Source organism: Elephas maximus, chromosome 2, assembly GCF_024166365.1.
Source record: "Elephas maximus indicus isolate mEleMax1 chromosome 2, mEleMax1 primary haplotype, whole genome shotgun sequence".
Taxonomy (NCBI): Eukaryota; Metazoa; Chordata; class Mammalia; order Proboscidea; family Elephantidae; genus Elephas; species Elephas maximus.
This window is the reverse complement of record NC_064820.1, coordinates 167,454,150-167,598,328: the sequence shown is the minus strand read 5'-3', so window position 1 is coordinate 167,598,328 and position 144,179 is coordinate 167,454,150. Positions and strand designations below refer to the sequence as shown.

General features: G+C 42.5%; 1 protein-coding gene across 2 annotated transcripts; it reads left to right on the top strand.

The window, feature by feature from the left end:
* Window positions 1–33,049: 33,049 nt before the first annotated feature.
* Window positions 33,050–130,570, top strand: GLRA1 (glycine receptor alpha 1). Of its 2 annotated transcripts, none has more exons than XM_049858654.1 (9): window positions 33,050–33,105; window positions 76,243–76,370; window positions 83,992–84,059; window positions 106,770–106,993; window positions 110,090–110,172; window positions 111,316–111,453; window positions 114,581–114,795; window positions 125,667–125,813; window positions 130,280–130,570. In XM_049858654.1, exons 1-9 carry the CDS (start codon window positions 33,050–33,052, stop codon window positions 130,568–130,570), a joined length of 1,350 nt encoding a protein of 449 aa, XP_049714611.1. The 2 variants fall into 2 exon arrangements, with proteins under 2 accessions (XP_049714611.1, XP_049714601.1); XM_049858644.1 differs by having other exon boundaries at window positions 130,256–130,570.
* Window positions 130,571–144,179: the final 13,609 nt, after the last annotated feature.

The following is a 144,179-nucleotide window of genomic DNA, read 5'->3' as shown; positions in this document are numbered from 1 at the left end:
GGTTCACAAATACTATTCAACACAATATTGTAGCTAAAACATCAGAAAATTTGTACAAAATTGGTGACTATAAAAAACACTGGCAGCAGCAAAAAATAATAACGCGCTTGTAGCACGTGCAGATGAAACCATGAGATTCAAAGCATCATTGTAACTGGGTAATGTCGACAGCTCTCACCACAGCGCATTACTAAATAAACCAAACTCCTTGCCATCGAGTCGATTCTGACTCATTGCAACCCTATAGGACAAAGCAGAACTGCCCCATAGGATTTCCAAGGAGCACTTGGTGGATTTGAACTGCCGACCTTTTGGTTAGCAGCCATAGCTCTTAACCACTACATCCCCAGGGTTTCCTGGAGCACATCAGAAAGTTCAAAAAGTAAATTAACATAGAGTTTTAGCCTTGCAGGTATGTTGGTACATGTAATCTGGACTTACAAAAAACGTTCTTGTTGTTATAACTAACTACAGGAATATTTTTACAAAAAATAATAAATTTCTGCTGAAACGCTGCACGAAAATTTTATAGACAGTCATTTTCATGTCACTCCCTCTGATGGAGCCACCTGTTGCAATCTGCACCCCCACACCCCCCTGGTGACACCACTGCTCAGCATTGCCCACAATATAAAGATAGAAACATCTCCTTGGACATTCATTCATTTATTGCCTTATATGTATTTCAGGTCCTATTTCATAGTCTGTGAGTTGAGAAAATACCTTGGGGAGGTTAGAGCCTAGTAAGGGAGTCAAAATATAATGTACATAATGATGATTAAGAAAAGCTAACTTTGGGGGGCACTGACAGCACATAATAACAACTACTACTACTGTGTTCTAACAACTGTGCACTTATTATCTCATTTAATCCTCATAACACTGTAAAAGGCACTATTATTATAATTAATTTATTAGTGATACATTACTATGGGGGCAGAGGTGGTTCAGTGGTAGCATTCTCACCTTCCACGCAGGGGACCTGGGTTCAATTCCCAGCCAATGTACCTTATGCACAGCCACCACCCATCTGTTAGTCGACGCTTGTGTGTTGCTGTGATGCTGAACAGATTTCAGAAGAGCTTCCAGACTAAGACGGACTAGGAAGAAAGACCTGGTGATCTACTTCTGAAAATCAGCCAACAAAAACCCTATGGATGACAACACCCTGATCCACAATCAATCATGAAGGTGGCACAGGACTGGGCAGCGCTTGGTTCCATTGTGCACGGGGTCACCATGAGTTGGAGGCTGACTCGGTGGCAGCTAACAACCATAACTAATGACAAACAATAATATATTAATAGTATTATTATAAAAAAAAATTTTTTTATTATAATAGTAATACTTTATATTATTCATTACAATTAATATGTCATATTAATAGAATATGAGATATAATTTTAATAGTATAAGGCACTACTATTATAGTTCCCATTTATAAAATCTCCAACAAAGTCAAGTAACTTGCCTGAAGTCCTTCCTGTAAGTGGTGAAGCCAGACAGCCTAAGAGTCATAATATAGCATATGGAGAACATGCGTTTGGGAAGATGGGCTCAGTCCTTGATTGTTCCTCCATAGGAGTAAGTTTAGCAATGGAGAAGTTAATGCCTTTGCTTTGAACAACTGGGCAGAATGGCAGACTCATGGGACATGTTACATTGGTCCAGTTGTTTGCCTTTGGAATGGAAAGGAAGCTTCAAACATCAGGAAAATTCAAACATCTGAAGTTGGTCAATAACCTTCTTAGCTCTGTCTATCCTTCGAATTTCAGCTCAATTCCCACCAGAAGAGCCAAGCCGTAGGCGTTGAAGCCTTAGAGTTAAATGAGTGTGGGCTCCAGTCCTGACCCTACTATTTACGAGCAGTTGGGGGAGTTCTTAGATCCTCTGGGCCTCGGGCACATCTGTAAAGTGGGATGAAGACTGTTCCTGCTCCACAGGTGACAATGAGGCTTCCACACAATGGGTTTACCACCTTGCAGGTGATGAATAAATATTTGTCGCCATGGTGACGATGATTTTCTTATGTCATGAAACTTTGCACCCCACCGAGAATTTTCCTTTTTCCAGACCCCTTCGGCTCACTGACCAGGGAACCTCAGCCACGAGGAACCAGGACCCGATACAGCCAATAAACATGTACTCAATGCGTTAACATGCCACCTTGCGATGTCTCTCCTCCCACGGGCTTCTATCATTATTAAACTTTCGATGTGCCTCAGCTCATATAGAAGGCAGGGACTTGACTTTCATTTCTGTATCCCCCAGAGCATGCCTCATGAGAATACAGGCTCAACAAATGCTTGCTGAAATATCTAGATAAACAGCCAAATGTGGGCTTTGTCTTTGGGACAGAGTGACCAGGACCCCAAGGCCTATTTACCGCACAGCCTCTAATTCAGCTCATTCCTACAAAAAACACTGCAAAACCTAACCACAGATCCAGGAAAGGGAATTCAAGCCCAGGTGCCCAGCAGCAGTTTCTCCCAGCTCTCTATAACACCCACCTCTGCTCTTGCCACTGTAAGGCTAGTGAGTGGATGTGTCCCTCTCGGTGATTTGTGACGCCCCTATTGGGACAAAGAGGATGCAGCAGCAGCGACAATGTCTATGCAGGGACGCATGCAGCTAGCTGGCCTGCTGGAGAGCTGCAGACTTACCAAGGAGCCCAGAGCTCCGCTCCCTGGGGCCGTGCACCGCTGTGGCTGACCACGGCAATTCATCATGTTTAAAAACTCACCCGCGGGAGGGGCTCTGAAGGGAGCAGGGGAGCCAAGCTGCCGGTTCTCAGGGAAATTCAGGACTTGTGATCATTATTTTCTTCCTTCACCAAGCCGAAGAGGATGGTAAAAAACATCCAATCTGCAGGATGCTACAAGCATGATCCAAAGAGCAGTGTTCCCTCTGGACTGAACAGTCAAAGCAACCTAAAATCAACCTTGTCTATCAGACAAATTTCCTTTTTCCTGCAAAGCATTTCCTCTCTTCCCAACACCTATCCTAATGCTTTAAACATTGTTCTCTGTAAGACTAACAGAGCCCAGGTTTGGGACCCAGGTGGTTTACACCAGCCACAACATGACCTTGGGCAAGTCACTTCTGCTCTCTTGACCTCTACTTCCGTGTCTCAAAGAAGAAAGGGATGAGCTAGATCAGGGAGCACAAATCTAAATGATTGGGGAGCACTGTTTACATGCACGTATATAATGGGTGGGCAGATGGCAATGGTGCTAAGCTGCTTATAATGTCACCCTGACTAAAACTCTGTGAGGTCGTAACAAAAAAAGCAGGAACACAAACCTCTCATGAGTCTACCTGTCTGTGACCCATACTAAACAGCTGCTTAGGGCCTTTCCAATTCTATGAAATTCTCTTCCTCCTTGTCTCAATGGTATCTGCAATCCTTCCCATCCCACCCCCTACTCCCAGCACCATCTCCTTGGCACAACTGCAAGAGTTTGTAACCAGACGTGCTCAAGGGTGACAGCGGTGGGAGTAGCCGGAGAGATTCCACTCTCCCAAAGGGTGAGTGGAGCCTTGGTGACCCAGTGATTAAGAGCACAGCTGCTAACCAAAAGGTTGGCAGTCTGAATCCACCAACCGCTCCTTGGAAACCCAACAGAGCAGTTCTACTCTGTCCTATAGGGTCACTACGAGTAGGAATCAACTCAACGGCAACAGGGTTTGGGATTTTTTTTTTTTTTTTTTTTGAAAGAGTGGGTAAGAATGAGAAAGAGGGAGAAGGTAGAGAAAGAGGGGAGGGAAGGGAAGGGCAGACGGAGAGAGAGAGAGAAAGCCCTTCATTTAAATAATTGTTCTCAAAACCCCTGTAAGTAAGATTCCAGGAGGTTAGATACCTTCCTCAAAATCAGTCTGCCAGTGAGGAACAGAGCCAAAATTCGAACTCAGGTCTGACTGAATGCAAAACCTTTGCTGTTTTCCTCTTCCATATTTTCCCCTAAAGCATGGTCAGGGAGAGCCTGGCCCTGACTGAGTAAATCAAAAAGGCAACCCAACGGGAAATTTGGCAATGTTTATGGGTGATGGTTGCACAACGTGGTTAATATAATTGATACTACTAAATTGTACACTTCAAAAATACTGAATTGGCAAATGTTGTGTTGTATATATTTTTACAACAATAAAGGGGAAAAAAAGGCAATCCACACATTTGTTCCAGAAGGAAAGATGCGTTCAGTAACTCAGGATTTCAGAGCTAGATTTTTTCTCTAGCACATCTTACTTTCTCTCTGGTAACACCAACATTTCCCTTTCCTGGCATTTGCCCATATAATTCTGTCTTAGTTCTCTAGTGCTGCTATAACAGAAATACCACAAGCATTTAAGAAAGATAGTTTTAACAAACAGCACTTTATTCCCTCACAGTTTAGGAGGCTAGAAGTCCGAATTCAGGGTACCAGCTCTCGGGGAAGGTTTTCTTTCTCTGTAGGCTCTGGGGGAAGATTCCTGTCTCCTTTCAACATATGTGAGCCTGGTGTTCCTTGGAGATCTCCATGTGTCTTTGTATCAATCTTCCCCTGGGTCTAGAAGGTTCTCAGTACAGGGACCGGGTCCAAAGGATGCACTCTGCTCTCAGCTTGTCTTTCTTGGGTAGTGAGGTCCCCTCCCCTCTCTACTCCTTTTTCTCTCCTTTTATCTCTTGTAAGATAAAAGGTGTGACTCAAGCAAGGGTGTGACTTGAATAAGGGTATGACTTGAGTCACACCCTCTTGTAAGGCTGTGACTCAAGATATACCCCACGCTGATCCTGCCTCACTAACATATAGAGGTTAGGATTTACAACACATCACAAAGTGGAGGATAATTACATCAGATCAAAAATGGAGGACAACCACACAATATGGGAATAATCACGGCCTAGCCAAACTGACACATATTTTTGGAGGACACAATTCAATTCATGACACCTTCTGTTACAGAGTGAATTGTGTCCCGTCAAAATATTAGTTGAAATCCTAACTTCTATATCTGTGGATATAATCCTATTCGGGAATAAGTTTTTCTTGTTATGTTAATGAGGCCATTCAGTATAGGGTATGTCCTAAACCTAATCACTTCTGAGTTATAAAAAGATCAGATTAGAAAGAAGCCAGCACAAACAAAGGAAGATATATGGCACATGAAGATTGCCAAGGAACACCTACCTGGGCTACAGAAGCTGAAAGAGACAAGGATCTTCCCCAACAGAACAGAGAGAGAACCTTCGCTTATACTTGGTGACCTGAGTTTGGACTTCGAGCCTCCTGAACTGTGAAAAAAATAAATGTCTGTTCCTTAAAGCCACCCACTTGTGGTAGTTCTGTAACAGCAGCACTAGGAGCTAAGACACTGTCCCTTTGCCTAGAATTTCCTCCTACCACATAAAGCAAACCCACCTACCCAGGCTCCAAGGACCAATTACAGCCTCCCTTTTTCAGGAAGCCTTGCCTGGTTCATCTTTCTCTACTCCCACTTGAAATGCCCTCTTTATAAAATCTGCAGCCCACATTAACAGTAAGATCAATATAGTAAGAGTAAGAAAAGTATTTATTGAGTTCTTACCCTGCATCCGGCTCTATACTCAGTGCTTACCGTAAGTGAATTTACTTAATCCTCACAACATCTCGGTACGGTAGGTACTATCACTCTCTTCCTCTGACAGAAAGGTGAGGTAAGTGCCCAAGGTCACAAGCTCAGAAGCAGTAGGTGTAGGATTCAAACCCAGGCAGCATGTCCCAGTAAGATCCTATCCTACGTTCTTAACCAACCCAGGGACTGCTCATATTCCCATGCTAGGTTACAAGCAGCCTCTTTATTTTTCATCTCATGTTCACACTCCTAAACCAAAACAAAAACTAAACCCAGTGCCGTTCACACTCCTAGCGACCCTCAAATGTAAAAAAGGAAGACTCTTAAAAGAAAGAAGCAAACCTATAAATTCTGAAACTTCCCAAAGCAACACAACTCTGGCCAAGCCAGGTCCCCAGGTCTGGCAGACTCCCAGGCCAGGGCTTGTAGCCTCACATCAGAAGGCCTTCCAGTGGCAGCCCAGCCAGTCCCAAAGAATCGTAGATATGGGCAATTACCAGGGACCAGGAGGAGACCAGAGAGTGGCCATGAAATTGAATCCAGGGAAGAGGAGTCGGCAGGTCCGGGAGAGCAAATGCTGAAGACACTCTCCACCCCAGGGAAGGCATGAAGCTGCGTGTTGAGCCCAGGGTTGCACCACGTAAGCATCTGATGCAGGATACAGACTGAGTGTGTGTCCTCCTCAGGGACTGTGTGACATGGAAAAGTCCCTAAATGGCACAGTTTGCGGTTGACACTAAACTAAGGGTTGGCAGTTTGAACCTATGGAGCAGTGTGACAGAGGCCTGGCAAGCTGCTTCCATAAACATTACAGCCAAGAAAACCCTATGGAGCAGTTCTATTCTTTAACACATGGGGTTGCCACGAGTCAGAATTGACTTGATGGAAACAGGTTTGGCTGGTTTTTGATTTTATATAGTATGGAAAGGCCAGTATTATTATCATCATCGCCTTCTTACAGAAAATGAAACTAAGGCCCACAGCCAGGAAGGTCTTGACAAGGTAACAGTAAAATTGGCACAAAGAACCAGGTCTCCTCACTTTAGCTGTTCTTCACCAGAAACACCTCCTGCAGCACCCAGCAGCCTGGCAGGGGACCATGTTCACTGGACAGGTGGCCTGGGGAATCCCAGCCATCTGGCCTGTGCCCCAGCACGTCCCCAGTCTCTGCAGACAAACACGCCACACGTGGGAGGGTTGGGTGTCACCATGTGCACAGAGCTTTAATGAGAGGGCTATGATTTCTCAGTATCTCAGCCAAGTTGTTTGCCTGTCCCAGGGAGTGAACCCCTTTGGCCTAACCTAACATAGGCCTTTAGCCCCTGTAAGGCCTAAATAAATCACCTTGGACTCCTCTCATCTGCTCTGTAGTAAAAAGCTTCCTTAGTCAGGGAAACACTTTTTCAGAATCCTGGCAACAGGAAAAGAATGGAATAAATCCTGTAGGATTTATGTGTTTGAAAGGGCAGCAATCATATCTGGGTCTGTCTTTGCACAAAAAGAGATTCTTGAATGCCCAGCCTCCTGGGGCCCCTTTGCAATGGGAGGTAGGAACAGTAACCACACTTCAAGGGTCTTTGATAAGATGCCCACTGGAGAATAAGGGAGCCCTGATGGTGCAGTGGTTAAGCACTCAACTGCTAGCCCTAAGGTCGACAGTTTGGACCCAACAGCTGCTCCACAGGAGAAAGATGTGGCAGTCTGCTTCTGTAAAGATTACAGCTTTGTCAATCCTATGGAGCAGTTCTATTCTGTCCTACTGGGTCACTATGAGTCAGAATTCGACTCAACGGCAATGGGTTTGGGCTTGGTTTCCTGGGGAAAGGAAGGAGCCCCTGGGTGGTACAAATGGTTAATGCGCTTGGCTGCTAACCCAAACGTTAGAAGTTAGAGTCCACCCAGAGGTGCCTTAGGAGAAAGGCCTGGTGATCTACTTCTGAAAAATCAGTCATCGAAAACTATGGAGTACAGTTCCATCCTAACATATATGGGGTCACCATGAGTAGGAACTGGCTTCACATCAGAGTTTTTTGTTTTGTTGGTTTTGGGGGAAAAGGGAGAAGGGTGGTGACTCTTCAGTAAAAACACACTAACAACTAGTGTCCTTTGTCAATGGAATGAGTTGCTTCAACAGGACAATGAGTCTAGTGGAAACCAAATCTGTTTGGGACCCTGCAGCAGATCCTATGGTGGGTAGAAAACTAAATGGAGGCCTCGAAAGCCCTTCAAAACCTAGGGTTCTGTTCCTATGATTCTGAGAGGGCAGTAGTATGAATGGCACAGGTTTTAGAATCAGGGAGAGTGCAGCTGATTCCTGGTTCTGCTATTTAGAGGCTGACCTTGGGCAAAGTATCCCTTGTCTGTTGAATGAAGCTGACCCCTCCCCTGCTTCTTTCAGCTATTGTGGGGATGAGATGAAAATGGGGGTAGGGAAGAATTGACCCTGACCTCTAAGAGGCACGTGGGTGTCAGTGGATGTTAGTTTCCTCCCTTCCTAGAGCCCTGGTGGCACAGTGGTTAATTGCTATGGCTGTTAACCAAAAGGTCAGTAGTTCGAATCCACCAGCCACTCTTTGCAAACCCTATGGGACAGTTCTTGATGCCAGTGGGTTTTTCTTCCTATAAGGGAGTGTGCAGAATTCTGAGATTCCAGGATCCAAAGACCCATAAAACGAAAGCATTGACGTGGAAACCTCCTTTCCTACCTCTCAAGAACACGAAGGTGATCTCTTGCCCACCCTTTGAGATGTACTCATGTTGACTCTTATTTCCAAAGTTGCAATTTGGCAACCTACTCTAGGCCTTCCCCCCAGCCCCCTTTTTCTTCAAGTGACTTAGGCTGAGCTGTTGCTTGAGCCAAAAAAAAAAAAAAAAAAAAAACCAAGCTGAAGTCTGCACCCTTCCCTCCAGAAGATAAATTATGTTGGTTTTTGCAGTGAGTGAATTGGGGCAGGAGAGAGATTTCACTAGAATAAAATGTTCTGAGCTGAAGAGGTGATTCAAGTAGATTTACTTTGTTTGCAGAGGTTCCCAGACCTCCCTTGGTTTAACTTCTCTAGCCTGGGACTGCTGCTCACCTGGGGACCCCTCCAGCTTAGACCAAGGGTGAGCTGCTTAAGACTTGGCACATAGGTGCCTCCAGACCAAAGACACTGACAATTGGCAGCCTGCCTTCTGCTCTCTTCCCTCCCTTGGGAACAGAGCTGTAAGTAGAGACAGGAAGAAATAAACCATCCGGTTTCTTTCAGGAAGAAGGCAGCTTTTAGCAGAATTGTGTAAGATATCATACCCAAGGAGAGAGCAAGCCATCTTCTTCCACGGGTTTTTCCAATTAATACAAGCTTTACATGGACAGGAGATAATTTTAGGTTTTTACATGGACAGGAGATAATTTTAGGTAGGTCACAGACATAACATTAAATCATATGGAGTCATTGAGCGAGAAAGTGATTTCCTTTCCAATTCTGTTTAAATTCTTCTCATTATGTAGCAGAAAGCCTCAGTTTGGTACTAGTGTGCTCTTTAACACCTTTCTAATACTTCTTAATCATCCTTTTTAATAAAAAAGCTGACCCTGGGCTCAAACCCTTTAATAAGCAACAGCACCTGGCTAGAATGTAATAACTTTTTCTATTTTTATTATATTTATTTTCATATCACCCACTTCTTAAAGCAAACCATACTGGTTTTCCTTGATTGTAGTACAATAGAAATTCCTTTTAAAATAAACATATGTATGTTTTTAAAACTGGGCTGATTTTGAGAAAAGTATCAAGTAAATAACAGGATAGGGGCTTCATGGATATGGCAAAAAATCATAAAAATAAAACACAAAAAAGTAAACTTGGGAAAACACTGGCTTAACTGGAAAGAAAAGTGTAACATGCTACTTTTTCCTCCTTTATTTCTCACATAAGATATTATCTTTTGATACCTTATTTTTCTGACTGAATGAATACTCAGGCTTTCCTACTTCCTTTTTCCTTTCTTTTCCAGAGGCTTCCTTTAGCAGCAGAGGAGCTTGTGGCTGGCAAGGAGGATACCATCTTCCTCCTTCTTTGATATTAGGTGAACACTTTGAGTTACATAAATACTCATTACACTCACTCGTTCATTTAATAAACACTTGGAGGCACTCACTCAGTATTAGTGCTGAGTCAGGAGCTGATGATACAGCAAAGAACAGGAAAGAGAGAGGAGGCCCCTGCCTTCCTCAGGCTTATAGTCTAGTTAGGTGAGACAGAGGACTATACAGGCAACTACAATATAATGTCACAAGTACTGGGATGGGAAACCTTACAACACTGGGAACACAAAAAAGGTGTGACCAACCCATCCTGTCTGGGGGTTCATGGAGAGCTTTCCAGTAGTTATGCTTAAACCTACCAGCTCTAGGATCGTCAGACATGGAGACGAATCCCAGCACCATCACTTTCCTGCTGCAAGATCTCGAGAAAATGACTTCACCTCTCAGCCTGGTTCCCAGTGGGGATGATAACTTTGTTTCCCTCCTAGCATTATGGAGAAAATGAGCCCTGGTAGCACGATGGTTAAGTGTTCAGCTGCTAATCCAAAAGTTGGTGGTTCGAACCCATCCAGTAGCTCTGTGAAAGAAAGATTTGGTGATCTACTCTTATAAAGATTACAGCCTACAAAACCCTATGGGGCAGTTCTACTCTGTCAAATGGGTCACTATGAGTCAAAAATTGACTCCATGGCACCTATCAACAACAACATTATTAAGAGGGTAAATGAGACGATGAGTGTAAAATTCTTTAGCATGGTACCCAGCACATAGGAAGTGTTCAGTAAACACCACATGTCTTCCTTCAGCATCTTTCATCTAAGGACCATTAGATAGAGAGAAAGAATGTTCTGAGGTTGTCCTGAATCATCACACAGCAGATGGAGGACACCATTGAATTGAAATCCTTCTCTGGATTCTGATCTGTTAGTATTTCCTTAAGTACAATTTGGTCTTGAGGAAAACTCCTGCGGTTGGAGCAGAGTTAGTTACAGTCATCAAGATGAGAAAGTTCAAAAGAAAAAAATGCGGGAAGTTCTTAATTACTAGTCAGGGAAAATAATGAAGCAAAATAGTGAAATAATGAATGTTAGAAGCAGAAAAAAAAAAAAGGAGAGAAAAATCACTCCTTAGTTCAAAAATAGAAGAGACCTATGAATTCCATTACGGAAGCTGGTATTTTATAAGTACATGATGTCTATCAAAAAACAAAAGTTACAACTATTGAAGGAAACAAAAATATCCCATTTTTGTAAAGTTTTCATATTTATGACAAGGATTTACAGGCATTACAATCTCATAACAGCCCTACAAGGTAGCTAATATTATTGGTTCCATTTTATAGATGGAAAACTGAGATTCAGAGAGAAGACTTGGTTTGCCTAAGGTCACCCTGTGACTAAGCTGGAGTGTCAGGGATCAACCTCAGGCCTCATGACTCCAAGCCCATGACCTGCTAGAACAGGGGTCAGTGAACTTTTTCTGCAATGGGCCAGATAATAAATATTTAAGGCTTTGTAGGCCTTAGGATCTATGCCACAACTACTTAATTAACTACTTAATTATGACACTGTGGCATAAAGCAGCCTTAGATAATATGTAAACAAATGGCCATGTCCATGTTCCAATAAAGCTTTATTTATGAACACCAAAAACTGAATTTCATATATTTTTCATGTGTCATGAAATACTATTATTCTTTTTCTTCCCCATATCATTGAAAAATATAAACACCAATCTTAGTTCATGAGTGATACAAAAACAGGCAGTAAGCCAGATTTGGCCTGTGAGTAGTAGTTTGCCTACCACTGTTCTCAAAAACCTCCTACATGAATGAGGCATAGTCCCTGCCCTCACAGACTTGCAAGAAAGGGAGGCATAACCAATTCTACTTCTAGAGAATTGGTTTCAACCAAATTACAATCACCACAGTACAACTTCTACAACACCCACCATATCTGCAGGAAGCCTGTTCTTTTATTTAATCCTTTTTTCCCCACTGACTCACTTTTTCACTTAACTTTCTCTTTAAATTTTAACACTTTTGCAAATGAAAAACTCATATTACTTGCCAAAAATAGAAGATAAACATAAATAAAAACAATATAATCCAAACGGTGTAAAGAAATTCTAGCTTCCTACCACCATCACCTGCCAAAGAATCTAAGCCTCAGTCCTGCTCTGCTTTCATTGGAAAAAAGGAACTGACAAGTGGCAAAAAGATGTTAAAGTCACAGCAGCACCTAAAACGAGACCTTCTCCTCTGTGTACTCCAAAATACTGACGAGAGAATAACGTTCTCACTGTGCAATTCCATTCTGTTTAATACCACTTCTTTGTCTATGTGAAACCATCTTCTAGGCCACCAGTCCCGTGCAGCTCATACTCTGGGAACTGCTTGTCACTGGCTTTAGATCTAAGCCTTCTTGTTTTCTTGAATGTTCCCCACATCAATGGATGCTCAAAGCTATATCTTTAAGGTCTACTACGTGAATAAGAACAACCCGTTGGTGGTGCAAAGGGTTAACATGCTCAGCTGCTAACAGAAATGTTGGTGGTTTGAGTCTACCTAGAGGCACCTCAAAAGAAAGGCCTGGTGATCTACTTATGAAAGGTCATACCCCTTGTCTTAGTCGACTAGTGTTGCCGTAACAGAAATACCACAAGTGGATGGCTTTAACAAAGAGAAATTTATTTTCTCACAGTCTAGTAGGCTACAAGTTTAAATTCAGGGTGTCGGCTCTAGGGGAAGGCTTTCTCTCTCCGTTGGCTCTGGAGAAAGGTCCTTGTCTTCAATCTTCCCCTGGTCAGGGAGCTTCTCAGGCGCAGGGACCCCATGTCCAAAGGACGCACTCTGCTCCTGGTGTTGCTTTCTTGGTGGTATGAGATCCCCAACTCTCTGCTTGCTTCTCTTTCCTTTTATCTCTTGAGAGAGAAAAGGTGGTGCAGGCTACACTCCAGGGAAATTCCCTTTACCTTGGATCAGGGAGGTGTTTGGGTAAGGGTGGTGTTATAATCCCACCCTAATTTCTTTAACAAAATTACAATTACAAAATGGAAGACAACCACAGAATACTGGGAATCATGGCCTAGCCAAGTTAATACACACATTTTTTGGGGGGACGTAAGTCAATCCATGACAGCCCTTGAAAACCCTATGAAGCATAGTTCTACTCTGACATATATGCCACCATGAGTAGGAGTCAGCTCCACGGCAACTGGTTTATGAGAACAAGATAAGAAGAATTGGACTTGGGTGTCTAGAGAAGGTCCTGGGGACAGAGAGAATAATTAGGACTGGTGGTTCTTGACCTTTGTACCACTGAGGACCCATTTCACATTTACCTCTGTGCATTCAGGGTTCAAGACATTTCAATCTACCAAGCTGCATCATATAAGTCTTGATGATTGTCTTCCTGTTTACTTAACGTACCTGAATATACCTTCTCCCAGGTCATGAAAAATTAGTATTGACCACACTAAAAACAAACCAAACCCATTGCCATCAAGTCAATTCCAACGCATAGCAACCCCTAACTGACAGAGAAGAACCACTCCATAGGGTTGCCAAGGAGCGCCTGGTGGATTCAAACTGCCGACCTTTTGGTTAGCAGCCATAGTTCTTAACCTCTACACCACCAGGGTTTCCACTGACCACACTGAGTGATTCTAATTCCAGCAAAAAGTGGAGGAGCTATGACAGGTAAATTCATTTGGGTGGCCTCATATGAGCGACTGTATAAGAAGAAGCTTTAACTCCAAATCAACAGCTCTCAACACTGGAACCCACAGCTCTGCTTTGGCCCCATATACAGTGCGAATTCAAGGCCAGTTCTCCAGGACCACAGACTAATATTACACCACACAGAACTGGGAGTGGGCACGCAACAGCCTCGATGTTAATTTTTCAACTACTCTCTCTCACCTTCACATTTGGAAATCCGTACATAAATATGGGAACAGTTCTTTCATAGACTGCAATGTAATCACAGAGAAGCAAATGCAGTTTGCGGGAGCTGCCACCCACCTGCAGTGCTCCCAGAGTGTTCGATAACTCGATAACCTCGCTCTTGCTTGGTGGAGTAACAGTGTAAGGCAATGTGGCTGCAATGCAGCTGCAGAAAATGCGTAGCAGAGCCTCACCCTGGAAGCAGCAGGGCTGGCCCCTGGCAGAACCAGCAGAGAAATAAGGCCTATCTTTGTATCTCCTAGTGACTGTCACCCCCAAATGTGCTCAGGGTTTTAAAGCTGACAAAAGGCTCACGTTGCTTCATCCGATTCTCACAACCTCCTGGGAGAGAAGACAAGACAGCTTGATTTCCAGCACATGATTTGAGAGGACCCCAAAACTCCTACTGCCTAAAAAAGGCCTCTCTTGACCTCGTCCACACACCTGAAACTCTCGGCTTCCTCCTCTGGCATGCAAGATTGTCTCATAAAAAACAAAAAAGCTATAAAAGCCCATCGTGGCTTTCCCACATTACAGCAAACACTTTCTGAGTATGCTAGCCAAAGCCTGTGAATTTCTAACTCCACTTTGCCTACCTTATGTTCAAGGTCTTTAAACCGCTCTTCAGCACTTTCCACAGTCTGGTCTTTACTTTTCTCTCCAGGCTTATTCCCCACTGCTCTCTTCTATAGCTGAGGCCCAAAGTTCAGTTCCCAAAAGAGTTCTGCCCCACCCGTTGCCTCCACATCTTTGTTCCTGTTAAGCTTACGCTGCAGAATGCCCTACTCTCTACAATCCACCTCCTCCGGGAAGCTTTCCTGGACATCCAGGCCAACAGTGGCCATTTCCTCCTCTTAAGAACACTAAAAAGGCAACAAGTCTCTTGGAGTGTGTCCATGGCCCTCATGCTGCCCCCTCATTGCACTCATCCCCCCTCTATGTCATAAGAGTCCATTTTCCCCAACAATGAATTCCCGTGGACAGTGTTTCCCCCACTGCATTCCTAGTACTTGATGCAGTAAGGCCCACAGAGTAGACACTCGAAGAATATTGCCAGAGTTACCAAATCACTAGTCGAATAAGCAAGTGAGCACAGGCTTGAGAGTGAGATATAGCTGGTTTCAAACCCTGACTCTATTGCTCCATAGCTTGTGACCTTACATGAATCCCTTAATCTCCCCAAGCCTCAGCTTCATCACCTATAACATCTGTAAGAGAGCCTGAATAACCTCTCCTCAGGGGCTGATATCATGCATGCTAAGCCCTGAGCACATGCCTGGCACATGGGAAACACTCAGTGGATGCCACCCATAGCTGTAGACCTAGGACTGAAACCATACGCCAGGCATTAAGGTAGGCACTGGGGAGGGGGCTTCTGCAGTTATCAAAATACTGTCCCTGCTTTGTGATTTAATTATTTTATTGTTTGCAGGTCTTCTCTTGCCAATTAATGGTGCTGCCTTTACTCAGCACTTTAATAATAAGTCTACATGCATTGCGCTAAACTGTGTATATTAATTATCTCCCATAATCTTCACAATAACCCTATAAGTTAGGTACTTTTATTATCTCCATTTAACATATTAGGAAACTAAGGATGAAAAGAGTTAATTAACTTGCCCAAGGTCTCATGGTTAGTAAGAGGCCAAACACTCGAACATATACCATCCAACTCCCAAGACTATCTCTTAATCCCAATACCAAGCTCTTATCTCGTCTCCAAGAACCTACCATGTATACCTTGTCCCACTCTCACATTAACCTCTGTTAGACAAAGGTAACACTTCAGGTTACTATGAACATCTGTAGGATACAGTTTATTTATAAGACTAGTGTTTGGAGCTATGACACCACTGAGGGGTAGGATTTGTTGTTGTTGTTAAATGTCGTTGAGTCCGTTCCTACTCATAACAACTCTATGCACAACAGAAGGAAACACTGCCCAATCCTGTGCCATTCTCACAATCGTTGCTATGTTTCAGCCACTGTGTCAGTCCATCTCTTTAAGAGTCTTCCTTGTTTTCACTGACCCTCTACCAAGCATAATGTCCTTCTCCAAAAACTGGTCCCTCATGATAATATTTCCAAAGTACATGAGACAAAGTCTTACCATCCTCACTTCTAAGGAGCATTCTGACTGTACTTCTTCCAAGACAGATGTGTTCATTCTTCCAGCAGTCCATGATATATTCAATATTCTTTGCTGACACCATAATTCAAAGACATAAATTCTTCTTTGGTATTCCTTATTCATTGTCCAGCTCTTACATGCATATGAGGTGATTGAAAACACCATAGCTTAGGTCAGGCACATCTTAGTCCTCATAGTGACATCTTTGCTTTTTAACACTTTGAAGAGGTCTTTTGCACAGATTTGCCCAACATTAATATGTCGTTTGATTTGTTGACTGCTGCTTCCATGGCAGTTGATTGTGGATCCAAGTAAAATGAAATCCTGGACAACTACAATATTTTTCCGTTTATCATGATGTTGCTTATTGCTCCAGTTGTGAGGACTTTTATTTTCTTTATGCTGAAATGTAATCCATCTTCATCAGTAAGTGCTCCAAGTTTTCTTCACTTTCAGCAAGCAAGGTTGTATCATCTGCATATGGTAGGTTGTTAATGAGTCTTCCTCCAATCCTAATGCCCCATTCTTCTTCATATAGTTCAGCTTCTCAGATTATTTGCTCAACATATAGAATGAATAAATATGGTAAAATGATCCAACCCTGACACACACACCTTTCCTGATTTTAAACCATGTACTCTCCCTTTGTTCTGTTCAAACAACTGCCTCTTGGTCTATGTACAGGTTCCTCATGAGCACAATTAAGTGTTCTGGAATTCCCTTTCTTCACAATGTTATCCATAATTTATTATGATCCACACAGTTGAATGCCTTTGCATAGTTAACACTGGTAAACTTCTTTCTGGTATTCTCTGTTTACAGCCAAGATCTATCTGACATTAGCAATGATATCCCTCATTTCACGTCCTCTTCTGAATCCAGCTTGAATTTTTGGCAGTTCCCTGTCAATGTACTGCTACAATCATTTTTTAATTATTTGAATTATTTTTGAGAGGTGGGATAACCAAAACCAAAACCCATTGTGATCGAGTCAATTCTGACTCATTGCAGCCCTATAGGACAGAGTATAACTGTACCATAGGGTTTTCAAGGCTGTAAATCTTTATGGAAGCAGACTGCCCATCTTTCTCCTTCAGAGCAGCTCAAGGATTTGAACTGCCAACCTTTAGATTAGCAGTCAAGCACCTAACCACTCTGCCACCAAGGCTCCTTGAGGAGTAGGATAGATACCAGAAAATGGAGTTGGGGAAAGGTAAGAAGTGGGAAAGTAAAAGGTTAGAGCTGGATAACTGGTAAACTCTCCCCTCAACAACCACCATAGTGTCTGGCATATAATGTGTTGACAAAATGAATAACTGGGAAGGGTAGACCCAAGGAAGCACCAGATTGGAGACCATGAGGGGTCAAAAGAAGCTTAATGGCCCAAGGAATTGGACAGGCAAGCAGGACAAAAATAGAATCAATGTTCCTCCTCCATAAGTGAGAAGAGCTGGTTCTAAGCTGTCTTGCTCACTATCTCACTATTCCACATTAGACAAACCACCCAGCCTCTCATTTCTCAAACAGGGTACCCAATGCCAGCCCTACCCACCTTGCCGGATAACTGAAAGATTCCGAGAAGACTACTGACAGTGCTGTGAAAAAAGTTAAAGAAGGTATACTTTGAGGATGACTTTTTAAATTTATTTCTTGTGGAAGAAAGTACATAACCCAGTTGCTCTAAAGCAGGATTTGTGCTGGAGTCTGTTTCCCGATCTATAAAACAAGGGTATGAACATCGGCCACCGAGGGTTGGCCTGAGTGCCAAATGTAACATGTAAACATTACTTCTTTGTATACGTATATTATCACCATCTGAGAATTTAACAAAATACAGTGGTTGACAATGTTATATAATAAATCCTCTCCTGTAACATGAGACTATGTGGGCAGCTCCTATCTGGAGGGGGGGGTAAGAGAGCAGAGGGGGTCAGAAGCTGGCAGAATGGACAAGAAAATAGAGTGGAAAGGAGTGTGCTGTCTCATTGAGGGGAGAGCAAAAAGGAGTATAGAGCAAGGTGTATATAAATTTTTGTATGAGAGACTGACTTGATTTGTAAACTTTCACTTAAAGCACAATAAAAAAAAGACAAAAAAACTATTTTAAATTGCACACATAAAAATAAATTAATCCTCTCCTGTAGCCCTCCTAACAGAAGACAATATAACTTACCATAAAGGGTCCAAGCCTTGGGGTCAGATGGATCTGCCCCAGAACTGCAACTGTATCCCATTCGAGCTGCATGGGGTGAGTTACTACATCTTTCTGTTTATCTTTAAAGCTGGGATACTAACGCTACTTCATTCCTTTTCCTTAAAATGGAGATGGTATTACCAAAACCAAGCCCATTGCCTTCAAGTTGATTCCGACTCATAGTGACCCTTAGGACAGAGTAGAACTACCCCATAGAGTTTCCAAGGAGAGGCTGGTGGATTCGAAGTGCTGACCTTTTGCTTATCAGCGAACTTCTTAACCACTGCACCATCAGGGATCCAGAGATGGTAGAGATGGGTATTAGGTAGGTAAAATATGCATTTATTAAGTACCTACATGTATAATAATTTATCAATGAGCTTATATAAAAGAAAAATTTACCTAAGAGTCTCCATGAGTAAATTTTCTTCCACTTTTATTAATCTCAAACCTGTTAGGACAGTGAATTACTATGGGAGCAACTTTGCTGTTGACCAAGGGGTAGACTGGGGACTTGAGTTCTTCCCTCGCTGTTTTCTAAATGACCAAAGAACAAGATGATTTTCTATTCCGCATTCCCTGGGCACATGTTTTGTTGATGCACTAATAACCCAGCCACCGAAAATTCAGGTCAGGGATTTGGGGAGAAACCGAAGAAGCTGCTGTCAGCTTTTTGGGAACCCAATGTTAGACTCTAAGCTTTTAGAACAAAAGAAGCCCCTTGCTCTCAACATCCACGAGAAAATTGCCTTTAATAAGTGCTGGCAGCCAGGATCCCAGAAGAGGATGGAGAAAGGATATTGTGTTTTTATCTGCCATTGTTGGCTTTGGAAAGTGGCTGGAGGCCTCAACGGCTCAGATCTCCAGTCTCACAGTCAGATGTCAATTATCTGCTCAGAGGCACAACCATGGTGGTCCCTGGGGGACATGCCCCCACCTCTCTGACTGAGGCCTGAGATGCTACCAGGAGGGAAGGCCCCAGAAAGTGCAGGACACAGTCACAGACTGACAATCACGGTAGGCAAGAGGGAATAATGGTATAACAACAACAATAATGTTAATCGGGTGCTCCTCTGTGCCAGGCACTGTGCTAAGTGCTCTTTGTGCATGACTTCACAACACTCTTATGAGGTAGGCATTATCATCATCGTCATTTTACAAATAAGGACACTGAGGTCCAGAGATGATAGATAACTTGGACAAGGTCACATACTAGTAAGTAGGGGAGTCAGAATGAGAACTCCAGAGCCCACATTCTGAGTCACTGGGCACTGCTGCCCGTATGCGCATCAAAAGAGTAAGGATTTATCTCTTGAATACAAGCATTGTTCCCAGGAGCCTTCAAAAGCCAATAGTTCACTGAGTGTAAGTAAAAGGGCTCCTGGGAACCCACTCCCTCCTACAAATGCTCCCTCACCCTCATCTTCCTTCCCTCCAAAAATTGAGGTATTTTTTCACTTGTTTTTTTACTCTCAATAAACAGTGCCTGAATACCTACTCTGCTATCTCTGTGCTGAGGGAATATGGAGTCTACATTCTAGGAGAAGAAACAAAAATATATTATATGACAAGGTGGAAAATTATGAAACTGTAAGAATACCTGAGAGAGTGCTGTGCAGGTTCAGAGGAGAGAGCTTTTCCAGCTGGGTGATATGTGAAGATGACATAGAGAAGATGATGTTCACGGCTGGTTTTTGAAGAATGGGAAGTGGGTGTTACTGACCATCTGCTGTCGCAGGGGACTGGATGGTCAGGTTATGGGTGGTATAATAATGAGAGCACCAGACTTAGGATGGCTCTGCAACAATGTCACTGGATCTCTCCGCACCTCATTTTCCTTACCTGTAAAAGAGAACTAGTAACACCTGTCCTAACTATCACTGAGTTGCCATGGAAATCAGGTGCAAGTGTTTTGAAGTAAGATGACAACGAGAGGGAATTGCCCTCAGGTGTACATGGCATTATTAAACCCTATTTTCCTTGATTTAAAGATCACTCTGACAAATCCACAATTTGCTGAGAACTGGAGGAATCAGAAGACATGCTTTGGTGAGAGTTCCATTGAGAACTTCTATTCAAGCCCAGGCTGAAGGAGGAGAAAGAGAACTGAAATGTCAGAGCCAAGCCATGCGGTCTAAATGGAAGCCAAGGCAACCAAATAACAACCCAGTTCTTTGGGGACATCTCATTACAGAATAATCCTATAAGGTGTGATCAAAGAAAGGATCAGCAGCTCAAACATTATCAGCCACCTAATATTTTGGAGAAGGCCCACTGAGAGATAAAGACACTTAGGACATGTGTGAGAGGTTTTCCTGTAGCTAGAGCTTCACTAGCTGATATCCAAGCATCAGCAACCCCTCCATCTGGCTCATTATTACCATCTGAGAAATGAGAATACACACATATGCAGAGTCAAGGGCCCAAAACAGGGAGCTGAGGGAAGTGCCTGGTGAGATTTTCTGAAAGGATATTCAAGACAATCTTTTGCTTCAAACCCACCTTCATGGATACACTCTTAGGTTTGGATACAAGTTGTATGTTCACATGCCAATCAACCATCAATAGGCATTTATGGAGTATTGTATGAATCAGGGCTCTTTCAGGTATAAGCGAGAGAAAAACCAACTAAAACTGGCTGAAGCACATACTAAATCAATTGGCCCCTTTAACTTAAAAAGCTGAAATAGATCCTGGTCTGAGGCTGGCTGGATACAGCAGCTCAAGCAATATCATCAGGAATCTGCCTCTCTCTAGCCCTCAATTCTGATTTCCTCAGTATTGGCTTCATTCATTTTGTTTTGTTTTGTTTCGGGGCAGGGCGGTGCAGTCAGCTCTCCTATTTACTTCTTCAAAGTGCTAAGTCTTACAGGAAAAAAAAGAAAAAAGTGAACCTCTTTCCAGCAAAAGACTCAGGATCAGCTGTGATTGGATACACTTGGGTTACATATTTATTCCTGAGCAAGTCCTTGTTCCGGGGCTGGAAAATATTGATTAACAAGTTCTGTATCCTGGCTTTCCCACCCATGGATCTTGGGCTGACCCCTCCCAAACCACGCAGACTGACAGCAAGGTAGTCCTCAAGGAAGACCCAGGTGTGGTTCCCAGAAGAAGCAAGAATGGATGCAGAGTGTGCAAAAACAGCAGATATCTATACTCAAAACTAGTCTGGTGGAAACCCAAAAGGAAATCCAATATTAGGCCACATTTGGGTTATCAAGGAAACAATCTTTAATTGAGAGAAAGTTGCCAAATGTGAAATTAACAGAACAAACACAAATCCCACTGCCATCAAGTTGATTTTGACCCATAGTAACCCCATAGGGTTTCCAAGGATGTAAATCTCTGAGGAAGCAGACTACCACATCTTTCCCCCACAGAGCAGCTGGTGGTTTTGAACAGCTGACCTTTCAGTTAACAGTGGATTGCTTTAATCACTGCACCACCAGGGCTCCTTAAAGAACAAAAGTAGCTAATAATCTCCTCTAGGGGGTGGAGCTAGTTTCCCTGCCCTTGATTGTAAGCTGGATTTAAAGACTCACTTCCAAAGACAGTGCACAGAAATGGAAAAGTAGTAATTTTATCATGGAGAAATCCGGCAGACACTACCTGAACCAAATGATCAAGTTTAACATCAATAGCACTAAGTCATGCTAACATCGTGGACCCCCTGACATCATATAATGAGAAGGGTGCTTCACTTCTAATGATATTCTTCCCCCAAAATTCATAACCTCAGCCCAATCATGAGAAAAACGTCAGACAAACCCCTGAGGAGAATTCAAAAAATACTAACCAGTACTCTTCAAAACTGGCAAGATCACGAAAAACAAGGAAAGACCAAGAATCTGTCAGACTTCAAAGGAGACTAAGGATACAGGATGACTAAACGTAGTGCTGTACCCTGGATTTGATCCTGGAACAGTAAAAGGACAATAAGGAAAAAACTGGAGGAACTCAAAGTTTACACAGTAGCTCCTCTTATCCATGGTTTTGCTTTCTATGGTTTCAGTTACCTGTAGTCAACTGAGATTTGAAAATGTTAAACGAGTACGTAGCATAATGAAATCTCACACCATCCCACTCTGTTATTCACATAAACTTTATTACAGTATACTGTTATAATTGTCCTATTTTATTATTAGCTACTGTTGTTAATCTCTTACTATGCCTAATTTATAAATCAAATTTTTTCACAGGTATGTAAGCATAGGACAAATCATAATATATATAAGGTTTGGTACTATCTGCAGTTTCAAGCATGCACGGGGGGTCTTGGAACATATCCTCCACAGATAGGGGGGACTACTGTATTTTAGTTAATAGTAAAAAAAAAAAAATATATAGTTAATAGTAGTGTACCAATATTTATTTCTTAATTTTGACAAATGTATCATGTTATATAAGATGTTAACACTAGGAAAACTGGAAACCCTCATCTATCTCTAAAATTATTACACAATAAAAAGATTATTTTTTTAAAGCAGCTACTAAGAGGTAAAGGAGCTAAGTAAAGATTCTGATAGTCTCACAGTGATGAGAAAACAAAAATCAGAGTTCAGAGGCCACCAAAGAGGAAGTGTTAGCTTTCAGTTGAGACCATAATGGACTATGCTCAAGAAGTAAGGTAAATCAGAAGTATATACCTCTCACAAAGACTAAAACACAGCTCCAAATCATCTCAATCCATAACTGGATCAAAGGCATCTGTTCATACTCTTATCTGCTTGCTAGGATAAAATTTAACCCTCTCCAGAAGAAGATAACATGGTCCAGAACCACTGTAATTTTTCATACACAATATAAGGTATTTACTCCAAGAATAACAGGCACGCTAGCAAACACGTACAAATGACCAAAACCCAAGATAAAAATCAGGCAACAGGAACATACATACCAATAGATGGTCTAGCTTTTAGAGTTATTCTACAGGAACTTTAAAATAATTATGATTACTATGTCCCAGAAAATAGACTAAAAGATGGAAAATTTCACAGGAAAACTTGAATCTATTTTAAAATAAAAGAAAAAAAGAAGAAAGTGGAAGTTCCAAAACTGAACATTAAAACAATTGAAATTAATTCAGTAGATAGGTATAAAAGCAGATTAAACTCAGCAGAAGACAGGATGAATGAAAAGAGTAGAGATCTAGACTGATGCGAGAGAGAGAGAGAGAAAAGAATAGAAAATAGAGAAAAGAGCATAAGAGACTTATGAGACATGTGAAAAAGGTCTAACATATGTGTAATTGGCATTCTAGATGTAAAGGAAAAAGTGAAGAAGAAGAAATAATTAAAGAAATACTGGCTGTTTATTTAATACATTAAGCCACAAATTCAAAAAAGCTCTATGAGCCCCAAGAAGGATATTCATAAAGAAGACCATATCATATAAAATTGACTGAAAACCAAAGACAGAAAAATCTTTAAAACACCAGGGGAAAAAATGCATTACCTTTAAAGTATCAAAAATAAGACTTATAGTGGGATGGGAGGGGGAAGAGAGCACCGAGTTTTGGTTTACATTGATGGAAAAATCAGATTGATTAATTGTAGGGTTGCACAGCAGATTAATGTAATTGATGTCAATAAGATGTATACCTTTAAAAAGTTGAATTGGCACAAGTTGTGTGATAAATGTATTTACAATAACAACAAAAAATAAACAGATGCTGAGGCTACTTATGTACAACCAAACACGTCATGGAATTTGGTTCCTTGGTCTGTGGGTTCAGGGTCATGGTTTCCTGGAACATTCCAGTTAATTGACCTAATATTGTGTTTAGTGCTTCTGTTCTACCTCCTATTTCATTTCATCGTGCCTGGGGTCTTAAAAAGCTTGCAAGCTGCCATCCAAGGCACAACAATTTGTCTGTATTTGCTTAGAGCAGCAAAGGAAGAAGGAGACTAAGGAATAGGAAGGGGAAATGGAATGTGTGGCTAATTGCCTCCATGAACAACTGCCTCTTTTGCCATGATACCAGAACTGGATGGTATGTGGCTATCATTACTGAATATTTTGATCAAATTCTATAGAAGAATCCAGGTCAAAAGAGGGAAAATGCGAGACAGGATTTCAAATTCTGATGGACTTCAGATTTTCTAGAACCATGAAGGCTGGATGAATGAACCCCTGAAAATATTGCCCTGAAATAATCTTTAAACCTTAAACCAAAAATATTCCCTCAAGTCTTCTTAAAACCAAATGACAGTTTACCTTAACTAGTAAAGAATGTCTGCCTTGAGCATCGTTCTTTTTAGAATTATTTATATGGGATCAAATGGACAACAGCAATGTAAAAGATTAGATAGGAAACTTAGCAGGCAGTGAATTATGTTAATGGGGGAAGATATATTTGGAAAAGGAGGATGAGAATGGTTGTACAACTTGAAGAACATAATCAGTGTTGCTGAATTGTACACGTAGAAACTATAGAACTGGTGCATGTTCTGCCGTGTATATTCTCACTAACAACAAAAAATAAAATAAATTACCGTATTAAAAAAACAGTTTTTTTCTCTAAGCACTGTGCCTTAGGAGTAAAATCAGTGAAGTGTACATATATATGTAAATATATATAGAAAGAGAGATTTATCTCAAGGAAATGGCTCATGCAGTTGTAGCAGCTGGCAAGTCCCAAGTCCGTGGATCAGGTATCAGGCTGGAGGCTTCTCCTAACTCACATGGTTGTAAAGGCTGATGAATCCAAAATCATCAGGTCAGGTGGAAGGCTACTGGCTCATGGGGTTGTGGGAGCTCATGAATCCCAAGATCTGCACGTCAGGCAGTAGGCTCACATCCCAAGAACTGGAGGTCAAAGGATGGCAAGTTGGATGCAGGGTCCAGGGCATGCCAGCTTTTCCAGAACATCTGTATATACTGGATGCAGGCCACACCCCCAAGGTAACTCTCTTTTCTACTGACTGGCTGCTCACATCAGATCACAAAATGGTGGGTGACTACATCAGATTACAAAATGGAGGATGATTACATCATTACATAACTGCCAAATTGTATCATTACACAACTGCCAACTACATCATTACATAACTGCTAAACGACTGAGAACCATGACCCAGCCAAGTTAAGACATAACCATCACACACTGGTTAAAAAAAAAAATTGAATAATTGGGACAGGAGATAGTTTAAATGAAGTATCCAGACAATTACATAAATCCCAGCCACAGTGTACAGTTGTAGTCTTCTGTGAATGGCATTACGTGGAACTGTGCAGTGCCCAGCCTCTGCAGTGATGCCCAGTGGCCCTGAATATACAAGAGGTTTGCAGATAAAGTACTTCTTTGAAAGTAAAGAAATAAGTAAGACTTAGAGCCTTTCAAAGATATGGTGGAAGCCAGAAAACAATAAAATGGCAATAATAAACAGTACACTTCTAAATAATTCTAAGAATTAAAGAATAAAGCACAGTAGACATTAGAAAATATTTTGGACTGCATAATATTGAAACTATCTAACTTTTCACAACTTGTTGGATGCCATTAAAGCAAAGCTCAGGGGAAAATGAAAAGTCTTAAATGTATATATTAGAATATAAGAAAGGTTGAAATTTAATTATATAAGCATCCATTTCAAGATACCAGAAAAAAAGACAAGAAAATTAAACTCCTCGCCAAAAAAACATGCATAAGTTGAGAAAAAAATCAATGAAATGGAAAACAAATTTATAATACAGAAAAATTTTTAAAGTTAGTTATTTGAAGTGACCAATAAAATGGCTAATCCCTCTAGAAAGAATAATCAAGGAAAAAAGAGAGAAAACACACATTAGCAGTATCACAAATTATAAAAAAAAAAAGAACTCATTACAAATTCTATAGACACTAACAAAATAAGATGATATAAAAATTTCATGCAAATAAATGTAAAAATTTAAATGAAATGGACACATGCCTAGAACGATGCAACTTACTAAAACTGACAAAAGAAATATAAAATCTGGATAGTACTACGTCTATTAAATAAAACCTTTTATAGCATATCTGTAAATAAAACCTTCCACTAAGAAACCTCCAGGTCCAGATGGCTTGACCTATAAGCGTTTGCAAACATTTAAAGAAGAAATAATACCAGTCTTACATAGATATTTCTAAAGAACAGAGAAAGAGCAAAAATATTCACAACTTGTTTAAGTCACTACAATCTTTATACCAAAACCTGAAAAAGACATTTTTAAAAAGGAGTTACAGGTCAAACCCTCTTATGAACAAATATGATATAGTATAGTCAAAAACAATCAAAGTAGAAGTAATAAAAGTCAGAAGAGTAGATACCTTGGTAGCTTATGACTGGGAGAGGTTATGAGGTAGGCTTCTAGGGTGCTGGTAAAGTTCTATATCTTGATATGGATAGTGCCTACTATGTAAATAATTTATCAAAATTTATGCATTTTATATATCTTAGATATATATACACACCCAAACCAAATCTGTTACCACCAAGCTGACTCCAACTCACAGTGACCATATAGGAAAGAGCAGAACTGCCCCACATGGTTTCCAAGGAGTGACTGGTGAATTCAAACTGCCAACCTTTTGGTTATAGGCCAAATGATACATACATACATATGTATATATATGTGTGTGTGTATATATGTATGTATATATATATGTGTGTGTGTATATATGTATGTATATATATATATATGTATGTATATATGTGTGTGTATATATGTGTGTATATGTATGTATATATATGTGTGTGTGTATATATGTATGTATATATATGTGTGTGTATATGTATGTATATATGTGTGTGTATATGTATGTATATATGTGTGTATATGTATGTATATATGTGTGTGTGTATATGTATGTATATATGTGTGTATATGTATCTATATGTGTGTGTATGTATGTATATATGTGTGTGTATATTTATGTGTATATATGTGTGTGTATATGTATGTATATATATGTATATATATGTGTGTGTGTGTATATGTAGGTATATATGTGTGTGTATGTATGTATATGTGTGTGTATGTATGTATATATATGTGTGTGTGTATGTATGTATATATGTGTGTGTGTATGTATGTATATATGTTTGTGTGTGTATATATGTATGTATATATGTGTGTGTGTATATGTATGTATATATATGTGTGTGTGTATATATATGTGTGTGTGTATGTATGTATATGTGTGTGTGTGTATATGTATGTATATATGTGTGTGTGTGTCTATATGTATGTATATATGTATGTGTGTGTGTATAAACAGATAGATGTACAGATACAGTTATAGACATATCCATGCAGGAGAGCTGAGTTCAGTTCCCAGCCAATGCTCCTCAACCACAGCTACCACCCATCTGTCAGTGGAGGCTTACGCATTGCTATGATGCTGAGCAGGTTTCTGCAAAACTTCTAGACTAAAGTGGATTAGGAAGAAAGACCTGGTGATCTACTTCCAAAAACCAGCCAGTGAAAACCCTGTGGATGACAATAGTCCCACCCTATTGTATACGGTGTCACCATGAGTCAGGGGCCAACTCAAGGACAGCTAACAGCAACAAAACTTTCAAACATTTTTAATGCAGTACAAGAATCATTTTTCCCCACTTCCATCACCTCAAGCAGCATGGATTATGCTGCTCTTATGCTATCATCTTCCATAGTTCTTAGCACACAGAGTGCACTCAATAAAAATTTCTTGAACTGAATGAACAAATCTTTTGTTAGACATGTAAAACCTCAGCAGCGTCAACACACAGCAGGTGTTCCATATATATATCTTTAATAAATGAATATGACACTGAATGAATGAACAAATGCAGAAAAAAATAAATCCTATGCCAAGCCTTCTTAATCCCAAAAGTTCTTGTGGAGGCAGTAGGAGATGAGAGACCCAATAAGAACTGGTTGAATAAACATGATATAAGAGTTAGGGGCAGACTGAGAAGAAAGTAGAAAAAAGAGACAAAGAAGGTTTGAGGGGAAGATGGAAATGAAGCACAAGGAGATAATGAAAAGTCTCACATGGATACCAAGCTGCTAGAACCCACAGTACGAGTACAAACTTGGCAGCAAAGAAAATTGGAGAGTCCTTGGGCAGAAAGTCAGAGTCTGATCAGTCTTGATATAAGGCATTTCTTCCTTACTGTGCTACCTGCTCTTCTTCTAAGTCTCAGAGCGAAGAAGCAGGGAGCCCTAACCTGAGAAACACCATCCCTGGATTCTAGACTCAGCTTTGTGGAGGTACCCTAAGCCAGTCATTCCACTTCCCTGGGCCCTTGGTACCTAATTACTAAAATGGGAAGGAAGGTCTCTCAGCGTTTTATGCATCTACGCTTTAGGACTAAAAATTCTCCTGGTGCCACTCAAATTTGCCAGGCAGTTCTGTGGTCCCTTCTTTAAAGTACAAAGAACAGGCAACTGCTTTGCAATAAAAACAGTAGCAAGTGCATTCTCCGAGTTGGGTTAGGAAGGTCTGGCAGTAAGCCTCTAACTCCTTGGAGGAAAAGCTCTTCCACAGTCCCATTTTCAGACCCATATTCATCATAATACTTCAGCACAATTAGGCAGGCTGTTCACTTGCTCCAAATATCCATTTCTCTTTACAAAGTATCGTTGAAGCCTGTCAAAGCAGTGTTGAAACATCCAGCTTTCTCCTCTGTGAATGTCATCGTGGACAGAGGCTTGGCAGTGTGTTAATTGCATTAGCAGGCTCAGGACAACATAATCTCACCTGATTAATACTATTCCTTCCTCTCTTGCCCTCCACCTGAATCTCTTTGTTCTTCTCTCATTTATTCGCTCATTCATCCTTGCAAGAAATATTTACTGAGAAACTCCTATGTGCCAGGCACTGTGCCAAGTATATATATCAGTAATAAGGCAGGTAAAGTCCCTTGCCTGGTAGATTTCCTTGACCTTCTTTTGGCATGCTCTTCACCTTATTGGGAGTAAAAAAAAAAAAAATAGCAGAAAGAACCTTTAGAGATAGAGTATCTGGGTTCTTGAACCTCCTCTGCTACCAATCTAAGGGTTAGGTCACTTAACCTCCTTGAACATAACTTCCCTCTTCTGAAAATTAAAGTCTTGAACAAGACCAGCCTCTAAGAATTTCTCATGTGGATTTTTTTTCAGAAGCCCAAAATTAGCCTTCCTTCTTTCATTATGCTCCACAATACACACACACACAAATTTTATTCTAAACACACTTGCCAGACTATTCTTAAGACATTAAATCAGATCTCCAATGACTTCCTATCTCACTCAAAATAAAACCCAAAGTCCTTACTATGCCTTGAAGGTAAGATGTGATCTAGCACCCAAATTCCTCTCTAGGCTCCTCTCCTATCACTCTCCCCCTGCCCCCACTCATTCAGTTCCAGCCACAGTGGCCTCCTTGCTGTTTCTTGTACACTCCAAGTATACTCCCCTCTCAGGAATTTTGCATTTGCTGTTCCCAGTGCCTGAAACGTTCTTCCTCCACTCCCCAAAGTTCACATGGTTCACTCCCTCATTTCCTTCAGTAACTGCTCATATGTCACTATTTCAGAAGGCATTCCTTGACCAGAACACCCTATATAAAATAGCACCCATGTCACTCACCACCCCTTACCCTTTTTCCTTTTTAATCCTTACAATTGTCTGACACATTACACATTTACTTGTTTAGCATCTGTTTCCCTTAACTAGAAGATTCATTCTATTAGAATAGGTATCGTTGCCTGTTGAGTTCTCTGCTGTATCCCCAGAGCCTACAACACTTGACACATAGTAAATGCTCAATAAATGTTTGTTGAATGAATTTAAAAAGTGAATCTCTTGTAGTGATAAAATCTATCTCACTGTGTGTCAAAATTTATTCAGAAGCTTCCTTCTTTCATTTTGCTCCCCAACATAGTAGGTTTCAAATCTGGCTACTGTGACTTATAAGGGACCAATCAAGTATTGGAATTACACTGGAATTAGGCTACACAGAATACTTACCAGTAGAAATGGACCATTAGCTGAAGCCAAGCCTTTCTATTCCATGAAAATTTTTGTTTCATAACATGGTAAGTTACAATAAGACTAGACTCGAATGGCATTTCTTCTATGCAGCTTCCTGTGGTGAGAAGAGTGAGCATTACTGCCTCATTTGACTTAGCCCAGCATCAACCAGCCATTGTGAGGCAGAGCTAAAATAAGAACACAAATCCCTGACCTCCAAGTCTGTGGTTGTTTATTTCCAATACTGACCCACGCAGTAACAGGAAGACATGGGTATACTGTTTATAGGAATAACGAATATTTGAGGTTTTGGGTAAAAACTGTAGATTAACAGCCATTAGGAACTTTTCCCACTGAACCTCTGAGGCGATTGCATGTTTCAGGAGCTCAAAGTCGCATCCTCAGTCCTTAGTACATGTTCAATCTGTGTGCTGATTAAATGAAAGTATCAGCCTCATGGTAGACAGATGCCCACAAGAAAACAGGTACCTCAAGTAATGATTACTCTCATCTCCTGCAGAGTCCACAGTCTTTGAGCCATTCACACTCACAGACAGCAACACTCCCACCACTACCACCACCCCCCACCACACACACATACAACATCCCTTGAAGGAAAAGGCAAAGAAACTTCTATACACACTGCATCCATGCCTTCCTGTACGGTGCTTCCCAGCCAGGTGAGAAGCAAGGACAAAGTTTCCAGCTCACAGCTTCTTTGAGGACCTCTAGGGATACCACATGACATGCACAGATGCATACATACATACCTATGTAGAGAGACACACATTTATAAACACACACACCCACCTCAAATCCACTTCAGAATTAGAGAGAATACAAATCAATGTATATACACAAAAATATACATGCTAGTCTTGCCCAAGCATACTCACAAATGTACACACATACATGTACACAAACACATGCACAAAGCTTAAAACAGTGTTTACCTCTAGGTGTGACTGTGAGGATTAGATGAGATTATGTAAAGTGCAGAGTAGTGCAGTAGTGTCTAGCACATATAAAGCATTTTAATAAAGATTAACTATTCTATATACAGTATGTACATATATATTATAAACTTTCTTTTCAGTCACCACTTATGGGAATTCTAAGCAGCCCACTACTGGTCTGACATCTGGGAGCCAAGAAACGAGGAGTAGTGTAGGGTATTTTGTTGCAGTGTGGGAAATCCCTGCTGGTAGGAGGCTGGCAGTCAAAGCTTTCCACAGTTCCTTGCTTGGGAGAGGGCCTGCGCCTGGAGAGAGCAGCGCTGTTAATTCTAGGGGAAACCAGGCTCCATACACTCAAAAGAAGGGGTTCCTAAAGCAATCAGATAAGGAGAAGGAATTGTTCCCTCTCAGTAACCTGAGAGGAAGAGGTCCCAGGATTCCAGCAAGTTCAAATCAACCAGAAAATCCTGCAGAGACTATTAATCTATGAAGGTCCCGTAGCTGGGAGGAAATCTGATTAACTCCACTTCCCCAGATGGGCTCTAGAGTGGACTTTATAGCTGGCTTCTGAGTGGAAAAACAGGGAAGCAAGAGGAAGGAAAAATGGGGAGTGAGAAGGGTAAGTACGGGACATCTGCATATATAGCTTGACTCTGCCATTAATTTGGAACAAGCCACCAGCTCTCCGAGGCTCAGTTTCTCCAACTTATAAAATGTAAATAATACTGTCTCCCGACCAGATGAAAGAAGAGCTGTCTTCTTGATCTCCTTAAAGAGTTCCAGCAGTGAGCCCAGGGCTGTTCCCTCTTGACCCCAGAGCCCGGACAAGGAATTTCTCCCAGACCTTCCTGCTGCAGTGGCCCTGGAGAGGGTCTTCTTCCTCTATCATTGACTGAATTCTTTTTGAAAACCTCTCCTTCTTTCCAAGGTCAAATATTATAACTGAATATAAATATTCAGAACTCAAAACAAACTCAGAGATTTGATTCAACTCTTCCCTTTTAAGACAAAAAACTGAGCCAAAAAAGCACTCTGAACTGGGGCCCAAGATGTGTTACTCACACACAACTACATTCTTTAAAAATCAAGGCAATATTTTGAAAGAGCTGGAGAGATTAACTCCATAACCTCCCCACCTCACCGCCCACACTGGAAGGATGGGGCTGTGGGTCTCATTCGGCACTCTAAGCGTTAAACTCAACACAGAGTCTAACAAGAGATTGGCCCAATACCGGGAGAAGATCTGGTTTTCGCAGCCGCGGGCCAATGAGCACTGCGAGTGGGAGGGTTTGAAGATACTAAGGAGTTTTTCCCCCTTTTTTTCTCTCCACCCCCTCCCATCGGCCATTCCCCCCTCCCCAGCCCTCACGCCGCCAGTGTGTTAAATTAATGCAGTAAGAAAGTCTGAAGATCTGAAGGAGTCCTGGCTGAAGAAGATGGGCGAGCTCAGAAAATCGACATGCATTTGAAGCCTTGGGCTCCTGAGACCCGCGGGGTCGCTATGGACCCAGGTAGCCCCTGAAACTTGCTCTGAGCTTTCACGCCCGCAGCCCCGAGCGATGGGACACCTTTCCTGCAGCGATCATAACTTATTCGGCGGGGACCAGAGAACAGGGATCGAAAGGCGACAGCAGACGGGCACGGAGGAAAGGGAACGAGATTCCGGGACTCGGTCACGATGCGCCAGCCTGGCACATTCCCCGAGATTTAACTGAAGGCAGCGCCGTCAACCGCTTTCCTTTCGCCCCTACCCCCCTCAGGCCAGTCCAGGGGCATAAAGCCCTGCTCTCTCTACCCGAGATGCTTGCCCAATCTAATGGTCTGAGGCCAGCGCTCTGATCTCCACAGAAGATTTTTTTTTCTTGCATGGAGCTGGCCGTTTAAACAGAAAAACAAGGGTAAAAAAGAAATATACCCACCCCCAAACGTGCCTCCCCAGCGCCGCAGGGAGCCAACAGACACGCTGGAGTTTAACAAACAGCAATACTCTTTGCGCTCCTGAAAAGCAGGGCCGGACGCTCTCCGTGGTGCTGAAACGCTTCGCGGCCGCCGCTGTCCGTGGTACCAAGAAGCCCCCTCGCTCCAAATTCTCCTGGGGCTCTTCCTCAGGCGCCCATTCCTCACCTCCCCTTAACATCTGGATTATTTTCTCAATTGCGCTCACTGATTTTTTAAGTGCCAATCTGAAGCATTTTTTGCCCCCATAACTCGCGGACTACAAAGCACAAGGACCTGAAAAATGTACAGCTTCAATACTCTTCGACTGTACCTTTGGGAGACCATTGTATTCTTCAGGTATGCAATTTTCCACTGACCACATTGCTCTGATAGAAATTGGGGCGGGGGGGGAAGGAGCACGGAGGCTGACTCTGTCCGTGGTCCCCTCATTTGGGGGGCAGAGGTGCTGTATACCGCTGCAATCGGGTCCTTCCATCCCCCGTTCCCTCCATCTCCCCCCCTCCCCGCCCCTCCCGCCCGCAGGGTGTCTGGCCTGTGCGTGGAGGTCTGAGACAGTCGCTGCTCTGGCAGCTGTTCGTTTCTTGCTGTTTGTTTGTTCTTTTGCCTGCTGCACCACCCACCATTGGCCCCCAGCCCCACTGTATATTGGTTCACACTCGGCTGAGGACTTTAAGGGGAAGCTTTAGGAGTTACTCAGTTTAATTAGGACTGCATTCTCTCTAACCGCAGTGCCGAAAACCACAGCTCTCCCGTCTGGGAGCCAAGTGACAACTAGCGGTGACGGAGAAGGTTGCACTCAAACTCACTGGACAGAGAACATTTCATTTTCTCTTTTTTTTCCTTTTTCCTTTTTTAAATTGTTGTTGCTTTCTTTTTCTGTGGGGCTGGGGAGGGGGAGAGCTCTGATGCTTAGTGCTCAGAAAAGGATAGTGTTATGATACCAGTTTGTAAAGCCCTGAATTTGGGTGCAGAGTAAATTTATTTAGGAGCAGATGCTGGGAACCATTTCCCTTTTAAAACTTTGATTCCTTCCTCTCCCCTACCCACCTTTCCAAACTCTACTTTGTTAACTCAACAGCTGCAGATCCTGGATGATGGGCAATTCTTGTTTGCTTTGTTTCTTAATTTATGCTTATCTCTGGCTGGGTAGCTGAGTTCCCCCATCCATTGTCTCACAGGTTAACATTTTCTGCCTACAGGCTTGGCATTCTCATGGTAGTACAAATGAAAAGTAAAAAATCACCACTTCAAGAAACATTGAAATAGATAGCCCTTTTGTAAGTGAGTGAATCATGCTATCTTCAGAGATAGTTACCATAAATCCCATTCACATGAATTGAAAAAAAATTATTCCTCTTCCATGACCTACAGGGATCATTAATCTTCCTCATTTTAGATGTCTGCCTCTCATGTTTTACCATGGCATTGGATTAACAGTCATTTAAAAAATCAACTTCAGGTTTGCTTATTTGTTTTTAAGTAAGTGATCTTATTTTATCCCCCCTCATCACAAACCAGCAAATAGTTATTGTATTATTACACTGTAGACAATTTTGAGTGTGAATTGTTGCTTTGACTAATCCATTGGTTGATTAAATGAATGATATCCCACCCCCAATTGTAAGGTTCTACATGTGAGCCTCTCCTCATACCTTTCTTTTGAGATGAAGAAAAGACACCCCCCCTCATACCCAATGCTAAAGCTTCTAATCTCCAGTTCAAATATTCTTTGATAGGCCACAGTCCTATCAGCTCAGAATGCAAATAGCCAGGAGTGAGAATGAAGAAGTGCAACAATCCAGGGTCTGGTGAAATGTAGTGAAATGTAACTGCATTATGAGGAAAAGGGCAGGAAGTGTACTCTTAATAATATCTGATCCTTTCTTCCCTGACCTATGCAGTAGAATAGAAAAATGCTGTGGAGGTGGGGTACTTCTTAACATTTGTATGCAAATCGATTTTCTGTTTGGTTTACCAGGGACAGAACTGAACTGGAGAGATTAAAGAGCAAATTAATAGGACCAAGCACATCACTCCCCCCTCCACCTTTTTTCTTCATGAACAGTTTGCAAGGCTTGATTTTCCTCTCCCAGACACTGTCTTTCAGAAAAGGAAGGCACAGTTTAAAAGATCTGCATTGTAATCATTTTGGTAAGGTTCTGAATCTGCTGTGTTAATTTTTCAAGTAAAGTGATGGTGGCCTATCAGGAAGCATCACTCGACATCTCTTTCCTCTATGCGTGTCAAGACATACATGAGCTACAATGGATGTGGGATATAATTCTATGTGTTTATAAGGAAACAAGAGTCTTGACCATAGAGAGCTGGAAAGGAGGTGGTACGACTGCACTGTCAAAATATAGGAATGCTACTTCATTTGGGGAGTAAATATTTCAGAAATGCTTATTTCTGAAACATGAAATAATAAAAATAGGAATCAAATTAGGGAAATCTCTGCAGCAATTTTTCAAACAGGTGAAATAGAAAGTTCACAAGGAAGTAGAATAGATTGTTTTTTTCAGTTGGTATTTTCTTTTCTCACACTTCTCATTTTTTTTAATTTTAGGTGAAAATACAAAAGCATAAAAATCTGGGGTCTCATCAGAATATATGCTGGGTAAATGGAGACTGGCATATCCATAGCTGGTTCCATGTGAATAACCCCCTTGTCCCCCTCAGGGGACAGGCACCGTGTTGGAATGAGCCAATCCAATCATCTCAGGCACCCAGGTACTGCTTAGATTAAATGATGCCAGCTGCTCACCTTGCTCAGGAAATCTGGGGGCTAGGAAAGGAAAGGCTCTCAATAACAGAAGGGCTGCTGCATCATCACGTATCCAGCAAAATGGCAATAATGACAGCAAAACAAACAAAACAACCACCCAAGTGAGTGTGGCAGAAATCTCATAAGGTACTGACACAGAGAATGAATTGAGACCTGAGAAAGAGCTAAGGGGAAGAGAGACAAATGGGGTCCTAGGAGGCCAACAGCATTGCAGTGCTGTTCAACTGTGTCCCCATAAGTAAAATGAGGTGATCTGGCTGAGGTTCCTGCTCTGAAATTTTAGAAGACTGTGGTTCTAAAATCTATGAGTAACATTCTAGAATTCAATAACCTAAGTTGTGCTTTTTATTCTCAATTGTGGATGGGGCTTTATATCCAGACTGGTCAGAAATACTAGGCAAAGATACATTTTGTACGATAGAAGCACATTCCTTTCAAACCTCCTTTCAAGCCAAAGGGAAGGTGGCTTTGATTTCCAGTCCTTACAGAGGTTTATGACAGGGAAATGCCCAGTGTAATCCCGAAATTCCCTTGCTAAGTAACTCAAATGGACGCATGGCATATAACAATGTTTCTCAACCTTGGCACTATTGACATTTTGTGCTGGATAATTCATTTTTGTAAGGGACTGCCCTCTGCATTGTAGGATGTTTAGCAGCATCCCTGGCCTCTACCCACCCCCCAAGTTGTGAATTATCAAAAAAAATCCCCAGACATTGCCAAATATTGCTGGGAGGCAAAATTGCATATGATTGAGAATCAGTGGTATAGAATAACCAAGGTTTTAATCAACTTCTCTGAAGAACTAATTATAATTAGGAGGAAGGTCTAGCTTCCTTGAGTAAATACCCCTCATGAAACACACGAAACCCTCCAGTGAAGCAAACAGGGACCTAGCAAGTGCTTGAGAGGGGAACAAAAACAGGAGAGACAAACCAGGTGCAATCCATGGGTAGGTTGCCCAAAAGATGCTTGGCTTTTCTTTTCGCATCACTTTCGGTCTCCCTCCCAGGAGATGTTACCTTACAGGGGGTTTTGAAACGAATATAGCACTTACTTGTTAAGAAAGGTCACCAAAACCTTGAAAGGAAGATGTTGCTATCTACGCTAGGGTGAAATGGAATATGGCAAATAAATTGTTTCACATTTCGGCCTCACATTTCGGCCCCGAAAACCTACCCAGTTGAAAGTGAGCTTTCCCTTGAGGTGGGCCCTCTAGCTTCCCCATCTCCAAGCTTGCCAAGAGGGGCAGATGACCCCCTTGATCTTCTCCTCCTGGTGGCATAGCTGTATTCTGCCTTCAGTCTTACCCACTGCATTTTGGGGACTGCAGAAAGTGACTAGAAGCTTCAAAATGGGCCAACGATTTTTTCCTAAGAAGCCCCCTCAGGCAAGTCTGCATTAGGCCCAATGAAAAACGTCAATCAGTCCACCCACTCTCTGGGTTTAGGAACTATGAGTGAAAGAAAAGGAAACGTCATGGTTTTGTCCCCAAGGCATAGCTTGGACTGGGACCCTGGGCTAGTAAATAAGGTTATGAATCGGCACATTACTTCTGCATATTTGCAAAACTGGCAATGATATACAAAGGGATATTCAGGGAATTTTTGAAATCACTTTAAGAAAGATGTTACAACCATGTGGTGCAGTGGAAAGAGCAGCTGGACTATGATTTGAGAGCCCCAGCCCTGCTCCCAACCTGCAGCATGTCCTTGACAAATCTCTTCCCCTCATTGGGACTCAGTTTTCTCACCAGTGAACTCAAATGACTAAATTAGACAACTCTAAGTTCCTTCCGGCCTCTGATAAGCTCTTCATCCAAGACAAGAGCCGCAGCCACCAAGACTTAGGACAAATTTGCTTCAGTGGTGATCCTGCCTTCATTTCTTCGCCAGGCACTTATTTATTAAATTTTTTTTTTTTTTTAATGTGTCCAGACCAAAACTAGGCACTCTGCAGGGAAGCCAGAGGTGGCAGATGCCACAGCCCCTGCCCTTGCAAAAAGAGGAGACGCTGTTTCTTTTAAAGGTACAAAAAAACCTTTCTCCTTCTTCTGAGGTCCTGCAGAGCTCCTCTCCAGGCAGCCTGTATGTGCGTCCTGTGACAGCATCACATTTATGTGGGCATCATTTACTTTATTTCCTTCATCAGCTGGCAGAAGCCAGAATGATTTTCGAGATGGATGGCATTGTCTCTCTGCTTGGCCGTCTTGACACTATGCTGCTGGTTTTGAAGCATGCTTTAGGCAAAGCCGCCCTGGCCCAAAGGGCAGGAGACTTGGGATCCAGAACTTAGCTAGTAGCCTTACCTTGAATGGGTTCCGGGATCTTTCTGGCCCTCAGTTTCTCCAGCTGTAATTGAAATGATTCAACAAATCACTCTCTCAAATCTTTTTTTAGCTGTGCCAGGTCAGGATCATCTTCTCCCAATCTCTTCCCTGACAGCGCAGTTTGGGTTACAGCTATCACAGCATATTTTAATTATTACAAGAAACAGCAACACTGAATATATTCAGATTCAAAGGTCTTAAAAGAACTGAGGACTCTGTTAAGCAACTCCACTCACTGGAGAGTTAATCTCAGCCTGGGCACAATCTATTGAAATATCCCATAAATATATAAGGTCCCCCAGGATATGCTTAGTAAGGTGAGAAAACATAGTTTCTGACCACTGCCCTTACAAATCTGAAGAGTGGCATACAAGACAGACCAAATATTTTTATACCTTTTATCAATGACTCTGTTTGGTTTTTTCTCCCGCATACGCCTGTGGTTTAAAAACAAAATGTTTACCAAACCCCATTAATCATTAATTTATTTGCTCCACCATTATTAATCAAAGGCAGGCATAACTGCCAGAAATACCGAGCACCATAGGATAACCAATGTCACCACACTGAGTTGACCGAAGAAAAAACAAAAGCAAAGACACATGATGCTTTTTAGTTAGCCCACAGAACCTAGTCAGAGGTAAATACCCAATTTGTTAGAGTCTTTGAAATGTTTAAAATGGATTCTGAGTTGTCATTACTATTTCAGGAACCCCCTATGTATCCAGGGACTCCATATTGGCAAACATTTGATTTGATTTATTCTATATTGCTCCAAGAAAAGAATCGGAGTATACTGATAATTTTTTAAAGAAAAACACAAATTCTGCTTGAGTATGATACAGAACTTTTGGCAGCTCTGTCAAATGATTCAGTGGGCTGCCTCAGAGGTGCTAAGGCTCCCTGCCAGTGGATGTATGCAAGCAGAGACTGGAAATCCACCTCTCAGGAGGAACGTAGGAGAAATTCAAGCTTCTTCTATGGATTGAGGTTTGTAATCTCTTGCAGAAAAGCAGAGGAATTGCAGGTCAGAGACAAGTCTTCCCATTACTTATGTTTCCTTCTTTCCTGATTCCCAAATTACCTTCTATCTTTTAAGTTCTCTCAGTCACACCACAAACACACACTCACTGGTACCCTTTCTCTCCTTAAAATGGACCGGATAACCAATAAACTGGGCAGTGGGCACACACACACATACACAATGCAACAAAGAAGTATTCAAAGGAAATCACCTGAGTTACGTTAAAAAAAAAAAAAAAAAAAAAAACTAGAGTCTGGTTTTAAGAAACAAGGACCTCAGACTAAGAATGTCAGAGAGAGAAGGACCTACCAGAAAATGCACTGGACCACAGACAAGGCCACAGGCACGGATGGGGTTCACAGGACCGTTGGCCTGCCCCGCCCGAAGGCCACTCAGCTTGAACTCCAGCTATCTCCCCTGAGCCAACTCCCAGTTAAGCCTAACACACAACTGAAAACACCATAGGGCCAGCCAGCAACTTCATTCAGAAAGCGCTTTAGAACAGAACAACACCCAGAGAGCCAGGGAGAGGGGCTTATTCACACAGCGCCTATGCTTTGTAATGCAAGCCCTTCTGAGGGGTGCTGAGGCCCCAAAGCTTTTGAAACTCCGATAAAGGATCCCTTTGTAGTTTTCTGAAGTTGATATTGTCCGAGTCTCCTGAGGCTAATTCAGTGCAATTAGATTACCACTCGCCGCCTTTGAATTCGGCTGTTTTCCAGTGTCCTGAGCTAAATGAGTTTACCATTTTAACAGGGAGTTGCCGACAGTCATTAATCCCAGCCGTGAAATGGGCAGCAGTTCCTGAGCAGGGCTCTCTCCTGCCTCATATGCTGGGCAACGCGCCAGCACCTAGAGAACAGGTCTCTGCTCCCTTCCCCACCAGGCCCTTCCTCCGCTCCCTACCCAGCTACCCCAGACAATCACACTTTCTTTCAGAGACTCTTAAGTATCAACAGAATCACTGAGTCTTAACACAGGAAGGTATCTTCCAAAAAAAAAAAACCAGTCGATTCCAAGTCATGGTGACTCATTGTGTGTCAGAGTAAAACTGTGCTCCATAGGGTTTTCAAGGTTGTGACTTTTTGTAAGCAGATCACCAGGCGTTTCTTCTGAGGTACCTCTAGGTAGGTTCGAACCACCAACCTTTAGGTTAGTAGTCAAGCGCTTAACCATTTGCGCCACCAAAAAAAAAAAGTTGTCATAGAGAGAGTAGATTGTGGCTCATGGTGACCCCGTGTGCCACCCAAGAACCCCATAGGCCCCTTACCAAATCAAAACCAAACCTGTTGCTGTAGAGGCAATTCCAACTCATAACGACCTTAAAAACCAAACCAAAAACCTGTTGGACAGAGTAGATCTGCCCCACAGAATTTCTAAGGACCATCTGGTGAATTCAAACTGCTAACCTTTTGGTTAGCGGCTGTAGTTCTTAACCACTATGCCACCAGGGTTTCCATAGAGACCTTACCCATAAAAAAAAAAAAAAACCATTGCCATCGAGTCAATTCTGGCTCATAGCGACCCATGGAGACCTTAGCAGCCCTATAATTCAATACTTCTCAAACCAAGTGGTGAAGGGCTTGTCAAAAATACAGATTCCAAAACTGTACCAGACTACTGAAACCGAATATCCCAGGATGGGGCCCCAGAAACCTGTATTTTTAACAAGATTCTCTAAGTTGTGTTCAAACTTAAATGTGCATATCAATCACCTGAGGATCTCATTAAAATGCAAATTTTGACTCAGTGGGTCTGGGGTGGGGCCTGAGAGTCTGCATTTCTAACAGCCCCCAGGTGATGTTCTAAGTGATTCTGATTGGAGGCCCCCTCTCCCCAACATAGATCAACCCATTCATCATGCAGATGAGGGGAGTGAGGCCCAGAGAGCATAAATGACTTCCTCAAAGCTATACAGTGAGTGGCAGAGCTCCCAAAGCAGTGCATAGTCCTGCACAGACCCCAAACTTACTCTCCTGCATGTCATCTCTAAAACCCATATACCTTGAACTCCACCATGGCACCTTCCTTCATCAATCCTCTCCTATACTGTCCACCCTCATAAACGCACTCACACTTCTAAAAGGTTTTTAAAGGATCTGTCCCTATCCCTGAACTGTGGCCTGGTACCCGAAGTCCTAGTGCCACAAAAGCTCTCATTTACCAGCTTGGAACGCAAGCCCTTAAGAGGGGTAACGAGGCCCCAGAGGCCCCTCTGTGACTCTGGATAAAAGGAAAGAGCATCTGAGCAATGGGCTTTGAATCCTGGCACCAAGGCAATGAGAGTGTGTCTGGATTGATGGAGGTGGTGAATCAAGTCGGTGAGAAGGAGGAAATCTGTGGTGTCTTTCTCCAAGGATGCTTTCACTTACCAGTCTCCCTGTACATATTGTACTCTTAACCTTGTCTAACAAGAGGCTTTCTTAAGACTCCCAGATGTTCTGGGACGGCTGCCCCATTCCACCATCTGTGTAACCTCAGGATCATGTCCTTCCTTCTCCACCCCTTCAACCTACCAGCCTTTCTGCAAAGCATTTTAGTATCTTATATATCAATTAGAGCGACTGCTCTGATCTTCAGCCCTTCTAGAGCTGTGTGTTTATTCCTATGTTCTCAGTTCTGCAACACTCCTCAGCTCTGGAGGAATGCGGCACGGCTGCTGCAACCCTGGCTGCCAGGAGCAATTGCAGTAGCCTCTTACAGAAGCACTTTATAGTTTATAGAGTGTTTCACATCCACAATTCCATTTGAGCCTCCCAAACACCTTAAAAAATAGATGCAGGACAGTGGTTACTATCCCCATTTAAGAGCTGAGGAAGCTGAAGCTTGGAGAGGAAAATTGACTTGCCTGAGGCCACACTGTTCATCTCAGGGTAAAGTCATGATTCAAACACAGATCTCCTTGCTCTTGGCTTACCATGCTTATATATCTACATATATATATTCCTTCTAAAGCTGCAGCCCCTGTGGGCTGGTGTGGATATTAGGCTAATAGCCCTCGCCCCCTGCCAGTGGGCCACAGAGGAAGTCTAGAAGAGAAAGGCTGGGAGTTTCCTGCTGCTTTGACAGTCAGATTCTTCCCATTCTTAGCTGGATGTTTCTTTTTTCTGTTCTTGATCATTTTTAACCAGCTGCCATCAAACCAAATTCAACTCATGGCGACCCCATGTGAACAGAGTAGAACAGTGCTCCACTAAGTTTTCAATGACTAATTTTTTGGAAACAGATCATCAGACCTTTCTTTTGAGGCATTTTTCAGTGAACCAAGTCACCTCTGGGTGAACTTAAACCTCTAGCTTTTCAGTTAGTTGCCAAACACATCAACTGTTTGTACCACCCAGGGGCTCCGATCATTTTTATTGTGTAATATGTGCCTATATTCTCTTTTTAAGAAAATATAATAGATTTAGCCCTAAAACCCTCTTTGACAACCACCTCCAATCCCAGGTCCCTCCCAGCTCTTACTGCTCTAAGAGATACCTTTCTTGATCATTTTACATACACACACATATATATGAGTCAGAGTCAACAGCACACAACAACATGGATTTATATATATTCATATATGTATATAAAATCACACACGCATACACATATGTGTATGTAATTATTGAAATACATATACCACTGTTTCATGGAATCATATTGCCCATGTATTTCTGCGGTTTGTTTCATTCACGTATCCACACAGCCTGGAAAGCTTTACCTGTTGAGGCATACAGCTCCACCTCCTTCTTTTAACCACTGCAGGACGTTTTATGGTCTGGGTGCACCATTGTTTTCCATACTTTAGCTACTGACAGGCATTTATATTTCTTCCTAATTTTTACACTGCAATCAGTGCTGCAATAATTGCAGTGTGTCTACGTCTTTGTGAACATATGCCATTTCTCCAGGCAGGTAACAAGGAGTGGAACTACTGGGACACAGAGCAGATGCATTTTTTATATTAATAGATATTGCAAGCAGATATTCCTTTCTTCCTCAACCTTCCCTCCTGCCCACCTCACGGTGCTCCATCTCAGCCTGGACTGTCACAACTCAGTAATAATAATGGTAGCTTTTATTGAGTGCTTACCGAATGCAGATACTATGCTAAAAACATCACACGCATCATGTCGTTAATCCTCACAAAAATCAAACTGAACCCTAAAGAGGTTATGGGATTTGCCCAGGAAAGACCGCTAGTAATGATTGCAGAGCTAGGATTCCAATACAGGTCTGACTCCAGAAAATGCTTTTAACTATTACACTGACATTCTTACTCCAAGAATGAACCAGGGAGGAAGTGGAAGCAGACTGTACTAGACGGAGATGGAGGCAGAGAAGAGATAGGTTTACCTCTCCAGGTAAGCAAGGGCTAATCTCTTGCAGGTGGTTCTAGATAAGAATAAAGTCAGCACACATTTATAAATAGGTATGAGTTTTTAATCTCCATCCTTCACATAGGAGGGAACCTGCACTAAGTTCCACCCCCAACATGAAGGCAGATGATTTGAGCTCTAAGGGTAAAAGCCTTGTCCCACCTTCCTTGTGTCCAAACTGACTCATTTGAAAGAGCTGTCTAGGATCAAGGGAGAAAATTCCTGACTGAGTTGGGAGGTCACAAAGAAGGGCAACATAATCTTTAACTGGGAACAGAATTAAAAATATTACCAATCCCTTGTACTCAAATCAAAGATCTTTCAAGCCTCACACCCTAACCGTCAAGTACGCAGGACTGAGTAGTTGCAGATCTCTTTCTTTATGAGAGGCAGGCAGCACCACTTCCAATGTTGGGGTCTCACCACAGGCCCCGGGTTTGTCACTCCCAAAACAGATCCAAAGGGCTTCTTAGAACATTTTTAGGCCAGAAAACCACACCCAATTCAGACTTGGTGGGAGGAGCAGAAAGGAAAGGCAGGAAGGATGGCTCACCCCTCCTTTATAATCATGAGAGTCCCTCCAGGTGTGGCCTGTGGGAAGGGCAAACAATGCTGCCTTAGACACCTGTCCCCAGTAGCTCTGAGAGTTGACACTATAAGCATCTCTGAATGCATCTCTAGCAAGCCTGTTGCTAGTAGTAGAAAAAAATACAGAGGAAATAGAGTTTTCTAATATCAACTTTTGAGATAGGTTTGCTGGGCTCGTTGTTGGCATTACTTCACATTGTTGTTGTTGTTCTTAGCTGCTGTTGAGTTGGCACCTAACTCATGGCGACCCTATGCATGATGGAATGAAACGGTCATCCGCATGACTGGTTGCAGGTCAGGCTGTTGTGATCCGAAGGGTTTTCACTGGCTAATTTTCAGAAGTAGCATGTCAGGCCTTTCTTCTTAGCCCATTCTAGTCTGGAAGCTCTGCTGAAACCTGTTCAGCAACATAGCAACATGCAAGCCCCCACTGACAGATGGGCGGTGGCTGTGCTTGAGGTCCATTCACTGGTAATCCAACCCAGATCTCCCGCATGGAAGGCGAAAATTCTACCACTGAACTACCACTACTGCCCCCTTTTTTTATATTATAAACACTCTACATGCTTGCTATAAAATATTTAAACAACATAGAGATACGATGTTTAAAACTGAAATACTCAGAAACCTTTCCCCCTAGGGTTAATCACGTATTCTGCCAAATGATTTTAATAAAACAATAATAACAAAAACAAAATGTTCGCTATGTGTCTAGCCCTTTCCTAATGTCTTAAGTATTAACCTATTTAATCCTCAGAACAATACTGTAAAGTGCATAGTATTATTCATCTTACTTTGCAGATTAGGAAACAGAGAGGTTAAATAATTTCCCTCAGGTCACACAGTTTAGAAACGGCAATGCCAAATTGGAATCCAGGCAGTCTGGCTTCAGAGACCATTTATTCACTATGATACAAAAATAAACTGTTTCTGTTTTATGAAATGGGATTATACTGAACACTGTGTTCTGCAACTTGCTTTTTTCATTCAGCAATATATACCGATCTATTGCATTCATCTTATAGCTGTATTGCCTTTCTCTGAGAGCATCAGGCTTTGGTATAACAAAAAAGTCTCAGTTTGCCACAACACAGCCCCCACCTCCATGTCCAGCTTCTTTACTTTGCACAAACTGAATTCAAGCCCAAACTGAATTTCTCACTGGTCTCTGTAACATGCCCACTATTCTCACTCTGTACTTTCGCTCACACTGTTCCCTGTTGTTATTAGGTGCTATAGAGTTGCCATGGACTCATAGCAACCCCATTTTGCAATGCAGAACTACCCCCATAGGGTTTTCTTGGCTGTAATCTTTACAGAAGCAGATTAACTGGTCTTTCTTCCACAGAGTGGCCAGGTGAGTTTGAACCACCAACCTTCTGAGTAGCAGCCAAGCACTTAACCAGTCGCACCACCAGGGCTTCCCACTGTTCGGAACCCCTCCAAAAACCTGGAAAATCTGCTCCCCTCATTTCTGCCCTGAAAGGCATACCAGCCAGCTCTTAGTTCAAGCCAATCTGATTTTGAACCCTGCATCTGCCACGTCCTTACTGCATGATCCTGGCTATTTGCTCAACTTCTTAGAGCCCCGAGTTTATCATCTTACAAAATGGAGACAACAACTTCATTGACAGATAAAATGGAGTCACATTTCAAGGTCTTTTCCTGGCAGAGAGAAGCCCTTAATAAGCGGTAATTCCTTCTCCACTTTTCTGAACTCCTATCCATGCCTTAAGACCCATCTGTAGTGTCACTTCTCCAGAAGTATCCCCTGGATTGCCACCATCCCTACTCACAGGACTCTTCTCCTTAAATCCGCCTTGCCAAGGCATCACCCTTGGTACTCGGTTGGCTCCATGTGGCCTTACACACAATTGGAGGCCTTTCTAATTTTCCTGCTGAATTGTAAGCCTCTCAAAGTGTAGGCATCTTATGAATTTCTTGGTGCATGTGACAGGTCAACCAGAAGACAGGAACACAGGTCCTGGTGTTTCCCAGAACTCACAACTGATTCCTCTTCCTCTTATAGACAGTGTCATCCCAGCGATTCCTGTATATTAGACACTCACTCAGTGCTTGTTGGATTGAATTGCTTTGTCCCCAAATGTCTGCTCCTATCCTCCTCTTATTGGCTCTATAAAAGCCCAGGACCTGAAGGCTTCCAACCAGCCAACCCCAAAGTGCTGCTGTGTCTCGCCATGACCTCTTTTTGCTCCGAGAAGTTACTCACAGTGAGTGTGCACTAGATATAGCAGCTCGGCCCTGGCTCTGTGGCTGTTGCGGTGAGTGGTGCAGCCTTCTCCTTGCTGTTTGGCAGGGCATATCCAAACACTGGGCCTCTTCAAACCTCTGGGCCATTGCAGATAAGACTGTATCCCCACCATGACGCAGGCCTGCAGAGACGCCCCTTCACAGAACAAGGCAAACTTTCCCAAATGGTTTTAATTGCACAGAAATCACGAACTCCACTGAAGGTGGTTTTCTAGATATGGTCTAAAACATCTAGTAGAAAAGAAAAACTTTTCTTAGGAGCCAAGACGGTGATCATGTCATACGCAAAGAAAGGGCTTGAAGGAATTGATTAAATATGCCTTGGAATACATAGAAAGCTACATGTTGTGGATTGAATTGTGTCCCCTCAAAATATGTGCAGGAATCCTAACCCCTATACCTGTGGATGTGATCCCACTTGGAAATAGGGTTTTCTTTGTTATGTTAATAGGACATATCAGTGTAGGGTGTGTCCTAAACCTAATCACATCTGAATGACATAAACAGCAGCACAGACACAGGAAGAAACAGATACTGTCTGAAGATGAAGGAGGCAGAAGAGTCTACAAGCCCAGCAACTCCAAGGATTGCTGGCTACTAGAAGCTGAAACAGACAAAGAAAGGACCTCCTCCTAGATCACATGCTGAATCCAGACTTCTAGCCTCCTGAATATAAGTTTCTGTTCTTTGAAGCCCTCGCTTGGGATGTCTGTTATAATTAGCATTTCAGAACTAAGGTACTTCATCTCCTGAAAAAGGTGGTGACATGGCTCAGAAAAAGATGTAACCCTCCATGACGCTTCAAAATTGGACAGCCAAGAGCAAGATTTTCCCTCCTGTAAACCCTGGTGTGACTTGGTAACTAAGCCTCAGTTTTTCCATCCCTAAATGAAATCGGACTCTGTCCTTCCAGCTGTTGCTGCATAATTCTTAAGTTGTCCCCTGGAAGACTCAGCATTTAAAAGTTCTAACTTGAATGGAGAAATGCTAGCGATCATTAGCTGTTAGAGAAATGCAAATCAAAACTACATTGAGATACCATCTCACCTCAACAATACTGGCACTAAATCCAAAATAACAAATGTTGGAGAGGTTGTGGGGAGTTTGGAACTCATATGCACTGCTTGTGGGAATGTAAAATGGTACAACCACTTTGGAAAACTACATGGTGCTTCCTTTAAAATCTAGAAATAGAAATACCATAAAATCCAGCAATCCTACTCCTAGGAATATATCCTAGAGAAATAAGAGCTGTCACATGAATAGACACATGCACACCAATGTTCATTGCAGCACTATTCACAATAGCAAAAAGATGGAAACAACCTAAATGTCCACCATCAAGAGATGAACAGAGGAACAGATTATGGTACATACATACAATGGAATACTATGCAACCATAAAGAACAATGTTGAATCTGTGAAACATCTCACAACAAGGATGAATCTGGAGGGCATTATGCTCAGTGAAATAAATCAGTCACAAGAGGACAAATATTGTATGAGACCACTACTATAAGAACTCAAGAAAGAGTTTACACACAGAAAAAAAAGATTCTTTCATGGTTATGAGGGTGGGGAAAGAGGGAGGAGAAGAAATAACTGACTAGATAGTAGATAAGTGTCAACTTCAGTAAACGGAAGGACAGCACACAATACAGCAGAAGTCAGCATAACCGGACCAAAGGAAAAGCATAGATGTTTCTTAGACACATCCAAACACTTTGAGGGACCGAGTAGCTGGAGCTGGAGGCTGGATACCGTAGTCTCAGGGGACATCTAGGTCAACTGGCATAACATAGTTCATAAAGAAAATGTTCTACACCTCACTTTGGTGAGTAGTGTCTGCAGTCTTAAAAGCTTGCAAGCAGCCATCTAAGATACATCTATCGGTCCCATTCCATCTGGAGCAAAGAAGAATGAAGAAAACCAAAAAAACAAGGAAAATATTAGCCTAAAGGACAAAAGGGCCACCTGAACCAGAGACTCCACCAGCCAACCAGAAGAACTAGATGGTGCCCAGCTACTGCCAATGACCACTCTGAAAAGAATCACAACAGATAGTCCCAGACAGAGTGGGAGAAAAATGTAGACCTGAATTGAAATTCACAAAAAAAAGACCAGACTTACTGGTTTGACAGAGACTGGAGGAACCCCTAAAACTATGGTCCCTGGATACTCAGCTGACTCAGGACTGAAACCATTCCTGAAGCTCACTTTTCAGACAAATATTGGACAGGCCTATAAAACAAAAAATAACACACATCAACAATAACAGTCAAATATATGAGACCAAATGGGCCCCTCCTGTCCAAAAGCAAGATGAGAAGGCAGGAAGGGACAACAACTGGACAAATGGGCACAGGGAACCTGGGGTAGAAAGGTGAGCATTGCTGTTACATTGTGGGGATTGCAACCAATGTCACAAAACAGTATGTGTATAAATTTTTAAATGAGAAATTAACTTGAGCTGTAAACTTTCACCTAAAGCACAATTAAAAAAAAAAAAACCTGTATATATACAACCAAATAAAGTTATTTTGTAGAAAAAAAGAAGTTCTAGCTAGGGAATCAGTCAGATATGTTCTAGAATTCTGATTCTATCACTTGCTAGCTGTATGACTTCGGAGTGAGATTTTTTTTTTTAATTGATTTTCCAAGTCTCAGTGTTCGTCGACTCTAAATGGCAATGATAAGCATCCCTCCCTAACAGACTATCATAAGGATTAAATGGCAGGATAACACTGCACGTGGCATATAGCAGTTGTGGAAAGTAGGATAAGCAGTACTACTATGATGATCATGGAATACGTGCAAAGTGTTGTAGCAGTACAAAGGAGTCTGATTAACTCACCTGGACATGAGGAGACAGTACAAAGTCAGAGACAATTGCATAGGAGTTCAGACACTTAAAATGGGCCATAAAGACTGACTAATTCACCAGGTGGCAAAGAGTGCCGAGAGGGAGTGGTGCAGGCAGAGGGAAAAGGCTTGCAGAGCAGGCTAGCTGGATGATGACAATGAGCTCAAGGGTACCGCGTAGGCCAGCTATCCGTCCTGGTAACTGGCTCAGCCCAGCCCTGCTCTGCCCTGTTCTCTCCTAATGGAAGCCCAGCTGAGAGTGGATAATTTGTTCATTAGCCAATGAATATCTATTGAATTCCTATTATAAGCCACCACCACCATCTGCCAATTTGTTGTACTGTGGTGGCTTGCGTGATGTTATGATACTGGAAGCTATGCCACTGGTATTTAAATTCCCAGCAGGGTAACCCATGGTGAACAGGTCTCAGTGGAGCTTTCAGACTAGGACAGGTTAGGAACAAAGGCTTGGCAATCTACTGCTGAAAATTAGCCAGTGAGAACTCTATGGATCACAACAGGATGTTGTCCTATACAGAGCTGAAAGATGAGCTCCCTAGGTTGGAAGGCACTCAAAATACACAGTGGCCACAAAAAATGGACTCAAGCAAACCAGTGATCATGGGGATGACACAGGACCAGGCAATGTTTCCTTCTGTTGTGCGTGGGGTCACTATGAGTTGGAGCCACCGATTTGATGGCAACTGACAACGACAACACTATAAGCAAAAAATTGTCCCAAGTTCTGAGGATAGATACAATGATGAACAATAGATTAGATGCAGCCCCTGCTGTCATGCAACTTAACTTCCAGAGGGGAATACAAACAAATAAGCAAATTGGGAAACTACGGAATGTCAGAGAATAGTAAGTTCTACAAATGCAATAAAGCAGGATGATGGGACAGAGAAGCAGAGCACCTGTATTTGCTTACCTGTCCATTATCTCACTTGAGCCTTAAATCATAGGGAGATGGGCAAGTTGGAGAGGACTTTTCCTTTTTACAGATCAAGAAACTGAAGCCCCAAGAGAAACAATGATTCATCCAAAGTCACACAGCCAGTAAGTGCCAAAGGCAGATGACCTCATTCCAGGCAGAAAAGTAAGAAATGTGCAAGATGAATGATTAAACAGGGAAAAAAAGCAAGTAGCAAAGCAGTATGTATAGTAGGATCTCATTTTTACTTTTTTAAAAGGTTTAGTGTTCTCACATGGGAAAAGAAGTCTAGAGAAATGGACTCAAAACTGTTTATAGTTGTTATTATCTCTTGAGAATGAGACTATGGGGGACTTTTATTTCCTGCATTAAATATTTCTGTAATGCTTGGATGTTTTATAGCATATATATTACTCTTGAAAGCTGAAAAATAGATTCTTTTAACAAGGATGTCAGAGGGCATGGGCACACAACCAAATGGGAGCCTACTTTAATCAAAGGCAACCTACACTAGGTTGGGAAAAAAGGCATGTGGAGTGATCTGAACCAGTGCCAAGCTGACTGTGTTTTCTCCAAGTCCAAACGAGCCTAGAGGCTGAGACTGTTTGGTGTGTTTGGAGGAATTTTCTGAGCAAATGGAAGTTGCTTTTCCCGCTGAAGTCGCTGAGCTAGAAATAAAATTGTCACTGGAAAATGGAAAGGCAGTGTGATATTATAGACTTGGGTTTTTAGAACAAAGTGATGGATAGGACATGTTCTTATCAGGGTGACTGGAGCCTTACCCAATTCAACGTGTAATTTCATATAATTCTCTGGGTCATAAAAATAAAAAAGTTAGAGATGGAAAGAATTATCTTACCCAATCCCTCAGTTACCAGGGAGGATGCGAGGCCAGAGGGAAAAGTCAACAGCGAATTAATGCCCAGCCCAGACAAGAACTGAGGACTCCAAGTCTCTTATCATCATGGCAACTTTCCCTAAAATCCAATGAGTGTTCCACTGCTAGTGTGTGAGATACATTTCAATGACATGGGATAATTTTTTTTTTTTTCGTAGTTACAAATTTTATTTTACTAGGTACCAGAATTTACCAATTCCATTAAAAGTATTAATAAAGTTTAAGATAAAGATCAAATTAAAAAAGTAAATTAAGTAATAGTACATAAATTGGGGAAAACTCATAATATGATATGCAAATAACTTTAGTATGGAGAATAGTGCACTTTACCATTGGATCTTAGATACCGTCTACAGAGAAAATGGAATATACCAGAAGGACTCATGAAACTGGGTCAGTTCTGAGCATCCCCTAACTTTGCCTTTAAGTCCAAATAGCTTCTCAGTGTGAGCTATGGACATGGGCTGCTATTTGAATTCAAATATTTGAAGAGAAGATGGCACACTTGGGTAAAAGTAGACATACTGAGTAAGTAGAGCACAGCTGGGACCAGGTCACCCACTGTCTAATTTACAAACTATCTATTTGAGCTATATTCATAGTTTTCTATTCCCTCCTTATGTCAGAACCACATCTATGACCCTTTGCTTATGCACAGGAATTTTTCTATATAACACATAATTAATAGTAACATTAGTAGATAACTTTTTAAATAATTTATATAAAAGCTACTGCTGCTAACCAAAAGGTCAGCAGTTCGAGTCCACCAGGCACTCCTTGGAAACCATATGGGGCAGTTCCACCCTGTTCTATAGAGTTGCTGTGAGTCAAAATCAATTCGACCACAACGGGTTTGGTTTTTTGGTTTATAGGGTGGCTGTGAGTCGGAATCAACTCAATGGCAATGGGTTTAGTTTTGGGTTTTTGTTTTGTTTTGTTTTTTAATGCTATATTGGAGCCCTAGTGGCATAGCAGTTAAGACCTACAGCTGCTAAAGGTCAGCAGTTCAAGTACACCAGCAGTTCCTTGGAGACCCTGTGGGGCAATTCTGCTCTGTCCTATAGGGTTGCTATGAGTTGGAATCAACTCAATGGCAACAGGTTTGGTTTTTTCCTTTTCATATGCTATATATGAGTCAGAGTCAACTTGACAGCATCAGGTTTGGTTTCATTTTTTATATGCTATAAGGGGAGCCCCAGCGGCACAGTTCTTAAAGCGCTCGACTGCTAACCAAAAGGTCAGTGGTTCAAATCCACTAGCTGCTCCTTGGAAACCCTATGGAGCAGTTCTAGTCTGTCCTATAGGGTCACCGAACCGACTTGACAACAGGTTATACGCTATAGGGAGCCCTAGTGGCACTGTGGTTAAGAGCTATGGCTGCTAACCAAAAGGTTGGCAGTTCAAATCAACCGGCTGCCCCCAGGAGACCCTGTGGAGCTATTCTATTCTGTCCTATAGGGTCGCTGTGAGTTGGAATCAACAGCAGTGGGCTTTATATGCTATAAGAAGCCCTAGTGGCATACTAGTTAAGAGCCTGGCTGCTAACCAAGAGGTTGGCAGTTCGAATTCACCAGCCACACCCTGGAAACCATATGGGGCAGTTCTACTCTGTCCTATAAGGTCACTAGGAGTCAGAATAGACTCAATGGCAGCAGGTTTTTGGTTTGTATACTATAGGGTTGCTATGAATTGGAATCAACTCGAGAGCAATGGTTTACATGACAGAAGAGACATTGGTGGTTTCATGGTAGAATTTTTGCCCTCCATGCAGAAGACCCGGGTTTGATTTTCAGCCAATGTACGTCATGTACAGCCACCACACATCTGTCGTGGAGGTTTGCATGTTGCTATGATGCTAAGCAGGTTTCAAGTGAGTTTCCAGACTAAGACGGACTAGGAAGAAAGGTGTGGTGACCTACTTCTGAAAGTCACCCAATGAAAACTCTATGTATCACAACAACTGATCTGCAACCGATAAATGGATGGCACAGGACCAGGCAACATTTCATTTTATAGTGCATGGGGTCACCATAAGTTCTAAAAGCTCTGTATGCATTAACTAATTACATCTCTCTAACAATCCTATGAAGTAGGTACTATTATTACCCCCATTTTGCAGATGAGAAAACTAAGGCAGTGAGGTGGGGTGAGTGGGAATAGATAGTCTCTGAGGAATAAAATTGAGGATCTCGTTCCAAATCACAGCCTTTCCCAATGGGGAATATTGGGTGGGGGAGCAGAACTTGACAACATACTTCCCTCAGTCCTACAACACAAGATCCTGATTTCCTTTCCATCCATCACCATGAGATTTATGAGGAGACAAAAGAGAATAAGAGAGAATACCAGGCAAGAAATAAGAGGTTAGTGGGAGGAGACAAGATCAGGACGAGGGGGCAAATAAACAGAGTTATAGAAGAAGGAAGAGCACTCAGTCAAGGACTCACTGCCTCGTGCCTTCCCCTCTCCAGACCACAGAATTCTCATCTGTAACATGGATAGGTGGACTGCACTAGATGACTTTTAAGATCCTCTCAGCTCCAGTGGCCTAGTATTCAGAAACAAATGCAGGAAAACGAAGAAGACTGAAGGAACCAGAAGGGGAAAGAGAAGTAGGAGAGAAGTGAATGCTAAGGCGGGATGAGGAAAGGAGGAGGAAACAAGGGGAGAAAGGGGAAGGCATTTGCCAAAGCAGCTGAAGGGCACCCGTTTATCTTGTTGGAAGAGAAGGAAAACCTCCCACATCAAGAATTCCAGCAATAGAAGTTTTTTCCTCAGGCAATCAACTCCATGTCTCCCACTGGTGGGACCCATGGCTGATGTCTACAGTAGAACGGGGGCCTGAGGGAGCCCTGAGAAAAAGGAGGATGCTGCTTTGTTCTTGATGCCCAGATAGAGGGCAACCGAGAGGCCCCTCAGAGACGTGGTCCCCCCTCCTGTGTCTGGCAGTGGATGACAAGGATTAACACATTCTCAGGCTCTGGGAGATGTCCTGAGGAAATGACTGGAGTTGTGCCCAAGGGAGCTACAACTGTATCATCACTACATTGTGTCTGCAGTGTAATCCTGGGAACCACTAAACAGAGAAAATCTCACTAGAACAAGACCTCCCAAGGCCATCTTCTCCAACCTCCTGCCTCTGAGCATACCTTCCCTAACTGTTCAGGGGCTATCACCTAAACCAAAGGATTTATCACATAATGACACCAAGTTCTATTATCTAATCTTTTCACAGTTGTCTGAGCCACCCGAGGCCTTGGGGCCTTTGAAGACAAGGATGGAGCCTTCAGTTGATTGGACATCCCCTATGCCATATGGCACAAGGCTGGGCACACAGTGGGCTCTTCAGACATATCTGATAATTGGTCAATAGGGTAAAATGATTCTAATCTCTCTCCCAATAACATTTATTCTAATGCTTAAGATCTCAGTCTAAAAATCCTTCCTTTTACTCCAATTGCCCCTGTTTCAATCTAAGTTCAACCTGTCATTTGCCTGAGAGAACATAGCCTGGCAGTTACCTACCTCTGCAAATGTGAGGTAGAATGCTCAGCCGGGGGGTGACATCTCCAAATTTGGAACTGACCCCGATGAAGGGTAGATAGTGTCGCCATATAAATGAGAGCCACAGATGCAAAGAAAAAGACCACAGATAATGGTTAGCTCCTTTAACCAATATATAATGAGCAACTTCTATATACCAAGTTCTAGGCTAAGCAATTTACCTATATTTTTTCATTCTTTCCAACAATTCTAAAATAAGGTAGTATTTCCAGTTTACTGATAAAGAGATAGAGGCTCAGAAAGGTTAAACAACTTCCAAGGTCACACAGGCAGTAAGTAAAGTCACAATTCCAGGCCACTCCTCAGCTGATTCATCATTACAGCATACTACCAAGTAAAAGTTCAACCTCTACTCGAACACTTCTGGTACCAGGAGACTCACAACCTACTTAGGCTGTCTCTTTTAATTTTGGGTGGCTCTATTGCTCAAATATTCTTTCCTTACATGGATTGGGTAGCTGACTGTCCCTTTGAATGTCCCAGCCACCATCCTGATCCATTATAATAAGTCAGTGTACCACAGACGAAATTGTCCCAAGCTCTGGAAACAGAAAGATCTTGTTCCATTCCTACTCTGCCACCAATAGCCATTTAACTTGCAAGCAAATCACTTCTATCCCAACCTCAGTCACCTTATCTGTACAACAGGAACACAAATGTCTGCCTCATAGAGTTTTGAAGAAGAAAAAATAAATAATAGGGCTTAGACTAGAAAATAGTAAGTAGTCAAGAATGGATAGTACCATTATTTTATTGAGTTGGATCCCGCTTCCTCATGACAACCCAACAGATTTGTAAAGAATCATTCCTTCTGTCTAAGAATTCACTGAGCCAAACACCCACAGAGTCTTTAATTATTCCTTACAGGTCAATTTCAAGTTTGTTTACCACCCCAGTTGTTCTTTTCTGGACCGACTCCAGCTCGTTAATATTCCTTTTAAAATGCAGGAAGTACAGCCGAATATAATAAATTAGCCAAGAGTTGAAGTACAGCCCACATCTAGTATTTGTTGCCATACGTGTCTTTTTTAGTCTTTAGATTCTTCTGAAATTATTCAGAATTATCAGGTTTAACTTAGGCTGCCATAAAATTTTAGTGAAGAATATATAAACTATTTGAATAGAAGCTTTAATTTTTATTTTTATTTGTAAAAATAACTAACACACTAAATAGCTTCTATGTATGTGGCATTGTGGTCAGCACTTGAGACATATTTTCTCATTCAATCCCCAAAACCCTAGGAAGTAGCTCTATTATTAAGGAGCCCTGGTGGTGCAATAGTTAGACATTTGGCTGCTAACTGAAAGGTTGATGGTTCAAACGTACCTAGTGGCTCCGCTGTGGAAAGACCTGGCAATCTGCTTCCATAAAGATTACAGTCAAGAAACCACTACAGGGCAGTTCTACTGTCACATGGGGTCAGTCTGAGTTGAAAATCGACTCAATGGCAGCTAACGATAAAGCTCTGTTAGTAGCCTTACTTTACCAACAAGGAAACAGATTTAAAGAGGTTAAGTGACTTGCCCAAAATTGCACAGCTAATTAAGTGGCAGGATCAGATTTGAATCCACCATCCTATCCCACCTCCCATTTCCAACATTTCTTTATACAATGGTTATTAGATGCAAATAATTTCAGGGATAAAAACTTGAATACGACACAGGCAGAAGACAAAGACAAATTAACAGAAAAGGAAATCCACTGCACCAAGCAACGCTGGGCTTCTGAACTACACTGTCACAAGGATAGCTTCCTCTTCTCCCCTCTAGCACATTCTAGTACCTATGGTTTCTTGAACAATAAAACAATGGCAAAAAGGGGAAAATATGGAAGCAACCATCTCTTATTTTAACTTTTACTTACCGTACTCACCACTGCCTTCAGCCCTTGCCCCTGGCAGACTCTGCCTTATGAAGAATTAACTTCCAATGAGGAGCTAAATTGATCTTGGGAATTGGGGAGAGAGGGAGCTTCTTCAAGCTGGTATAGCTTCCTGTGGGGGGAATAGTCATACCCTTTGACTCAGCACTTTTGGGTCTAAGGCTTGAACAGAGGTTTGTGACCAAGGAGGGTTTTCACAGCTTAATTTTTAAAAGCTAAAAAAAATGAGAGCGGTATCAATGTCCACCAATACGGGTGATGGCTGTACACTGGCATATTATGCAGTCATTTAGAATTGTGTTTCTAAACATTTAACAAGAACAGAAAATGCTCATTTGGAATCTTCAGTTTAAAAAAGCAGGAAACAAAACTAATCATAATGTATAAACCAAACCAAGCCCATTGCCATCGAGTCGATTCCAACTCATAGCGGCCCTACAGGACGGAGTAGAATTGCCCCATAGGGTTTCCAAGGAGTGCCTGGTGGATTCGAACTGCTGACCTTTTGGTTATCAGCTATAGCTCTTAACCACTATACCACCAGGGCTTCTATTATAATCTATTGGAAAAGAAAAAAAAGACAGGAAGAAAATTGACCAATATGTTAACAGTAGATAGCTAGGTAATGGGATTTTTAGGTGGCTTTTATATTTTCCTTTGAACTTCTTTGTATTTTTCTAATGTGCATGGATTGCTTTAATCATCAGAGGAAAATGTTTTGTTTTGTTTTGTTTTTTTGTCAAAAGGTTTAAGGAATTAGGTCTGAGGGCAGCCAGCCAGCTTGTGAAGAACATTTTTTGCCACTGGACAGTTTCCATCTGTGCAGCAGCAATTACTACTCCGTTACCATCGGATCATCTTAATCCTATCGATTGAAATGCCAAAGTAATGTTATTAATTTACTACTTAACGGATAAGTTACTAGAGCACAGCACAAGAATTACCTGAGACTGCTGTGGTACTTTTCTAGGTGTGAGAGTGGGTGGTCTTTGTAGACTCAAGCATAAAGCACAAAGAAGCTACTAGAAGTTAATGGGTCCATCCTCCATCAAAAATCAAAACCCAAACCCGTTGCCATCCAGTGGATTCTGACTCATAGCAACCCGATAGGGCAGCCTCCGTCATAGAACTTGAAGGAAACAAATCTTTTGAATCGATAAAAAGTGGATTGAACATCTGCAATGTGCCAGGCACTGAGCTAAGTGCTGTAAAAGAATTATTTATTCTTCACGATGCTATGAGCAACAAACACTATTATTCCCATTTTACAGATGCAGAAATAAAGACAAGTTAAGTATCTTGTAAATGGCAGAGCCTGGATTTGAACCCAGGCACTCGGATACCAGAGTCCATGTTCTCAACCTGATGGCATGCCCTATTTCAGTCCAAATTAAGTAATTATTTGCATTCCATCTTATGCTTTCTTCAACATGATTTCAAATAGTGATTTATGAATTAGGACAGGAGCATCTACCCTTTATAGAATAAACTGGAACAGTAATAAAGTAAAGGGCTTGACCAAGATCACAGGAGAAAGAATAAAACAGGTAGAAGTCAACTGGGGATTTCTGACTCCACACACATAGCTTGTCCCATTCCCTGGGTTGCTTCTTTTTGCCCATAAGACGTGTAACAAAAAGCAGGAGACAATAGAATTCAAGGCCCCCACCTGGTCCCTCTGTGACCTACAAAGAGGTACCCCTGCTGGAGGGTTCTGAAGGTGCAGGGCGGAAAGGAAAGAAACCCCAGGAGGAAAAGAAAGGCTCAGCAATCACCCTTGAGATTCTTTCTCCATTAAAACCATTTGCTATCATGTAGATTCTGACTCACGGCAACCAACATGTGTCAGAATAAAACTGTGCTCCATAGAGTTTTCAATGGGTGATTTTTTGAAAACAGATTGCCAGAACTTTCTTCCAAGGTGCCCCTAGGTGGACTCAAACCTCCAGCCTTTCATTTAACAGTTTGTACCACTCAGGGGTGTCTTCTCCATTAGCCCTCCTTTTTCCTGTAACCAAGAAGGGGCACTGGCCACAGCCCCTTGTCCTCACCTCATCATCCATCACTTCTTCTACCTCATTAAGTCCCGCTGGCTGTCGCTGACACTTCTGAATTCTCCTGAGCAAATATTCTCTATCGAAATTTACACTAAACCACAGAGGAGCAGGAACTTAAAACAATACATATTTGAATCAAATGAGCTGTTTTAGCACATATGAATGGCTGCTTCAAATAGAGGTCAAAATTCCACCTCTATTAAATTCATGTATCAGTTCTTTCACCAAGTCATCTTAAGTTATTTGACCTCTCCAAGTCTCAGCTTCCTCATCTAAAAACTAGAGAAGAAATGGCACATACTTCATAGAGTTGTCAGGAGGATTGGAAAGCATGAATGGAAAAGTTCTTAGCTCTGTGTATGGTGTCAAGAAAGTGCTTAATCATGGGTAGCCATTACTATCGTTGCTATTTAATCTCTGAGTCTATAACCCTGCAAGGTCAGTAGCGACTGTCCTCATCTCTAAAACAGAGAGGACAGTCGCTACTGACCTTGCAGGGTTATAATACACAGCTGTTAATTTATAACAGATGCTCAATAAATGCCTTTTCTTTTTAATGCATAAGATGACCACACCTCATCATTCTATGACTCTTCTATCCAAATCAACAAGGGATATTTAGAGAACATTATTAGAGCCCCAGAACTTCCATAAAACTGTGTATTTACATACAAATACCCACTTCAGCTAAACCCTCTCAACTCACAGCTAAGTTCTCCCTTTCTGAAGACCAGTCAGTCATTCAGCTTATTAAAGGCAGCTTCAGGTCCTAATCCAAATTTCTCTTTCTACCAATTAAGATCATTTCTTCCTCAGTGCCAAGGGGAGATTGTTTATTTTCTGATCACCCTTCTTTGAATCAGAGTCTCTTGACTGCTTGAAGACCACCCACATCCAAGCCCTACTCCAAGGAAAACCACTATGTTCTCTGGGATAAATAGCTCCATTTTGCTAATGCATTTCCTATGGGTCCACTGTAACTTGGCTTATTTTCCACTATACGTTTGAACTAATATAGACATGGGAGGAAACATTACAGTTTTTCTAGCAGGACCAGAAATTCAAACACTTATTTGTCTCTCCCTTAGAAAAAGAGCCCTGGTGATGCAAAAGTTAAGCGCTTGGCTGCAACTAAAAGGTTGATGGCTTGAACTCACTCCGTGGCTCCATGGGAGAAAGACCTGGCGATCAGCTCCAGTAAAGATTATAACCTAGAAAATGCTATGGGGTCACGTGGGGTCGCTTATAAGCCAAAACTGACTCAAAGGCACCTAACGACAACACAGAACTAGTTTGGAAACTCCCAGAAAGCAAAGGCTAAAGCATATTTAATCACTGATATAGTTAAGAGAGAGGTCTGTGAGGACAGGACAAATTATTTCAACTCTATGAACCCATTTCCTCAACAGTAAGATGGGGACAATGATACCCAACTCATAGGGTTGTTTTCCGGATTAAATGTAACAATGCAAATGAAGCACTTAGTAACGTCTGGTAGGCAGGCCTGGCGGTCCAGTGGTCAAGAGCCCCGCTGCTATCCAAAAGGTCAGCAGTTTAAATCCATCAGCTGCTCCTTGGAAACCCTATGGAGCAGGTCTACTTTGTCCTATAGGCTTGCTATGAGTCAGAATTGACTCGATGGCAATGGGTTTGGTTTAATTTATAATGTCTGGTACTTTATAACCCACTGCTGTCGATAACCACTTCATAAGTGCAGGCTATTATTACTTTATTATTTATATCCTGCCCCTACACCTAGTACAATCCCTGACACATAGTAGGCACCCCATAAATGATTTTAAATAAATAAAATAATAAATTAATGCTATCTCAAATAAGGTAATCATTACCTCAAAGCACCTACTGAACAGGAGAGACTAGCCAATCTGAGAAAGGAAAAAGTTTATTTCCACAGAACTTGTGAAAACAGTTACCTTTTGCCTTTCAAACAATACTTGAAGTTGTTAAAGGCAAGTAATTTTTTTTTAAAGATGCGTGAACTGAGAGAAAGGTAAAGTAAAAGTCAAGTTAACTACAAAGAAATTCTGATAAAGGCAACTTAATAAATAGCCAAGAAGCACTCGCCTTTCCCCATCCTTTCTTTTGGAATGGCCACATAGTCAAGCAGAAGATATGCCAGACCAGATCTGGAGATTCTGGGTCCCATTATGGCTCTACCAGCCAAGACACTCAGCAGGTGTCTTAACCTTTCAAATGCGCTTCAGTGTCATCACCTGTACATGGAGATGTTGTCTTAGGGGTGGTATGAGGACCAAATGCCCTGATGGATTGGAAAGTGCCATAGAAACTGAAAGGATTACATCCGAGAGTGACTACCACATCGTTCTCAAACCACACACCCCAATACCCTGAGCGCCTTGAATTCTCACTTGTTCCGAAGAATCCTGCAAAAGTTTATATCATGAATCAGGGCAGGCCCCTTAGAGGGACTCTGCAGATCATTAGCACTTGGAAGAGTTAGTAGAGTGTGGTAGTTAATTGTGTGGGTTTTAGAGACCAGCTGGCCAGTTCTGCCATTTACAAGCTACATGACCTTGGCCAAATTTCTGAAAATTCAAGCGTCAGCTTTCTCATCTGTAAAATGGTTCATAATGGATATCGCCTTCATAGGATTGTTGAGAAGATTCAATATGGTGGCTGTTATGGATTGAACTGTATCCCCCAAAAACATGTGTTGTAAATCCTAACCTCTATGCCTGTGGTTATAATTCCATTTGGGAATGGGTTATCTTTGTTATGTTAACGAGGCAGGATAGGGGTGTAGCATGTGATATGAGTTTGAGGTATAAAGGAAATTAATCAAACAAGCAAGAGACGCAGAGATGGGGTAAGATAGATGCCAAGACACATAGAGATCACCAAGGAACCAGGAAGCAGAAATTGAAGAGACAAAGACCTTCCTCCAGAGCCAACAGAGAGAGAAAGCCTTTCTCTAGAGCCAGCTGTCTGAATTTGGCAGTACAATAGTTAAGATCTCAGGCTGGTAACCGAAACATCAACAATTTGAATCCACCAGCCACTCTCCAGAAATCCTATGGGGCGGTTCTACCCTGTCGTATAGAGTTGCTATGAGTCAGAATCAACTTGAAGGCAACAGGTTTGGTTTGAAAAGCCTGGTGGTGTAGTGGTTAAGACCCACAGCTGCTAACCAAAAGGTCAGCAGTTCAAATCCACCAGGTGCTCCTTGGAAACCCTATGGGGCATCTCTACTCTGTCCTTTAGGGTCACTATGAGTAGGAATCGACTCAACAGCAATGGATTTGTTTTTTTTTTTTTTAGTCTCCTAAACTGTGAGAAAATAAATTTGTTAAAACCACCCACTTGTGGTATTTCTGTTAGAGCTGCACTAGATGACTAAGGCAGTACCATATAGTGTACCTAGCACATAGTAAGTACTCAGTTGTTGTCGTTGGGCGTCATCGAGTTGATTCTGACACATAGTGAGCTATATGACAAAGTAGAACTGTCCCCATAGTGTTTCCTCAGGTGTAGTTTTTAGAGAAGCAGATCACCAGGTCTTTCTCCTGAGGAGCAGCTCAACCTTTCAGTTAGCAGTCGAGTGCTTAGCTGTTGCAGCACCAGGGCTCCTTAAGTACTCAGTGAATGGTAGCTATTATTATCATAAAAAAAAAAAAAACCCATTGCCATTCAGTTGATTCTGACTCATAACGACCGTACAGGACAGAGGAGAATAGCTCCATAGGGTTTCCCAGGAGCAGCTGGTGGATTCAAACTGCGGGCTTTTTGGTTAGCTGCCATAGCTCTGTCCAAGTTCAGGGGTGCAAATGGTTAACACACTCAGCTGCTAACCAAAAGGTTGGAGGTCCATGGCCACCCACAGGTACCTCAGAAGAAAGGCCTGGTGATATATTTCCAAAAAGTCAGCCATTGAAAACCCTACAGAGCACAGTTCTACTCTGAAACACAAGAGGTCGCCATGAGTCAGAATCAACTCCACTGCAACTGGTTAGACTCAACAGCAAGAGATACTTGTAAAAAGTATAATATTAGTGTCTTCATTTGTTTTTATCCTACTATTACGATTTCTACTCAATATTTATACTCCCAGACTTTTGCAACCTCCAATGACCAAACACCCCTGATCAATGCAATCTTTTTTTTCCAATACTTTGTGTCCAGAAGCCCTGAGCTTCATTCTCTGCAAAGATGCAATTCTCCGGTGAGACTTACCTGATGAAAAAGAAAGCTGCATTGACCCACGTGAGGAATGTGCTTTGTAGTTCAATCGTGTATACGAGACTAATGGGCACACTAGCCCAAAAGCAAACATGAGAAGCCAGGAAGGGACAGGAAAGCTGGACAAATGGGAACAGGAACCCGGGATGGAGCAGGGGAGACACATTGCAGAGTTGACAACCAATGCCACAAAACAATTTGTGTGTTAACTGTTTAATGAGAAACTAATTTGCTCTGTAAACTTTGACCTAAAATACAATAAAAAAAATTTTTTTTAAGTTTCATTGAAGGTAATGAGAGCCATCTGCTCTCCTGCCTAACTTGTAGGATGCTTGCTGATCAGGCAGGGCCTGCTAAGAGCTGTTACTCAGCTAGAGTAAAGCCCAAAGGCCTGTTCTTCAGCACTCACACTCTGGGACTGGGGGTCCCACCCCCTGGATTCCTCACACTGTAATTCATCCAGGAGGCTACTTGGTGCCCGTAGGCTCAAGCCAAAGGTTTTTTCACCCTGGAAGCCAACTGCATAATGACACGGAAAGACAGGGGCACAGGAAGATTTCTCCAAGTGAGGCATACTGAGGCAGTCAGGGGAATGTGAGACGGTTGTTGTCAGATCATAATTAGTGACCTACAGGGAGAGAGGTACAGGGTTTACGCACAGACATAGATTTTACTTAGGCCATTGGTCTGAGTCATCCATGGGAGGGTTGTGGATGTTCCTGAAGGAAAAGGGAATAGCTTCTTACCTACATTCCTGCCTTGGATTTCCCCAGAGGACATCTGGTGTTTTTCTCAGGGGCTCAGAGTATCAGGGCCAGAATTCAGGGCTTGACTCTAGCCAAGTCATATCACTGATGTCAGGTGGCTGCACAGCTAAATCCAGCTTCCTCTGGAAGGCCAGTATATATCAACCATTTAGCAAGTATTTATTGAGCCCTGATCATGTACTGGAGCCCTGGTGGCACAGTGGTTAAGAGCTATGGCTGCTAATCAAAACGTCAGCAGTTTGAATTGACCACCTGCTCCTTAGAAACCCTATGGGGCAGTTCTACTCTGTTCTGTAGGGTCACTATGAGTCAAAATTGACTTGACGGCAAAGGGTTTGGTTTGGTTTTTTTTTTTTGGATCATGTACAAGCCACACTGTACTTCATGAAACCCATGTCTATTAAGAACCCAGACAGAAACTTGTGAAGCTCATGTTTTCAGAATCTTGTCTACGTGCACCTTGTTTGTCCCAATTCTGAGGAAACAGAAGGTTCTAGAACTAAATTTGTTGAACCAAAAAAGATCAAGAGTCACCATGATTCCAGCCCTGAAATATGCATACTAGGTAAGAGAAAGGAATTGAGAAAAAGAAAGCATCAGTATAATTTAAGCAATCATGGTGTGGTATATCACCGGTTTGACGAATCAAGTCACCCTCTTTAAGCCACAATTTCCATGTCTGGGAAATGGGGATGAACATTCCTACTTCTCAAGTTGTTGGGAGGATAAAAGGAGATAAAATACATAATGTGCACTTCACAGTACACATTGGATGCAGTAGGTTGTTGTTGTTAGTTGCTGTCAAGTTGATTCTGACTCATGGTGATCCTATGTGTGCAGAATAGAACTGCTCCATAAGGTTTTCAAGGCTGTAACATTTTGGAAGCAGATCACCAAGCCTGTCTGTCTTCCAAGGAGCCTCTGGATGGGTTCAAACCGCCAACCTTTACAGCTAGTAGCCGAGCACTTAACCATTTGTGCCACCTGGGGACTCCATCTAGGTGCTCAATATTTGTTGTTTCTTGCCATCAAACAAGGGGGTGGGAACTTTTGGGAAATAAAATGGGCTGCTGTAAGAAGCAGAGGCTCCCTCCTCAGATGAATACACTTGATTATCCTACAAGAAATTCTACTCTGGATAAAGTGGTCTTGAGGATCTATGATGCTATAGCAGGGTTAGGACCAGGGTGAGGCAACAGAGGCACCTAAGACATAAAATTTAAGGAAGCACTTACTCTCAGGGCCTTGTAAGTACAGTGTTGGCACTTGTACAATCCTAAGAATGAATGCCTCCTTAAATTTGCTAGGTTCCAGGAGAAGAGTGGGATGAAGACCTCAAGTTCTAGTAAAAAGACCACACTTAATGGTCTGACTGAGACCAGATGGACCCCGGAGGTCATTGTCCCCGGACCCTCTGTTGTCCCAAGACTGGAAGCATTCCCGAAGCCAAATCTTCAAACAGGGATTGGACGGGGCTATAAGACAGAAAATTATACTGGTGAGGAGTGAGCTTCTTGGCTCAAGTAGACACATGAGACTATGTGGGCAGCTCCTGTCTGTATGGGAGATGAGAGGACAGAGAAGGACAGTGTTGGTTGAATGGGCACGGGGCATACAGGGTGGAGAGTTGGAGTGTGCTGTCTCATTAGGGGGAGAGCAGTTAGGAGTGCATAGCAAGGTGGGTATAAGTTTTTGTATGAGAGACTGATTTAATTTGTAAACTTTCACTTAAAGCACAATAAATTTTTTTTTTAATTTTGCTAGATTCCTCATTCCCCTCACCCTAATTCTGGCCCTGCTTTGTAGGGATCCATAAAATAAAGCAGAAGAATTTGTGAATAGAAAGCTATCCAGAGGAACAGTTTGGAATCAACAGGGAGCTATGAGGGATTCCTAGAGAATCAGACTTCCCTTGGGGCAAGGATAGAACCAGATGGACACTCAAGGTTCCTTCCAGCTCCAAGAATCCAGGGTTTTGTCTTGCTGGCAGAAGAGAATAATATTTGAACACGTGTGCTTCTTACCCAGATTTGGGCTCCTCTATCCAGGCAGATATAACTGTGGGAGGTGAAACAGAAACAGGGAAGGGCATTCTGCTCCATAAGACCCTGGGGGGAATTGGGTTCACGGCACGCCAACTGTGACATTCTGCTCCCAGGGGAGCTTAGCAGATCATGAAGTGAAAGTAATAAATGTCAGGCACTCCCTGGCCAGCCTAAGCCCCTCATAGCAATCAAATAAAAGCAGAATTACATAGCTGGCTGGGGAAGCCAGATGTTGACCTGAGGATGCAACCCAGGCAAAACAGAGGTGACTGGTAGGACCCATGCTACACAACAACCCCAGAACCTTCTGGTCAGAGCCAGGGAGTGCCAGTCTCCTCAGGCCCATATCTTTCTAGGGGCCCTAGACACTGAGCCCTCCCTGCCACCTCTCTATCCATTCCCAAGGACAGCCTACAGGCAACGAAGCAAAAGAAAGGTTTCTCTCCCAAACACACAACCCGGACAATGGCAAATGGTGGGTCTCTCTAAAAGTACATAGAAGCTAAAGTTAATAAAACTCAGAACATTGATCTGATTCATGTTTCCACCTCCCCCACGACCACCAATACTGCCTTCCCACTCTGAATCATAGCAGTCCAATTATACCACCTACCCTAGACAGTGACCTCATATTATAACTGTTTATGTACCTAATCTATTCTACCTGCTGAACCATCAACAGAGGGCAAAGGCCATTCACCAACAAATAATTACTGATTGCCTCCTACATACCAGACATTGACCAAGCCACATACACCCACTGCCCACGTGGAATGCTGTTTCTGGTAGGCAGTGGCATATTTATGTGTCTCCCCACAATGCCTTATGCTTATAGTGAACACTTCCTAAGTCATAAGGATCATAGGATTTTAGCGTAAGAGGGCCATAGAAATGAGACAAAACACATCTCCACAATCTAATACACTGATAGAAACTGGTAATCCATCTTGCTACTCCTCCTTACTGGCTTAGACAAGGCCCCGAACCCTTCTCTGGGCAGCCACCACCAGTTGAACGGAGTCATTATTCAAGATAAAACTGTTTGCTATACCTGATCCAGTCTAAAACTGCCATTTCACAGATGCAGCAACTGAGGACCATCTAGGGAAAGAAATTGGCCCACAATCACACAGGAAGTGTGTGATCACGAATAGCACCTGGGTTTCTCAGTTCCCATCTTAATGTTCTTTCCTCTGTTCTTCAGTGGCCTTTATAATTGTGTATTAAGTAAATGCCCACGGGAATCCAGGGCAGACCTTCAAACAACCTCTGATTAATCTACCAGGCACTTTCTGTACAGAACAAATGCTACCTCTTGGGGGGTAAATGTCTCCCTACCAAGGCAAAGGGGATATTCTGGCCCAAATCAGGGGACAAGCTGCCTGGAAACGAAATCAGACATCCACCATTTAGACAACCCATTTCCCAAGCTTGGTCAGGCCACAATTCAATTTAACGAGAAAACAGCTGAGAAATCAGGATGGATTTTTTTTTTTTTTACTATTAGTGGATTAAAGAGGGATTTAAGTCTGAAAGTTAAACAGGGATTTAAGTCTGAAAGTTAAGTTAATCTTCCCTTAACTTTCAGACCCACCCCAAGGGCACAAACAAGAGACTCCGACCCCTGCTACTCCTTACCCCATGGACTCACTGTCTGGTCCTCGTCTCTTATAAGCACACAGGTGTGTTCTCGTGTGTTCTCTCTCACTCATTGTCCTTTCCTACTTCTCTCCTTCCCTCCTTCTCTCCCTCCCTCATACATGTGCTAAACTTCTTTCAGTCTTCCGAGTTCTCTTGCACTTCAAGGTCTTTACACATGCTGTTCCTTCTACCCAAAACACTCTTCCTCCCCCATTTCTCCAGGCCAACTCCATACATACCCAGCCTTCAACCTTCAAGTGTTACTGTCAAAGCCATTTTCTCCACAAAGCCTCTTGGAAACCCCCACCCTTTCCTCCAGTTACATTTAGGCATCTGTCTTCTGTACTCAGTGGATTCCCCAATTTCAATGCTGACCACACCTCAAACTCCTCTACTTTTACACTTTCCTCTTCCTCAACCTGTCCACTACACACACATAACTCCCTTGCCTTCTCAATCTGTACCTCCAACGTCCTCCTCCAACCATGGGTCCTTCCCCTGGATGTCCTCAATCTCCTAGTCCCTCTTCTCCTCTCCTACCCCTCCCTTGTCCTTTCTCCCCTCTCTCACCCCGACCTCCTGGACTTCTGTGCCCGTGGTGAACGTGGCAGATGGAATCTGTCTGGTGGATCTCCTCTGCTAGCCCAGAGTGGCTCTCAGGATATGGTCTATATGGGGTGTAATTCAAATTGTTTCTACCTAGCCTCATTGCCAATCTCTGCTCATCTGCAATTCAGATTGACCGCTCCATATTGATTCCCTCTTTCCAATTGACGCTGCAACTGGAGAATGAGAATCTGAGCATTGATCTGATCTTTCCTCTAACAAATCCCTAAAAAGCAGTTTGGCTTATTGGAGAGAAATTTTAAGACTGAAGAGGGGAGAATCAAGACACAAATACACGCACATCAACCCAAAGGAGTCCAGATGAATTTAGATCCTCAGGACCAAATGTATTAAAAAAAAGAGAGAAAATAAACCATTGCTGTCGAGTCAATTAAGACAGAAGAAAAGAAGGGATATAATAGACACATCACAGAATGATGGTTTTGGTCTGGAAAGACACAGGTTATTCTGATCCCCTCATTTTATAGCTTAGGAAACTGAAAGTCAAAAAATCAGAAATGACTCACCACAGATCACACAGTTCCCATTTCACTACATCACCCTGGCTCCAAGCTCTTTGTTAAATTGTTACTCCTGGGCCTTTCCATCATCTCTGTCATTAGGAGTCACAACAGAGGTCCTTTTCTTTCTATGTTTAATTAATTTTTGGTGAAAATGTAAAAAACAAAACACGCACCACTTCAACAATTTCTATATGTACAGTGCAGTGACATGGGTTACATCCTTCAAGTTGTACCACCTTTGTTGACAGCCTTTTCCAAACTATTTCACCATCATTAACACAAATTCAATGGCCCCTAAGATTCTCATTTATCCTTTTGAGTTGCTGTTGTCAGTTTGATCACATATAGATAGCTCTTTTGAAGAGTACAGGTAGTCCCCCACTTACAACGGGGTTCTGTTCCAATGACTCTGTTATAAGTCAACTCTGACGTAAATCAAATACTACTTTTTTTTTAAGTTTCAATTATTACTGTCTTTTATTATCAGTATCTTTATATACCCAATCTTTATTTGTCTTTGGGGGTTGGAAAGATTACATATAATCATCAGCAAGTGAAATCTGAGAATGATAACACCAGGAAATTACACACTGCAACACTGTGTGTAGGAAAAAAAAGTGTGTAGTACATATTACTAATGATATGAACCAAAAACCAAACCTGTTGCCATGGAGTAGATTCCAACTCACAGAAACCCTATAGGACAGAGTAGAGCAGGCCCCATAGGGTTTCCAGGGAATGGCTGGAGGATTCAAACTGCTGACCTTTCTGTTAGCAGCCAACTCCTTAACTACTGTGCCACCAGGGCTCCTACTAATGTTAAGATGCACACACACACAAAAAAGAAGACGCTCATAAGTGTGGTTGTTGTAACTCACATACGTGGTATATCAGAGACGACCTGTACTGCTTAATGCAAACATTCTTTTCTAATTAGGCTAAACTGTTATTTGGTTCAAAGATGACTTCAGGGGATAGTTTTGGTTAAAGGTTTAAAGATTTCCTCAGAGCAATAATTTGGGAGAGGTGAAGTTGGCATCCAGCCTCAATGACTCCAGAAAGTCTGGATTCCTTGAGCATTTGAAACTCTACAACAGAGGTCCTTTAAATACCCAAATTCCCAAGCGTGGTATATCCCCTGACTAAAAGGTGAGCATTTAAAGCCCTGTCCATTCAACGCATCTATTCCCCGCCGTAAGACTTCTCCATGAGGGGCAGAAAACTTGGTCCCAGAAGACCTCACTGTCTTTCTGAAAATTACTATTAATCAAATCTGTCTAAACTGAATCTAATTCACTGATCACATGTCAGTAATCCCTGAGACAATGTGCTTCATTTCCAAATGCTCTTCCAGGGGCACCAAATCCTAACGTTTGAGTGTTCCGTTTCTCAGATTCCTTTCCACCTTCTCCATCCAGTAGCTGGCTCCCTGTCTTTCAACATTTGTTTACGTCCTGTTTATGTTCACAGAGGTAGCCATTCTCAAGTCAGGACTGCTTCCTGCGTGTTTACTCTGTGCAGATGTACAAAAGCCTAGATTTACTATAAGGGGCCCTTGAAATAATTAGGTGCAAAATGTACTGTCTAAATGTAGACAGAATTGTACAATAATTATCAAGGGAGGAGGGAAGGCCATGGCTATTTTACTATTAAAAAATGGAGCTTTTGTATTTGGTCAAAACTGAGGAACTATTGGACTAGGACAGTGGGGAATGGGAGATGATTTTAGGTGGTTCACACACAATAACACTCAAGCAAGAGTGAGTAAATTGTGTTCTTTTCAATTCTCTTTCAAGTTTTCTCGTTATCTCAAGAGGAAAGTCTCAGTTAGATATTAATATGTCTCTAAAGGTTAATTCACTCAGCTGCTAACTCAAAAGTTGGAGTTCCAGTCACTCAGAGGCGCCTTGGAAGAAAGACCCAGCGATCTACTTTCAAAAAATCAGCCATTGGAAACCCTGTGTAGCACAGTCCTCCTCGGACACACATGGGGTCGCCATGAGTCAGAGCTTACTCGATGGTAACTGGTAGAAACACGTGCTGATCTTCCCTTATAACTTAGCTCAGGCCTCTGGCTTAGAGCTTGAGCAAGCAGCAGCATTTCGCTAGAATTTTAAACTCTTCACTTTTTGGTTTATTTTCATTTTATTCGTTATTATGGTTACTTTCTCTTACGGCAAGTAATACTGGTTTTCCATTTGTCAATAATGATACGAAGTTTCCCTTTTTAAAAAAATTTAAAAGAAGTGAGGCAATGTAAGGAGAAATACCAAGTGAATGATAGCAGAGCTGGTATGCAAGTGGGGCAAAAACTGAAAGTGATACCCAGGAAACCACTCTTAGATGGTACCTGGGAAAGGCTAGACAAGAGAACCATTCCAAAATTTCAAAGAATTCTGCTGTGAATCACGTGACAAAACAGAAGATCATTTGGTAATTCACCATGATTCCCTCTCCATTTCTTAGTGTGAAGGGATTCCTGGTGGCACAGTAGTAAGTGCTCAGCTGCCAACCAAAAAATCGGTGGTTTGAACCCAACAGCTGCGCAGTGGGAGAAAGATGTGGCAGTCTGCTTCCATAAAGATTTACAGCCTTGGAAACCCTATGGGGCAGTTCTACTCTGTCCTATAGGGTCACTACAAGTCAGAATCAACTCCACGGCAATGGGTTCAGATTTGGGTTTGGCCTTAGTATGATAAATTCAGAGGTAGGTATATCAGGATTTCTGGAGGTCAGACACATGTTTTTATTTTCGTGGATGTAACAGGATATAACAAGATACAAAAACGAATAGTAATATTAGCAACCATCATGATTTATACCCATTGCAATTTACAAAAGACTTTCCCATACACTGTTGCATTTGACTGAGACTACTCCTGAAAATTTGAGTTCTAAACCCTCTCTCATTCAAGCGCCATGTGGCCTGCAGCCAATTACATAACTTCACAGAGTCTTCATTCCCTCCAGTCCAGCTCACTGTGCCAGGGTCTTCGTGAGCCAACGGCCAGGTGACCAGACTGCAAATACCTTGCTGCAGACGTGTGAACTAGAATCCAGAGGACTCTCCCAAAGAGGAGAGTTCAGGTATTCAATGGCACGTTGTGCTAATAGCAAATGGTATGGGATAATTTGGGCTGAATTCATTCTCCCGCTGTACACTCTAATAGGATTCAGGCTTATGAAAGAGGCCTAAGGGCCAAGGGATAGCTGGTGCCCTAGCAACTGCTGGGAGGGAGTACTATGTTTCCAAATCTTATTATCTGAGAGGAGGGACCGGAGGGGAGAGCAGGAGCTTATGAAAGCTTCATACAGCCACTGTTAGAGAGGTTCTAGAAGTGAATTATAGTAGCAGAAAAGTCATAAATCACCAGTTGGTGCCTGTGATCCCCTGCGCTCACACCAGAGCCACAGAGCAGCCATGAGCCTGGTTCTGAATGGAGAAAAGGCTGGGACTATAGTGCTAACTGTGGGCGTGGAAGGCAGCTAGCAGGGCTTCCCAGGCATGTGAGACCCATGGCCCAGCTGGAAGCAGCAACAAGGTTAGAAGCAGCTTTTAAGTGGCTTTGAATTTCTTGAAACTCATGCATGCACACACCCACACATGGCAAGAGAACAATGTATTGAATGCCTACCATGTTCCAAGAACTATCCTAAGTATTTTTTACATGCGCTATCTGTTACTCCTCGTGAAAAACTCATCTGATTGATGAGAAAATTAAAGCCGAGAGAAGTTAAGTAACTTTCCCAAGGTCACATAGCCAGTGAATGACTACCACAGAATTGATTCCAAATCATCTGTTCTTTTCACTCTTCTGTACTTTTCTACATTATATCCCATAGTACCTGCTACAAGCACATAAATGCAATATACACATCACATACAAAAATCCATAAAGGCATTTTATGTATTCGCATCCTATACCCCATCTACACACACACTCCACATATACACAAAATACCCATCCCAAATGCCACACTTGTCAATATACTTCCACATGAGCACAGGCATCCGCATTTCTACATGCACAGATCTATGTAACACAACCCACTCTACACACAAACATCCCATTCACACCCTAATCCCAGCACACACCCATACACACCCATCCCTCCTACACATAACACACACACACACACATCATACCTAGAAAACTAACCCCCTCACACAAACTCACAAATTTCCACAGTGAAAGACATAAAACCAGTCGAATGCATTTGTCCTTCATCCTGTCAATAGAAACTAGCTTTTCAGGATATGAACAACAGCTCTTTAGAATGAGACTGTCTAAATAATCCTAGATATCTTCTGAATCTTCAAAAGAACACCAAATTGCTTTCAGTATTTTTCATTGCTGGGTATTTTATAATCATCTAATTATTTTAAAATTGTTAATCAATATACAAAATATGCATGAACTCTTCTTACTAACCAGGATATTTGATTAATCAAAGTAGCATATTATTCATTCATTCATTCACTGTAATTATCCAGCACCAAATATGTTTCAGATACCTGCAGACACAGTGGGGATTAAAAAATAAATAAATAAAACCACCGTAATTTCTGCTGTTAAAATACAAACACAAGTAATTATATTTCAAGGTAGCATGGGCCATGACTGCAGGTGGCAGGACCCAGCGAGCAAGGGAACGCAAGAGGAGAGACAGACAAAGAGACGAGCTGGCTCTGAGGCTCCCAGTCCCAGAGGATGGAGAAATGCCAGGGCTGCCTGTAGGGACGAGTTTGGGAAGGAAGCTCTTGGATTCCGTTTGAGAGCTGAACTTAAGGTACAAGCGGGACACCTAGGTGGACATACCCTGCAGGTGTTTGCAAATGAGGAAAAGGGTTTTAAAGGAAGGGGCCAGAGTGGAGAGAGAGATTTGAGAGTCATCCATGAGAGGTTATCACTTAAAAAGTTACAGGTGAAGATAAAGAAAATGTGGTACATGCATTGTTGTTGTTAGGTGCTGTGGAACAGATTCTCATAAAGACTCCATGTGACTGAGTAGAACTGTCCCACAGGGTTTTCTAGGGTGGGATCTTTACATTAGCATGGCCAGGTCTTTTTCCCTCGGAGCCGCTGGGTGGGTTCAAACCACCAACTCTTTGATTAGCATCCCAGCGCTTAAACATTGAGCCACCAGGGATTCTTGGTACATGCATACAATGGAATATTACTCAGCCATAAAGAGAAACACAGTGGTGGATGCTACTTTCCCAGGAACTGACAAGATGGCAGGAGAAGAGTAAAAGAAGAAGCCAACCTTGTGGAAGTTCACCTACCATGAGGTGGACCTCGACCAGCTGTTGGACATGTCCTAGGAGCGGCTGATGCAGCTGGACAGCACACGGCAGCGGAGGCAGGTAAATCACAGCCAGCACGGGAGGGCCTGCGCAAGGCCAAGAAGAAAGTTCTGTCCACGAAGAAGCCTGAGGCACGAAGATGCACCTGTGCAGTGTGGTCGCCCTGCCAGACATGGTGGGCGCCTGCAACACCAAGACCATCGTGCTGGTGTAGATTAAGTCCTAGATGATCAGCTACTACTTGGGTGAGTTCTCCACGACCAGGCTGGCATCAGGGCCACCCACTCCTCCCACTTCATCCTCCCTGCTGACCAATAAAGGCTCAGACTTCTGTGGTTCTGAGGGCAAAAAGAAAAATAATGATAATAATATACATATGAGAAATGAAGTCCTGATACATGCTACAACGTGAATGAACCTTGAAAACATCCTGAGTGAAATGAATCAGACACAAAAAGACAAATACTGTAAGATCCCACTTATATGAAATATCTAGAATAGGCAGGTGAATATAAACCTGTTTATTAGTGGTTACCAGCGGTGAGTGAGAGGGATGGGGAACGGGGCACTTGTTGCTTAGGGGAACACTCAGCTTTAGTTAAGAGTGATGCAGTGGCATCATTAGGGGTGTAGGGGGTAAAGACTGCGCCCCCTGATAGTGTCAGAGGGGGTGAAACCAAAATGACCCCAGGGCCCATGGAGGTGGCTGCAGTGACAGCAGATAGGTCAGCGTCACTGGGGCGGGGGGGAGAGGGAGGGTCACTAAGGCAGTGGTGTCACTACAAGGTTGGTGTCACCATTGTCGCCCAGTGCAGTAACTCATCACCCAGTTACCCATAAGTCAAAGTAGGGGAGGCCAGGCCATGGCTCCTGCCACAGGGCTGAGAGAAACATCTCTGCCTTTTCCAACGTGAGAGTGGAGGAGCCGTGGAGAACCACAGGGGTGGGGTTGGGGTGGGGTCAGGAAGGGCAGGCCATTCGATGCAGCAGTCTGCCCTGCGGTGGGTGGCAGACAAAGTTAGGTCGCTCTGCCCACGGTGGGCCACCCACCTACCTGGGGTGGGGAAGTAGGAGGGGGGATACCATGAGCCAACCCTAGTGACGCCATTGGGGTGATGACAAAAATTTGAAAACAAGTAACAGTGATTGTTATACAACATGATGAACACAATAAATGTCACTGAATTGTACATGTGAAAAATGTTGAAATAACAACTATTTACCACAATCTTAAAAAAAAAAAAAAAGTTGCAGTAGTCTCTGGCTGACACAAACAGTTAATCAATCGGCTACTAACTGAAAAGTTGATGGTTTGAACCTTCCCAGAAGCACCTCAGAAGACAGACCTGGCAATCTGTGTCCCAAAGGTCACAGCCATGAAAACCCTATGGAACACAGTTCTACTCTGTAACGCATGTGGTCACCATGAGTCAGAACTGACTCCATGAAAACTGGTTTAAGTATGTCATTAAAAAAAATTTTTTAAGAAAATTAATGACTAGCTTTGGAAAGAAGTTTAGCAACAGCCACAGCATGAAATTAATCCTTCAGAGAAAAGTTTAAGAAAAAAAAAGTCATAGCTGATAAGATCGAAGAAGGAGAAGGAGATGAAGAACAAGAGGGGTTTGGTACCAATCCTTGGAGAACACCGTGTCCTATTGGACTCGGTACCAGAAACTTCCATCATACACAAGCACACCCCCATCTTTTCATACATGCAATTACAATTCCTCCAACACACCAGCCCACGAGCACACATGACTGGGAATACTTTCAGGACTAGAAAAGCTCACTTGCCAAAAAGAAAAAAATTTTTTTTTTTTTTTTAGCCAAAGCAATCCAAATTATTGGTTCCTGGAAGCACTTTGACCCTTGAGCTTCCAACATGAACTCTTACTGAATCTGTATAACTTTGAGGGTTTGGGAGTGAGGGTATGTCACACCGTCACTCTTCTTAAAAAAAAAACTCTTCTTAGACATGAATAAATCATACTTGGTGTGAATGAAGACCTGAAACCACTTGGCTGGGGTTGGGGGTGTGAGTGGCAGAAATAGTGACGCATTCCCAGCAATTTCATTTCGGATCAACCAACTGTTGATACACGGAAGCAGGCCACCACTCTGGGATTTACTCTAGGGCCTAGTTCTCTCCGTTCCTTTGGCTGAACCTCCATTTTCCCAACTGAGCATTTTCTGAGGTGTGTGTTTCATAAGATAGTAGTCCTAGGGTATTATAGGCATATTAGCTTGTTAAAAGGTTGTGAAAATCCTGCAGTAAAGATGCTTGATTAAATTTGTGCTCCCACATGTGTTTGACTTTGGCAACTTTTTCTTTTACAATTAGGGACTTCTATTCTGCAGAAACCTCGGGGAAAGGCTGGACTTGTTTGGTTTCTAAGATCCTTTCGGCTATGACGCTATGACGTTCCATGGACATATGAGAGTGTAGGCACCCAAAACACACAGCTGGGCCTACTGAAAAATTAATCCTTCCGTCTCCTCTTCCAGGGAAAACCGAGGAGCCAAATGTGATTGCTCAAAGCCCCAGGGACGCCACCTTGAAATAGTCAGCAGCTTTTCACCGTCAGTCAGACACTCGGCTGTGCGCCAGTACCCCATGTTGGCTGATGTTTGGGCTGGGTAAACAGTTTAGTCTGGGCTTGCCTCATTAAGGACCTGTATTCCGCATTTCTCAGGCTAAGAACACTCCGGTGCTTCTACAAGGGCTGAACAAGCCTGGATCTGGTCGCAGCATGGGGAAGGGCCGTAATTAACCCTTTGCTTTTCTCTCTGTCTTTTTAGCCTTGCTGCTTCTAAGGAGGTTGATGCTGCCCGCTCCGCACCCAAGCCTATGTCGCCCTCAGATTTCCTGGATAAGTTAATGGGGAGAACCTCTGGATATGATGCCAGGATCAGGCCCAATTTTAAAGGTATAGAAAGCTTTCTTTCCAGACTTCCAGGGATATTTGCTCCTAGATTATAGAAGCAAGCAGCAATGGTACAGTGTGATAGTGAATACATGGTATAAATCCTATGACTCATTTCCTCTACCCAAGGCAGACCGTGTTAATCAAATCCTCCTTCTCTCCCACTGAGCCCAGACAAAGCCTCTGAGAATCCAATTCAACAGGACCCCAGGTTGCCAGGAGTCAGCATGTGAATTAAGACCTATTTGCTATCTGAGTGGGGACAGTGGTGGTTCAGTAGTAGAATTCTCCCCTTCCTTGAGGGAGACCGGGGTTCAATTCCCAGTCAATGCACCTCATGTGTAGCCACCACCCATCTGTCAGTGGAGGCTTGCCCATTGCTGTGCTGCTATGATACTGAACAGGTTTTAGCAGAGCTTCCAGACTAAGTAGACTAGGAAAAAAGGCCTGGCAATCTACTTTAAAAATATTAGCCAATAACAGGCAGACCCCAGATTACGAACATACAATTTAAGTACAACCCATAGTTATGAACCAACCCCTGTAAACCTATTATATTAAAAATTTGAGGTACGTACAATGGTTTGTAATAAACGAGCACTACTTTGTGACATTATTATTATTACTGTATTATTATGTTAAAGATGTTTTAGTGTGTATAGAACTGTTTCTTTAATGCTTTTTATACATAGAAAGGTACCCAAAACCAAACCCGCTGCCATCAAGTCATTTCTGACTCATAGCGACCCTATAGGACAAAGTAGAACTGACCCCTAGGGTTTCAAAGGTGGTAAAGCTTTACAGAAGCAGACTGCCACATCTTTCTCCCGTGAAGAGGCTGATGGGTTCAAGCCACCAACCTTTTGGCTAGCAGCAAAGCACTTTAACCACTGCACCACTAGGGCTCGCTTATAGAAAGGTATGATATATACTATGTCAAATGTTTATCTTAATATATGTTTGCCTTAATACATACTGTACCTAACTGTACCAACTCACATACGAATTCAATTTAAAGACAAATTTAGGAACAGAACTCTTTTGTAATCCAGGGACTGCCTATAAAACCCTGTTGACCACAACGGTCTGGTCCCCAGCTGATCATGTCGACACAGGACTGAGCAGCGTTTTGTTCTGTTGGTCATGGGGTTGCCATGCGTCAGTGGCCCACTTGATAGCAGCTAACCACAATAGCTATCCCTGGAATAATGGAGGGAAGTATAAACTTGGAATGTGGGGAAATGGGTTCAACTTTTGACTCAAGCACAAACTTACTTTCTGACCTGGGATAAGCGTCTCCCTTTCTCTGGGTCTCAGTTTCCTCATGTCTGCAGTGATGGAGTCGGCTATGCTGTGGTTTTTAAACTATGCTTCATGGAGCTCTAAGGCATAGTGAACAAGCCCACACCCACTTCTTCCCAGGCAGCTCCACTTTTATTGGTTTTCGATAAGGGACTTCCAACTAAAACTTATGTGCTGAAAGGTCCCCATGGACTAACAAATAATTTTGAACCTTTCTAGCCTAAATAAAGGTTATAATTTCAAATACCTACAGGGTTGGGTAGGTAATTTAAATAAGTAAGACAACAGGGAGTGGTAGAGACTATGAATAAATGGAGGTCCAAACCCAAACCAAACCCGTTGCCGTTGAGTCGATTCCAACTCATAGCAACCCTATAGGACAGAGTAGAACTGCCCCATAGAGCTTCCAAGGAGCGCCTGGTGGATTCGAACTGCCGGCCTTTCGATTAGCAGCAGTAGCACTTAACCACTACATCATCACCAAAACCAAAAAACCCATTGCCATCAAGTCCATTCCAACTCATACCAGCCCTGTAGGATGGAGTAGAAATGCCCTATAAAGTTTCCAAGGAGTGCCTGGTGGATTTGAGCTGCTGACCTTTTGGTTAACAGCCATAGCTCTTAACCACTACACCACCAGAGTTTCCATTATACCACCAGGGTTTCCTAAATGGAGATACAGGCCCTCTGAAGAGGACAGCCTCCCCTTAGCCCTAGCCTGAAATTACGGGCAGGATGTTGCTAGATCATCCAATAGTCTAAAAAGAATCAAGATTATACATGAAACTTAGTGGTTCTTAAAACATATGAAGTCAAACAAGACATGCCTGTGAGCCAGATATGCCCTGTGGGTAGCCTATTTATAACCTCTAGTCTCAGTGATCCAAAAAGATTCTTTTAGTTCTCACGATCATGTGAGATCTTAATGTCTATAATAATAAGGGAACCAAAAACCTGCTGCTGTCAGGATGATTCCAACTCATGGCACCCCATGCGTTACACAGTAGAACTTGGCTGGAATCTTTACAGAAGCGGTTCATCAGGCCTTTCTTCTGTGGCACTGCTGGGTAGGTTCAAATCACCAACCTTTTGATTAGCTGACGAATGCAAACCACTTGCACCACCCAGGAACCTAAGAAATGGCCAAACCAGTTGCCGTCGAGTTGATTCCAACTCACGGCAACACTACAGGACAGAGTAGAACTGCCCCATAGGGTTTTTCCAAGGAGCGGCTAGTGGATTCGAACTGCTGACCTCTTGGTTAGCAGCCAAGCTCTTAAGCCAAACTCTTAACCACTGCAAAAGAAGTTTCCTTTATTCATTGATGCTTTAGGATGTTGTGACCACGTCGAATTTCTGAACAGAATTCTGCAGCTGCAGTCTTAAGGACTTTCTCGGGGGGCTGTGCGCTCTGATCTTCCTTCTAGCATTTCTGCAAAATCTTAGTGCAAGAACCCACAGTCAGCCACCTAATCATTCTTGATTCCAGATGCCTTTCTTCACTGTTCCTTTTTGCCCAAGTCCAAGACCAAATAAGGGATGTGATAGTTGGTAAAGCGTACCAATATTTGCTCACTTTGCCCCCTATTCTTCAAGTCTCCTCAGAGTGCTCGGTCCACACGCGTCTCTTCAAATGGAAAAGGATCTGAGAGGTGCACTGAGGCTGTGTTTGGGCTCACCGCTCACCCCTGTTGACCTCAAGGCTCCTCCACTCCCCCAGCACCTGGCTCCTCAGCCTGTATCTCCCAGCATTGTTAGCATAATCTTGGTTCCCCCAGGACTGGCAAGTAAGAACCAAGGTTGCTGTCACAGCACACTAGGCCCAAGCCTCTTCCCCAGGCTCACAATCTCAAATATCCAGACGAGCCAGGCAGCAACTGGACACGAATGAAGCAGAATAGGCGTACGAAAAGAAAGCAGGAAAGCATGAGGCTCATCTAAGTACAGCATTTCTCAGTTCCTCCCCAAGACTGCCAGGTAGGAATGCAAGCCCTAGGCCTTCCAAGATAAGACTGAAATCTGGGGTTTTATGTGAATCTTCCAAATCAGCCACTAAATCAAGCCTTTTTAAAACATCATCGACCACACACATCAAACATGTCCAAGAGCTGATTAAGGCCCATGGCCACCAGATTGCACCCTCTGCCCCTGGCAGTTTTCAGGACCAGCCCACTGCGCCCCCTGGTGGTTTCTCTTGAAATGCCAGTCTGAGGAGAAATACCGCAGCCCGTAGGACGCGTTGGATGACTGTGTGTGCACCCAGGGTTCACGTGTTAGTTATCCTTTGTGCATACCTCTGCGCTAGGCACATAGAAGGCCCTCAATAAACCTTTCATAAATGAATGAATGAATAAACAAGAGAATACGGCTTAGAGTGGTTAAGTGATGTCCCCAAGTTACGCGGCTAAGCAGTTAAGAGCTCGGCTGCTAACCAAAATGTCGGCAGTTCGAATTCACCAGCCACTCCTTGGAAACCCTATGGGGCCATTCTACTCTGTCCTGTAGGGTCGTTATGGATCGGAATAGACTCTATAGCAATGGGTTTGGTTTTTTTTTTTTTTTTTTATCATTCATAGAATATTAGCTTTTTAGTTACTTACTTAGCAGTAGAAATTTTAAATACATAAAACTTCACCCAGACTATGAAATCATGGAATCAGGGCTTTTGCCCTTCTCATGCTCAGAACCTGACTCAGGACACTTGGGCCCGAAATCCACAGGATTAAATCATCTCTTAGGGCTCTCCCAACCCCACATTGACTTTAACCCCTTCATCCTGCTCCCACCTCAGGGCTAGGTGAAGCTTCTTAGAGCCCTGCCCCAGACAGTGGGAAGCAAGATTTCCCTCCTTCCCCAGTGGTGAGGGCTGAAAGGTTGGCATGCAGAGACCTCCTATCCCTACTCCCCTGAACCCATTGTCCGTCTTACACGTCCACCCAGCAGGAATGAGATTCCCAAAAGCCCCATACAAACCACAGAGCTTCTGAAAAAGCCCTACAGATGAGGCCTCATTGTGACCCCGACACAATAGGAAGAGGCCTGCACTGTTTGGAAACTCCACAGAGTGATTAATCACTCAACAGCTCCTTAACGGATCAGAAATTTTCCCTGCTCCTGACTCTCCCAAAGACACAGCGGCCAGGGACAGCAGGGACCATCTGCAGAACATAATGGCAATAGAAATCGTAACAGGGAAGTAAAGAGCACAATAACTGGATTCTAGTCCTCTCTCTGCTCCCCCGATATGTGTGACCCTGAATAAATCACACCATGTATCTGGGCCTCTGTTTCTGTATCTGTGAAATGATTCAGTGGTTGAGGCCCTTCTGCTCTGATAGTCTGTCTTTTCTCTGAGACTGTGTGTATGATAATGGCTCCCAGGATCAGGGGCATGGCCCAGTGCAAACACATACACGAAAGCAAAATTAAACGTTAATAGTTAATGAAATATACACATTATCCTGCTGCCAAAGGCAGCCAGATTGTAATTTTCTCGAGGATAATTTAATTTCAGATTTATTTCAATGAACCGCACCTCCCCATGGGGTCCTTTTGGCTGGCTCCCTCTTGCACACATAAATTAGGATCTAATTTATATGGGAGTCACAGCACCAGACACTCACAGGCCCTGGGTGGGAACTCTGTGTACGTCATTTCAAGGCACAGGCAGTAACTCTTTGGGGCATTTTAATGGTTTGAGTCTAAATGAAAAGAAAAACCTGGGTCTGAGTCTAAATGAGGAGAAGAAAAAAAAAAAAAAGAATGGGCCTTTGTTTAGGTGGAAGTGACAAAGAGGCAGATTTCAGCTCAGCATAAAGAAAAAATTTTTAACAGACAGAGCTATCCAACTATGGAAAGGGCTGCTCAGGACTTAACGAGTTTGTCGCTGCTGGAAGTGTTCAAGTGCTCAGCCATCAAGGGGTAGCTGCTCTATAGCAGGTGTTCCCAGATCTAGCTGTGCATGAGACTCACCTAGGTACCTTGTTAAACAACAGATTCTGGGCCCATCCTCAGAGATTTGGGTTCACTAGGTCTGGGCTTGGGCCAAGGAATGCCCAGTTTAACAAGTTCCCCCAGTGATTCTACCACAGATCAGAGTTTGGGATCCAATTGATTAGGTGACCTTCAAAAAATCTTCCAGCCCTGAAATCCGCTAACCCTGAAATTCAAATGGATGGCATCCATAGGGGAATCCAAAATACCTGAGCTGAGAGTGACTGCTGAGATCAAGAGCTACTCTCCCTCCAGATGAGTGGGGGAAATTGAGACCCAGAAAGGAGAAGGGGAGTGTCCGAGTGAAACAGCCAGTGAGTGCTGGAGCTTTGTCTAAAACCCAGCAAGTCTTGACACTCCTTGAAAGGAAAGCCTGGCTTCTCAGTCTAGTACTGGGCCCCCTCCTCTACACCAAGACTTCTGAAAAGCAGGAAATCTTGGCTGAGGTTGGGTAAAATGCTTAGGCTACTCTTTCAAGAGGGAAAAGAAGGAGTGGGTACCCAAGCACGCAAGGATATCTGCTTTCTTCTTTCCGCAATCATAAAACCTGTGTTCAAGTTCTGGCTCTACCATTTATGAGTTCAGCAAGCCAGGGCAAGTCACTAAAACCCTCTGTACTCCATCTGTGAAGCAGAGATAACAGTCTGCCCCATCTACCCCAGCACCTCATGGGATCCACAAGAAGGCAGACCTGAGAACACTTGCAAACTGTAAATCCCAATTGTCATGTGAAGGATTATGACCTATTATCCAAGTCCTATGGTTCAGCGGTAGAATTCTCACCGTCCAAACGGTAGACCCAGGTTTAATTCCTGGTCCATGCATTTCATGCTTAGCCACCACCTACCTTTCAGTGGAGGCTTGGGTACTGTTATGATGCTGAACAAGTTTCAGTGAAACTTCCAGATTAAGACAGACTAGAAAGTCCTGGTGATCTACTTTTGAAAATCAGCCACAGAAAATTCTGCAAATCACAATTCTTCAATTTGCAACCTATCATGGAAATAACACAGGACCAGGCATTCATTCCATTTCTTCCCATCATGCCTGTTGTTACCGTGAGTCAGGGGCTAACTCAATGGCAGCTAACAACAACCACCCACCCTTCAAGGTCAGCTCAAGTTCATCACCTTTATGAACCAAAGCCAAACCTCTTGCCGTTGAGTCAATTCCGACTCATAGCAACCCTAAAGGACAGAGTAGAACTGCCCCATAGAGTTTCCAAGGAATGCCTGGTGTATTTGAACTGCCGACCTTTTGTTTAGCAGCCGTAGCCAGTTTGCCTTGCTCTCCAGAACCTCTCTTTTACCTGGACTTCTACTGCTTTTATCACACTTACCCATGGTCTTGCTGATTATTTTATGCCGGCCCTCTTGTCAGCTCATGTGAGGCCCAGTGCTATTGTCTGTGTGACCGCGAGCATGCCCTTTCTTTTCTCTGATTCTCAACCCTACAAGTTTAGCCACTGAGACCACTAGCTATAGAATTAGAGAAATTTGAACTCAAACCCTGGCTCAACCATTTACTATCTGTGTGGCCTTGGACGAATAACTTAACCTCTCTGAGTCTGTTTCTCACCTGTAAAATGGAGGTAATAACCATACCTTTACATGAGATAATGTTAGTAACACCCTGAGCACAGTGCCAAATCTCATAATGTTCAGTAAATGGTAGCTGCTATAACTAATTAATAGCATAAAATGAGGAGATTGGACTACAGCTAGGTAGAGATCTGTCTGTCATGAGATTCCAAAGCTGGGAATATGCCTCCACTTCTTTTCTATCCTTTGCAGAAGGATTCAGAAAACTTGGCTGGGAAATGTTTAACAAAGACATGTGGACTTCGCTTGAGGTTCCCCCTAGATTCCTCAGCTGGTAATTCCCATCAACGCCCTTTCAGGCAATCATTCCCGGTTCATAAGTTCAAGGCAAAGAACTTGCTGTTCCTTGCAATTCCCAAGATGGCCTCCAAATGTTGTAGCCATAAATACATTTCAGCCACAAATTAGAGGGCAGCCTGTGGGGTTTGGGGAAGGGATTTCAACCATATGGCAGGATGATGAATCAGCCTGTGTAAATTAAAGTACATCTCGGTTCAGCCTCTGGTGTTCTGTACCTAGTGCTCACTTGGGGACCAAGGAGTCCTGCATGAAGATGTTAAATAGCACCTGGGAATCCCAGGTGCTTTGGGGTGGGGTGGAGGGCAAGCAAGGGTCTCCTCCACCAAGAGGGATCTATCCCTGAATTCGGTGTCCCCAGGAATGGGTCCTATCTGGTGGGCTTCTCCGTGGCCAGTGAGCTGAACAGGAATCTCTCTCTTGATTGGCAGGTCCCCCGGTGAACGTGAGCTGCAACATTTTCATCAACAGCTTTGGTTCCATTGCTGAGACAACCATGGTGAGTGAATCATAGCACAAGCTGCTTGTTTCCTGCTGGGGATTTCTCTCTCCCTGAAACATTTATCCTCCGCATTGGTCTTTCTCAAGGTGATGGGAAATCTGGTGTTTTTTCAGGTCCCCAGTTGTATACCATGAGACTCGGATGTTTTTATTGTCCTATTTAATCAATGTTTTACATGAAGACATAATATCTGAAAAATGGCCAAGGAGGACAGAGAGCTAGGGGGGCTAGGACATGTGAAACACCCAGGATTACAAAAACAAACTGATATCAACAGGCTAAATTTTTAGATTAAAAAAAAAAATGTGAAGACCTGTTCATGGTTTAAAATTCAGCTACAGAAATGGCAGAAGACTGATGGTTGAAGAAGTTGAAATGAATATATTGGGATTGATTGTACTCTTCTCTCTATTTTTATACGTATGTATTTAAACTTTTCCATAATAAACAGTTTTAAATAAACCAATTATACTAGGAAAAAAATATTAGAAGGAAAAATGCCAAAATGTTCATTTTGTTTATCTCTGGATCATAGACTTGTAATTATTTTTTGTATTTCTATATTTTTCAAATTTCTGTGAAGAGTGAATATTACATTAGTATAAATAGAGGGCAGGGGTGGTTCAGTGGTAGAATTCTCACCTGCCATGCAGGAGACCCAGGTTCTTTCTCCGGCCAATGCACCTTAGCACAGCCACCGGTTGCCTGTCAGTGGATGTTTACATGTTGCTATGATACTGAACAGGTTTCAGTGGAGCTTCCAGATTAAGACAGGCTAGGAAGAAAGACCTGGTGATCTACTTCCAAAATCAGCCAAAGAAAACCCTATGAATCATAATTGTTTGATTCTCTTATACATTGGGTCACCATGAGTTGGGTCTGACTCAATGACAGCTAGCAACAATTATAAATAAATGTAATGGTACTTTAAAATTTTTCTCAACCCTTAAAAATGATAAATTAATTGTACTCATGTGAAGAGAGTGATCTAACTTGTGCAAAAATAATCAGGGAAATGTAACTCAAAGTGATCTCTTTATGAGCAGAGTGAGAAAAAGAAGCCAGTCAGTCACAAAGTCCTATAGATTTTACTATCTTAAAGTCCTTTAAAACATCTAGTATTTCTGGACATTTACCTGCCCCCAGTCTAGTTTAGGCTCCCACTGTGGCTTGCTCAGATTATTGCAGAGGGTGCTTGCTGACTTCCATCTTGCCCCCTCCAATCCATTCTTTCTCATACAGTAGGTTCTGCAGGAGAAAAGACCTGGTGGTCTGCTCCCACAAAGATTACAGGCTAGAAAACCCTATGGGGAAGTTCTACTCTGTCACATGGAGTCACTATGAGTTGAAATCAATTCAGTGGCACCCAACGACAACAACAGGTCTTTCTAAGATACAAATCCAAGTGTGCCACTCCTATGCTTTAAAGCTTCCCATGTCTTCTCCTCGCCTTAGGCATTAAGCCCCAATTCCTTTGCAAAGCTTAGAAGGCTGCTTGTGATTCTACCTTGCTTCATCTCTCCCCTCTTCTACCTCATGTTATAGTTATGAGGATTTTCTTACCATTCTCCATATGGGTGGTGCTCTCCGTCTCTGATTTACAGGCTTCTCTTGATGCTGCTAGAGCTCTGGCCAGAACACCTGCCCCAGCCTCCTTTCCCTTTCCAACTCCCGTTCTCTAAGACTTTGTTTAGAATTACCTACATAGGAAGCCTTCATACACTATCACATGCACACGTGTGTGAGTTCATGCGTGTGCTTGACCCACCGTTGGGATGGGTCCCTTCTATACACTCTCATGACACATTTTACAATTCTTACAACCAAACCAAACCCAACCCACTGCCATCGGGTCGATTCCAACTCATAGCGACCCTATAGGACAGAGTAGAACTGCCCTTACCATTTACACTGACTGTAAGTCTGTTTATTTGCCCATTCTCTCACTATAATGGGAGTTCTTCGAGAGCAGGGATGTTATCTCATTTTCTGTGGTTATCTCAGGAAAATCACCCAGCAGCTGGCACGATTCAATAACACTTACTCAACAATTTTTTTAAATAAATAAACCATATTCTAAATATTATTTGTTAATTCATACCAGCATTTGGTCCTAAATATTTATGGGGATTAGATTCAACCTTTCAATCGAGACTGGCAAAACCACTGCTCTCTATGTCATGGAGCAGATGGGTCAAAATCTGTCCTTTTGCAAAGAGGCCTGTCCGATATGATCAAGATGACCCTGCCCAGATCCAAAGGACAGCTGACCAAACTCCCTAAAACTAACAAGCCTGTTATCTCCAAATGGAGATGATCCAACCTGCTGGCTAGGAACAAACCTGGCTGCTTCTCATGGTCCGTCCAGCTCTAAGAGCCAGTTTTCGACACTTTGAATGGATGTCCTCTAAGAGTTTCCAGTGAGCCCCTCTGCTTTTCTTCTTCTCCCTCCCAAACAAGAAGCACATTGGCATTTGCATTATTCATCATCTTCATCCACTGAGCGTTGACAGTTCATCTCCTCTTCCTTAGTCATAAATCTTTCTCAGATCAAGTCAGGGACCACCTGGTTAAAGGAAGGAGCTGGTTATTGAGAACAGGGGCACACATCTGCATTCCCCCAACTTGTTTCCCTATAATGACCACACACAGATATATTTCCTTGATCTCAAAAGAACAACAGCATGCCCTTATATTGCATGGTGGTTAACAGCCCAGGTTCTGGAGTCACACAGACCCAGGCTCACTCACTATCTGTGAGGACTTGATTTGCTTCACCTCTTTAAGCCTCAGTTTCCTCATCTGTAAAATCCCAGTGGTGATTAACATATTGACCTCATCAGTTTAGTCTATATGGAGTATGCAGGAAAGTGCTGATTCTCTCCATGATCTTGAGCAATCCCTGGACTTTTTAAAGTTTTATTCAGCCCCTCTCCTGCCACTGTGTCTCCTGCCTACCTTTCTAGACTTCATTCAAGCTACAGATTGCTTTCTACAGAGACAGTACAGGAGACTAATTAGGATATGGTCTTCAGCGCCCAGGCAAAATTCGAGGCTTAGTCCTGTGACCTTGGACAACTGTCTGTGTATCTCATCTGTAAAATGGGAATACCAACAGGAACTACCTCGTAGCCTGAGCATGGAAAGTGCTCAGCACAGCGCCTGACAAATTACACACACAATGAATGTCAGTTACTATTAAATGTCACTTACAATTTTCAATATATTTTTACACTCACTTTCTCATTTGATTCCTTTGCCAAGCACTTGGTCCTTACAACTGGTCCATAAAGTAGATGTGGTAGACAATGTGTTCCCCATTTTACAGCCGAGGAAACTGAGATTTGGAGACGTTGCATCACAGAGCTAGTTAATGACTGAGCAGGGATTAGAGCCCAATTCTCGTAATCCACAAACAAGGGGCTTCTCTGCACCACAATGCCATAACATCGAAGAGAGCAGACTCAAGAAATCAGGGAGTTAGGAGCCATAGAACATGTTTAAAAACAATCTAAATGTTATCAAAAGAGGAAATCCAGTCCATATCATGTCAAGATCAGCACATATCAGAGGAAAAGAGTAAATATTGGTAATGGAGATAACCAACAAGGAGAGCCCAGAGAAGCTGGTCCCCTGGAGTGGAGATAAATAATCTTCAGAAAGGAAATGAAGAACCAGCAACAACGTGCTCCTTGGGAGTGGTCCACAGGTGTCTTAGTTTGCTAGTGCTGTTGTAACAGAAATACCACAAATGGGTGTCTTTAAAGAACAGAAATTTATTTTCTCATGGTTCTAGAGGCTAAATGTCCAGATTGGGGTCTTGGCTATGTTGATTCCTTCCTTGTAGGTAGTCCTGGCCACTGGTTCCTTGGCTTGTAGACAATCCTCAAATGGCATCTGCCTTCCCCCGATGTGTGCATATTTCTGTGTCTAATCTGCTGTTTTTATAAGTCAGAAGTGATTAGATTTAGAGCCCACTCTACTCAGGTATAATTAACATAATAAATAAAATCCTACTTCCAAACAGGATTACATCCTCAAGTGTAGTGTTAAGATTTCAACACATATCTGGGGGGGACACAGTTTAATCCATAACACCAACCCCCCCACAAAAAAAAAAAACCTGTTGCCATCAAGTCAATTCCAATTTATAGCAACTCTATAGGATAGAGTAGAACTGCCCCATAGTGTTTCTAAGGAGTGACTGGTAGATTCGAACTGCCAACATTTGGTTAGCAGCCAAGTTCTTAACCACTGCGCCACAAGGGCTCCCCATAATACCAGGTGATGCAGTTTTCTCCTTATTTATGAAAGTCAACTCAAAGTGGGGCTGGAGTTTTCATTTTCTGGCTTGCACATTCCATAGTACTGTGATTTCTTCCAATGATCTCTTAATTATCTATATGTTTTATTTACTTTGCAGATGATTTTAAAAAATTAAAACACTAACACTAGAAGAAACTTTAAGATATTTCTAATCCAGTCCTTTCTGTTACAAAGAGGGAGTGTGGTGCCTACAAAGGCAAAGTCTCTTGAGCAAGCTCACATGCCATAGAATGGATGGTGTGAGGACAGGAACCCAGATCCAATACTCCTTGCAGTGGCCAAGGGTTCTCCTCCCTTCAGCTTATTTCTCCCGTAGGGCCTCCCAACCAAACAGTTCCGACCACTTTCCTACCCAAGTCTCTCCTTGACACCCAGAATGTACCGGGTGAGCAAGGTTGAATTCGTGTTAATAACAAGAGCAACAACCACACATTAAATGTTCCTATGTGCCAGGCAGTGTTCCAAGCACTTCTGTATATATCAACTCATTTAGATCTCATAATAGCCCCCATGAGGAAATATTATCCCCATTTTACAGATGAGGAAGCTGAGGATCAGAAAGATTAGGTTACTTGCCTAAGGATAGAAAGCTAGCAAGTGGCAGAGGTGGGATTTGAACTCAGATCTCTCTCACCTCAAAGCCCAGGCTCTCCTCCTGAGTGAAATATAAATAATTCCTGAATGTTTGTGATTACCCAGCCCTTGCTTGGGTTTGTTTGTTTGTTTTGCATCACAGGGAATCAGAGCTGAAAAGGAACTTCATTAAACAAACGTGGAAACTGGAGGTCAGAGAGAGGATGGCACTTGCCCATGGCCTCAAGGCTAATTAGTGGCAGAGCCAGCCCACGTCTCCAGACTTCCAGCCCAGGGCTCTGCCCCTCCAACTACACAAAGAACTGGTGGTGCACCCTAGGTCCATGGTAATATGGACACAGTCCTGGAACCAGAGCTTTCTGGTCTGTGTTTGTTCTCCAAGAGCAGTGGGAGTGCACAGCAGCTCTATAAACAGCTGAAGTCCCTAGGCATGACTGTCTGCCTCCCAGGGCCCAGCTTTATTCACCGGAGCTAACCAGACCTGAGAGCAGAGAGAGGCAGCCAACAAAGCAACAGGGGTCTCTATCCATTCCTAACGAGAGAAGGGCTGAGAGTGCCTGTCCTTCATCTGACCTTTCCAGCAAGAGAAGTCAGAAAAGTAATGAACAAGGGAGAAGAGGGAAAAGGGCCCAGGTCCAGAGCAGCCCCTCCGGCAATCTACAAGAGGAAGATCTGGAGTTGGACCTTACAGGGAGCCACCCAGCTTGCCTGCACACATGTGCTTAGGAGCGTGCATAGTGTGAACACTGCAGCATTCTGTGTGTCTGTGTAGTATGTACATACATGTGTGTATTGTGGGGTTGTGTGTGTTTGTGCAAGTACAAATGTGCACACAAGCATGTATACATCTAGTCAAACTAGCATATGTGTATTCTAGTTTGAGAAGATGTAGACATGTAACTTCAAAAAGAAATGTGTATGCCCATGTATAGGTATGGAGATACCAAAAAACCCAAATCAAACCCACTGCCATTGGGTCCACTCCGACTCATAGTGACCCTGCAGAGATAAGTATGTGTATTTCTGTGTTTATATATGTACGTGTGGATATGTCTAAGCATGAGTGTGTATGTATCTCTATGAATGTAAGAATATGGGAAAGTTCTTCAGTGTGCACGCACATGAAGAGTATTGTTTTTGTTCAAGGATGTGTACGTGGATATTTGTGAATGAATAAGGACATACTTAAGTATATATCAGCATTTGAGTCAGCATATTTATATATGTGTTTCTCTCATGTAAATGTTTATATGCATACATGTGAATAAGACTACTTAAATGTGAAGCAGTATGTATATGTCTGTACATATGAGTATGTGCATGTGTGGGGGCAAGTATATAGCTGAAATTTATGAATACATGGAAGGAGGAGCGAAAGTGTGTGCGTGTGTGCTGGCATCCTGTGGGCACGAATCACAGTATTTCCATTAATAAAACATGTGCTTGAGCCTCTCTTGCCAAGGGTGGGACTAGCCTAGCCCGGAGACCCGCACACTGTGGCCAGGACCCCTGGTGACTGGTGATACCCAATCCTACTACAGTCCACAACTGTGGTCTTGTTTGTAGACATTAAGGGGCAATGGCCGCAGCCCTGAACCAGAAGTCAAGAGGCCAGGTTTGAGTTCTAACTCTGCCACTGGTTAGCCCCTCTGAGATTCCTTTTCTCCTAGGCATCTGGCTTCTGAGAATGGTGGGTAGGATCACACAGAGTAATTGGTGTGAAAGCCCTTTGTGAGTGCTATAGAAATGTAAAGAATTATTAACTTTATGTCATTATCTTCAGAGGCCTCCTTCCTGACCCTCATTTTTTTCTGTCTCACCTCATTATATATTTGCTTTACCATTCCTACCACAGTTTTAAATTATTTAATATGTTTGTTTATGTATTGCTTTTATCTGCACTAGAATGTAAAATCCAATGAGGCCAAGGATTATACACATTTTAATCATGGTTGTATCCAAAGAACCTGGCACATGCCAGTTGCCACTGAGTCAATTCCCGCTCATGGCGACCCCATATATATCAGAGTAGAGCTATGCTCCATAGGGCTTTCAGGAGGCTGCTTTTTCACAAGTAGATGCCCAGGCTTTTCTTCTGAGGTACCTCTGGGTGGACTTGAACCTAAACCTTTCATATAGTGGTTAAGCGCATTAACCATTTGCTCCACTCAGGGTCTCCTGGTACATAGTAGACACTAGATAAATATTTGTTAAATGACTTAATATTATTCGGACATGAACCAGAGCAGATGTATTAGAAATGGGAAGGAGAGAAAGAAAGATATTAGTAATAAATTATACAGAACTCGAATGTGGGGGTAATTGAAAATTGAAGAAACGTACTTGGGATGATTCCCAGGTTCTTTGCTTGGGTGACTGGGTGTGAGGTGATACCACTCACCAGCATAGGAGACATGGGGGAGGAGAAGGTTTTGAAGAGGGAGATCAGTCCTGTTTTGGACACATAGATAAAGAGCTGACACTGGGACACCAAGTCCAGATGTCCATTTGGTAATAGCTTACATGATGCTGGAGGTCACAGAGGGCTTAAGGTTAGCAATCTTCATTTAGCAGTCATCAGAACATGAAGCGATAAGTCCAGGGCTTTGTATAAGCAAACTCAAGAAAGGAAAAACCATGAAGAGCCAGCAGAGGAAAAGAGACTATGGGAGGAGACTGAGAAGGATCTGTCAGAGGAGGATGAGGGAATCCAGGAAAGAACAGCGTCATGGCACGACCCAAAAGAAGAGGAGGCTTCAAAACACCGGTGTTGGTCAACGGTGCCAATGAGAAGTCAAGTACAAAAACAGCATAGCATCCAATGGGTTTTGCAACGTGGACTGGGATGAGGGTGGGAGAAGCATATGAAAACATGCAATTTCAGGGGCATGGAGAAAGCAAAAGACAAATGGAAGCAAAAACAGTGTGAAGATAAATCTTTAAAAAAGCTCTGCTGTGAAGAGAAGATGAGGTGGTAAGGGTAGTGTTTGTCATTTATTGAACACTTTTCTGAGTGCTTGGATCACGGCCAGCAAATTATGGGGATTTCATATAAGACAACAATTCCATCTTATGGATGAGGAAGCTGAGGCTCAGAGAGTCTTGATTCACCGAACCTTTTTCAGCCAAAAAATGGCAGGCCAGGCTGCCTGAGTCCCAGAGCCCCTGCTCTTGGCCTCAGCCATCTGTTGAATATGGGAGCAAACAGGGTTGAGGGGAGGTGGCAGAGCCAAGGGTTTGAGGACTGAAATGACCACAGTACCCTGTAAGGACATCCTAGCCTTCTGCACTGTGGTTTGGCTAGCAAGGGGCTCGGTACAATTTGTGCACTTCTGTCAAAACTTGTATCACAAGAAGCCCTTGACCATCTATCCCTTTGGGTGCTTGCAAATGAGACCTCAGATATAAGAATCAGCTACCACATAAGGAGATTAAAAGCCTTTTGTGACCAACCGTTAACACATCGGTCAGGAAGCAGTCGCTTTACAATGCCTACCTACTTGTGGAATGAATTGATTGAATTAAGCCTGGTTTTTTTTTTTTTTGAAACATAAAACTTAAATCCATCCACTTTTTTCTGTCTCAACTGCTGTCAACTCCAGTTACGACCAACATCATCTTTCTCCTACTTGACTGAAGCAGCCTCCTAACTGGCCTCCCTGTCTTCACTCCTCACAGCCTCTGCCACTTCCCAGAGCAGTCAAGGGGTCATATTAAACCCTAAATCAGATCCAAGCATTGCCTCTCTTCAGACCCTCCAACAACTCCCTAATGTTCTTGCCTTCTTCTGCCCCCACTGTACAGAAAGAGCTTTGCATGAATGGCACCTTCTCATCGTTCCACTTTCAGCTCAGGTATCTCTTCAGAGAGTCCTTCCCTGACTCCCTATCTGAAAATATCCCCCATCCAGATAGCCTATCACCACCATGTTCTCTTGTCCTCAGAGCAATATGTAAAAGTCAAAAGTTCGTGTATTTGTTGTCTTGTTTTCTTTTTTATTGATAATGAGGACCTTGTCTCTCTCAATCACCTGTGTGTTTTTAGTGCTCAACACACTGCTTATGTCATAGAAGATCAATCAATACTTGTGGAAAGAATGAACCTTGCAGGTGCCTTAATCAACCTCCCATCTGTTGTTGGAATCCCTGCCACAAACATCATGGCAAGTAGTCTCTGCTTGTATACCTCCAGTGATGGGAAGCACACTACCTCACAAAGTAGCACATTTCATCTTTGGATGGCTCTGAAACCTCCATTTGCATGTGATTTTAATTCTGACCCTAGTACCACACCTGACAATCTGCTCCTGTAAAGATTATAGCCTAGGAAACCCTATGAGGCAGTTCTGCTCTATCATATAGGGTTGTTATGAGTCAGAATCGACTCAACACTGCACAACACAACTCATGCCACAAGAGCAACCTACTCACCAGACAGCCCTTTAAATAACTGACATCAGCTCTCTTGCTCCCTCCCCAAACCTGGTTTCCTCAGTCATTCTCTTTAGTTTCCAGTCCTCATCATCCATTCTCTTTAGTTTCCAGTCCTCATCATCCAGTGTGCTCGTCTCTGAGTGCATTCCAGTCCATGGATTTCCATTTTGAGATGGAAGGCCAAGAAATGAACCCAGTCCCCCAGGAGTGCTCAGAGCACAGTGGGGGTCAGCACCATCTTTATTCTGGGTTAGAGGGCTTCAAAGCACTGTTTTTAACAGCAATCCCACCTCCACAGTTCATTTGTAACTAAATCTTAGGTAGCACTTTAATAACAGATTTAAAAAAAAAAAATCCTAGCGCTGTTCTGGTTGAAGTGACACAGAGGCTAGGAACTGCGCTCTCTTGACTTCTTCCTCAATCCTTGCCTCCCCAAGGCGGCCCTTGAAGAAATTTCCTCAGGACTGTAAAATCATTTCCGCACATTCCACCCCGGAGACCTTTGAATTTCGGTAGACATGTCACAGTGTTAACTTGCAGTATGCTTATGCGCAACAAAACTCTCGAACATTTTTTAAGTACATGAGTAATACATGAAAACAAGCAAAGACAAAGAAAAATACAGAGCAAGAGAGAGAAAAATGAAAATGCTCTCCACCCCACCCCAGCTTTGCCCTCTCCTCCAAGTCCCATCATCCTGTCCTGAGTTAGTCACTGCAAATAAACAATTTAGTGTACATCCTCCTAGTCTGCTTTCCTTGAGTGTACACATGTTTGTGTCCATAGACCCGTTTTTATATAAATAGGATTATGCAATACAGTATGCTTTTTTCACTGCCATCCTGGCTTGGAGTCTCTACCTCATCCTTTTTAACATTCTACATACCACCAAATTTGGAAACATGGGTGAATACATACATAATAAGTGGCTTGCTGTTGTTGTTAGGTGCCATCGAGTCAGTGCCAAATCATAGCCACCCTATGCACAACACGACAAAACACTGACTGATTCTGTGCCATCCTCACAATTGTTGCAGCCACTGTGTCAATCCATGTCATTGAGGGTCTTCCTCTTTTTCACTGACCCTCTACTTTACCAAGCATGATGTCCTTCTTCAGGGACTGATCCCTCCTGACAACATATCCAAAGTATGTGAAACATAGCCTCGCCATCCTTGCTTCTAAGGAGCTTTCTGGTTATACTTCTTCCAAGACAGATTTGTTCATTCTCTTAAGTGGTTTATTAGTATTATATTCAGTATATGACCAAATGACATATCTATGTTTTCAAACTTTATTCCTCTCATGGAAAATTCCATGGTATGGATGCACTATCATTTCACAGTACTTGGTGCTGCCCCAGGTGTAGTGACCCTATCCTTCACCTGATGCTAGATTCTCCTGATGGGCCTGTAGATGTATCCAGATTTTCACTATTACAAACTGTCACAATGAGCATTCTTGTACATAAATCTTCGTGCATTTCCTTAGGATATATTCCAGAAATAGAATTGTTTTATCAAAGGACATGCACTTTTTTTTAATATGTTGACAGATAATTGCCCGACTCCCTCCCAAAGATGCGTCAATAATTTACACTCTCCATAATAGTGCTTGTTTCTCTTCATCTGTGCCAACCCAAGAGACTATCCAGCTTTGATATTTTCACGAAATTTTTTTTAAATGATACCTCATTGTCATTTTTAATTTGCACTTCTTTCTAAGTCTTAGCGAATTTGAGCATCTTTGCATATATTTATTGGTCATTTTTAAAAATAGTATAGGCCTCTTTTTACACATGTATCTCGTTAATCCATTTGGAGTTTAGTTTTCTGTATTTGTGGTGGCTTAACTCTCTTTCTGATTAGACAGCAATTATTCTAACACCATTTATTAAATAGCCACTCTTTCTCCACTGATTTGAAATGCTATCTTTCTCGTAAACTAAATTCCCACGTGTCCGTAGATCTGCTTCTAGTCTCAGTTTACTATTCCACTGCTCTGTTTGTCCATTTTTGCACCAATATCACACTGTTTTAATTATTATGACTTAATATTATATTTCTTTGTCTGGTAGAGAAAATCCTTTTTGTTCTTTTTGAAGGTTTTTATTTACCTTTCCTGCCCATTTTCTCTTCCATAAGAACTTTGGAATCAGTTTGTTAAGACTTATAAAAATTCCCTTGGATTTTGGCTGGAATTGCCTTAGGTTTATAGATTAATATGAGAACTGACGTTTTTACAATATTTTATAAACATGGTCTGTCTCTCCTTTTATGTATTTCTTTATGCCTTTCAGTAAAGTTTTAGAGTTCTTTTTTTTTTTTTTTTTAATATATAGGACTCACACGTTTCCTGTTATGTATATTCCTAGATATTTTATGGGATTTGTTGCTATTGCGAGTAAGCCCCCCACTCCACTATGCTTCCAGTAATCTAAATCTTTCCTACATAGCCTCTGCTAGGTCACTTCTTATACTCTCGTGTTTGGAGCATCCAAGAAAAACCCTATTAAATGTTTTCCAGGTAGGCATGGCTCAACTGTACTCAAGGCTTTCGTAAACTGAAGACCACAAGAGGGCCTAGGAAACAGGCCTCAGAAATGCCATTAGAGTCTGTTGACAAACGAAAACTTGGGCTATGAGCAGTCTTGGTATCATCTTCTGGATAACTCTTTCTCAATATACTGCCCAGGGTGGCATCAAAATACTGAATGACAGCCCAGGGTCTATCTCTCAGCCAGATCAGATTCAGGACAGCTGACTCATGACGATCAAACCTGTGAAAGATTGACATAGGTTAATCAATTTGCAGAGTTATTTTTAATTTACAATGGGGTGTTCCATTCTAGTAATAGCAATGTTCTCCATGAAAGCAACCCCTCGCCACTGTCCAAATACCTGGGGAGCCAACCAAGGTTTGCTTCTGACATATCTGGAACTGGAGGAAAGGGAGGTAGATAGTCTTGTGGAAATTTCTTCTGGCCAGAGAGAGGTCTAAGGAACCATCCTTGCTCACCACACAGAAACCCTATTTCCAACCACTAAAAAGTTGGTGTTCACACAGATAATGGTGATCCTATCTATCCCTGAGTTGATGCTAGATTTACAATTGCCAGATTCCTGCTCCTCAAACTGCCCTTTTGATACTCTGGACTAAATGCCCCCATGAGTATGAAAATAATTCTCAAAACATGAATGATGCATTAAATTAGGGTTCTACCTACTAAATTACAACCACATGCCTGTCCTAAATCATTGCAATTACATGTAGGTCATCGTGATTGGCGCTGGGCTATCGTCAGACTCCTCTATTGCTTCTTCAACTCTGTTTTTGGTTTAACACTCAGAGACCAACCTTATTTCCAAATTTGTTGGACGCATGTCTCATTTTATATACCTTGAACTGCCAGCACTGCCCTCCCTCCTTTTTCCAGGAAAACATCCACCCTTCAACGTGTACTCTTTGGCAACCAGTCACGAATCCACCTCACTATTTAATATGTAACTGAAAATTCCCCACCTAATACTAACTATAAAGATATTAGCAGGCCATTCTGCTACGTGGTCTCAGTGGGGTCCCAGTATAATATTGTCTTCCATATTTCTTTCATCTACCCATCTATGAACTTGGTTAAAAAAAGGAAATAGAGAGGCAGCATGCAATTGTCAAAAATGAGTGAAATTCAGGAGCCAGACAGTCCTGGATTCATAATCCTGCTCTAGCACCTACTAGCTCTGTGACCTTGAGTAAGACACTAAACCTCTCTTTAACTTCTCTGAATTCCACCCTCCCCGCAACAAAATGAATATTATAATACCCAGTATGCTAGTTTAAAAAAAAGTTCAGAGACACCATACATATAAAGTTCTAGCAAATGTTAAAAGCTTAATAAAAGTAGATGCTATTAGCATTTTTATGTAATTATTAAACTCACACTGGGCTTTAGTGATCCCCTAAAGACAAAGATGCTCAGCTCCGTCAGTCCAAACTATCTATAGTTCTTTATAACAAATGCAGCTCTGATTGTGTGATATACAAATGAGACTGTATCAGGCAGGGTGGTGGCTTAGGAAAGGTTGAAGGCACAAAACAGGCATCTACAGCCAAGGAGGCAGTGGGCCAGGGATATGGGGAGTCTGCTAGCACCAGACTTAAGTGTAGAGCAGACTATGGGTCAAATCCAAGGGTCAGATCAGGAATGAGGTAGAAACAGTAGTGGACTACTGGACCTGGAGCAGAAGCTTTTTATCCTCTGCCCTTTTTAATACTTCTTGCTAGTCGTGGGCATCTACAAACCCATTGTATATAACAGCAGCCGGGTACATTATCCAATGGCATTGAACTGTCATCAAACTGTTACTCAATGCAGTTCTGGGAGAGCTTGGGTAGTGTAGTCTAGTTGTTAAATGCATGGGCTCTGGAATTAACATCCTGGGTTCAAATCCCAGGTTTGCCATTTATTAGCTGTGTGATGTCACAAAAGACATCTGTGTATCTTGATTTCCCTATCTGTAAAATGGGAATAATAATAGAACCTATGTCACAGGGTTACTGTGCAGATAAAATAACACATGTAATGCTCTTGGCATCATTCCTTGCATGTGGTAAAGTCTCAATATATCACTATTATTTGCATTGCTATGAATTCTGAATCTATCAGTAACTAATGGTGGGAATTTGAGTTTTAAGGGCTTTAAGTTTGTGCACCTTTCCAATGGGATAGTAATTTTCTCTTCCATGCCAAACCTTACAGAACAAAATCTAATGTGCGAGTGCTTTGAAAACTGAAAAGCAGCAAATAGATATTTTAATAGAAGGAGCCAATAACATGTACTACTTAAAAGCATAGGACACTGGAATCAGACCTGGGTTTGAGTCTCAGCTCTGTCACTAACTTTAGACAAAACCTCTAATATCCACAGGGTCAAATCAGGAACAAGTAAGAGCACTAGTGGACTGCTGGACTTGTAAAATGGTGCCACTATGAGAATTAGGTGAGAGGGTTCACATAAAGCACTTAGCATAGTACCCAACACTCAGTCAGGGTTTAGTAAACCCTACATGTGCCAACTGAGCCAGGTACCCGATCTTGCAGGACTGTGAGGAGGCTGAGCCTGACTCTTTTCACATTCACAGGCAATACCTATGGCTCTTTGGATCCATGGTGCTTCTCAGAGCTCCAGGAAAGTGCTTGAGAAAAAAGGCAGCAGGTGGGAGAGGAAGCAGCAACTTACAACCCAAGTGTCTTAGTCATCTAGTGCTGCTGTAACAGAAATACCACACGTAGATGGCTTTAACAAAGAGAAATTTATTTCCTCACAGTAATGTAGGCTAAAATTCCAAATTCAGGGCATCAGCTCCAGGGGAAGGCTTTCTCCGTCAGCCCTGGAGGAAGGTCCTTGTCATCAATCTTTCCACGGAATAAGAGCTTCTCCTCACAGGAACCCTGAGTCCAAAGGACATGCTCTGCTTCCAGCACTGCCTTCTTGGTGGTATGAGGGCCCCCCACCCCATCTCTCTGCTCACTTCTCTCGTAAAAGAGATACAAAAATCTCAAAAGAGATTGGCTTAAGACACTATCTAATCTTGTAGATCTTGTCAATATAACTGTCACTAATCCATCTCATTACATCATAGTGATAGGATTTACAACACATAAGTTAATCACATCAGATGACAAAATGGTAGACTATCATACAATACTGGGAATCATGACCTAGCCAAGTTGGTAGATATTTTGGGGGGATACAATTCAATCCATGACACCAAGCCTGGGTGTCCCTCACTCTGAGTGGACCCCAGGCCTCAGCCCTCCGCAGACTGATCTCATGCATCTTAATCCCACCAACGTCCAAGCTGAGCCTCTCTGGGCCATCTGTAAAATGAGGGCATTCCAAGGTTCCTTCTAATTGTGATATTTGATGATGAAAATGATGATGATGATAAAGAACTATGATTCTTTCATTAACACTCACTCTCCATTCCTACCATCTCAGTTCAGATCCCCCTCACCTCTCAACTGGACTGTCACAATAGCCTCAAGACAGGTCTCCCTGTACCTGGTTTCTCTCACTTCCAATACCTTATGGTTACTCCTGCCATATTGATCTTCCTGAAGCCAAACTGTGATCATATTGTTCTCTGCTTAAGTCTTCAATGGTGTCTAGTTGGTTACAGAATAAAATCCAAACACCTTGGCTTGGATAGGCACAGTCTCAAATCATTTTACAGCCTTATCACAGCACAGTGATTGAGAGCATAGCTTTATAATTAGACAGACCAGTTTCAAATTCCAGCCCTACTGTTTACTAACTGAATTGGGGCAAATTACTTAGCCTCTCTGAGCCTTCTTCAACCGACATCTTGAGCTGAAAATACCTATGTCATAGGGTTGTCTTAAGGATGAAATTAGCTGAAAAGTGTAGTATGCTCAGCACAATGCCTGCTACATAGCAGGTCATCAATAAAAGGGAGCTTTCATTACTTATACTGCTAATGGTTGAGCTAAACTATTTGAATGTCCTGCCTACACACCTTTGCTGTGCTATTTCTTCTTCAAAAGATTCCTTTTACCCCCAACTCCACACACCCTAGTCCTAAATACCCCAAAGCTAACCCCTAGGCCTCATGTCCTACCCTCCTGCTCCAAACCTGTACTCCTCACCTCTGCCCCTCCTCTCCCACATCACTGGCCTCCTTTCCATCCAGGATTCTCCCTCATTCATATCTTGGAACAATACCAGATCTAGAGATGTTAACTTCGGGGGGATGGGTCAAACTGAAAAGAGCCTTTTCAAATGCCACCTTCTCTCCAAAAGCTTTGCCGGATTCACCCAACCTGAATGGAAGTAATCTCTCTGACTTCTAAGAGCAATTTGTTAGAACGTCTTATGGCCACTATCTCTTTCCGTTTTGAATGGCAGATGTTTATGTCCATACTTTGCCTTGCCTGTGAGATAATTGCTGCCCTGTTAGGTTTGAAACCAAAATCTTGTGTCTCTACCATCACTGTACTGCCCCTCTGCCTAATAAATGTTCATAGAACTGAATTGAGTTTAAAGAAAAGACCCCCGGATGCAGGCCCCAAATTCTCATAAGAGCAGACTTAATGGTCTGACTGAGACTAGAAGGACCCCAGTGGTCATGGCCTCCAGACCTTCTGTTGGCCCAGGACAGGAACCATTCCCAAAACCAACTCTTCAGACATGGATTGGACTGGACAATGGGTTGGAGAAGGATGCTGGTGAGGAGTGAGTTTCTTGGATCAGGTGGACACTTGAGACTATGTTGGCATCTCTTGCCTGGAGGGGAGGTGAGAGGGTGGAGGGGGTTAGAAACTGGCAAAATGGACATGAAAAGAGAGAGTGGAGGGAGAATGAGGGCTGTCTCACTAGGGGGAGAGTAATTGGGAGTGTGTAGCAGGGTGTATATGGGTTTTTGTGTGAGAAACTGACTTGATTTGTAAACTTTCACTTAAAGCACAATAAAAATTATAAAAAAAGAAAAGACTCCCCTGTGAGAGCTGGAATTCTGAGACTTGGAAAGGTATAAGGACCTGGTTCTTCTGTCCACCTCTTGGCAATACCTCAATGGGTATACTTCTTCACTCACACACACACACACACACACAGAGGCTCTTTTCTACAAAAGCACTTCATGCTTCCTATTTCACCACAATACTGAGTTTAGAGGAGTTCATTAGGAGAGGTTAGAATCTGAAATTAGACACAGTGGGGTGATGGTCGGAGGGCAGATCCAACTGCAGGTGGCACACAGGAGGACCTCAACAAATGTTGAATGTTGAGTGAATTAGTTAATGTTCTACCTTTGTCTTACAAGCAGGGAGTTGCCTAGTCACCAGAAATCAGACCATCAGGGAATCTCAGAGGCAGCGTGGGTGAGTTGCTGCTTAAAGACTGTTGAGCTAGTGGTCTGGTGCCAGTGGTCTAGAGATCTGAAAATCCCTCCTGCCTCAGGCCTGGATGGGCTACCCTTGAGAGTCTGAGAACTAAGAAAGTCACCACTGGAGGTGGAGCTCAAGGCTCCTGAGTGGAGAAGTTCAAATGTTGGCCCTGCAGCCCTGAGCCTGAACACGGACCCCCAGCATGTCAAACACGACCTATGTTGAGCATAGCGCTAAGTAAGCAAAACAGCATTTAGCTTTCAGCCTATTAAACCAATTACATTGATCTCTTCTGAGCTGCATTTCCCATAGCTTTTTGAAAATCAATAGCAGCAACTTGTTTGGGTAGTGGCTGCAGAGGGGAGGATCTAGGGCTGCCCAGAAGGGAAGGAGTCAGCTGCCCAAGGACAGGGAGATGCCTTCTCCAAGTCTCTTGCTACAGCTTGTTATTAGCCATTTCACCAGAATCCTACAGCTTTTATTTTTTCTTCTTTTAGATGATGTACATTTATACATTTTACAACCAATATGAACTTATTCTATAAGAAAAAAATAAAATATTTTTTTAAAGATCAGTAATAAAATGCTAATATACTCATAATGCCCCTTCACTGCTTAAAATTTTTCACAGACTCCACTTTACCCTGGGGATGAAGTCTACAATCCTCAGTGTGGTTCGCAAGGCCCTGTACTGTCTCCTCACGGTCCTCCCCTTAATCATTGACTTATAATTCTTCCTGAAGCACCCCACTCATGCTTTGCTCTAGCCCTTCACATGTGCCATTCCAACTGCCGCAAATGCTTGTTCTCTGACTCAGCCATACTTGGCCTTACCTTAATTATCACTTCTTCTTGGAGCCTCCCCGACCACCATCTCCAAGTCTAGATGGAGCACCTATCTTTTATATTTCCCTAGCACCCTGCTGCTATCAGAGCCCTTTTCTCAGTGGGGTGTAATTATTACACTCAAATGTCTTTCTTGTTCTCATCAGATTCCCCAGTGCCTAGGACAGCGCCTGGCACTTATAAGCTGCTCAGTAAAATGTTGTTGAAAAAATAAAACTAATGACAGCTAGCTGCTAGATTTGGAAAGATTCTTAGAAACCATCTAACCTAGTTTATTTTTTCATAGCGAGGCCCAGAGAAGCAAATCTGAGTTCTAATCCCAGGTCATTTTACCAAATTGCTGTGTGACCTTAGACAATGCCTTTCCTTTCTGGGTCTCAGTCTCTCCAGCTATAAAACAAGGAAGCTCTTTCTTCTCAAATGTTTTCAGACTTTACCTCCAACTCATCCTGGGTATTAGGTAGCTTATAGGTGCGCTGATTGGAGTATGGGGTGGGGAGAAATACAAGATCTGGTTTGTCCCCTCAAATTGCTGCCAATTAAGTTGAGGAGGTAAGACTCACACACAGTGAGAAGTGCTAAATTAAATGTTTCTAGCGATTCAGTTTTTCTAAAATCAGTTGCCATCAAGTTGATTCTGACTAATGGCAATCCCATGTGTGTCAGAGTGGAATAATACTCCAAATGGTTTTCAGTGGCTGGTTTTTCAAGAGTGGATTGCCAGGCCTTTCTTCCAAGGTACCTCTGGGTAGACTCAAACTTCCAGCCTTTCAGCCTAGCACATTAACTGTTTGCAACACCCAGCGACTCCTCAGTTTCTAGGAGAACAGAAAAGGAAGAGATCAGGCAAGCCTGGGGGCATCAAGTCTCCTCCAGGAGATAAGGCTTAAGCTAAGCAGGCAGAATTTACAGAGGCCAAGAGATGACACCAAGAGTCAGAATCGACTCGATGGCAACGGGTTTTTTGTTTTTTTAAGAGGATGACAGAGAGTCTCTCCAGCACAGAATTGGCAGCCAGCACCCTTGTGATGTCACGAACGAGTGCTGACTAGAGCAGTAGGCTGACGTGGAGTCAGATCCCAGCTCTGCGGCTTATGGGCTATGCGCCTTGGACAAGTTCCTCAGTTCCCTCGCCCTCCACCATGGGCATCAGAATGTCTAGCTTGCAGAGTCTGAGAGAGGATTAAATGCATGTGACAGTATCCAGAACAGTGCCTGGTACCTAACAGACCATTTTAAGAAATGCCACTTTCTTTTCTTCCTTCCAGCCACATAAGTGGGCTTGGCGTGTCACTGGCGAAAACATCAAAAGGGCAGTTGTGGTTTGGGGTGTGAAGGTTTTTTCTGCCCAGCCATTCATTGTCTGTTCATTCTGAGTGACTTGCCCAGTGCCTCCCCATCTCTCTCCATCCCTCCCTCCATCTCTCTCTCTCTCTCACACACACACACTTCATATAAAATGCAAGGGAGGAAGATAGGCTGTTTCTAACCCCCGATCAGAAGATGGGGCCAGACTGGAAGCCGTCCATTACTGTCAACAAGAAATACAAAGGCAGGCCTGGCCTGAAGTTCTCTCTCCACCAGGGGACTTATAAGACACGAGATTATGAGAGCAAATGTCATTTTCTATGGGACTGGAGGGAGAGGTTTCAATTATAGAACGATCCTATAAAATACCTGGGAACATGTTATGAAGAAGCTATTGATGTTTTTGTAACAAACAGAATGGGGTACATGCTGTGGGAGGAGGTGGACTGGGTCAGCATGGTGGTGGGAAGGAAGCTTGTCTGTTTTAGCTCACCCCTACTGATGGCAGATCAAGGCTGATTAGGATTTAGAAGCAGCGCCCCAGAAAGAAACCTGGCAAGGCTTAATTTATCAGGTGCTCTCGGGGAAACAACAGTGGCACATCCTCATGTATGGAGATTATCCCTTGAAGGAAAACATTTAAAGCTAGATTGAGCAGAGGTTATTAATCTTTTGGGGAACTATAGACCCTTTTGGGACTCTAACACAGATGGCTATGTCCCTCTTCCCAGGAAAACACAAATACATCCCACATTCTACTTGCAGTGTCATGACATTCACGGACCTCAGCTTTGAAATGCCTCTCTAACAAAATGAAAAATTTTCTGAATGGAAATATTTCTTAACAGTGTTACCCAGTTTTCTGCCATTGGGACCTACCCATACCAATAACTTGCTTTTCAGATTGTGGATGGGAACTGAAGGGACCCTTTCACTTCCTCCAGAATCAGCAGAGGCTGTTGAACAAACCCTCAGCTAGGCATCAGGACTGTTGGGTTCCAGGGTTAGCTCTGCTCCTGTCATTTCAGTGATATTGGACTAGTTTCATTTCTCTCTAGACTTCAGTTTCTCCACCTTTTAAAAAAAAAAAGGGTTTGGCTATGACATCAAATCCCAACCTACACTCTATAGAAGACAAGCATCATGCACAAAATAAGAGTTCCATGGTTAAAATAAATCAGGGAAATGTTGCATATTCTATTTCCCTTTTGGAGACCACAAAACTTAATAGTGTGGCCTGGAGCAACAGAGGAAGAAGGAGAGTCAGAAATAGGAGGAAGAAATGGAATGCGTGGCTAATTGCCTCCATGAACAACTGCCTCCTCTGCCATGAGACCAGAACAACTGGCTGGTACCTGGCTACCATTACTGAATGTTTTAATCAAAGATTCTACATAAGAATAAGAATTATGATCAAAAGGGAGGAAATGTAGAACAGAATTTCAAATTTTCATGGACTCCAGGCTTTCTGGAAGCATGGGGGCTGGAAAAGCCCCTGAAACTATTGCCCTGAGATAATCTTTAAACCTTAAACCAAGAATATCCCCTGAAGTCTTCTTAAAACCAAACGAAAGTTTAGCTTAACTAGTAAAGATTGTCCGCCTTGAGCATTATGCTCTTTTAAGAACAACTATATGGGATCAAATTGACAACAGAAACTCGAAAGATCAAATAGGAACCTTAGAGGGTAGTGAGTTTATGTTTATGGGAAGGAACAATTCAGAAATGGAGGATGAGAGTGATTGTACAACTTGAAGAATATAATTAATGTCACCGAATTATGCATGTAGAAACTATTGAATTGGTATATGTGTTACTGTGTATATTCTCAACAACAACAAAATAAATCTTTAAAAAAAAACTTTATTTGCATATGAAGGTCTCTAAGATACCCTGCAATAAAGAAACCTGTTGCATTTGGTTTAATCTAACATTTCCTTATTCATTGGATCTGTGAAATTTTTTTTTAAGTGCAATAACTACACTGCAGTTCCCTCAGAGAAGCATTGAACTAAATGCTGAGTTTAGAACCCAGTAAGATGTAGCTTTACTACCTGTCTTAATCCTCCCCAAAACAAGTCAACACATGTGAAGGTTATAAAGGCTGATATTAAAACTAGCCACTGCCCATCTGTCAGTTTATCTTACTGTGGTCGCTTGCGTGTTACCGTGATGCTGGAGGAGCCCTGGTGGCACTGTGGTTAAGTCTGACTGCTAACCAAAAAGTCAGCAGTTTGAATCCACCAGCCACTCCTTGGAAACCCTATAGGGCAGTTCTACTCTGTCCTGTAGGGTCACTATGAGTTGGGATCAACTCGATGGCTAACAGGTTTGGTTTGGTTTGGGTACGATGCTAGAAGCAATGCCACCAGAATTTCAAATACCAACAGGGTCAGCAGAGCTTCCAGAGTAAAACAGACTAGGAAGAACGACCTGACAATCTGAAAATTAGCCAATGAAAACCCTACGGATCACAACAGAATATTGCCTGATATAGTGCTGGAAGATGAGCCCCCTAGGTTGGAAGGCACTCAAAATACACAGTGGCCACAACAATGGACTCAAACAAGCCAAGTATCATGAAGATGGTGCAAAACCAGGCAATATTTTGTCATGTTGTACATGGGGTCGCCAGGAGTCAGAGCCAACTCAATGACAACTAAAATAGCATTAAAACAATGCACCCCAGGGCCATCAGGAACACTGTGGAATTTTCTCACCCATACTTCCTTCCTGGCAAGGGAATTAATTATTCTTTTTAGGCAGAACAGTTTGAATCCTCAAACACCAGCTTTAATTCTTTCCGTTTGTTCCTTCAAGCTGCCCTTAGTGTGCCTAAGAATTACTGCAAGGTGGGATTGATGGTAAAAGGATGCCTTCAGCTTTATCTATAACGTTCTATTTTATATTAAAAAAAAAAAACTGAGTCAAACATGACAAAATGTTAACAGGATGGTAAAAAACAGGTGTTTCTTACATCAGTCTTTGAACTTTAGTTTTAAATTTTTTCAAAAGTTAAATATTTTAAAAGTTAAAATAAATGTGATTTAAGTAACGATCTGAATTCAGAGTTGAATACACTTTATGGGACATTTAGGGAATTTCTGAGGGTAATTATGACTCCCACAGTTTTTGCCTCATGCACAGATTTTACAATCTCACCCCACATAAGATGAGCCACCTCTATAAACATCCCCCAGAAAGGACTTTTTGGAGCACTGGTTGAGAGCACCCAGCCTCCCGAGTTGACGTCTGGGCTAACCCTGCCTCCACCTCCTTGTCTTCTGGCTGTAGGACTATAGAGTCAACATCTTCCTGCGGCAGCAGTGGAACGACCCCCGACTGGCATACAATGAATATCCTGACGATTCTCTGGATCTGGACCCATCCATGTTGGATTCCATCTGGAAACCTGACCTGTTCTTCGCCAATGAGAAGGGGGCCCACTTCCACGAGATCACCACAGACAACAAACTGCTGAGGATCTCCCGGAACGGGAATGTGCTCTATAGCATCAGGTGAGTTCCATATAGGTTCACCAACTCCATCCTCAGAATGGCCTTGCCCCATTGCCTTCCGGGAACAGACATTAAGAAGGGGGGCCAAACAGAGGTCTTTGGCCCTGGCAATCTAGAGCTCAGTGAGTAAGAATTAAATTCTATGTGAAGTCTTGCAAGGGAGTGGTTCATTAGAGCCAGAGAAACCAGGGAAGGCTTTCTGGAGAAGGTGGGGTTTAAGTTAGATCCCTAAGGCTACCCAGCATTTCAGTAAAACAAGATGGGAAATGGACGCTCAAAGATAATGATCAACAGCAGAAGCAAAGGTAAAAAAAAAAACCTGGAAAATCACTGCAACCTCAGGAAGTGAATGGGCCTGCCAGGTGGATGGTGCTGGTCATAGACAGCAAGCCAGGGCCACTCTGTCCCTTCTGTATACCCTTTCTATCCTCCATACTTTGCACTCTGACCCCCTTCCCCAGTTGGGGGGCATCCTGTACATAGTGATTAGGGGCAAAGCTTTCAGAAGCTCCAGCCGCCACCTCTCCCCACCTAATCCTCAGTCTCTTCCCCCAGGACATGGAGAAAGTGACCAATGTCCATGAAGTGAAGAAGTGGCCTTACTAAAAAACCACCAAACTCTTTTCAGTTGAGTCAATTCCACCTCATAGTGACTCTCTAGGACAGAGTAGAACTGTCCCATAGGGTTTCCAATGCTGTAATCTTTATGGAAGCAAACTGCCACATCTATCTGGGTTGGTGGGTTTGAACCACCCAGCTTTCAGTTAACAGCCAACTACTTAACCAGTGCACCACCAGGGCTCCTTGGGTGGCCTTACACATATAACGATAAGAGCCACCATTCCTTAAAAATTTACTTACTAGCCTGGATACTTTACATATATTATTTTTAATCGACGGCAGTGGGTTTGGTTTGGTTTTGGTAACTACACCATGGAAACCCTGGTTAAGTGCTATGGCTGCTAACCAAAAACATCAGCATTTCGAATTCATCAGGTGCTCCTTGGAAACCCTATGGGGCAGTTCTGTTCTGTCCAAAAAGGTCACTATGAGTCGGAATCGACTCGACGGCAACAGGTTTGGTTTTGGTTAACTAACCCATGAAATAGGTTTTATTATACACCTTTTACAGATTATACAAGTTGGGATCTGAAAGTCTAAGTAACTTGCCAAAGTTCCCACAGTAAGATAGTAGTAGAGCCTAGATTCTAATCTGTGTTAGTGTGGATCTGATGCCCCCTCAGAGCCTAGAAGATCAATGCCTCGCATTCAGTAGGTGCTCAAATATTTGATGAATAAATGAATATTTTTGTATTTCAAAGGGCTAAAATGGCCCTGGTCCTAAATATGATCCCCCCCTGCCCCTCCATCACTTCCTCTGAGGAGTAAACCTTTTTATTTCTCATCAGGAGATGAGCCTGACACGCCCTGGGCAGGAGGGGAGGGGCTCACCAGTCCTAACCCTCAGGTGTAACTGAGCCCAGAGCCTCCCCTGAGAGCAGGTTGGGTGGAAGAGGGGGCCTTAGGCACCTCAAAGGGAAAAGAAGGCACCATGGGGAGGCAGGCTTGGAGGAAGCAGAGGGTGATGTACCTTCTTCACCTTGGAGCCCATCCCCACCCATACTGAAGGGTGCTGGGCTTGGGAAATGGCCACCAAGGCCCTGGCTGGCTGGGGGGCATCATCTTGCTTGGATTTTGCTGCTGCCAGGCTAGGTTCACATCCCTGGGAAGCTCAGCCCCAGTGCAGTATGACAGAAGGATGAATCAGTGGAAAGTGATGTTCCCAAGGTCATTCAACTTCCGGAAATTAACCCAGTGTGACAGCTGCCCCATTTTGGAGCTTTTATCTTCAGAAATTCAACTGCATGCACTTTCCCTTCACTCTCCCCTTCCTTCTCACACTCCCTTCTCCCCCCCCCCCACCCCGTCTTCTGCTATGCTTAAAGGGCCCACCTCCAGGGTGTGGGTGCGAGCTTGGGGGGATGGAGTTCACACAGGGCTGTGTGCCTCTGGAACACCACCAATTAGGGTCTTAGAGCATAGGGGTGAGCTTTTCAGGATAGCAGTGCTGAAGGGCCAGTTAGTAATCACATGAGCCAACCACTATAGGACTAAAACTCCAAACTAAAACCTCAAACCAGGAGATATGGTTTTAAGCCTGCTGAGCCATCAACGTACTGTGTGACCTTAGGCAAGTCCCTTCCTAGCCCTCTCTGCACCCCAGTTTCCTCACCTGTCAAATGAGAAAGTTGCTTGATGACCTAAGTTCTCTTTGGGCTCCGAGATCCTGTGACACTAGACTCTTTCGTCTTCATTCCTTGCAGCAGGCACTCAGATTTTGGCAAAGCCTTTCAAGCTGAAGCTTTGTAGCCCAGCCTGAGCTGCAGGCCTTGGATCCTATGAAGGGGACTCCTTCTGGCTTTGAGGCTGCAGCCACTGCAGAGGGTTGAACAACCCAAATTAAACAGCTAGCCCAGATTCCTGGAGTACCCACCACTTCCCAGTTGACCCCAGCATGAGCCCACAGATGTGAGTCAGCTGTGTTTGGACACCTAGAAGGCAGGGGGCCTCTTTGAAATAACTTGTGATGATCCCAGGGTGTGAAAGGAGGCAGCCAGGAAGAACGGGCAGTACCTGCTGCTTGCTGGTGCACCTAGTGATGCCTGTGGCCTAGTGCTGCTGGTGCACCTGGTGATGCCTGAGGCCTGGTGCTGCTGGTGCACCTGGGGATGCCTGAGGCCTGGTGCTGCTCAATGTAAAATTTGGGCCCTGCCCCTACCTGAGGGCTCTGCAGAAATGTGGAGATGGGGAGGTGGGAGGACAGGACAGCTAAAGACAAGTCTCTCGAAGCCAGACTCCAGCAAAATCCAGAAGTTCCACTGACTCCGTATGGCCTTACATAACCTGCTTCACCTCTCTCCACTTCCATTTCCATATCTGGAACATGGAAATAGACATGTATTTATTCAAACTAAATAGTAGTCCCCTGACCTCCTTTACCTCTCCTGGACGAATGATTTCCTGGCAGTAACGAGAATATAGATGCAGCCTTCCTGCTTTTGAATCCAGAATCATTCAATTCTCTTTTCTTCCTAGAATCACCCTGACACTGGCCTGCCCCATGGACTTGAAGAATTTCCCCATGGATGTACAGACATGTATCATGCAACTGGAAAGCTGTGAGTCCCCTGCATGAGGCCTCTTAAAAAAAGAACCCAGCTCCCACTTACCCATGAGACAGGAAGAAATTCCCACTCAGTTGCTCCTAACCAGACCCCCTTGGGATTGCTGTAATTGCCTAAAACAGTAGATGAGGGGCTTTGCTTTTAGAAAATGCTTTAGAAATATAACTTCCTCTGACACTGTCAGACTGAGGCCCAAGCTGAGCAGCCTACAGCATTCTCTAAAGAGGTACTGTTCCATGTCCCTGTGAACATCATCTCCAGGAATGGAGGAGAAATAGCTTGAGTAAGTCATGGTTCTTAAGCTCACAGGGATGCTCATCCCAGCAGGGGAGATAGACAGCTGCACAAAAAATAATGCAGGGCAGCAAATGGCTACGTGTGCTGTCAGAAGTACAAAGTTCTATGGTCTCTTGGCCAAAGGAGTGCTTTCTTCTGATTGGAGAGGAGAGATGGTAATTGAGGGGGCTTTACAGAGATCAGCTGGGGGACTTGGATTTTAACAGATGGGGTAGCTGAGTTCTTTGATTGCAAATCCAGAAGACAATCTGACTAACTTAAAACTGGAATGAAATAGAAGGACAGAGGAAGTACTAGTGGACTTGAAGGAAAAGCTGGGATAAGAGCCAGGGCTGGAGATTTAGGCCACAGGAACTAAGGGCTGTTTCCTCAGAGCACAGCCTCTGAGGGAATCAGCACCAACCAATTCTGAACCTTCAGTCACTTCACCCGACAGCCAAAGTCTTGAGGCAGAGAATCTGATTGGAGTCATCCTCCCACACCTTGGCCCCCACTGTCAATCCCACCAAGATAGCAAGCCATGGAGTGGCTCCCAGGGAAAAATATGCTGTGAGCAAAAGAGGGGGTTGTCATGAATGGTGTGCAGGCAAAACTGCAGATGTCAGCTGGGCAAGCTAAGGCTGGATGCTGGAAGAGGTAGGAGGAGAGGTGGAAGGACTATAGGATGAATATAAACAGTTAAACCAGCTTTCACCTCCTCTGTGGGGGCAAAAAACAACATGGTCTCATGATTGCCATCAAGTATGTGATGTCCCTCATAGCCCCAACCCTGACCAGCTCTGCATGCTTCACGTAAGTACTTCTGGGTAGTGATTGCTCCTCCTTCTGATCCCATCCCAGTTGGATACACCATGAATGACCTCATCTTTGAGTGGCAAGAGCAGGGAGCTGTACAGGTGGCAGATGGCCTAACCCTGCCCCAGTTTATCCTGAAGGAGGAGAAGGACTTGAGATACTGCACCAAGCATTACAACACAGGTAGGTACAAGAGAAGACCCCTCTTGAATCCATCCCCCAACCAGGGCTGGAGGTCATTTTAAACATTCATCAATCATTGATTCAACAGACTTTATGAAGTACCCATGATGAGCACAGCTCTGTATTTACTACCTAGTGGTTAAGAGAATAGGCCTTGAAATCAAAAAGCGTCTCTGATATTTTGTTCTTGTGAATCCTGGGGCAAGTAAATTAAGCTTAGGCTATACCTAATTACAAGGGAAGCTGGGAAATATAGTCTTTATTCCATGTAGCAGTATGCCCAGCAAAACTAGGGTCCTTATTCCTAAGGCAAAAAAAAACAAACAAACAAATTCGTTGCCATCAAGTCAATTCTGACTCATGGCAACCTCGTGCGTTACAAAATAGAACTGCTCCCTAGGGTTTTCTTGGCTATAATCATTATGGAAGCAGATCACCAGGCCTTTCTTCTGTGGTACCACGGGTGGGTTCAAACTGCCAAGCTTTAGTAGCTGAGTACTGTCTTCAGTGCTGCTATAACAAATACCACAAGTGGATGGCTTTAACAAAGAGAAATGGAGAAATTTATTTCCTCGGAGTACAGTAGTCTAAAAGTCCGAATTCAGGGCGTCGGCTCCAGGGGAAGGCTTTCTCTCTCTGTCAGCTCTGGGAGATGGTCCTTGTCCTCAATCTTCCCCTAGTCAAGGAGCTTCTCGGGGGCAGGGACCCCGGGTCCAAAGGACACGTTCATGCTCTGCTCCCGGTGCTGCTTTCTTGGTGGCATGAGGTCCCCAGCTCTCTGCTTGCTTCCCTTTCTTTTTATGTCTTAAGAGATAAAAGGTGGTGAGGGCCACACCCCAGGGAAACTCCCTTCACATTGGATCAGGAATGTGACTTGGGTAAGGGTGTTACAATCCCACCCTAATACTCTTTAACATAAAATTACAATCACAAAATGGAGGACAGCCAATACTGGGAATCATGGCCTAACCAAGTTAATACACACATTTTTGTGGGGACATAATTCAATTCATGACAAGCACAAACTCTTTGCACCACCCAGGGACAATTCCTAAGGCAGAAGGGAAGAAGTGATATTTAGAGGCCAACTAGCAGTCTGCCACAGAGAAGCTGCTATTTCTGGTAAAGCAAAACCCCAGAGCAGAGAATACCCACATCAGACCTCAGCAAGAGGGAGCTGAGGGAAGACGTTGAAGATTAGTAAATAGCGAAGTTGGAAGGGTCCACTAGACTGTGATCTCCAAGAGGACGGGGAAACCACAACTGTTTAGCTTAGCATTCTATCTCCCATGCCTAGCACAGTATCTATTTGGTGATTTAATACATGAATGAACTGAGCCCAGACCAAGACTGGCTTTGCATGCCTTATCTCACCTGGGAATGAGCTGAGGGAAGCATTGTGGAAGATCAGTCAGCTGGTGTGCCAGCTGGAAGGCTAGGTGAAAACCTGCTGTCTGAACCCAGCTGAGTAGAGTGGAGGCAGAAAATAGGCTGCTGACAGGAGCCAAGGAGAGGAATGAAGAGAAATCACTGTGGGCTCTGGTGGAGAGAGGAGGCCAGTGAAAGGTCAGACAGTCTAGGTTCTGTCCTGTCTGGAACAGCTCCCCTTTCTGGATGACCTCGGAGAAATCTCAGAGCCACTATCCCTGGGACCAGCTGAGATTCAGAGAGAGGATGGTACTCCCAGTAGCATTCATGAGAGCAACAGCCCCCAAGAATCAAAAAATCACAATTGACCTTACAAGCCACAGCTCTTTACCGTCTAAAAAAAAAACCAAACCCGTTGTTGTCGAGTGGATTCCAACTCATAGCAACTCTATAGGACAGAGTAGGATTGCCCTGTAGGGTTTCCAAGGCTGTAAATCTTTACGGAAGCAGGCTGCCACATGTTTCTCCCTTAGAGCAGCTGTTGGGTTCATACTGCCAACATTTGGTTAGCAGCTGAGCACTTAACCACTGCACCACTAAGGCTCTTTTTCTTCACTGTTAACACAATGCTTTTTCATTCATTGGTACATTTGTTCTTTACCATTTGTATTTACTGAGAATCAGGTTCTGTGCTAGGCCCCGTGAGGTACAGGGAGAAAAGACAGACAAGACCCTGCCAACTTGAAGCTTACAGCCCAGGAAGCTCCAGGAATCTAGTAACTGTGCTTTGGTGGACAGGAACTGAAACCCCACCATGGGCCTGGCCCCATCCCAGTGCCAAGGATACACAGATGGGGAGGAGTCAAGCTACCCACAATCTAGTACAGAGGAGAGAGACAGAGATAGACTGACTTGTCTCCACTCACTGCATTAAGCCTTAATGGTTCTGGTGGCCCTATGAACAAAGAGCTGAAGAAGCACAAAGGAGGGAAAGAGGCAGCCTTCTGCCTGGGGCAGATGTCACCCTAAACCACCATGGAGGAGAAGGAGGGTTCTTCTGATTGTGGCAAGGAATAAGGGCATCCCAGGCAGAGGGATTAGCGGGGTCAAAAGTTTGGAACCGTGAAAGAGCAGGTCATGCTCAAGGCAAAGAACACAATTTGGTGCGATGCAGTGTAGGAGATCATTCATTAGTAGGGTGAAAAAAGTAGGGAAAGTAGAACGGGTAGTCTAGAGCTGCATTGTGAAGGGCAGACTAAGGAGTTTTAACTTTTCCATGTGGGTAATGGGGAGATGGCACTGGGCTGGGCAATGGGAGAATTTCTTGTAAGAGAGAAGGAAGGAAAGAGATTTTTGCAAAGGAAGTAACTGGATCAGGCCATGCTTCAGAAGGTGCTGGGAGAAGTGGAGAGAAACTTCCACGTCGCCCCACTCCTGGCAGCAAAATAGTGATGATGTTGGTGATGGTGATGATGATGGCAGCTAACATTCCTGAGCATTAATTATGTATGAGGCACCGTGCTAAGTGCTTTCTAGGCATCACCTCATTTTATCCTCACAGTTACCCTATGAGGGAGGTATTAGTATTATCCCCAGTTTTTTCTATGGTAGATGAGGAAACTGAAACACAGAGCAATGCAAACACTTGCTCAAGGACACAGCTAGTGTGAGGCTGAGCCTCTAGCCAAGATTTCCTGGCTCCACAGCCCTTGCTCCTATCCACCAGGGTACTTTGCCTTCTCACTGCAATTTCTTACAGGTAAATTCACCTGCATTGAGGCCCGGTTCCACCTGGAGCGACAAATGGGCTACTACCTGATCCAGATGTACATTCCCAGCCTGCTCATCGTTATCCTCTCATGGATCTCCTTCTGGATCAACATGGACGCTGCTCCAGCCCGTGTGGGGCTGGGCATCACAACCGTGCTCACCATGACCACCCAGAGCTCAGGCTCCCGAGCATCCCTGCCCAAGGTAAGCCCCACTGCCCAGGAGCACAGGTACCTGGACAGATAAGGGGGAGGGTACCCATCTTCCCACTCTGCCTGGAATAAGTGGAGCACAAGGAATTATTCAGTATTTCTTTATCTACTACAGTTTGTGGGACCCAGCATTCTGATCCATCAAACCTCCACCAGACTCAACATTACAATTGATACAGACTGCCAGATACACGATCTGCTTCGTTTACTATTAACACTCAACTCCACATTCTCTTCCATTCACTCTTAACACTAGGTGCAGTATTCTACTCCCTTCACCATTAATGGTAGATATTTTGTGTTGGGGGTCCCCAACACCACATCTACATTTGGAGATTTCCTGGAAAGACTCACGAGGACTCAGAATGTAGTTGACTTAGAGCTTTGAGTTATTACAGCATCACAGTAAGGATGCAGAGCAAATCATAAGGGAAAAGGACACAGACAGAGTCTGGAGGGATCCATGTGCAGCCTCCCTTGTTCTCTCCCTGCCATGAGAAATCACAGAGAGCACTCTTTCCTCCAGCAATGAAAATGCAGCAACATGTGTTGTTATTTCTGCCCAGGGAAGCCTGTTTGAGACTCAGCACCCAAGGTTGTAACTGAAGACTAGTCATGAAGGCCTCCCTTTGCCTAGCATAGCACATAACAAAATTTCAGGTTCCCAAAAGGAAAGCAGATGTTCCACATAAGCCATATTGTTTGCACAGTCTAGGCACAGGGAGCCACTCTTATCAGTTAGGGAACGGTGGGTGCCCCAAAGGGCAGCCAAGAGGCAACCTTGAAAGCAAAGCTTTCAAAGGAGAGTAGCCTCATGCCTGCTCTGGTAACCCTTTTCTGCACATACCTCAAACGGATTCTCTCACTTGTAATATTAAACAGAACATTCTGCTACATTCAGTGTTCACTCTTGAACCACATTCTGCTGCATTCACTATTAACAGTAGACACAGTGTTTTGTTTGATTCACCATTAACTGCAGAGACACGTTCTGCTCCTTCACCCTTACACTAGACGCAATGTTCTGTTCCATTCGCTCCTAACACCAGACACAGCATTGCATTTCATTCATTACTGAAACCAGACGTTAATTTTCCCCGGTAACCCTTACAAAAAATACAACGTTCTGTTCCTTTCACTGTTAACACTAGACTTCTCATTCTACTTAATTCATTTTTCACACTAGACATAATGTTCTGCCTCATTTACTAGTAATGCCAGACACCACATATTCCTCCATTCACCCATTTTTGAGGCCCAACATTCTGTTCCCCTCACTACTAATGCTTGATGCCTCCTTCTGCATCACTCCCTTTTAATGCTAGACACTGCATTCTACTACATTCACTAGTATCTTATGAACCACCTTCTGTTCCATTCACTCAGCACAAGAAACAACATTCTGTTCCGTCTACAATGAATGCCAGGAACCAAAGTCTGCGTCTTTCAGTCTCACGCTAGATACAACATTCCGCACCTTTCCCAATCAACGCTGCGCTTAACATTCTGTTCCAGTCACTTGTTATTTTTATGTATTAAATTTAACACAGTATACAATGAACACCCTAAGACCCTTCACCTAGATTTACCATTTTGCAACGATTGGTTGATAGATAGATATAGATAAATGTAATTTTTCCTGAATCATTTGAAGGTAAGACACACCGTGACAATTTGCCTCTAAATAAGGAATAGGATCACCATGACATTATCACCTCTAAAAATTAATATTATTTCAAATAATATCATCTAATATAGATCTCTTATATAAATTTTCCCAGTTGTCCAAAAAATGTTTTTATATTTATGGTGAAGGATCCACTCAAGACTCATATGCCTATGCTTGCTCTATTTCGTCTCTTAATCTAGGGCAGTCTCCCATTGCTTTTTGTTTTCATGACATCATTCCACTAAATTTTAATGTGAGGCACAACATTCTGCTTCATTTGCCATCCACGCTAAATACCACACTATCCTCTCTTCGCCCTTATGAAAAAATTAAACAATCTGCTGTTCGCACTATTAACAGTAGACCTCACATTCTGCTACATCCACTGTCAACACTGGAAACCAAATTTTCTGTTCGCTGTTAACGCCTGACAACACCTTCAGCTCTGTTCCATTCTGACTGCAGATGCAATATTCTCCTTCCGTTTCCTTATGCTACACTCAACGTTCTACTCCACTGACTATTAATACTCAGCTCCACATTCTCTTTCATTCACTTAAGTGTACAATTCAGTGATTTTTAGTATATTTGCAAAGCTGTACAATCTTCACCACTCTCTAATTCCAGAAAATTTTCATTACCGCATAGAGAAATCCTGTATCATCAGCAGGGACCCTCCATTCCCTCCTCCCCTCAGTCCCAGGCAACCGCTAATCTACTTTCTGTGTCTAGGGATTTTTGAACATCTCATATAAATGGAATAATATGATATTTACCTTTTGAGTCTGGATTCTTTAACTTAGCATGATGTTCTCAAGGCTTATCCATATAGTACATATCAGTATATAGTTCCTTTTTTTTTTTTTATGATCGAATAATATTCCATCCTGTGGATATACCACATATTATTTATCCATTCATTAGTTGATGGACGTTTTGGCTATTTCCAGTTTTGGGCTATTATGAATAATGATGTTGTGAACTTTCATGTACAAGTGTTTTTGTGGACGTATGTTTTCAATTCTCTGAGTATATACCTCGGAGTAGAATTGCTGGGTCATACGGTAACTATATGCTTCTGTTTTCTAAGTAACGGCAGCATTTTACAGTCCCATCAGCTTTCAAATTAGGGTTCCAATTTTTCCACATCCTCGCCAACACTTGTTATTGTGTGTCTTTTTTATGAGTCATCCTACTGGGTGTGAAGTGGATTTCCTTGTGATTGTGATTTGCATTTTCCTAATGACTAATGATGTTCAGCATTTTTATGTGCTTATTGGCCATCTCTGTGTATCCTTAGAACAGATGTCTTTTCAAATCCTTTGCCCATTTTTTAATTGGGTCGTTTCTGTTTTTGTTGTTGAGTTGTAATACCAAAAACCAAAAACCAAACCCAGTGCCGTCAAGTCAATTCCGACTCATGGCGACCCTATAGGACACAGTAGAACTGCCCCATAGAATTTCCAAGGAGCGCCTGGTGGATTTGAACTGCCAACCCTTTGGTTAGCAGCTGTAGCACTTAACCACTACGTCACCAGGGTTTCCTGAGTTGTAACAGCTCTTCATACATTCTGGATATTAGACCCTTATGAGTTATATGATTCGTAAATATTTCCTCCCATGGTTGTATTTTCACTTTCATGATAATCTCCTTTATGCACAAAAGTCTTCATTTTGTTGAAGTCCAATTAATCTGTTTTTTTCTTTAGTTGCTTGCAATTTTGGTATCATATTTTAAAAAATCATTGCCTAATCCAAGGTTGTAAAGATTTATACGTATGTTTTCCTTTTAAGAGTTTTATATTTTTAGTTCTTATATTTAGGCCTTTGATCCATTTTAATTTATTTTCATATGTGATGTGAGGTGGGGATCCAACTTCATTCTTTTGCTTGTAGATATACAGTTGTCCCAGCCCCACTTGTTTCTGAAAAGACTATTCTTTCCCCATTGAATGCTCTTGACACCGTTGTCAAAAATCAATTGACCGTAGATACATGGGTATATTTCTGGACTCTCAATTCTATTCTGTTGATCTGTGTATCTTATGATAGCACCACAATTTGATTATTGCTGTTTTGTAGTAAGTTTTGAAATCGGGAAATGTGTATTCTTCAACTTTGTTCTTTCTTAAGATTGTTTTGGCTATTCTGAGTCCTTTGCATTTCCCTACTCTTGTCAGTTTCTACAAAAAAAAAATTTGTACTAATTGCATTGAATCTATCCATGAATTTGGGGAGTATTGCCACCCTAACAATATTAAGTATTCCAGTCCATGAACACAAGATGTTTTTCCATTTATTTAAGTCTTCTTTAATTTCTTTCAACAAGGTTTTCTAGTTTTCAGTGTATAAGTCCTACATTTATTTTGTTAAATGTATTTGTATTTTATTTTTTGATACTATTGTAAATGGAATTGTGTCTTAATGTCATTTTTTGGATTGTTCATTAGTAGTATAACAAAATAAAATTGACTTTTGTATATTGATAATGTATCCTGATACCTTGCTAAACTCATTTATTAGCCCTCGTAGTTCTTTTGTGATTCCTTAGGATTTTCTATATGTGAGATCATGTCATTTGAAAATAGAGATAGTTTTATTCCTTCCTTCCCAATCTAGATGCCTTTTCTTTCTTTTCCTTGTCTAAGTGCCCTGGCTAGATCTTTCAGCACAATGTTGAATAGAAGTGGTAAGAGCAGATATCAGACATTTTAGGAGGAAAGCTTTCAGTTTTTCACCATTAAGTGTTATATTAGCTGTGGGTTTTTTGTCTCCTTTATCAGGCTGAGAAAGCTCCCTTCTATCCCTACTTTGATGAGTATTTTTTTTTATATTGAAACATGTTGGATTTTGCCAAATGTTGTTTCTGCATCTATTTAGAAGATTGTATGGTTTTTATTTTTTATTCTATTAGTAGGTGATTGACTTTTGTATGTTTGATGTTGCATTCCTGGGTAAATCTCACTTGGCCATGATACAAAACCCTTTTTATACGTTGCTTGATTATTGGTTTTCTAGTATTTTTCTTTTCACGATTTTTATGTCTATATTCATAAGAGATAATTGGTATGTAGTTTCTTTTCTTGTGATATCTTTGTCTTGTTTTGTTATCGGGGTAATACTGGCCTCTTAGAATGAGCTGGAAAACATTTTCTCCACTTCTATTTTTTTAAAAAGTATGAGAAGGATTGTGTTAAATCTTCTTTAAATGTTTAATAGAATTCACCAGTGAATTCTGGTCCTGGACTTTCCTTTATGGGAAGGCTTTTTTCTTTTTTTCATTACTAACTCAATCGCTTTACCTGTTATAGGTCTGTTCTTTTTTGAGTGTCTTTCTAGGAATGTGTGCATTTCATCTAGGCTGTGGCATAAATTGTTCATTGTATTCCCCTATAATCTTTTAAAATTTCTATAAGTAATGTTCCTTCTTTCATTTTTTATTTTAGTAATTTGTGTCTGCTTTCTTTTTTCTCTTCAGTCTAGCTAAAGGTTTGTCAATTTTGTTGATCTTTTCAAAGAACATTTGGTGTCACTGGTTTTCTCTATTTTTTGGTCTATATGTCTATTGCTATACCAGTATGAGGCTGTTTTGATTACTATAGCTTTATAGTATGTTTTTAAGTCAGTAAGTATGGGTCCTCCTACTTTATTCTTCTTCAAGTTTCCTTTAGCTATTTGTGAACACTTGCTCTTCCAGATAAATTGGAGGGTTGACTTTTGCATTTCTGCAGAGAAGGCTGTTGAAATTTTGATGGGGATTGCGTTGAATTATAGATTGCTTTGGGTAGTATTAACATCTTAACTATACTAATCCTTCCAATTCATTAACACAGAATGTCCTTCATTTATTCACGTCTTCTTTAGTTTCTTTCAATAATGTTTTATATTTCTGTGTACAAGTCTTTTACTTTCCTTGTTAAATTTATCAGTACGTACTTTATTCTTTTAGATGCTATTGTAAATAGTAATGTTTCCTTAATTTCCTTTTCAGCTTGCTCATTCTTTGCTGGAGTACGGATATCCGGCTGATTTTTGTATGTTGACTTTGTACCCTGCCACTTTGCTGAATTGCTTTACTAGTTCTAGTAGCTTTCTTGTGGAACCTAAAACTGAGGTTTCCTATATATAGGGTCCTGTCATCTGCAAAAAGGGATAGCTTTACTTCCTCCTTTGCATTTTGGATACCTTTTTTTTTTCCCCCTTGCCTAATTGCTCTGGCTAGAACATACAGAACAGTGTTTAATAGCAAGCAGTGCGAAGAGTGGGCATCCTTGTCTTGTTCCTGATCTTAATGGGAAAGCTCTCAGTCTTTCTCCACTGAGTATCACAGCTGTGGGTTTTTTGTAAATGCCCTTTATTATGTTGAGGAATTTCCCTCTGTTCCTGTCTTACTGAGTGTTTTTATTATGAAAGGGTGTTGAATTTTGTCAAATGCCTTTTCTGCATCAATCGAGATGATCATGTGGTTCTTTTCCTTTATTCTATTAATACGATATGTTACATTAATTGATTTTCTGTTGTTGAACTGCCCTTATACTCTTGGAATAAATCCCATTTGATTATACTGTCTAATTCTTTTAGTAAGCTTTTGGATTCAGTTTCCTAGAATTTTGTTGAGGATTTTTACATGTATATTCATTAAGGATATTGGTCTGCAATTTTCTTTTTTTGTGAGCTTAGGTACTTCTTAAGTCTCCCCTGGGCATGCCCACAGCCCTAAGCAGGCAAGTGGCCTTCTGAATTACCAGAAATGTGTCAGAAGTTTCCCAAGCCCCCTTTGGATATCTCATTCCCAACCTTTTCCTTTTTTTTTTTTTTCTTTTCTTAATATCCTGATTTTTTTTTTTTTTACTTAACATCATAACATAGAAAAAGTTCATGTTATATTAAATATTACATTAAAATTTTAACCACTGAAAAAGATTCCATTTGATGCAGCCTAATTTTAATTAGTCTATTAGTGTAGGTCTGGCTTAACATCCACAATTCTTCCCTTTGGCTTACTTCGTTACTATGGGTACATAAAAACACAGTTGCCAGTTTTTCGTTTTAAGCTTTTCCTTTGACCTGTTGGTTGCCCCAGCTCGTATTCGTTGCTTCAGGCAGCCTTGATGTTCAACAGTTGCTGCTGTTACCACAAACACCCCCAGGGAAAAGGTGGTTCATACAGAGCTAGCTCCAAATCAGGTCAGATAAAGACAGTCTTGTGAGTTGGGTCTTCCTGGGGACCACCAGACAGGTCAAATAATGGCAGTTGTCTGGGAATGGGACTTTCAAGGAGTTCCAACTCTTTTCTTTCCTATCCAGTGGCTGTCAGGCTGCAGATTTTCACCTTGATTGCAAGCTATTGATTTTCAAGGCTACCATGGAGCTGGGGAGGGGAAGTTGGGGCAAGTTAAAATGGCACAACGCTCCATGAGAAAACATACGTCCTCACAAAAACTTGTACATGAAAGTTTATAGCAGCATTATTCATATTAGCCAAAAGGTGGGACCATCCTAAATGCCCATTAACTGACAAATAGACAAAGAAAATGTAGTATATCCATACAATGGAGTATTATTCAGCCATAAAAAGGATACATGCTACAACATTGGTGACCCTTGAAATCATCATGTGGAGTGAAAGAAGCCAGTTACAAAAGACCACATATTATATGATTTCATTCATATGAAATGCCCAGAACAGAGAAACTAATAGAGACAGAAAGTATATTAGTGGTTGCTTAGTGCTTGGGGTGTGAGAGAGGGTATGGGGGACAGAAGAATGATAGCTAAAGAGTATGGGGTTTGTTTATGAGATGAGGAAAATGTCCTAAAATTTCTGTGATGATGACTGCACATACCTGTGAATATACTACAGTCATTGAATTGCACACTTTAAATAGGGGAATTATGTGGCATATGCATTATATCTCAATAAAGCTGTTAAAAAATACCACAAAGCTTGCAGTTCTATGAGATTTAGCCAGTTTTCTTGAATAAACACTCACTAGATAGCTATGAAATGGAACACATAAACATCAACATCCTATGCATTAGTGAGCTGAAATGGACTGGTTATTTACCGTTTTGAATCAGACAGTCATATGGTCTACCATGCCAAGAATGAAAACTTGAAGAATAGCACTGCATTCATCATCAAAAAGAACATTTCAAGATCTATCCTGAGTACAGTGCTGTCAGTAATATGATAACAGCCATACAAGGAAGATCAGTTAATACAACTATTATTCAAATTTACGCACCAACCACTAAGGTCAACGATGAAGTAACTGAAGATTTTTACCAACTTCTGGAGTCTGAAATTGATCAAACATGCAATCAAGATGCATTGATAATTACTGGTGATTGGAACACAAAAGCTAGAAACAAAGAAGAAGGATCAGTAGCTGGAAAATATGGCCTTGGTGATGGAAATGATGCCAGAGATCGCATGATAAAATTTTGCAAGATCAACAACTTCTTCGTTGCAAATACATTTTCTCACCAACGTAAAAAGTGACATTACACATGGACCTCATCAGATGGCATACATAGGAATTAAGTAGACGACATCTGTGGAAAGAGGTGATAGAAAAACTGAATATCATCAGTCAGAACAAGGCTGTGGGCTGACTCTGGAACAGACCATCAATTGCTCATATGCAAGTTCAAGTTGAAAAGGGAGAAAATTAGAACAAGTCCACAAGAACCAAAGTATGACATTGAGTGTATCCCACCTGAATTTACAGACCATCTCAAGAATAGATTTGACACGTTGAACACTAAGACCAGATGATTTGTGGAATGACATCAAGGATATCATACATGAAGAGAGCAAGAGGTCATTAAAAAGACAGGGGAGAAAGAAAAGACCAAAATGGATGACAGAAGACGCTCTGAAACTTACTCTTGAACATCGAGTAGCTAAAGCTAAGGGAAGAAATGATGAAGTGAAAGAACTGAACAGCAGATTTCAGAGGCCAGCTCAAGAAGAGAAAGTAGTATAATGACATGTGCAAAGAACTGGAGATAGAAAACCAAAAGGAAAGAAAATGCTCAGCATTTCTCAAGCTGAAAGAACTTAAAAAATTCAAGCCTTGACTTGCAATATTGAAGGATTCTATGGGGAAAACATTAAACAATGCAAGAAGCATCAAAAGAAGATGGAAAGAATACACAGAGTCACTATACCAAAAAGAATTCGTTGACTTTCAACCATTTTGGAAGGTAGCATATGATCAGCAACTGATGGTACTGAAGGATGAAGCCCAAGCTGCACTGAAGACACTGGCAAAAAACAGAACTCCAGAAATTGATGGAATATCAATTGAGATGTTTCAACAAACAGATGCAGTGGTGGAAGTGCTCCCTCATCTATGCCGAGAAATTTGGAAAACAGGTAACTGGTCAACCATCTGGAAGACATCCGTATTTATGCCTATTCACAAGAAAGGTGATTCAACCTAATGCAGAAATTATCAAATGATATCATTAATATCACATACAAGTAAAATTTTGCTGAAGATCATTCAAAAGTGGCTGCAGCAGTATATCATCAGGGAACTGCCAGAAATTCAAGCCAGGTTCAGAAGAGGATGTGGAACCAGGGATATCATTGCTGATGTCAGATGGATCCTGGCTGAAAGCAGAGAATACTGGAAAGATATTTACCTGTGTTTTATTGACTATGCAAAGGCATTTGACTGTGTGGATCATAACTAATTGTGGATAACATTTCTCAGGATGGGAATTCCAGGACACTTAATTGTGCTCATGAGGAAACTGTACATAGATCAAGAGGCAGTCATTAAAACAGAACAAGGGGATACTGCCTGGTTTAAAGACAGGAAAGGTGTGCATCTGGGTTGTATCTTTTCACCATACCTATTCAATCTGTACCTTGAGCAAATAATCTGAGAAGCTGGGCTCTATGAAGAAGAACGGGCATGAGAATTGGAGGAAGACTCGTTAACAACATACATTATGCTGATGACACAACTTTGCTTGCTGCAAGTGAAGAGGACTTGAAGCACTTACTGATGAAGATCAAAAACTATAACCTTCAGCATGGATTACATCTCAACATAAAGAAAACAAAAAACTTCACAACTGGACCAATGAGCAGCATCATGATAAACAGAGAAAAAATGGAAGTAGTCAAGGATTTCATTTTATTTGGATCCACAATCAACATCCATGGAAGCAGCAGCCAAGAAGTCAAAAGACACATTGCACTGGGCAAATCTGCTGCAAAGATGTTGCCTTGAAGACTAAGGTGCACCTGACCCAAGCCATGGTGTTTTCAATCGCCTCGTATGTGTGTGAAAGCTGGATGATCAATAAGGAAGATCAAAGAATTGACGCCTTTGAATTGTGGTGTTGGTGAAGGGTATCGAACATACCATGGACTGCTAAAAGAATGAACATATCTGTCTTGCAATACGTACAACCAGAATGCTCCTTAGAAAGAAGGATGGAGAGACTGTGTCTTACATACTTTGGACAAATTGTCAGGGGGGAACAGTCCCTGGAGAAGGACATCATGCTTGGCAAAGTACAGGGTCAGCGGGAAATAGGAAGACCCTCAATGAGGTGGATTGACACAGCGGCTGCAACAGTGGGCTCAAGCATAACAATGATTGTGAGGATGGCACAGGACTGGGCAGTGTTCTGCTCTGTTGTGCGTAGGGTCGCTATGAGTCGGAATCGACTCGATGGCACCTAACAACAACAACAACAGATTGCTATAAGCTTTGGTTAATCAACAGATGTCTGAAAAAGTTGATTCTGACAACTTTTGCCAGTTTTCTTATTACTTTTATGGAAAGGGAGGATTTTGAAAGCTTTTATGCTACCACTTTTGTTTACATCCTCCCTTCACTTCTAAGACTAGGTACTACATTCTGCTCCTATCATCCTTAGAATAAAAACTACATTCTATTCCATTAACCTATAATGCAAGATACACAAGACACATCAAGACCCCCTCTCTTTAGTACACATGTAGGTATCACATTCTGTTTTCCTAAATTCTGCCCAGTCTTGATGACTTGATGCATTTTCTTCTGCTTTCCTCCACAGGAGGAGGGTGGCAGCGGTGGGTGATGGGAAGAGTTGATAAAGAGCAAAAACATCCCACCATACTCAATATTCCACTCTTCTTTTCCGCCCTCACCTCCCTCTGTTGCCTCCCTCACTCCCCACCCCAGGTGTCCTATGTGAAAGCCATTGACATTTGGATGGCCGTGTGCCTGCTCTTCGTGTTCTCAGCCCTGCTTGAGTATGCTGCTGTCAACTTTGTGTCTCGGCAGCACAAAGAGCTGCTCCGATTCAGGAGGAAGCGGAGACATCACAAGGTAGGCCTTTGGGTCACTGCGTAAGGAGGGACAGCTGGTGGTAAATGGAAATTCCAAGCAGTCTCGTCTTAAAATACTCATTTCTCTGGATCGTCCTTCTCAGTGGGTATGGAAGGCAAGAAATAAGGATTAAAGTCGCAGCTTCCCCTTTCATAAACAATGCCATGGTCTGGTCCATAGGTAGTCACTCTTCCAACCCTAACAACTTACAGATACTACCAGGTTACAGCCAAAGACAGAACTGATGGAGAAAATGTTGGTGGGGCCATGATGTTAACTCACTGATAAACCCAGAATATGGTAGGCTGAGAGATGTCTATTGTTTTTTGTTTTTGTTTTTTTCTACAAGGCTGCCTTATTTCAATGGGCTTGGTTCTGAAAAAGCATTCCACCACAGAGTATGATCTTAAAGTAGAATGACCAAGCTCCACATCTGCTTGCTTCCTACCTCCAGGAAAGGCAGCCCCAAGATCTTCTCCCAGAATGGGTTCTCTCACCTTGTGAGGGATTGAATAAAATAGTATAAACAAATGTTCAAAGGGATGAAAAAACTAATGAACAAGGGGCAGGCTTTCCAGCCAGAGAGTCTGCCCTCAAGTCTTTCCCGTGACAGATCAGAGCAGCCAAGGACCCATACTGTATGACCTGTCAGGTTATACCACACTCCTGCCATATACCAAAGCCCTATAAGCTTTAGATGGAACTCTTCAAAATAACTGCTTACCCAGCTACAATATACTGTGACAAAGGACTCTGCTTTTTTAGTTCTCTTTGGTATGTGACTTCAAGTTAGTTTTTTCTGGGCCCAATTTCTCCATCTGTAAAATGGGCTCAATGGGCATAATGGGGGACTGTGGTGATAGTAAATTGAGGAGGTGCCAAAGCAGCTTGTAGTTTCATTCCTACCGCACAAGTGCCAGGTTTTAAAATTATTACGTATGCACAGATTTTTCATCGGTATGTTTCCTAAACATCAGCAATGTAATGTGATTAACTTCTGGCATTTTACCATAGGCAGGAGAGAGACTTTCCCAGACAGAAAATGTCCATGGGGGTTAAGATAAGCTATCACCACCCTTCTCAATCTGCACTGGAAGAGGAAACTATCTTGTGTGTAGCTAACTAGACAAGACTTCTTAAAAGACCCCTAGTTTTAGTGCTTCCATAATAAAAAAAAATACTGCCCATTAAATACCTTGACTCTTTAAAAAAAAAAAAAACTATCAAAGAAACTGCCCAAATTCAACTGTCTCTGAGATTTTTCTTTTTCCCTTTTCTCCATGGGTTAGCTGCTTTTAACATTTGTTTTTTGCTGGGAGAAGGTTAACACAGAGAGACACTTCTTTGGGAAGACTATGTCCAAAACATCTGGTTAGCCTCAAAACCAAAGAAAACTCAAACCCATTGCCATTGAGTGGATTCCAACTCTAGCAACCTTATAGGACAGAGTAGAACTACTCCATAGGGTTTCCAAGGAGCGGCTGGTAGATTTGAACTGCCATGGTTTGGTTAGCAGCAGAGATTTTGCCACTCCATCCCAGGATGCTCCATGTGCAGTTGGTTAGTCGTTTCCTGCCACCTGCTGGTTAGACTAGGAATAACAAGCCTTTTTCTGGTCATTCCTAAGGAATTTCGTTTCTCTCCGCTACATAGTGAAACTGATAATCTTCTAGCCAGATAGGGCCTCCAGTCCACACCTCCATCCCTTCTCACTCTTGTGTTTCACAGATGAGGAAGGCAGAGAACAATTCACCCAAAGCCACACGGAAAGTAAATTTAGTGCTTCCTCTTGCATAGCTAGGGCCCAGTGAAAAAACATGTCCAGGCCTCCCTAACCCCAGCAAGGGCAGATTTGTATTGATATGCAACAGAACCAGATCCAGCCCTTTTCCAAACACTGGGTCCAGTAATTTGGCCAGCTTCCCCCAACTCCTCTCCTTGACCCTGGCACAAGCCCTCTACTGTCCCCCTCCTCATAAACATTTATTGAGCTCCTATTTGCCAAGCCCCATAGCAAGTCCTCTTCCTCCCACTTTTACGGTGAGGGTTGCTGGACCACATTCATTCATTTGCCAAAGATTTTTTGAGCATTTCTCTACGTCTCAAACCCTCTCAGTGCTAGGGATACGACCCTGTTTTTTAAAAGAAAGTGGAAAAAAGGAGTTGGGACAGGTGATGACAGACAAGTAAACATTTATTTATTCAACAAATATTTACTTAGTTTTATGTTCAGTGTTGAGGGTACAGTGAACATGACAGACTTTGCCTCTACTTTTACGAAGCTTACAGTCTAATGAGAGAGACACATATTAGTCAGGGAATTATAATACAATGTGATAAAACCAGTTGCCATCGAGTCAATTCTCATGGTGACCCCGTGTGTGTCAGAATAGAACTCTGCTCTGTGGGGTTTTCAATGTCCCATGTTTCAGAAGTAGATCACCAGGCCTTTCTTCTTAGGAACCTCTGGGTGGACTCGAACATTCCAACCTTTCATTTAGCAGCCAAGGGTATTAACTGTTTACACTACCCAGGGACTCCAATACAATGTAATATGAGCGTATTATTTAAAGAGAGCGGGGAGGAGGTACAGTGAGCTTATGGAGCATAAAGCAAGGCAACCTAGCCTATCTTTGGAGGCTTAGGGAAGGCTTCCTAAGTAAGAACAGGTAAAAGAGAAGGAAGCTGAGGGCATGGAGAGTTGGGAGAGTATTCCAGGCAGAGTAAACAACTTACAGAGGCTCAGAGTTAAAGAGAAGGAATATGGCACTTTGAAAGATATAAAAATATTTCAGGGTGACTGGGGCATAGAATATGGAGCCCTGTGGTGCAGTAGTTAAGCACTTGCCTGCTAAGTGAAAGGTTGGCAGTTCAAATCCACCAGCCGCTCCACAGGAGAAAAGTTTATAGCTTGGAAACCCTATAGGGCAGTTCTACTCTGTCCTATATGGTCACTATGACTTAAGATCAACTCAATGGCAATGGGTTTGATTTGGTTTGGGGCATAGAATGCCAGGTAGAGAGTGATGCACAATGAGGCTGAAGAGGTAGACAGGGTCCAGGTAATCTAAGGCCTTGTTTACCATGTTAAGGATTTTCGTTATCCTGAAGTCAACAGCAGCCTATTAAAATGTTCTAAGCAGAAGATGACCAATAAGATCTGTGTGTTATAACAACCCAGATGGGCTGTGGGGCCAGGCTGGAGGCAGTAGGAAGACTAGATTCGAGGTCACCGCAACAAGCCCAGTTGGCAGAGGGTGGCCAAAGCTAGGTGAGCAAGATGGAGAAGTGGGGGCAGCTGTGGATCCTATACTGAGTTTCTTGTTCTCTGAGGGTCCTGACCTGCATGGGAAGAAGAAGAAGAAGGGTCTCGATCCTAAAAGTTCTCACGTTCTAGGAGGGCGATGTAAGTTGATGAAACTTCCCCAGGGCCACATACAATGAGTCACCAGGTCAGCTAAGACCAAAACACTGGGCTCTCAGTGGCCCTCTCAGAGCTCACATGGAAAGATAACAAAACTATATATGATAGGAGCAGACAATGGGAGCTCCATGAGTCAGATCAGGGCAAGATTGCCATGAGCTGGGAAAGGGATGAACTAGAAGGATAAGGTAGAAAGCATTTTGGTAGTAGGCATAAGCAGGAGGGTAGGAATGCACAAGAGATGACTGAGAAAATACAACAAAGCTGGGAGGGGTGCAAAGCATATGGTGGGGGGAGGGGGAAAAGCCTGGAAAGGTAAGTTAGCACCAAACGATGAAAGATCTTGAATAACAACTTGTCTAAAAATCCAGATCTGTTGAGGTCACAGCTGCCAGGGAAATGGTAACATGGCAGCTGGAAGAAGCTGTGGACTCCCATCTTGGGAGATGGAGATGAGGTCAGAGCTTTTGCTCCCTGCTGGATCATTCACACTCACCCCACCCACAGGAGGAGTTAATTGGGGAGGAGGGTGGGGGGAGAGGGCATGGACACAACAGAGGCAAAGCAGGGGAATCTCTTCAAATTGTCCCCTTGATTTCTAACAAAAATCTAGTACGGACAGCACTCAGAACGTCTGCTCATCTCTAACGTCTTCTAATGCTCAAAAGAATCATTTGAGGTAGTGGGGTGAGTCTTATCCCCTACTTACAGGAAAAAAAGATCAATCTGAGACCCAGAGAAGGAAGCAATTTGCCTAAGGTCATATAGTCAGCAAGTGACAGAGCTGAGACTTGAGTTCAGCTCTTCAGACTCCAAACCACATTCCTATCCCCTGGTTTGCATCTGTTTCAGCATGCAAGTGGCGCCCTTCTATAAGGCAGAACTCCCCAGCCAGCCAAAAGCCTTCAGGAACCTTGAATGTTAGTCTGAGAGGCAGGGAAAACCAGATAGGCATGGCCTGGCCCCCAGGGGAGTGCCTTGCAGGGAGGGTGCCCAACTCCTATCTTATTTTAAGTAGAGCCCCATGTTGAATCTATTCCAGGAGGATGAGGCTGGAGAGGGTCGCTTCAACTTCTCTGCCTATGGGATGGGCCCAGCCTGTCTGCAAGCCAAGGATGGAATCTCGGTCAAGGGTGCCAACAACAACACCACCACTAACCCCCCTCCTGCGCCATCTAAGACCCCAGAGGAGATGCGAAAACTCTTCATCCAGAGGGCCAAGAAAATCGACAAAATATCCCGCATTGGCTTCCCCATGGCCTTCCTCATCTTTAACATGTTCTACTGGATCATCTACAAGATCGTCCGTAGGGAGGATGTCCATAACCAGTGAAGGGTCTGGGGTGTGGGGGGTGGGGTGGGGAGAGGGCAGGGTGGGAACAGCACAGGAATCTGAGAGCCTAAGCAAGAGAAGGGGGAGAGAGGGAGAGGGCACACACACACAACTCTCTCTCTGCCGTACGTGCAATAGCAAAATGCAGCGATGCATGAATTTTAGGATGAGGCAATGTCTATTTAACCTCGGGTGGCGGGGAGGAACTTTTCTAATATAGGAACTGAAGGGCGGGGAGGAAGGGGTAGGGTAAGGGTGGAGGGTGGGGAGTGGAGGGATAACAGCTTTCAAAAATTTGAGTCCATGGGCTGTGCAGTTGCCCTGTTTGGAAGGAGGGTACAGTCTGCTTCAGAGCAGAAGGAAAGCAATGTAATATATGATATATATTCATGCTTAATATTAATGCAAAACCACGAGAACAAAAGATCTGTTTCTTAACCTATCAGCCTAGTAACTGCTTAAATTCTTAAAGTCACAGAAGTGATGGACAATTTTTCCCAGAGTGGAAATAGTCACAAATATGCTTGCTCTGGTGTGTGTTCCACATCACACCCTTCCAAATGCCATAACTAGCTTCAAACTGGCCCAGGTGGACACATGCCAAAAAGCCATCCTGCCTCTGCTTCAAGAGGAATGTGGGGCTTAGGCGTGGGCAGCGGAAATGGCGCAAGTTGGAGAGACAAGTAGGGAGCGACGAAAGAGATGGGACATTTCAGAGGCCCAAGATTGAGAACCCAGGTAACTCCACGTCAATTCTAATGTCTCAAAGTTACAGATCACACTTGCCCCTCTCTTAAGTCCTCTTGCTTCTGTGCTTCAACACCCAGCCCACTTAGCCTTCACCACCACCCAGAAATGGCCGCCCTGGTTTTCTCATAACGTTGCCAATATGCAATCTTTTATACGGTTAAAAAAAATAATAATAATCTCAAGAAATAATATGCAGATAGACTGAGTGTAAACTGATACACTTTTTTAAATGTCTATTTTTTTGGAGAGTCTCTTTAGAATTACAAGTGGGGGTGTATGTTCGGGAAGGTGGAGTCAGTAGAATGAAGTGTATTTATTATATTCTGATTCTACAGAGTGAAGTTTTAAGAGGTGAAAGGGTAGTTCTGAGGCTGCTACAGCTTAGGTGTATATGGGTGGGGAGAGTTCAGAAAGCCTATTCATTATTTTTTGACATTTCATGTATCATAAATAATGTGGGAAGTTTGGGGAGATGACCCCATTATATTTTTATAAGTCCCTTTTTTTCTTTTTTGGTGCTTTGTTTAGCTTTAACATTTATGAAGATTAGACAAATATCCTCTTTCCTTCTAACTCTGAAGTGCCAGGACTGTCCCAGGATAGTAAGGGTACTTCAGAAAAAAAGGAGAGGGACTAGGAGATGAATGGGGGTGGGGAGAGAAGTCCTGTTGAAGGACATAAATATTCACAGATGGGTGGTCTACACGGTAAGTCATGGTGGTGGGGTCAAAGAGGGGAGCTGTCGCCTCTCCCCCCTCTCTGCCCACAACACTGTACCTGAAATAGGCATGTTGAAAGATGGCACTGTTGTCTGCTGCATTTTCCCTGTCTTGGGCCCATGGCCATGATGTTGGAATTTATTTCCTTTTATGCACTTTAGTATCTTGGCCTTGTACAAAACAGGAGGTAAGATGGTGAGACACAGCTGACAATCAGTTTGTACTGAGGCTAGGGGTTTCATTTGTGGCTTTAGGGCATCCCCAAATTGGGGCAGGATGGAGGGGGAGTGGTGTCAAGAGTTGAGACATTGGGAGTCTAGCTCCTCACTTAAAGTACCTTCCCCCTAGGGAAATTTCTCCCATTATGCATGGCACAATAGCTAATGCCTGTACAGGGCCCCAACAGCAGGCCAAGACAAGGATCTAGAGTGATTTAGGTAAAGCAGATACACTATGCAGCCAAAAAGGACTTGGCTTTGAGGCTAGAATGATAAAGATGTTTACATCCAGGTCCCAAAGTCGATGAGTCATCGCCTTCCCTTCTCTTGGCCTGCGTAGATCAGAAAGCTAAAACGCATTCCAGCCTTGGATGATATGGGACAGAACCTAGAATCCTTTTTCCTAAGAAACCTTGAGGGATGGGAGCCAAGTGGATAGGAGTCTTTCATCTCAGACCATCTTTTTCCCCATCATAAACGTGTGGCCAAATGAAGGAACGTTAAAAAGAGGGACTTGAACAACTACTAAAAGATCAAGAGTGGAACATCAGTCTTTGAATTATTAGCACCTTTCATTAGCACTGTATTCACTTTAAGGGAGAAAAAACCTCAATCCTAAAATGGTGCATGAATCTCTGGAGCTTCTGTTAGTCCCTTTCATTAGCACTTTATCCACTTTATTTAAGGGGAAATTGTTTAATTTAAAAACTAAGTTTAGAAAAATTAAAGAAACCCTTCCCTCTATATATTACTAAATTCGGAATGTCTGATGTCTAGGTGAGTCAGCTAACAGAGGTACTAGGCCTCCATCAGGGGCTAAAGACAATATGAATCATACTAAGGCATTTTGCCTCTACCCAAACAGTGAAATCTACAGATTCCAAACTGGCCTTCTAGTCAGAGATGTCTAGAATCCCTCAGAGACAGAGAAATTACTGGGCCATTTCCCCATCCTTACTGGGTCCTTGTGCTTCTCCCATCATGCCACCATGTTCACCTTCTGGGCCCCATGGGGAGCTGCCAGGTTTGAATGACAGCATTCAACAGACAATGGGATCTTCTATTTGAAATACAGAGAAGGAATGCCACTGGAATCTTCTCTCAGATTATTTCAAACTTAGTGTCTCTCAAGGAAAAGAAATATGAGGAGAAGCAGTATAGCAATGAAAAAAAGGACCTGAATTTTTGTCCCACCACCAATACATTGGGTGACCTTGAGTAAAGATTAAGTTTTAGTTTCTCCAGATACACAGCGGGGAGAGTGGAATAGGCGATCTCTGAACTCCTTCCTAGCTCTCATGGCTCAATCAATCTGTGATCTAAAGGAAGTTCACACACCTAAAGGTTTAATGTCACTTTGACTTCTGAATCCTCCTCTGGGTGGGTGTACTCACATATGTGCATGCATACCTGGACCCACACAATTCTTGTTGCCTTTCTTCTTTAGAAAATGTACAGACACGTTTTTCCTCTTGCACCACTTTGTCAAAGCTGAACAGTGGTGAGGAAAGGACATCAATCATTATAAATTAAAAAATACCATCATGAATTAGGAATGGGAGCATGCTCAAAGAGAGTGGATCATTAATGTGTAATGTAAGAAGTTAGCAATGAACTACACAGAATTTATCATTAGAAAAAATCAAGCTAGATCATTTAGGCCTACTGTGTTTTGGGGAGGTTTGAGGGGGGGTTGGGGTAGTTCAAATGAACGGCAATATTTTCTTAATTCCCTTTTCAGTTTGAGCCCAGGGGTTACCATGCTTTGGGACTACACGTGCCAGGTGGTACAGTAGGGAAGAGAAACTGATTTAGGTGCAATGAATGGTTTCCTGGGTTCCAAATCCTTACATGTGTAGACCAGTATTTTATGGATGGAGAATGGGATACTGACATAGAGGATTTGGTGATTTCACCCACCTCCAAAACTGCAGCTAATCCCAGGAGCCAAGTTTAGGAGGTGTTAATTAAGCAGAGAGATGGTAACCAATAACTTCTCACCTATTAGTTTACAGTATATCTCATTTGTTTCAAGAGCAGCCAAAATAAATGGCTCAGCTCTGCCGTCCCCTGGTCCTTTCAAACATTCAAGAGCCCATTCCTGGCTAAGGCTGTAGTGAGTGACCAAGGAGAGGCATGAATAGAAAGAAAATGTATATGTGCGTAGTATCTTAAATTTAACTCTATTTTTAGTTCATCTCTAGAGACCAGAAGATTGTTTGACTCAAATTATTTTTTCTCCTTCTAAGCTGTCAGTAAATAAGGAATAAATCCCTCTAAGAAGCTCACCAGTATTTTTCAGATGATTTTTTTCACACTGAGGAGAAAATAAATATGATGGAGCTGTTCCTTTCCTTCAAAGTACATATCTTTATGAGCATCATAAAAAGAGATGGTGTTTTGTGAGGCTTCATGGTATTAGACTGCAGGATAGGTCGCTGCCTAGCTGAAGTGGTTCCACCAGTGATAGCAGTCAGTCTCTGGGACAGTTAGATTCCTTAGTTAATTGCAGCACACTGGAATTGAAAGAAGTTCTCATTACATCTGCCATAACTGCCTCCTTACCAGAAGAAGCTGGCAAGCAGAAGGCTTGGTAGTGGTGCCATCTGCGTCAGCTATAGGATTGGGGTCAAGACTTGAGACTTGCAGCTGCTTCCCCACCTGGCGGGAAGCCCAGCAGGGACAATGAGTACCTCTCTGAAAGCTATCATATTTACTTGACAAGCGCTTTCTGCACATTCTATAGAAGCAGGCAAGATCAGGCTCTCTCTGTGGGCTGTGTTTTCCTGGTTGGCTGGAAGTCTTGCACTTTGAGCACCTAGCAAGCTCTGTTGAGAGAGGGTGAATGGACCTCTACCCCTGATTTCCAGCATCTTTAATTCATGAACCAGCCAGACCAAAAATTCTTTAAACCAGTAAGCAGGAAGCATGTTCTTAAAATATAATTCCTCTTTTTTCCTCCTCTAAGCCCTTTCTCTCGGAAACCAACTCCAGAAATTTGTATTAAGAACCTGTTTTTCTGAAGCTCTGTGATAGTCAGAAACAGGACCTTACACTAATCAAAGGAAGGAAATTCTTAGAATAGGCCTTATTTTAAGTGAGCTGGCTGGCTTGCGCTTAACTACTTGTATCAGTGTAAGTAAAATTGTGTGTTTGTTGTAAGCTTTGATCTTAAAAACCAGACCCAGTGCCCTCGAGTCGAATCCAACTCATAGCGACCCTATAGTATCCTAAAATCCCAGTTGATAGGGAGAACATCCTTGGGGTGGTTGAAATTCCTTTAAGGATAAGGAACTTTAAAAATTTTTTGAAATGTTGCCCTCCCCACCCTAGCCCACTGTTAAGAGAATGAGAGATGATTTTTTTTCTGACAGTCCCAGCTGAAGATCCCAGAATATGAAGGGCAAGGGTACCCTGCCAACACCTCTCCCAGGCCTAAATAATCTAGAATCTTGAGGCCCAGACTAGGTAATGCCTATACCAAGTATCCCACTGCTTCCGTAAGTATTTCTCAACCTGTAGAGACAGCAATGGCGGGAGATAGGTTTGCTAATGCGTGAGTGCTGTTTCATACTGTTTTGATGGAGCTGTGTGGTTATTTAAAGCAATAATTAAGGTGCTTTATCATTCTTCGGAACAGCAAAATGAGTTTCAAAGTAGAAATTATTGCCCAATATTTTTTAGGATCATTAAGGCTTCTTCAGCTAACATCCAGACCATTACTTCTCCCCGTTTTGCTCTTCCCCCCTCCTCCCATTGTCTCCCTCTCAATTGGCATTTCCTCCATTTCATCAGTTTGTGCAGCTCATTTTGTGAAACCAAACTCTGCCAGAAGATGCTGATTTATTTCTGAAGGGGAAGGGGAGCCAGAACGAATGCAGTAGCTTCTGTCTCATTTGTTTTAGGCTTGGATTTCTAGTCCCCTTCTTGCCCGTGCATTTTGAAATTTCATTGCTCTGGAAAATTTCCATTGGAACATTGGGTCGAGAAGTCAGAGTGTAGAGACTGGTGAGCGGAAAATATACACTTCAGAGGAGCCCAGTGATGAAAATTATATTCTACATAAGGCCATTAACCAGTTACAGGATAGTATCACCTAACTAATCTGGGATGAAGGATATTTGCTGGCTGCTTACAGTTTCCAGGCATAATGGGTCTCCCATTCCTCCCCAACACACACACACTACTACACCCCCAAATAAAACCTCACCCTAGCAATGCTCCTGTATTGCTTTCAAACTCCTGTAGTTCCAAAAAACACTGCTTATAATCAGGAAACACTGCTTGTCTTTCTCCACAGAGATGCATTTATGCTTCGTATCAGTGGAATCTTCACATTTCTAAGGTGACATTGTGACAAATGATCACTCTGCCTACATCTGGCCCTGGAATTAAGGAGAACATTGCAGGTAGAAACTTTTTTCTGGTTCCCAAGTTTAAAAATCCACTAATAAAAACAGATTTTTAAAGACTCCGTTTTTAAATATCCTCCTCAGACAATAAAATGGAAATCATACTGTGAACAGGCTGTTTCTCACTCCTGCCTCAACACCCTGTAGCCACTTCCTTCTTTGCTCCTGAAAGATATTAAAGACCTCTAGGATGGATGGGTGGGGTAGATGTGTGATAAAGGAAGCATAGTAAAATAATGGTATAACCCAAGTGGTGGGTGTAATGCTTTCAAGTTTCCCCCTCACAGAGCTTCAGGTTCTCCGTCTATAAAATAGGAGTATTGAATTAGTTGATCTTGAAGGGCCTCCCCAGCCATATAGCTCTTTTAAAGGCCATTTCTCTAGTTGCCTTTGTTTGAAGAAAAAATGGAGGATATTCCCCAGATTCTGAGGCAGTCTCACTCTTCACTTTATCATTTTATCTTTTCAACATGTGACCTTGAGAAAGATGGTGTGTCTGTGATCCTCAGTTACCTTATGTATTTGGGGACAATAATACCCACATCACCTGTCCATTTAGATAGAATGACAATGAATGTTAACACCACCCCCTCCATTGTAAGCCACCCAGCATTCTCATTATCTCTATCACTCTGAAATTCTTACCACCTCTTCCTGTTTGCCGGAAGAGGTCATTAAAGAGGTTTCTTTCAAAACTGAGGTCTCTTCCCAAATAGCCAAATCCACCTGTCCTACAGAACAGCCGGTTTGGTGACATTTCATGACTAGCTCCAAGGACTCCTTCACCGGCGAATTACTCCACGCTTGCCCCAGAGCTTATGCATGCACTGAGAGACCTAAATTCTAGTCCTGATTCCACATATCAAGCGCCTATATCCCTTTTTCTCCCGCAGATATCATTTGAGTGCCCACTAAATGGGATGTATCCTGTTATGCTCTAAATAGAAACAAAAATGCAGCTCTTGCTCTCAGAAAGGCAACATTAAGAGTATAACTGTCACTCACATGTAAGCTAGTAACACATTGTGAAAAACCTTGAATCAAACAGTAATACTGTTACTTACAGCACCTGTTGTATGCTAGGCTCTTTAAATTGTAATTAATTCCCACAGTGGTCCTGAGGAAACTGAGGCACTGAAACTTTATGTTCCTAGCCCAAGTTTAAAGCCTTACCAAAAAAAATTTTGGACATTATTCTATAGACAATGGGAAGCTATTGTTTTGAACGTACACATGACATGAGTTGACCTCTCCCCTGTACGTTTTTGACCTTTAATAAATTATTCCACCCTCTGTAGCCTTAGTCACCCCCCTGTAAATAACCTATCCTCCCAATTTGTTATGAATATAAAATCAAGTAATTAAAGTGGTAGTTTACTTTGTCGTTAAAAAGCAGTATAAAGATGAAACTTTTATTTAACTATATTGTAGTTTACGTGAATCTTGTATCTACTGATAAAAATATGGACCTTTTTGCCTAGCTACATTCCAATATACAAAAATTTAATCTCCTACTAATCTGTCAAATGCCAAGGAATACCATCTTGGACCAAAAATCAAACATCTTGATTAAGAACCAAAGACACTCCTTGGCCTTCCTCTTCTTAAAACTTGGTCTCTGTCAGTCTGCCGTAAAGGGTTAAGAACCTACTAAACCAGTCTTTGATGCATAAAAGATTTGGAGTTGATATAGAGGGCATAGTCTGGCTATAGATGTGTAGTACAAATGGGTAAAATGAGTAAATAACAGGGATTATTAGATGGTATTTAGAGAATATTGAGAACCATCCTGGTTTGTAGCCTTACATAAAGCGTGCCTGGAATGGCTTGGATTGGGCAGGAATCAAGGTTAAGGTCAATACCTTCTCTGGAAGTCTTTCCTAAGTCACCAGGGTTTCCTGTTCTTAAGTCTAGAATCCCTTTAATCATTTACTCAACAAAGATGAGTTAAGAACCTGCTATAAAAAATGCAGAGCAGAGGAACCAAAAACAAGCACCATCCCTAACTATAGGGCTTACACTTTAGTGAAGTGAGATGTGATAGGAATAACTAATTCAGGGGAAGATGTGGTAACATAGGAAGAGACAGAGAGAGAGTGAGCTCAGAGAAAGCATGGCTCGTAGTCTCTTGGATGAGATAGTTAAGCTCAGAGTCTAAACAAAATGTTATCTTCCATGGTAGCAGCTTACTTTTTGGATTTATATTAACAGTTGCAGTCTCACCTGCCCATAAAGGGGTTAAACGCAGGTAATCAATTCCCCCAAGCAGATGTTCAAGTAAAGAAGAAGCATTTCTTCATATGAGGCACCATTGAAACAGGAGTATTGAAAGTGATAGCATGACCAATGTTCCAGTAAAGGGGTTTCTATGGCTTTTGGCCCCTATCCAAGACCTGGGAATGAAGTGGGAAAATGGAATCAGAGGGAAAGGTGTGAACACACCAAAAAAAAAAAAATCAAAGTAGATCCTCCTGCTTATTGTCTCCAAATCCATTTGTTCCTGGCTTAACTATTCCCTAGGTAACCTGATGTGTACAAACTAGCCAGAACAGTTCATGGAACAAGGGCTCTGCGACCTCATCTCACTGGGCCTCACCCATGTCCCTTCGGCTACATGCAGAAACTTGGGTCTTTGGCATGAAAGGCCCATGAGCTACAGCAGTGATGCCACAAGTGTCTCAGCCATGAGTATCCTGAGGGCCTGGGTGTTAGTGAGGAAAGTGGCACTCTTTGGATGGATCCTATTTAGCGACCACAAGTCTGGTTCAGTGGGTCTCCAGGTAACTAACTGCTGTGCTTGGAAAAAGCAGCATATAACCTTTCAAGATATGAGTTAGCAACCGGCTCAGGGTGGTGGTCTCAAAGTTAGTGACATACCCAAGGCGAGAATATTAAATTCTGGTATTTTTTCCAGCTTTTTAGCCTCCCTGCACCTGCCTGTCATCCTTCCACCTATTTCTTAGATTATAACAAGGCAGTGTACAAGTGAAACAGGACATCAGAATGTAACAGCTGCTTTTCTTCAAGACATTTACATTAGTTTGTAGTTGTTGGGTGCCATCAAGTCAGTTCTGACTCATAGCAACCCCATGTACAACAGAAGGAAACACTGCCCAATCTTGTGCCAGCCTCACAATTGTTGCTATGTTTGAGCCCGTTGTGGCAGCCACTGTGTCAATCCATCTCATTAAGGGTCTTCCTCTTTCTCACTGACCCTCCACTTTACCAAGCATGATGTTCTTCTCCAGGGTCTGGTTCCTCCTGATGACATATCCAAAGTACATTAGATGAAGTCTTGCCATCCTTGCTTCTAAAGAACATTCTGGCTGTACTTCTTTCAAGACAGATTGTTCCTTCTTCTGGCAGTCCATAGTATAGTCAATATTCTTCGCCAGCACCATAATCGAGAGGTATCAATTCTTTGGTCTTCCTTATTCATTGTCCAGCTTTCACATGCCTATGGGGTGATTGAAAACACCATGGCTTGGGTCAGGCATACCTCAGTCCCCAGAGTAACATCTTTGCTTTTTAACACTTTCAAGAGGTCTTTTGCAACAGATTTGCCCAATACATCGTTTGATTTCTTTACTACTTCCATGGAGGAGAAAATAGAAGTAAGCCAAAATAACTGCTGAAGTCAAATGTAACAGAAGGAGGATGCTATGGAGAGGGCAAAAAGTGAATCAGAGAAAGTTTCAAGCTTTAAGTGCCATTTGAGCAGTACCTTAAAGAGCAGATGAGACACTGATAGATGGAGGAATGGCATTCCAGGGAGAGGGAACAGCATGAGCAAGAATTTGGGGGTAAAAATACAGGCAAAATAATAAAGGTTTGGCTAAAGTATAATGAAAGGGAGGAATGTTTGGAAAGACAGATGGAGAGTACATCATAACCACTTTAAAAGCAAAATTAAGGAGCCAGGACTCTACCGAGTACGGCAGTTCTGAGACAAACCAATATTCATTCTCTCACGGACAAAGCAGCTCATTCTATTTTGCTCCCATTAGCTGACACCTCCAGTCCAGCTTAGATCTCCCTGTACTTGTTCTATCTTGAAGGAACTTACCTTTTCCTTCATCTCAGAAGTAGATATGGTACTAGAAATTCACGTGTGTATTCTGTCTTTCCGTGACGAAAAGCAAAGGATCTAAATATTTTTGGGTGGAAGGTGGAGGCAATGATAGTGAAATAGTGAATTTTCTGATGCTGAAAAGTAATCAAACAAATGTTACCATGAAATGACAAGGATCTTTAAGGTTTCAGGCAGAAAGCTCATCTATCCTTGTGTAAAGAGTCTCAATTCAGCACAAGCATTAAAGGTTTACTTTGGGCTGTGTAGGCACTAGAAATGGGATGTAGACCTCCCAGAAGGTCATGGTTCTACATTTATTCTACATTGATTCTGAAAAAGTTCCCCTAGCCTTCTTTTGTCAAATAGCAATCCTATGCTTAGTACAATGAAGATATTTCTAAAGGGCAGCTGTGGTCCAAATTATCTTTTGTTGATCTTACTTAAATATTAGATAAGTTGGAGGAAAATAACCTAGAGCCCGTTAAAATGTCCATTTTTATCCTCAAAAGCATCTAAAATGACTTCTTCTGAGAGCATAAATCCACATCCATAAAGAAAAGTGTGGAGGAAAAAAAAGCCAAATATGAGTTGAAAAATAAAGACAAAAGTGAAACTGATGTATTTTAGGTTTCATCGAATCATTGTTAGGGGAAGATGTGTAAAAGGGATAGCTTTTTTCAGAATGATTTCTCTTAGGTAAATTCTTTAGAATAGTGTGGGAACAGGGGAGGTTAGTATTACCTACGGTGTCCTAGTAAATGATTGCCTCAAATCTGATTTAAAAATGGTGCTTGTGTATCAAATAAGTAGTTGGCTAAATTCCACTTTTGTCACATTAGATTCATTTCAACTTCATTTAAAGGTGTACCATGCTCAACATTCCCCTTAGCCTGGTGTGGGAAGTTAGAAAATTTATGTTCCCATAAAGCATTTCAGAGCATTTTTAATTTATACTATTTCACATTTTAACGGTTCAGTTTTTCAATTCATAAGCCATATTATTTTCAGCATTAACAACAGTTAAAATGAGATGATGGGAACGAACTCCAAAGGGGTCCATCTTGCTACTTAAGCACAATGGGCATAAATGAAATGTCTAGCTGAATGTGATTCTTGTGCATATCAGCCAAACCAAAAGATAGTTTACTTTCTCCAACAAAAAAGAGGCTAAATAACTGAGGAGATCTACTTTCAAGACAAACATTAACAGGCATTCAAATAAGTTTTAAAAACTGGGCGGAACACATGCCTTCAGCTACTGTAATTAGACTAGAAATGGACAAAGTGAACTACAAAGTGATCGAGACAAAACCCTTGATATTTTTAAGCCCTCTAGGTAGGTTTGCCACAGGGTGACCAGTCTGTCTGGATCAGCATCACAAATGACCTGTTGGGCAAAAGCACTCTAGCCAGAATTGATGCTAATTTCTGTTATCCAAATGACTAGTGCCATTTTGGGTGAAAAGCATGGTTGGTGCAAGACTGGAATGGATGGTGGTTGCTCACTTTCCAACTGTTCAAACAACTAAAGTGCTTCTTCCAAATCATTTGGTCTCCTAAAGAAGACCATTGCCAGAGATTTCATTCTCAAACTTGACTGGCCCAGGAAACCTGTAGGAAGACATCAAATTACCTGCAGCCGCAACTGTAAACACTCTAGAGCCGCGCTTGAAGCCGGCCCATAGAACTGGGATGAACAGTTCTACTACAGAGATATCCAATTCACAGCTAAGACATTAATGAAAAAAGCTATGCATTAGATTGATTTCAGACATTCCAAAATTGCTTATAAATGCTCAAAATCAGTCATTTGGGGAAAAGGGCATTTTCTTTACATAATTTATTTTAAACTCAGTAAGCTTCCATTTCATTTTTTTAAGTGAAGATTCATTCACTAAGGCCAATTTCGGCCGAAAGAATCAGAGTGTGCAATCTCCGAATCTCAGCCCAGCCTTGCCAAAGCCAATGACTTCTACCTAACTGGAAGCCATTTCCAAGGGACGTGTTCTTCCTGTTGTCTCAACTTCTCCCATTTAGATATTTGCACAAAAGACCTACCCTCTGTCTTACAAGTTGCCTGGTTTGATGTTTAGGCAGAAGGGCAAACACAAGGTTGACTTTTCTGCAAAAAACTTTACATTTCCTTCTTTCCAAAAAGGTAATGACACTGAAGGGTAAAAGCCAGATATTAACTTTCAACTGCTAAGGGTATTTCCTGAAACCTCACTTTGGTTCATTCGTACCCTAGTGAAGGAGTTATTTTAACCCCAAAGAACTGAATAAGGATACTACTTAATTCTTCAGGTCACAGGACTGTGAAGTCTGTTACAGTTAAGACAACTGCAGTTACAATTCTGTGACTCCCAATACTTTTGGGAGGGGATTTAAGAACTATGCTTGGCTAGGCAGTGTGAGTTAGTTAAGCTACAAAGTACCTCATCACCCATTACGGAAGAGGCTCAAGAAGACTCATACCATCATGTGAGATAGCAGAAAACTAGCAAGCCTACATAGCAGCAACTTTGACAGCTAGCCAAAGTACATTTCCAGTAAGCAGCCTGGGGACATCTTAATTAACTGGCCTGGAAAATTGGGTCGGAATTACTCACAAAGCTCCTCATCCTTTTCCAGAAGAAAATGTGACAGTATGTCTTTTATATGGAAATTTCTTTGTATATATGTATAAACTTGGTATGGCCTTAATGCTGCAGTTCAGGATTTATCTGGCTACCACCTTAAGCAGCGTGTTAAGCAATCGCTTCCTTAATGTAACATTTTTACTTCCTACCAAACTCTTAACCTTGAACAAGCAATTCCCTTTTGCCCTTTCTCCTTTTTGTTGCATGAAGTCATAAAAGTTATGGCAGTTATTTTTTTGGCTTGTAAAAAAACTCTATTTCTGCATTTTGAGGATGGAATGTAAAATTTCTGTGATACATGTATATAAAAGTATATTTATTGAACCATCCATATACACATATCCATGCTGATTCCAATGGAAAAAAAATTAAAAGTTTTCTGAAATTTTTTCTGTGGTTAACTGTAGTTATGTTATTTATCCTTCTTTGTATGTTGACACAACATTAGAAGCCTTTCCAATTACTCCATAGGGAAACCTACATATAAATTGGAAATACCGTTTCACTTAAGACAAAGATTTTATATTGAGAAATGAGGATTCATTTGTTCATTCAAGAAGTATTTATTGATAGGTGCTATGGGAGATACAATGATGACTCAGACACAGATCCTGCCCATAAGGAGCTTACAGTCTAGTAGGGGAGATAGAACACATACATGAGGTACATGGTCAGAGCTCTTTCAGTAAGATGAATCTAATATTGTGTATAAAGTAGGCTGGGGAGCGTGAGATGAGAAGCTGAGAGGCTATTAAAGTTACCAAAGTGAGGAGGAAAGAGATGTGAAAGACTGTTGAGG

Bases quoted from the DNA above. Each gene is read 5' to 3' on its own strand.
- GLRA1 (XM_049858644.1), top strand. From the start codon at position 33,050: ATGTACAGCTTCAATACTCTTCGACTGTACCTTTGGGAGACCATTGTA. The intron at 106,994-110,089 runs GTGAGTTCCATA...TTTTCTTCCTAG, and splicing joins AATGTGCTCTATAGCATCAG to AATCACCCTGACACTGGCCT. The intron at 110,173-111,315 runs GTGAGTCCCCTG...ATCCCATCCCAG, and splicing joins TATCATGCAACTGGAAAGCT to TTGGATACACCATGAATGAC.